The 144,179-nt window shown below is 48.4% G+C and overlaps 5 protein-coding genes across 14 annotated transcripts in view; 2 read left to right on the top strand and 3 right to left on the bottom strand.

Annotated features, from left to right (window-relative positions):
* The window catches only part of LOC133349629 (zinc finger protein 835-like), a 12,524-nt gene extending 3,484 nt beyond the window's left edge, over positions 1–9,040 (top strand). Inside the window, exons 2-6 of the mRNA XM_061563223.1 lie at positions 1–49; positions 2,058–2,186; positions 2,591–2,701; positions 3,500–3,649; positions 4,776–9,040. The exon at positions 1–49 is cut by the window's left edge and continues 442 nt beyond it. Of these exons, the coding sequence (XP_061419207.1) occupies positions 1–49; positions 2,058–2,186; positions 2,591–2,701; positions 3,500–3,649; positions 4,776–5,437 (1,101 nt within the window). The 3' untranslated portion in view covers positions 5,438–9,040. The remainder of the gene's footprint in view (positions 50–2,057; positions 2,187–2,590; positions 2,702–3,499; positions 3,650–4,775) is intronic.
* Positions 9,041–12,577: 3,537 nt separating this feature from the next.
* On the top strand, positions 12,578–17,381 carry LOC133349707 (zinc finger protein 501-like). Of its 2 annotated transcripts, XM_061563395.1 has the most exons (3): positions 12,578–12,864; positions 13,899–13,983; positions 15,730–17,381. In XM_061563395.1, exon 3 carries the CDS (start codon positions 15,846–15,848, stop codon positions 16,806–16,808), a length of 963 nt encoding a protein of 320 aa, XP_061419379.1. In that variant the 5' UTR covers positions 12,578–12,864; positions 13,899–13,983; positions 15,730–15,845; the 3' UTR covers positions 16,809–17,381. The 2 variants fall into 2 exon arrangements, with proteins under 2 accessions (XP_061419379.1, XP_061419371.1); XM_061563387.1 differs by lacking the exon at positions 12,578–12,864 and having other exon boundaries at positions 13,648–13,983.
* Positions 17,382–18,192: 811 nt separating this feature from the next.
* Positions 18,193–46,193, bottom strand: CARM1 (coactivator associated arginine methyltransferase 1). Of its 2 annotated transcripts, XM_061563095.1 has the most exons (16): positions 46,024–46,193; positions 30,103–30,228; positions 29,239–29,345; positions 28,877–28,981; positions 28,348–28,458; positions 26,992–27,169; positions 26,289–26,379; positions 25,719–25,800; positions 25,046–25,131; positions 24,537–24,626; positions 23,994–24,131; positions 22,517–22,606; positions 21,774–21,871; positions 21,007–21,093; positions 20,655–20,723; positions 18,193–19,571 (listed from the first exon to the last, which is right to left on the bottom strand). In XM_061563095.1, exons 1-16 carry the CDS (start codon positions 46,166–46,168, stop codon positions 19,441–19,443), a joined length of 1,734 nt encoding a protein of 577 aa, XP_061419079.1. In that variant the 5' UTR covers positions 46,169–46,193; the 3' UTR covers positions 18,193–19,440. The 2 variants fall into 2 exon arrangements, with proteins under 2 accessions (XP_061419079.1, XP_061419087.1); XM_061563103.1 differs by lacking the exon at positions 20,655–20,723.
* Positions 46,194–60,656: 14,463 nt separating this feature from the next.
* On the bottom strand, positions 60,657–105,679 carry LOC133349439 (transcription factor RFX3-like). 8 transcript variants are annotated; one of them, XM_061562933.1, is made up of 20 exons: positions 105,385–105,679; positions 95,226–95,326; positions 91,527–91,660; positions 89,134–89,205; positions 86,528–86,604; positions 84,809–84,923; positions 83,540–83,743; positions 82,238–82,312; positions 79,899–80,080; positions 79,270–79,389; positions 77,268–77,380; positions 75,842–75,960; positions 74,657–74,776; positions 73,300–73,447; positions 72,021–72,118; positions 69,788–69,937; positions 64,949–65,157; positions 64,285–64,438; positions 63,259–63,304; positions 60,657–62,365 (listed from the first exon to the last, which is right to left on the bottom strand). In XM_061562933.1, exons 2-20 carry the CDS (start codon positions 95,317–95,319, stop codon positions 62,274–62,276), a joined length of 2,322 nt encoding a protein of 773 aa, XP_061418917.1. In that variant the 5' UTR covers positions 95,320–95,326; positions 105,385–105,679; the 3' UTR covers positions 60,657–62,273. The 8 variants fall into 8 exon arrangements, with proteins under 8 accessions (XP_061418917.1, XP_061418872.1, XP_061418862.1 ...); XM_061562888.1 differs by lacking the exon at positions 105,385–105,679 and adding an exon at positions 96,953–98,584 and having other exon boundaries at positions 83,540–83,725; XM_061562878.1 differs by lacking the exon at positions 105,385–105,679 and adding an exon at positions 96,953–98,583.
* A 1,581-nt stretch (positions 105,680–107,260) lies between these two features.
* On the bottom strand, positions 107,261–135,523 carry NDC1 (NDC1 transmembrane nucleoporin). The gene is made up of 18 exons (XM_061563035.1): positions 134,596–135,523; positions 133,112–133,232; positions 129,988–130,089; positions 127,382–127,556; positions 126,011–126,137; positions 124,925–125,033; positions 123,990–124,041; positions 122,825–122,957; positions 121,748–121,840; positions 120,841–120,922; positions 119,806–119,964; positions 119,289–119,582; positions 117,999–118,093; positions 117,424–117,474; positions 116,921–116,984; positions 112,819–112,919; positions 111,912–112,072; positions 107,261–110,447 (listed from the first exon to the last, which is right to left on the bottom strand). Exons 1-18 carry the CDS (start codon positions 134,626–134,628, stop codon positions 110,384–110,386), a joined length of 2,016 nt encoding a protein of 671 aa, XP_061419019.1. The 5' UTR covers positions 134,629–135,523; the 3' UTR covers positions 107,261–110,383.
* Positions 135,524–144,179: the final 8,656 nt, after the last annotated feature.

The following is a 144,179-nucleotide window of genomic DNA, read 5'->3' as shown; positions in this document are numbered from 1 at the left end:
AACCATGGAGGTCTCCTGAACGACGACGACGATGACGACGATGATGATGGTGCGTCTGTCTGTCTGTCTGTGTGTGTGGCCTCAAGGTGCACATGGCCTGGCACAAGCGTCGTGGTGACGTCACCGCCACTTAGTGGCGAATGGCGGTTGTTGTGTGTGAGAAAGCGGCAGTGTAGCGGTAAGCGGGTTGCGCCAAGCTACAAAAAGCAAGCGACTTGAATTCGATTCCCGCTCACAGCCAATGCCAGTGACGATTATCCGAACCGGTCCTGGTCCTCCCCTAGGTCGACTCTGCCTCAAATGAGTACCTGGTGCGATGTGCAAACATCGCCACTGGGGAGAAAAAGGCGGCTAGGTGTGGTACTGGCCACCCACCCCCTCGTGTGCTGTGTAGGCCTGCATAGGTGCTCGTTAAAAGCACTTGCCCCAACAGTCTGTGTTAAGACTTTATGGGAGTCTTTGTCTTTTGTGTGAGAGCACACAGACTTGCTGTGACATTTTTTTTTACTTAACTTTCGTAACTGCAGGAATTCATATTCTTGGTTCTTTCGGTAAAGTCACGCAGATAGAAAATAAAAATACTAAAATTTAATAAAATTTTAATTAAATTGCTGTGACCTCACTTCCTCATTACCTCTCCTCCTCCACCTTGTCTCAACTCTCCTTTCGCTGGCCATTCCACAAACATATGTTTACCTGGCCTCACATTTGTTGCACATAGTGGAGTTGATGTGATCACCCTTGCAGCCACCTGAGGTGCTACACCTATCAGAATGTTGGTGGATGTTTGAATTGAACTGCGAGCACAAATTGTGACGATTCGTTAGACCGCGAGAGGGAGAATGGTGGCTGGCTACGTACGGTGCAAAATAAGTTCTACATACATACATTGCTCGTTACACCAGTTCAGGAGAAAACAAATGGATTTATCGTTTCACAAAATGAAAAATTACGATTTTGAAGTCGAACATGATTGATTACTTGTTTCTTCCTTGACTGACATGTAATCTGTTAATGGCATTACCCAATGATTTGCTTCACTAACTCTCTTCTGCCGCTGCTCTTACCACCATTTTTCACCAACTCCACTTTGTCGTCCACTTCCACCATCATAAGGAACAGGGACAATTATTGATTTTGACAACGTGGAAGTGTTGTGTAAAACTAGTTACTACTGGCAAAGACTAATTAGAGAATCCATTGAAATTGAGAGAAACAGAAATAACTTTAATCGCTCAGACAGCTACAGGCTTAGTGCGGCCTGGAAGCGTATTATTAAATAAGAGACATTACAATTCCTTATCGGGGAAACAAACACTAACTGATTACTAACGTAGCATAATCACAATAAAACACATTCCAACTGATTACTAATCTACAACTGGCATTGTAACAACTGCCTGATTACTAATCTAGTATATAATTTCAATACCCCCCCCCCCCCCCCCCCCCCGTCAAATCGTTGCACCTGATGAGTTAATGATGACGCCACCCTGCTGCTGCTCTATATAAGAACGGGAGACAGAGCAGAGCTTTACCATTCTGGCGAATTGCCCGATGATGCTGGATGCAATTACCAGCGAAACGTCGTACTCAAATTGTAAATGTTGTGGTTTCACGCTTCAACACACCGGTGGGCTAAAGTAGTGAACTATTTTGTCTTTTGTCAACGTGACACTTTTTTACCGATTGGCCGTGTCGGGTGGTGGAGGGTTACGCCACATTTATAAATAACGCGATCTAAACCCAAAAAGGTTGATTATGAATTATAAGCGGTACCACCCCTGTCCTACTTTCGCCACTTCCTCTTACACATCCATCACCTCCCTAACTTCGTCCTCAATGCGACGCCTCCGCCATTCTTAGTACTCTTCGTTATTTCCACCCCGAATGTCATTCATGTCTCCCACCTCCCTTTCACCTTCTCCACTCTGGCCTATCCTGAATTCAGGCTTACCCTTGGAGACATTTTACTGTACTTGTATGTCACCAGTAGCACAAGGATGGAGGGATGGGAAAACACAAATGACAACGTGAATGCTACGTCTTCGCCGTAGGCCCGGTGGACGGTGACGAGGTGTACCTGCCTGACGATGAAGATGAGGGCACGGCGATGGCGGGGGCCGAGTGGGACGAGGAGAACGCGTGGACGGACGGGAGCCCCAACACAGATGCTGCCACCGCTGGTGAGGGTCTCCTGGGTCCGCACTGCCGCGCCGCTAAACTTTGTCGTTGAGCCGCGTCGTACCGCCAACCGCGCTGACAAACCGTACCGCCGTACTCATGATGGTAATCATTGAGGCAATTTCTTTACCAGGTTGCTGCGCTACTGGATCGCACCACTCAACATCTCTGCCATCAGAATTGTAGCGCTGAACTGTACCACCAAAGTTGCACCACCGAGCCTGAACGCCACCGATTAGCTACACATTCTACCACCGAGTCGTTGAATCGTCAAACGAGCACACAGCAAGCAGGCGAACCACATTGCGATGGTGTGTTATTAATAATGTCTCGTGGCTTGGTGCCACAGTCCTTAACCGTGCCCTCCCCCCGCCTTCTCACCCTCCCCCTTCCTCCGCACTCTCAGCACTGGGGGTGGAGTCTCGTGCCGTTGCCGCTCGCGCCGCCCGTGACCCCGCCGGACAGCAAGCGACGGGGATGTCGTGGCGACGCATCAAGACTGAGGCCGCGTGGAAAGGTAACACTGGCTCGTTGGCCCGCTCGCGTCGTTTAACCCTGTTACCTCTTCACATTGTTACCACCCCACCTCACCCGTGGGCGTCTAGGAGGAGTCATACCCTGGCTTGCCGGGGGAAGACGGTGACAGCGATAATCTGGGATAGTAGTTCCCCCTCGCACGCGTGGTTGTTTCCTCCGGGTGCTCCTGTTTCCTCCCATTTTTAAACGCCCATTAATCGCCCGGTAACATCTTAACATATGGAGGACTGCAGAGCTTGGCCAGTTGTTGGTGCCGAGTCTCTTAGCGGTGCTGCCTTCCTGCTTGCGTGTGGTTCCTCGCGCCTCTGTTGCGAATACTGTGTAGGTTAGAAGTCGACGTAATTTTTATTATCATCTAATCTTAGTGATGCCGTGTAGGGTATAATGTGGTGTCACGTGGCTCTCGGCCAGAGGAGGATTTTGCCGCGTGGCTCGTAGGGTCGAGAAGTCTGATACCCCCCCCCCCCCCCCGGGTTTGGTGATCACGTCACATCGATCATGTCTATGGGACTTTTTTGGCAGTATCAAAATGATGAGAGAGAAAAAAAATCTAATCGGTTTTACCCTTTTTGACAATAAAACAGGTGTTAATGCCGACTTGATGTCTTGCAAAAGGTGTTTAAACATCTTGGCACCTTCCGTTTTATTGCCAGAAATGGTAAAGCCTCTCGGTACATCGATGCTATTTAGCCGAGTGAGTTTTCCCGTCTGTTTAACCTTGCATCTCTTTTATCCTTAACTCGTCATCGCACCCCTTCCCCGCACCTTGTCCCCGCAGAAGAGGCAGAGGCAGAGGCCGGGAGTCCCATGGTGGACGACGCCGCTGCCGTCGCCACCGCCACCGACGACGACCCTGATGCCGCCGACATGGCCGGCGGCAGTGGCTACCGCTTCCTGCCGAGGAGGGTCAAGAGCGAAGCCTTCCCAGGTGACGAGCTGGGCTTGGGGTGGAGGCTGTGCGGTGGAGGGTTTGAGATGCCAGCAATGGGGTTCGCTTCCCCTCCAACCGCCGTTGGATGACTTGAATGAAGAAAAAATTAACCCGTAAAAACTAAGTTTTTCACTATAAATCCTTTATATGTGTGGCGGCTAGAGTCCTCTCGTCCTCTGGCTTGAGATGGCTGCCACCTATGGGTCAGATGATTGCCTGCCACCATTAAGCAATTGGTAATTAAATATAATTTATTTTTTTCTAAAAAGTGTAAAATTTTGGAAAAAAAATTTCACGAAAATACATTGTCACGCACAACGAGTCTGTGCAAAATGTCAGCTCGATTGGATCACGGGAAGTGGGTTAAAAAACGACCGAAAGATTTGCACGGTCGTAAGCGCGCAAGCAAGTGAACTTAATATAAAGGATAAAAAAATCGCTTCTTCTTGGTTCTTTCGGTAAAGTCACGTTATTATATTATTTTATTATGTTTTGTTATTATTTTATTATTTCCATTCTACGTGACTTTACCGAAAGAACCAAGAAGATGAATCCCTGCAGTCACGAAAGCTTTAAATCGAAAAATAAAAATCGCTGCTTTATTTATCTCGTTTTTTTTCTACAATTTTTTATTTTACCAGGCAAGGCCCACTGAGCTGTATAGCTCTTTTTCAGAAGCGACCTGGCCACAAATGATAGTCCAGTGAAGTGGCTTATCACGTCGAAATTTATAGTAGCCAAATACGACAACGCGCACGTTAATTGTCATTTGTATTGTCACGGCTCATTTGTACGGTCTCGCCCATTGCAGAATCTTAGCTGTGACTGCCACATCGGTGAACCAAGCAATTTTACCTCTATATGACGCGAAAAGAGAAAGTGGGTGTAAAGTCTTGTCTCGGTTACAAGTTAACGCTAAATGCAATGATTGATTCCAGCCCAGGGACAGGGAACCTTGTACCGAGATGCTTGTATTGACGGATGAATATCGTTTAGGTCTTTCCAAGTGGTAAGTCTCTTGTGGCTGTGGACCACGTGAAATTAAGTCGCAGGCTGCGTCTGGCCAACGGTTACGTTGAGTCTTCCCGAGACAATTCTGTGGATTTCCCCTCGCTCTGCACAGGCGAAGACGACGAGCAAGGCGTGTCGGACGACGGTTACCACTGGGGCGGGGGCTCCCAGCCCGGGCTCGCCATGCCGCAGCAGAACGCAGACGGCCATGGCCCCCGCCGCGCCACCTCCTTCGCCGACAACGCCGCCTCGTCGCGCCGCCGCCGCCAGCAGTCGCGACCCGCTCACCGCGGCGGCAAAACGGACAAGAGCAAAACGCTGGAGGAACTCATCATGGCCGTGAAGGGCGGTGGCTCATCGCAGCAGCAGCAACAGCAGCATCAGCAGCAGCAGCAGCAGCACAGCCCGAGCCAGGCGGCGGGCGGCGGCGACGGCGACGAGGTGGTTGGCGTATGGTGGAAGCCGTCGGCCGACAAGCCGTACCACTGCCAGGACTGCGGCAAGACGTTCACGCAGAGCGCGCAGCTCAACATGCACCGGCGCATCCACACGGGCGAGCGACCGTACAAGTGCGGCTTCTGCGGCAAGGCGTTCACGCAGTCGGCACACCTGGCGCAGCACCGGCGCACGCACACGGGCGAGCGGCCGTACAAGTGCGGCGAGTGCGGCCGCGCCTTCATCACCTCGTCGCACCTGTCGCGGCACCGCAAGGTGCACATCGCCGCCTTGGACCTCGCCGGGGTGCCGGCGCCGGCCAACGATGACGCGCTTTGAGCCGGCGGCGGGGGGGCGCTTCTTGGAGTTTGCAGCGCGAGCAAATGGAGCGGTCCTCAGCGCGTGTTTGTTGCGGGCGGGCGGGCGAGTAAGAGGGGGGGAATGTGAGTTGTTCCGCTTGAGCTGGTGCTGCTGGGAGACGGGAGATGTTTTAACCGTGTGTCTTTTGTGGTCAGGAGTGTAATGATTCCTGGATTTAAACATTTGTTAACCGCTAGCAACCACGTGCGTTGCTTTACTGTTTGCACGCTCGTTTTATGCGACGCCTTGGGGAAAAAGGGCCCTTATCCAGGAGCAGATTGATTTTAGGGCTGTACCAGAGGGCGGAGGGGTGGGGATGGGAAAAGCTCCCCTCTCCCACCCGACAATATAATTATTAAATGATTAATTTCCCACCATCCTGTGCACGGCACAGGATGGTTGGAATATATATGTTCCTATATATGTAAATGTTGAACTTTTTTCGCACCCTACGTAGCCAACCACGCTAATCGGAGTTGGGAGTGTGTTGGCGACCGCCTGTGGAAATTGGGCTCAATGTAAGTACAAAGCCTTGCGCGTTACTGCTAGGATAAGCCCGATGTCAACTGCTAGGATATTTAAAAACACGAGACAAAATGAGATTATACAAACGGCGAGAATCTCCGGCAGATCGAATCGCCACGGAATTGGCCCAGGGGACAATTCGTTTTTTATCGTGACGTGGATTCGTTCCGTGCCTATGAAGCTCCACGCCTGTAGGCCCCCCCCCCCCTCCCGAGGTTGGTGGCGGTTGTGAGATTCCCAACCGGAGAGGTTGAGGGGGTGGCCAGTCGCTGGCAGTGCGCGAAGCAGATTGCTGATGAGTCTTGTCTGTTTGAGAGGGGGGTTTTCCCTTTTGTGAGGGTTTTCTCCAGGTACTCCAGTTTCCTCTTGGGTGGGTGTGTGTCTCATCGGTATATAAGTAGGTAATGGGTTTGTTTAACTACTCGGTAAAGTGATACTTAATCACTTATGGGCTTTTGAACTGGGAATCATTTATCCGATGACGGATTGGCCGATGGATTCCGCTCTTTTGGCGACTATTCAAACCACTTACCTACTACTGTACGTTGTTACCGTGGGCTGGAATGGTAAAAACAAATATCTTTTTATTTTCTGTATCGTTATAATAGAAAGAATGTGTACCCTATGTGAAAATATTTGTAATTGTATATCTTTTAGTTGTACGAGGGATTTAATTCAGTTAATTTTTTTTACGAATCGTGGGGTGTGGTTGGGGGGGTCTGAGAACCATGGCGCCCAGGGTCTTGCCAGATCGCGAAATCATTATGCCTATGTCAAAGTCCGTTTTTGAACTTTCACACCGATCCACAAATGTATTCGCTCCACTTAAAAGTCTTGCTGGGGAATAAGGAAAGTTAAAACAAGCTTTCCCGACGCAAATGAAATACTTTTGTATATTTTGTTATGACCATCACGTTGACTGGATTTGGTGTGTCCAGTTGCACTGGTGTAATGAAAGCTTAATCTGTCGTAACTTAAGCACGTTGGGACACTCCACAAATCGGGAGTGTCCTCAACACAACCCTACGTGGATTTATATCGCTGCCCCCGTGTGAGCGGGGAGGGGCTTGCGGGGGACCGCTAAAATTTGAGAGGAAACAATATAAATGAAAGTCGCACCCTCCCCGAAAGCTCGAGACTTAAGTGGTCAAAGTCGTGCTGTGATCTGCCGTTAGCTGCGTTTAGTACTGTACTGTAACAAAGTCCCTAACTGCACCACTGCTCCACCACCACCACCTCCAGGCCAATTTTATCTGTATAAGAATAACAGGGTATGCCATGGCATACCTCTGAATTATGCCTGTATTTCAGTGGTGTGCTGTATTATTGTAAAATAATAGTTTTTATTTGATTAACTGACCACATTGCATATCCCAATTCTACAGTATGAATGGTTCACAGTTGGTGTGGTGTCTTTACAGTGATGAACCAAATACACTGCACCTGTTCTTAGCATTGCCGTATGCTGCCTCCATCTGTAAGTCCATTGCCTTCTGGCTGTGCTCGCCTCCAAAAACACCCACTCTGCCGGGGGTGTGTGAGAACATTTTCTTGGGCACTGCAAATGATGATGGTGCTGAGTTTTTGTGCGACCCCCGATTAACGTGCTTGTTGAAGCCTTTAAGAAACGGTGGCCGAGGATTGGGACTGGACGGTGAAACAGAAGAAAATAGAGTTGAAGATTGGACAGGGGGTGCAGGAGGGTTGAACTGAGCATTTGTCATCGGGCAGAGAACGAAAGAAAAGGTGCGAATTAAGATGCTTGAAATTACACAAACAGAGGAGCCACATGGATTTGAAGACATTCGCGGGTTAAGAAATATGTTGACCTACGAAGAGTAAATTTCGATTTAAAGCTTTCGTGACTGCAGGGATTCATCTTCTTGGTTCTTTCGGTAAAGTCACGTAGAAGGGAAATAATAAAATAATAAAAAATAAAACATAAACTAATTCTCACGATGTTTCGGCCACAACGCAAGCAGCCGTCCTCAGGTGAAGAACAGGGCTGTTGGAAAGACAGCGTCTGAATTCATACGCTGTCTTTCCGACAGACCTGTTCTTCACCTGAGGACGGCTGCTTGCGTTGTGGCCGAAACGTCGCGAGAATAATTAAATTGGTTAATGTATATTATTTTATTATTTCCCTTCTACGTGACTTTACCGAAAGAACCAAGAAGACTACGAAGAGTACGTTGAATTGGGCCATGATGCATCGCTGGAGAGGTGGTGGACCACTGGTCCAGAACTATAGATTGTGCTGCATTGCCCTCTGCCGCCCTCACAACGTTGCCACGCAGCAAGCACACTCCTGGAGTTCATTGTGCGGTGGGTTGCCCTTCCAAGCGCCATGCAGGCTGCTTCTGCGACCCTTCACTTGAGAGGTCCCCGTGGAGATGGGACGCGTTCTTGGTGATATGGTCACGTGCTGTGACACTGACGACTACGGACAATTGTGAAATTCAGAAGAGCAGAACTTGGTTTAAAAATGGGACATTGGGCTTGTAGCTTGAAATGGGAAAGACCAAGGTTGAGATCTTGAGATGCGTCTTTACAGGAAGTTTCGGGGATGTCACACACCGGGGCTTCCTGCATTGTCGGTGAAGATAAACACGAGAAGTGTGATCAACGCTGGAATGGACTTGTCGGAGCGTTTTTGTTACTGAAACAGCCACAGCAGCGTAAATGCGGCCCGATTTAACTGTCCCGTTAAAAAAAAATCGTTTCCAGATAATAGCAGGTCTAAATATGATGTTATTTGTTACGGTTAACGACTGCCAAAGGTTCATTGCTTCGGCTCACCGGTGAAGTTTGTGGTAACACAATGTAATCGGTAGTTAAGTCTTATGTGCATGCTGCTGCGTGGGGGAGCTTTTCAAATGCAACGTTAACATTGACGTCTAACTACCAAACTGTGTATTTAATAAAGTAGATGATAAAACGATTAATTTGCTTAATTCACAATAAAGGCAGAGGTTTTGTATTTAATCCTGTAAGTCATGGACATACGGTTCTACGGTGATCTGTATTTTGAAGGCTTTGTTGATAATAAATGATTGAAAACATTTGCGATGTGAGGTTTGCGGTGTGAATATTTTAACCGAAAGACACAAAGAATACACATTAATGAGGCCATTGTTTTAATTGATATTTCTCATTTTTTCACAGTGGCTCGTCTTTAAAACATTCCTGCGGAGGGAGCTGGTAGGAACGTTGGGTTGCTCGGTCAATGGCCAGGGTCAACAGCGGCGTGGTGTATTCCGCAAATATGGCCGGCTGTGAAGGCGGGCACAAGCCGGCGTGAGTAGGTTAAACGTTGAGTTTTATAAGGGCACCACGGGGTGACCAGCCACACCCCACCAGCCCCACCCCACCCAGCCCCTCCCCACCCTCCCCTCTCCACCCATCCCTACCCATCCCATTTTTGTATGCACGACGGACGGACACAATAATTCCCCTGTGGGCTGGTGGAACCAGGTGGTTCCTACCAGTACTAGAGCTTAACGTTTTGCAAGAAACCGTTGCAGATTTTGCAGTAAAGTCGGAGGTGTGGAGCCAAGCTCCGGACTGCTCGAAAGCCTGTCAGTTTCCAGACCTTGGTGTCAGATTCATGTATGTATGCAAAATTACATCTCGTGCAATTTAATTGCGGTTACATTAATCGTCGACCGTTGTCCGCTGTGTGATGAAGGCCGCTTCACACTGCTGTGGTCTCGCATTGCCACAGTGCATCATCTCGCGCCTGCGCATGAGCTCATCCCATTGTTGCGTCTTGCTTGTCAAGTCGTGGGGCTGGGTGGGGAGGGAGGGTGGGGCTGGGTGGGGAGGGTGGGGCTGGGTGGGGAGGGTGGGGCTGGGTGGGGAGGGTGGGGCTGGGTGGGGAGGGTGGGGCTGGGTGGGGAGGGTGGGGCTGGGTGGGGAGGGTGGGGCTGGGTGGGGAGGGTGGGGGGTGGGGCTGGGTGGGGAGGGGCTGGTCACCCCGTGGTCCCCTTATAAAACTCATAGTTTAACCTACTCACGCCGGCTTGTGCCCGCCCTCACAGTCGGGCATATTTGCGGAATACACCACGCCGCCGTTGACCCTGGCCATTGACCGAGCAACCCAACGTTCCTACCAGCTCCCTCCGCAGGAGGAATGTGTTTAATGTGATTGTTCTCTATCCACACGTGGTTCACTTTCGGAGCATTCATCTCGCCACGCATCTTCGCAAACGTGTCGGCTGCTGTTCCCTTGTCATTGTTTACGATTTGTACACGTGCATCATGCGATGACGTGATGACAAACGAGAAAGTCTGCCGCTGCTGTAAAACACATCGGTCATCAAAGAACACCGCCTGGACTTGCTGGCCCACGATACCGCCGGGCATCGGAGAGAAGAGATCGGCAACAAAGACAAAGATCCCCCGTGTAGCCTTAACAGACTGTTGTGGCAAGTGCTGTTAGCGAGTAGCACATGAAGGCCGGCCCGGTACACGAGGGAGTGGGTAGGTGGCTAGCACCATGCCCGACCGCCTTTGTCTCCCCAGTGGCAATTTATTTGTTACACCGCACCAGGTACTTATTTGAGTCCGAGCCGACCTAAGGAAGGCCCAGAACCGGTCAGATAATCGTCACTGGTGTTGTTCGTGAGCGAGAGTCGAACTCGGATCGCGTGCTGATCGCTCCACCACCGCCCCCCCCACAAAAGGGGCTGGGGCATGATTTTGTGCAAGTCCATCGAGTTTGTAAATGCACTGCTGGACGAAGGGCCTTTACGTCACGTTTGGTCCCAGAAATTGAAACGATGATGATTGCTGGTGAGCTGTGGAACCAAACGGCGCAAGAAGGGCAGGGCGCCTGGGAGTGGAGCGTGGGAAGAAATCCAAGTGACGACGACTCCAGACTTGGCAAGTGGAGACGTGGCCGTCCGTCGGGGGTGCCAGGAGCTCGGGGCACAAACGACTGAATCGTGACTGCAGGAACTCATATTCTTGGTTGTTTCGGTAAAGTCACGTAGATAGAAAACAAAAAATAAAATTTTTATAAATAAATAAACATTTAAATTGCAATATTTTCTAATTATTTTTATTGCTTATTTTCATTTGATTTCACTTTTATTTTTTGCTTTCATCATTTTTATTTATTTTCTTTTTTGCTTTCTATCTACGTGACTTTAACGAAAGAACCAAGAATACAAAAAACTACTGTTTATATAACAACATCTTTATTTGACCAGGTAAGAACCGCTGAGCTCCAAACGCTCTTTCAGAAGCTACCTGGCCACAGGTCGTAAGCTCAACAAAGTTGCTTATAATCTCGTGGACATTTTGAGCAGCCAAATACTCTAAACGCGTGATGTTGATTCTAAATGTGGAGGGAACAACCAGAGGACCGGGGGAAAAACCCACGCGACCACGTTCATAGAGAAAAACTCCAAATATACAGCAGCATCAGGGTCGGGATCGAACCCACGACCTCCTGTATACCAGGCGAGGCAGTTAACATCTCCTAGCCACTGTGGTGATGATGAGAGAGACACGCAAACTCCAAATATACAGCAGCAGGCGTCAGGGTCGGTATTGAACCCACGACCTCCTGTAGACCAGGCGAGGGAGTTAACATCTTGCCACCGCAGCGGCCCGTGGGACCTCGAGTGGGACCTCGAGCTGTTCTCCAGCCGAGGAACTTGAACCGATCACCTGCCACTGCGAAGGTTCGAACCCGGGACCCTGTGGGGGGAGTGGGGGAGGGGACCCTGTGGGGGGGGAGGGGACCCTGTGAGGGGGAGGGGGGGAGGGAGGACCCTGTGGGGGGAGGGGACCCTGTGGGGGGTGCGGGGGAGGGGACCTTGTGGGGGGGAGGGGGGACCTTGTGGGGGGGGAGGGGACCCTGTGGGGGGGAGGGGACCCTGTGGGGGGGGAGGGGACCCTGTGGGGGGGAGGGGACCCTGTGGGGGGGAGGGGACCCTGTGGGGGGGAGGGGACCCTGTGGGGGGGGAGGGGACCCTGTGGGGGGGGAGGGGACCCTGTGGGGGGGGGGGACCCTGTGGGGGGGGGACCCTGTGGGGGGGAGAGGACCCTGTGGGGGGGGAGGGGCCCTGTGGGGGGGAGGGGACCCTGTGGGGGGGAGGAAACCCTGTGGGGGGGAGGGGACACTGTGGGGGGGGAGGGGACCCTGTGGGGGGGAGGGGACCCTGTGGGGGGGGAGGGGACCCTGTGGGGAGGAGGGGACCCTGTGGGGTGGGGGGGACCCTGTGGGGGGGAGGGGACCCTGTGGGGGGGGGGGGACCCTGTGGGGGGGAGGGGACCCTGTGGGGGGGGGGACCCTGTGGGGGGTGGGGGGGGGGACCCTGTGGGGGGGGGGACCCTGTGGGGGGTGGGGGGGGGGACCCTGTGGGGGGTGGGGGGGGGGGACCCTGTGGGGGGGAGGGGACCCTGTGGGGGGGGGATCCTGTGGGGGGTGGGGGGGGGGGACCCTGTGGGGGGGAGGGGACCCTGTGGGGGGGGGGGACCCTGTGGGGGGTGGGGGGGGGGACCCTGTGGGGGGTGGGGGGGGGGGGGACCCTGTGGGGGGGAGGGGACCCTGTGGGGGGGGGGAGGGGACTCTGCGGCGTCCGCGTCTTCTTCTTCTTCAGCTCGTTCACCACCGCCACGTGTGGGGCAGCTGGCGGGTACTTTACGCGCCTTTCCCTTCACCTCGTTCGGCTCCGAGGAGGAGGTGGGGGGGTTCTTCACGCGCTCTTCAAGTTCCCCGTCTCGTCGAGAGCGGCGGGACTTCAGCAAGCCCCCTGTTGCATTTGTGGCCTAAACCCCACGGGACCCCCGGCTCTTGCCTAGAACCCGCGCCGAGCGAGGCTCGCCGAGGCCGGGGGCAGCGGGAGAGGCGTCGCGGGGGGTCCCGAGAGGTGAGGGAGGCGGGTGAGGAGGTGAGGGTGGCGGGTGAGGAGGTGAGGGAGGAGGGTGAGGGTGGAAGGTGAGGAGGTGAGGGAGGAGGGTGAGGGTGGAGGGTGAGGAGGTGAGGGAGGAGGGTGAGGAGGTGAGGGAGGAGGGTGAGGGTGGAGGGTGAGGAGGTGAGGGAGGAGGGTGAGGGTGGAGGGTGAGGAGGTGAGGGAGGAGGGTGAGGGTGGAGGGTGAGGAGGTGAGGGAGGAGGGTGAGGAGGTGAGGGAGGAGGGTGAGGGTGGAGGGTGAGGAGGTGAGGGAGGAGGGTGAGGAGGTGAGGGGTGAGGGTGGAGGGTGAGGAGGTGAGGGAGGAGGGTGAGGAGGTGAGGGAGGAGGGTGAGGGTGGAGGGTGAGGAGGTGAGGGAGGAGGGTGAGGGTGAGGAGGTGAGGGAGGATGGTGAGGAGGTGAGGGTGGAGGGTGAGGAGGTGAGGGAGGAGGGTGAGGGTGGAGGGTGAGGAGGTAAGGGTGGAGGGTGAGGAGGTGAGGGTGGCGGGTGAGGAGGTGAGAGTGGTGAGGGTGGAGGAGGGTGAGGAGGTGAGGGTGGAGGAGGGTGAGGAGGTGAGGGTGGAGGAGGGTGAGGAGGTGAGGGTTGAGGGTGAGGAGGTGAGCGAGGCGGGTGAGGAGGAGGTGAGGGTGAGGAGGTGAGGGTGGCGGGTGAGGAGGTGAGAGTGGTGGGTGAGGTGGTGAGGGTGGAGGAGGGTGAGGAGGTGAGGGTGGAGGAGGGTGAGGAGGTGAGGGTTGAGGGTGAGGAGGTGAGCGAGGCGGGTGAGGAGGAGGTGAGGGTGGAGGGTGAGGAGGCGAGGATGGTGAGCGATGAGGTGGGTGAGGAGGTTGGTGAGCAGGTCCGCACCGTGAAGGAGGAGGTGTTCGCGTGGGACGATGATGGTGATGATGGTGGTGGTGATGGTGGTGGTGGTGGTGATGGTGGTGATGATGGTGGTGGTGGTGGTGATGATGGTGGTGATGATGGTGGTGGTGGTGCTGCTGCTGCTGTGGAGGGCGAGAGGGTACGCGTCCAGGTTCATCACCTCGCACCGGTCGTCGTGAAGACCGAAGTCGTGAAGGAAGAAGATGAAGATGAAGGTTCGTTGTCTGACTGGCTGCGTGCGACTGGTGTGCCCGAGTGCGTCCTCGTGTACGACTGGTCGTGGTGTCTGCTGTGTTGTTGTATAATAATGTGCATGACGTGTGTGCTTTGTGTTGTGTGTGTGTGTTGTTTCTAAATATTGTGGTAGGATGGTCCAGATGTGTTCTGACCGACCAATTAATTGACCTCTAAAAAATGCCCCCTTTGCACATTCATTTGTGTTTGAAAAATAATTAAGTTTTATGGAATTAAATGGGGGGGGGGGGGGTCACAAGACATCTGGACCATCCTGTACATGAATGACTGTCTTTATGCTGTAGGTGCTCGCTTACAGCACTTGATCCTATAGTCTTGTTAAGTCTTTAAAACACATACACCCCTTATCAGGGCCTATCGCCACTACATTACGTGTACGCACAAGATTTGAGCTTAGCCGCGTTATGCGCGCATTGGAAAGCGGCCTAACAATGACAAATTCCCCTTCTTCTGGTGTAAATGTTTACTCCACGCGACTTTAAGAGCACGAGTTAATTTGCGTCTCAACCACAATGCTAGAAACACCCAAAGCAGTGGAGGCGCTTGGCAGTGGTCGAGTTTCAAAGGATGTGCCCGGCGTGGTTGAACCGGCACAGATTAAAGCCCTGGGTTTGACTCCAGGTCTCGGTCACCCATAATGAAATACGTTTTCTCAAGTTAAGTGAAATTGTTGGGTGTCAGCCCGGCCACCAAAACAATGCACAGAAAAAGCATCGATATGTTGAATTATAATTCAGAAAAAAAAATATACAGTAAAACCTTGGATTGCGAGTGTCTTGGTCTGCGAGTGTTTTGCAAGACGAGCAATTTATTTTTATTAAATATGAATTTGATAAACGAGCGAGGTCTTGCAATACGAGTAGCACGTGTATACGCTTTGTCTTCCGAGCGTCACGTGATCACAACTGATATACGAGTGCTTTGATGTACGAGTGCTTTGGATTACAAGCACTTTTCCGGAACTAATTATGCTCGCAATCCAAGGCTTTACAGTATATCTGTTTTAAATACCGTGGCGTTAATCTCACAGCAAGAGCTTCTGGGAAAGCACGCCCCCTATCAAGTAAAGCAGTGGCCTTCATTGCAAGGCCACGTGCGGCTCTGATGTGCTGCTGTCACAAACCCCCAATGGTTTCAAATGTGTGGCGGCCCTCACACCGATGAGGTCTTATCGGCGAACGTGACCCCATGAGTGAAGAACACTCGTCTCAAGGAAAGAGATCACTTTTTAAAATCCTTTATATTAAGTTCGCTTGCTTGCGTGCTTGCTTGCTTACGACCGTGCAAATCTTACGGTCGTTTTTTAACCCACTTCCCGTGATCCAATCGAGCTGACACTAGGGAAAACAAATTAAATATTTAATTACCAATTGCTTAATACTGGCAGGCAATCATCTGACCCATAGGTGGCAGCCATCTCAAGCCAGAGGACGAGAGGACTCTAGCCGCCATGCATATAAAGGATTTAGAGTGAAAAACTTTGTTTTTACGGGTTATACTTATTCAAAAGTCCTGTGGAACTGTTTTCTTCCATGGGGTGTTCTGCAACAACTCTGGGTGCAAGGCTCAACGAAGATTTCCAAATCCTTCATCGCATGATATTATACTACACGAGCACAATTAAAATAATTAGGGGAGGGGGCTGGGAGGGAAAAATCCAAAATAAATGTTCACGTCTGTATTTTATCGTCATGTATTATCAATAGATGTGGCCGACTCAAGCTCCGAGCCCGGCACGGCACGTTCATCCCCGCGTTTGAAAAGGGACGGATCGTCCGACCTCTTGAAGCTCTGCCAAAGCCCAAACGGTCACAACAAAATCATGGAGATCAGGATTCATCTCACGAGGTTACCCAGGTCTGTGAGTGAACTCCTCCAGTGCCGTGCGTCTTCCACCTCGCTCGGTACGCATCCACCGCAGTGCCGGTCTGTGTTCATCAAACGAGGGCACAAGTTGGGAGCGGAGGAGAAGCGGCGCCGGTTGAGAGAGAAGCAGTCGAGGCCGCTGCAACCGGCGGCCGAGCATCGCGAAGGCAACAAGAAGAAGTGGGGAAGCTTCGTCTGCGCCAAGTGCGGCAAGACGTACCGATACGCGGGCGGCTTGCGGAGGCACCAGCTGTCCCACGCGCCCGCGGGCGAGCGCAGCTTCGAGTGCGGCAAGTGCGGCAAAGCGTTCGGCAGCCAGTGGGCGGCAGTGCGGCACGAGCGCAACCACGGGGCCGAGAGGGTCTTCCGGTGCCCCGCGTGCCCCCGCGCGTTCACGCAGCCCGACAGCCTGGCGCGGCACGGCGCGGTGCACACGGGCACGCGGGCCTACGCCTGCCACCTGTGCCCCAAGGCTTACACGCAGTCGGCAACGCTGCACAAGCACCTGCGCTGGCACTCGGGCGCGAGGCCCTTCGTCTGCGGCCGCTGCGGCCGGACGTTCGCGCGGAGCGACGTGCTCGCCAAGCACGCTCGCACCCACACGGGCGAGCGGCCATACCTGTGCCACGAGTGCGGTCTGCCGTTCGCGCGGGCCTTCACGCTGGACGAGCACGTGAAGCGCATGCACCCGCAGCCGCGGCCGGAGTTCGAGCCGAGGACGAGCGGGCAGGACGGCGCCAAGAGGTTACGTGGGAAGGCACGCCAGGAGCGAGACGGGGTAGACGCACGTAAGAAGAGGGAAACACGAGTACGGGGGGAGACCGCGGGGAGCGAGAGGGGAGACGGAGGTATGGGACTGGAAGACCACAGGGAAGGAGAGCGTGGAGACGCCGGGAGGTGTGGAAATGGGAGACCGTGATGGAGAAAACGTGGAGAGGGGAGAAACAGGATGGAGAGACACGGGGAGGGGAGGCAGAGATGGGACACTTGGAGACATGGGGAGAGACATGGACAGGAGAAATAGGAACATGGATTAGAGTACACTCAGGTCAAAGACAATGACTTAAAGTTAGTGGGCTTGGACAGAACACAGCCAGAAGAGGTGATGATGGCTAATGGTCGAGACCACCCAAGATATGCCAGAGAGGACGTTCGTTGCGGAGATGGAGCAATGCAGATGGCTCCTGTACATGGAGCGACATGCTCACCAAGCTGATGAATTGACATTTTGTATCACCTGGACCAGAGATGATGATAGTGTGGCCAGGGAGGGGGTCATCTAACAGTGGATAGGTCATGTCTAATTTACTGTTCTTCCTTGAATTACTTTATCTTCCTATGGTTGAGGTACGCATGTTACTGCGACCCCCTGCTCTGTAATATTGAATTTGGCTGAAAATGTTAATGGTAACTTCGTGTTAATGCAGTCCCTTTCCATTGATATTTTAAGCCAGTCCTATACTTGAGTTGACAAACAAATAGTATCATTCTTTTTTCGCTTAAATGACTCGTGCATTTCAAGACAACTTACTCCCGACTTTTACTCCACCAGGAAACATGTAACGTTTGCCTATGCAAATATTATTACTGCTGTTGATAAGTGGGCCTACTGGTTCCCACACTGTACACTCCAGAGGCTGCAGGTTCCATCTCGCAGCCCCGGTATTTTTGAAACAATGGTGCAAGTTTTTAAATCCTTTATATTAAGTTCGCTCGCTTGCGCGCTTACGACCGTGCAAATCTTTCGGTCGTTTAACTCACTTCCCGTGATCCAATCGAGCTGACATTTTGCACACAGACTCGTTGTGCGTGGCAATTTATTTTCGTGAAATTTTTTTTCCAAAATTTTACACTTTTTAGGAAAAAATTAATTATATTTAATTACCAATTGCTTAATGGTGGCAGGCAATCATCTGACCCATCGGTGGCAACCATCTCAAGCCAGAGGACGAGAGGACTCTAGCCACCACGCATATAAAGGATTTATAGTGAAAAACTTTGTTTTTACGGGTTAATTTTTTAAACCCACACCTGTCTAGCCAGCCGGTACAACCAACGACCAGGAGGTCGTATGCAATGGGGGTAAACGTGTGGATACTCCCACCTTCCAGGAAGTCTGGCCTACATGGAAGAGTAGGCCAAAGGCTCTCTAGAGCTCCCTCACGACAGGACTTATCCAGCAGCAGTGGTGCGAGCAATAAATTGCAGGGCTGTACCTTTAGACATTCTTTCGAGGCAACCAACGACTTAATTTACACATCCGCAGCTGGCAGCACAATGAGAAGCACACGCGACCAAGGGACTAACCATTGTACGCAACAATTTTATTGAAAACAGACCACCAAATTCCTTCCGATGAAGTAAAAAAAAGAAAACCATACTGCAGGAATAACTAATTTCCTTCCCCTCGCTCGAGACTCCCGTCGACGCGAGCCAGTGTAGCCCAGTAGGACGGCAACCTCCATCGCTTTATAATCGAACGAAAAAAAATATAACGGTACTAATCGACAATAAATTGTGTAGTAGCCTTACCTTCAAAAATGCGCCCGGTATGGATTTTTGGCCCAATAGCATTAGGCGAGAGAACGTGCAAGGGGGGCCCCCTCCCTCTTTGGGCTACATTAACCCACGGCCTCCATAAAGAATTCCACGATGGGGGGGGGGGGGGGGGGGTGGCACCCATCAACCCCCAAGAATTTCACAAGTTCGTTAGCACGCACCAAAAAAGTTTCAAAGATACGTAGGGATCGTCTACACCGGCCGCGTGAACGGCAAAGCCACGAAGAGAGAGACGCAGCCCCGGGCGTGGAGTTGCGACCAACACGACTCGTCGGGGCAAAACGTCTCCCGTCCGTTAACTTCCTGAACCAAAGCGCCGCGTTGGGGCGCGCGGGGCGCATTAAACGGCACCTGGAGCGAGCACGCACGCAGCTTCGCTCTAACCGAGTGTGGCGAGAACCTGACGGACAGAGACCCGACCAGAGACCTTCAAAACCCAACACCGGCGTGTTGACTGGCAGGAACGTTCAACTGTTGACACATTTGGTGGAGATAAAAAACGCGGAGTTGTGGGGGAGATGCGCAAGAACAAAACTAAAACAATAACTCAACAGACTCGTCGTCATCACGCGCAACGGCAGAGCTTAATGTCAACCGCGTCAATTATTTCCGCACACCCGGCACACCACATCCAGTACACATCTTTCGCCATCGTCTGGTACATCAGTCACGCGTAACCCTCCAGCCTTAGTAGCTACCCGGAAAACATTCGATGAGAAAATAAACCCTGCTTGCACACGCCATCAGCAGCAGTCAGACTTCCCCCATCCCGTACATCAGCAGCCGCCAAAGTTCAGAGTTCGTGGTGCCACGGGGTCTTCCCCGTGGACCCTGGAGAAGTCCGCAGTGCGCGGGGGAGACTCGGCGCGTCCGTTGGTTTTGGGGGCAGGAGGGGGGGGGCGTGGGTGGTTGCGGTGTCGGACGTTGGTCGCCACGCGGCAAGGGGGTTGTGGCGGCAGGGCGGGCGGGCGGGCGCTGGCATGGCGCGGGCCTCAGCTGCCGTAGTGCACCACGGAGCTCGTGACCATGGACATGGGCGACGCCATGGAGATGGCGGCGCCCGACATGGAGAAGGGCACGTTCACCGGGTAGTAGGAGCTGCTGGGCTGCAGGCTCGACCCCCCTGCGCTCGCAAAACACCACGGCACAACGGTCACGCCCTGCCACGACAAGAACCCAGAGCGCCGCCGCCGCCTCTTCCTCCTCCGGCAGGCACGAGAATCAGCAGCAGCACGAGCAGCAGCAGCACGAGCAGCAGCAGGAGCAGCAGCAGGAGCAGCAGCAGCACGAGTAGGAGCAGCAGCAGCACGAGTAGGAGCAGCAGCAGCAGCACGAGTAGGAGCAGCAGCAGCACGAGTAGGAGCAGCAGCAGCATGAGTAGGAGCAGCAGCAGCAGCAGCACGAGTAGGAGCAGCAGCAGCAGCACGAGTAGGAGCAGCAGCAGCACGAGTAGGAGCAGCAGCAGCACGAGTAGGAGCAGCAGCAGCAGCAGCACGAGTAGGAGCAGCAGGAGCAGCACGAGCAGCAGCAGCATGTGTAGGAGCAGCACCAGCAGCAGCACGTGTAGGAGCAGCAGCAGCACGAGTAGGAGCAGCACGAGTAGGAGCAGCACTTTCAGCGTTTGGCAGCAGCGGCGGCGGCAAGGAATCGGATTGAGATTGCGCTCACAGGGTTGGGCACAAGGAGGCGAGGGTCTTTGTGTCCACGTGTCACACTCGTATAGTTGTGTTTGCTCCGCAGCTTCTGGTGCACAGTCGCGCACGTGTGTGTGCACGTGTGTGCGCGTGTACACGCTTGTGTTTTGACTCATGATGGCACGAAAACGCAAGGCCATGACGAGATTTATCCTCGAGGATGTAATTATCGGTGGCGATCGGCGTCGGCGTCTCCGTAATTGTGCATCGGCACTCGCTGGACGGATTTCGTGGGCGGCTATGTACGTGGCAAAGCTCGCTAGACCGCGTTCGAGCGCGGCGTGGGAGACACGCGTTCGCCTTCTACAAACGGAAGATTGCAAACTTTATTTTCAACCACGACACATCTCCCAACCTGTCGCTTTTGCTTCCTGCCATACGAACAGCAAAGACCGCTGGCGAGCGAAGACGCATTTACACGGGGGGGTTAAGCCTCGCTCTCTTTGGGTTTGCCGAGCCCAAGTTGGCTGCACTGACGTTGGGTGCGAGCGGTCGGAGCGAGCGCCACTCACCCTGCACGAAGCCCGTGCTCATGATGGAGCCCTGCCGCGCGGGGCTGTGGTTCACGATGCCCGCGTTCGCTGGGGAGCAAAGACAAAGACAGAGATCCCCCCCCCCCCGTATAGCAGACTGTAGGGGGCAAGTGCTGTTAGCGAGCGCCTATCAAGGGTGGCCACAGCCACGCCATGCGACGCCCGTGCATGTGTGCTCGCAAAGATAAAAAAAAAAATCGCAGACGACCACCTTATGAAAAGCAACGGAAATGAAATGCATGTGAAAAGGGGGGCTACTTGCTCCAAAGGCTGTCGGGGAAGGAGGTTCGTGCCATCACCCCCCACCCGTCCTCGTAGCGCTGTGACTCACCGACGGGGATGAGGTTGTTGTGGGAGACGCCGAACCCCCCGGTCCCCATGACTGAGCTGAGATCGTAGGCAGCTGGCATCACCCCGGCTGTGGACAGAAAGACGCACACGGACGGGAGAAGGCCGTCAAGGCTGAGTTTGGGGGAGGTGGCCAGGTGGGTCAGTGATGCAGGAGTGGGCAAGTGAGCTAGTGAGTGGGTGAAGTAGTGGGCGGGTGAGCTAGTGAGTGGGTGAAGTAGTGGGCGGGTGAGCTAGTGAGTGGGTGAAGTAGTGGGCGGGTGAGCTAGTGGACGAGTAAGTGGTAAAGTTAAACGGGCAAAAAAAACGACGATGTATTGGCTAAACGAGTGAGCGGGTGAGTGTTCAAGCAGCCAGGTGGGTGGACAAGGCAGCACGCGAGTGTGCAATTGAGTTGTGTGACTAGGTGGGTGATTGTGTGACTAGGTGGGTGACTGAGCGCGTGACTGAGCGGGTGACTGAGCGCGTGACTGAGCGCGTGACAGAGCGCGTGACAGAGCGCGTGACAGAGCGCGTGACAGAGCGCGTGACTGAGCGCGTGACTGAGCGCGTGACTGAGCGCGTGACTGAGCGCGTGACTGAGCGGGTGACTGAGCGCGTGCCAGAGCGCGTGCCAGAGCGCGTGACTGAGCGCGTGACTGAGCGCGTGACTGAGCGCGTGACTGAGCGCGTGACTGAGCGCGTGACTGAGCGTGTGATTGACCGAGTGATTGAGAGCGAGTGAGTGAGCGATTGAGACGCGGTCGTTACCGGGTGCGACCCCGTAGGTACCCGTTGAGTTCCACAGGTTCTCAGAGGGCGACGTGTACTGGGAGCCCGGGGGAGGGGAGGGGGCCGCTCCCGTGTACCTGCAAACAGAGAAGTCAGGTGACCCCCCCCGCCCAACAATGAAACCATCCGTAACACGGGGGGTCGGTGACGATAAGTTGATACAATTAGCTGATACAATTAGAACAAATCTTTATTATAAAGTTGTCTTGCAATTAGGGACGTATCCTCGAGGCAATCGGCCACACTGTAATTGACATCTAAATTACACGCACCGATGCTGTCGGTGTGTGTAATTTAGATATCAATTACAAGTTACAAATGTCATTAAATTGCACAGGCCCCAAGCTAGTGCGGGGAGGCAGAACGTCGGGCATCGTCCCCCGTGACAACACGCACCGCCAATTAGCACGGCTGGCTACGTAGGGTGCGAAAGAAATTCAACGTACGTGCATACAACCTGGACATGCATCGGACAGCCGTACACAGCACAAGCAGGAACACCCCACGCCGTGATTTAGATTCCCTCCCCCACCCATCTTGCAAAGCTCTTCATAATAAAGGTTGATTTTTTCAAGATTTGAAGGTTTATTTTTTGTTTGTTAGATTGCATAAATATGAATGCGTCGTTAACTCACCACCACAACCCAATAGTAAACAAAACGTGCCAACTAGCTATACTTAAGCAAAGTAGGTGGAACACGAGGCGATGGACGGCCACACACCTGAAGAACGGGTTCTTGAGGTCGAGGAGGTTACGCGAGCGTGACCCCGTCTGATCCATCGTGGCTTCGATCTCGATGTCGTAGCTCTGCCTGTGGTGACGAGGAGGAGGAACAACGAGGGGAAGGGGTGACGATGCGGCGCGCTGAATATGAATAAACGCGCACAATTTGAGCGACGCGCAGTGCGTTCTGTCGCACTGTACGTAACCAAGCGTGTTAATTGAGAGGTTCATTAGATCCAGATGCGCGCGGAAAAGCACAGACAAGCGGGCAAGGTAGCCAGAATAGGCGCTACCCAGAACCGGCCCTAGACCTTTGGGGGCCCTAAGCAAAATTTGGTTGGAGGCCCCTTTGATGTATGATTTTTTTCACCCACTCGCTAGCAGTGACTCTAGGGGGCCCTCTGCTGGCCACGGGGCCCTTTGGAATTGCAAGGGTCGCTTAGTGGCTGGGCCGGCTCTGGCGCTACCAATAATTGCCCAAGCTCTGTGGCCCTACATTTGGATGTGTTTGGCACAACTCCTTTGACGAGTGTTTATATGCGAGAGGGGAAACCGGAGCAACCGAAGATAAACCCACGGGTCCAATTATTTTGGCATTGCAACGGCTGTGAGCGGTAAAGTGCAGTGTGGTTATGCACGGTTGAGAGCGCGATGTGGCCGTGGTGTGGTGCTGTACTTGGGAGTATGATGTGGTTGGAAGTGCGATGTGGCTATTGTGTAGTGCTGTGGTTGGGAGTGCGATGTGGCCGTGGTGTGTATGTGCTGTGGTTGGGAGTGAGGTGTGTATGTGCTGTGGTTGGGAGTGCGATGTGGCCGTGGTGTGTATGTGCTGTGGTTGGGAGTGCGATGTGGCCGTGGTGTGTATGTGCTGTGGTTGGGAGTGCGATGTGGCCGTGGTGTGTATGTGGTGTCGTTGGGAGTGCAATGTGGCTGTGATGTGGTTGCGAGCGCGATGTGGCCGTGGTGTGTATGTGGTGTCGTTGGGAGTGCGATGTGGCTATTATGTAGTGCTGTGGTTGGGAGTGAGATGTGGCTGAGGTGTTTTGCTGTGGTTGGGAGTGCGATGTGGCTGAGGTGTGGTGCAGTGGTGTGGTTGCGAGTGCTATGTGGCTATTATGTAGTGTTGTGGTTGGGAGTGAGATGTGGCTGAGGTGTTTTGCTGTGGTTGGGAGTGCGATGTGGCCGTGATGTGTATGTGGTGTGGTTCAGAGTGCTATGTGGCTATTGTGTAGTGCTGTGGTTGGGAGAGTGCGATGTGGCCGTGATGTGGTTAGGAGTGCGATGTGGTTGTGATGTGTATGTGGTGTGGTTGGGAGTGCCATGTGGCTGTGATGTGTATGTGGTGTGGCTGCGAATGCTATGTGGCTGAGGTGTGGTGCTCTGGTGTGGTTGAGTGTGCGATGTGGCCGTGATGTGTATGTGGTGTGGTTGGGAGTGCGATGTAGCTGAGGTGTGGTGCAGTGGTGTGGCCGCACCTCTTGTTGGCGGAGAGCACCACGGTTCCGGAGAGCGTGTCGCCCTCCTTGGCGAAGAGCGGCGTCTGTAGGAGGCACCTAACCTGGTACCAGTGAGTGAGCGGCTCCGTGGGGGAGGTGGACAGCCACACCGTCACCCTGCACCCACACCACCACCACCACGTGTCAGTGTAGAAAGATCTCCCGTACAGCCTCAACAGACTGTTGGGGCAAATGCTGTTAGCGAGTAGCACTGATAAAGGCAAGAAAGGCACACGAGAGGTGGTGGGTGGGGCCAGCACCACGCCCAGCGATGTTTACACACTGCGCGAGGTACTCCTGTTGAGGCTGAGGCAACCTAGGGGAGGCCCAGGACCAGTTCAGATAATGTCACTGGTGTTGCCAATGAGCGGAAATCGAACTCGGGCTGCCGGGATCGTAGCACAGCGTGCTAACTGCTACACCACCGCTCCCACCTCAGTGTACACACGCACACGGTTTTATTACTCATGCTGGCCATGTGAAAAAGGACTTGGTGGGAACGGGGGGCAGGGGGGTGCGTACATCGATCCGATGAAGGCGACGTCGAACCAGAAGGCGAGGCCGTGAACGAGACCAGACTGGTTCATGTGGAACTTGAATGGGATCTCCAACCTGCGGACGCACAAGCACATGAACACGCAAAATCACACGTTAACACTCACATGAACACGCACATGAACACGCACAATCACACGTTAACACTCAGGCAAAGCACACGGGAACATAGACATGCGTACAGACACACATTACCACATGAGGACAAAGACCCCCCCCCACTCCCGTGTAGCCTTAACAGACTGTTTTGGGCAAGTGCTGTTAGCGAGTAGCACCTATGAAGGCTGGCACTGGACACGATGGGTATGGGTGACCACCAGGCCCAGCCGCCTTTGTCTCCCCAGTGGCGATGTTTACACGCTAGATGTTATTTACGCGTGACTGCGAGAGATGACATTTGCTTAGGGAGAGGTCTTCCATCCAGCAGTGGATTGATCACGGCTGAAGATGATGATGATTGCAAGGAATATTCACACCTGTGTAGATCTTCCTCCTTGGCATCCAGGAAGTTGACCGTGTACTTCATGGACTTCGCCATCAAGATCCGGATGTCAAACGTGTCCTGCGGAAACACACGGTATGTGCGCGCGTGTGCGGGGAGGGGACTCGCCAACTCGCCCCCCCCCCCGACTCTCGAACCGCGGACGAGGCTCGCGACGATACGGAGACCCCGCACGACGCATCGCGCGATGTTGCCAGCCACGGCAACTGCTCCGTCCGTTTTTGTAAAATGTTGCACCGTCGAGATTGTCATCCGACGTTTAATCTTTGTTCCGATACTGTGTGGTTTCACCAATAAAAACGTGTACAAAGTGACGATCGGAATAATTAAAATGTGTAAAATTAACTGCGAGTATCAGTAAACGTTGACGCTTTGCAATTACGTTACACCGTTAATGTCGCGGTTCATTTGACGAACCAACTGTTTTGGTCGTGCAACTGACGGCACGTGCATTACAAGCATGACACTTTTGCGGTGCCCCACCACCGTGGAACCGCGTGGTACCCTCATTGCCGGTTCCGATCACTCGCTATGCCGAGTCACAGCTGTCCACCACGGCGTCGCCCACCGGCTCGCTCGCCATCCTCCGCACGCGACCGCACGACTCGCGCCGCACGGAAGACGGCCGAGCGGTTGGGCGGACTCACCACAACCGGCTGACGGAAGTACTCCTCCACCGCCGCCGCCCTGAGGCTTGATAAGTCCACACCGTGGAAGGACTGCTGGTACCTGGCGCGACCGACGACACGTCCACCGATCACCAACCATTCCAATCAGCGCCATTCCGAACCACCGCCACCACCAACAACAATCATCACCAACACTCCAACACCAGACAATCGCCACCATCATCATCGCCAACACTCCAACTTTACCAATGACGTAATTATCACCATCCCTGACACCGTGATCAGACACCACCATCAGACACATTCACATCAAGTGGTCCAGCCTGATCAGGTGGAGACGATTTTATCCATCTCAGAAGGGCAACAACGAGGATGACGAAAATGCCGATGTTTAAAAAAAAAACTCTACTCATGAAAAGAACGGAGCAATCGGCGTCCCTCCCCTGCTGAAAAAACTTAGGACACCCAAAAAAACAACGGGCCGAGACTCCGCGTGGGTGAACGAGCGTGACGACGATGGCGTAATAATGACGACGTTGATGTCAATGACGACGACGGTGTTCTAGTTGAACTTCTCCTCGTCCTCACCAGAAGTTGGCCTTGGTGAACTGCTCCATGTAGAGCTGCTCGTCCGTGAAAGGGGCCAAGTGGACATCACCCAGGGTCGGGAATAGGTTACCTGTGCAAAGACAAAGATCCCCCGTGTAGCTTTAACAGACTGTTGGGGCAAGTGCTGTTAGCAGACTGTTGGTACGAGAGGGGGTGGGTGGCCAGCACCACGCCCGACCACCTTTGTCTCCCCAGCGGCAATGTTTACACACCGCACCAGGTACTCATTTCAGGCTGAGTCGACCTAGGGGAGGCCCATGACTGGTTCAGATAATCGTCATTGATGGCTGCGAGTGGGAATCGAACCCGGCTTGCGGGGTTCGTAGCTCACTAACCACTATACTATCACACATGCCGACATGGCAAGATCAGCTCACCTGTACAGACGCCAGTGAGATAAATGCGTTACCTGGAGACCAGCTTCCTCAAAATCTGCACTGTGGAGACGGGACAGAGCGAGTTTGAAACTCGGTCCGGCTGGGGTCCATGGTCAACAAGCCCAGGCCAAGTCTATCGTCGTCATCATTATTATGATGAGTAATTAATCGTTAGCCATGTGGACGTCGGCACATTTTGCCAAAAAACTACAAAACTGCATGACAACGAAAAAGGGTCCTGCGCCACTCTGGAACGGGGTCCCGAGCACCGCCGGAGGGGGGGGGGTTGGTGTTGCACCGCGCACCTCCAGCCTTGAGCCACTTCTTGGCGTGCAGGTAGCTCTCCAGCATGCGCTCGTTGAAGAGCATGTAGCCCATGGGCTCCGAGACGATGACGTCCACCTCCTCGGGGATGGTCACCTCCTCCACCTTGCCGGGGATGACCACCACGCGCTCCTGCAGGTTGTTGCTACGCACCAGCAGCTGCGGAGAGCGCGCGGGGGGAGGGGCACAGCATCGCGGGCACGACGGCCGGAGCGACAACGATCACCAAAATGAGGTTCCAATGGTGTAAATGCTTCACCCCGAGCTCTCATACTCTGATGGTGCATTGTCTTTGAGTTGTGCGCCTTTTGGCGTCATCTGGTCCAACACCATGTGAGACTAGGCTCTAAGGAAAGCTGTCTCGGGTGTGGACCAATCAACTTCAAGGACAGTGCATGCATTATCAGAGTTATGTTTTTTGTTTGTATTATGGCTGCAGGTATTGTGGTCTATGCAAACATGACTCCTTGTAAAAAAAGGTGTCAGTTTTGTTGCCAGATAGAAGGGTAAAAAACCAATTATCAACGATCACCATTTTTGTTTTTGATAAGAGCTGCCCCCCCCCCCCCGCCTCTGTACGCCGGGGCATCTCACAGCGCTTTAACATCTCACATCTCATCCCAAACACATTTTTAAAGGCCCCCCCCCTCCCCCAGTGGCAGCAGGCCCTGTGTGGCAGGGATAGTTGCAAGGTGACACGGCACCCACACATGTCACTAGTCCACTCAGTCGGGAACGATGACTGCTGCTGCTGTGTAATCACAATTGAGTAATATGCGGCGTCATTTTAAAATTTTAAACCTGATGCCGACCCACGATGGCCTACCATCGCGAATTATATCAAGCAATCTATGTTATGGTCATTTAACCCGCAGTATTAACCAGGGCTGCCGCTGGCTTGAATCCAGCGGCTGCCCTTGCTACCGCTGGGCTGCGTCACCAACCCCGAGTCACAACTCGTCACAAACCACGAACACCATCATCACCACTGCCGCCATCACCACAACCATCACCACCTACACTATTATCATCACCACCTCCATCATCACCACCGCAGCCATCATCACAACCATCACCACCTACACAGTTATCACCACCTCCATCATTACCACTGCCACCATCACCACAACCATCACCACCTACAATGTCATCATTTCAAACGCCACCACCGCCGCCGCCATCATTTCAAACGCCACCACCACCACCACCGTCGCAGGGGGGAACGAGAAACGTCCGCGTCTTCATTCAGCGAGCTGCGCGTGGGCCTCACTCGCCGCTCACCTCGGCGTGGGCCTCACTCGCCGCTCACCTCGGCGTGGGCCTCACTCGCCGCTCACCTCGGCGTGCTGCGCCATCGTGCTCGCCTCCACCGCGTAGACCTTGCGGGCGCCGGCCTGCACGGCGAAGAACGACAGGATTCCCGAGCCACAGCCCACGTCCAGCACCACCTGCGATGGTCACGGGGAGGAGTGGGGGGTGCAGGTAGGAGCAGGGGGGGGTGCGGGGGGGGGAACGAGGAACAAGGGGGGGGCACGGGGTGGAGTGGGGAGATGCAGGGCGAGCAGGGAGATGCAGGGAGGAGCAGGGAGAGATGCAGGGAGGAATGGGGTGGGGATGGGAGACGTAGGCAGAGCGGAGAGGAATGGAAAGGAGCGGGGAGGAGCCCATAATTTTACTCACAATCGAATAACGGATTCGTCGTTTAATCACGAGCAACGCGCAACTGCATCGCATAAGAGTTCTAACGATTACAACCCCACCCCCCACCCTTTTCTTATCCTTCTGTCAGAACAGAGCGTGTGATTGGTGAAAGTCTGGATGTACAGAGGTACGGATCTGCGGATGTACGGATGTGGAGGGCCTCACCTTGTCCTTGAAGTCAAGGTGGTTGTGCAGGATGGCGCGCTGGTAGGTGCCCGTGCGCACGTAGTCCTGCATCATGTTCTGCTGCTGCGACAGGTAGCCATAGAACTGCGCACGCGCGCGGGATGAGGACAAGAGCGGCCGTTTATACCTCGCCGCCGCATAATCCTCAGAACGACTAAAACATAAACGAATTGTGTGGTGCTGCTGCACGAGCACAAATGACAAAAAAAACTTAACACGTTCGCCAAATAACACCGTGACCTTAACAGAAAAATAATATAATAGGTGACGTTTCGTAACGGGAGGCGTTGCCGGGGACAAAGCGAGCGTCGCTCCGTAGGGGCGTGACGCGCGTGACGCACCTGAAAGTACTGCACCGCTGACGATTCCTCGGTGCGCTCGCTGAACACCGAGTGCTCCAGGTTGTGGCCGCGGCAGTTCTTGAGGATGTTGTAGAAGGAGCATAGCTCTGTCACGAGAGAGACAGCGGAGGAGGAGAGCACAGGACCGGTATCACCATCATTAGGGGATCATCGGTGCCGTGTGGCAAACGGAGTTGGAAGCAGCGGTTGAAGCATGGTGGCGGCTCGCAATCGGAAGGCTGCCCAATACGGAACGCTAAGCAGGCCCGAGCCTGGATAGTGCATGGTTGAGTCACCACCGTGTGCGTATGCGTATTGTAGATGCAGGGTGTGGCAAGTGCTGCCTGTCCCATCGTCCAATACGGACACAACCCAGCGGACGGAGCAGCAGTTGCCGCGACAGCGAGGTCTGTGGTTATCGAGGGACAGGTTCGGGAATTGTTAGCGGGACCCGCTTGCTCGCCCACTCGCCCGCCTGCTCGCCCACCCTCCTGCTCGCCCACCCACACTCTCGCCCGCTCGCCCACCCACACTCTCTCGCCCGCCCACCCATTCACTCACTCGTCCACCCACCCACCGTCATTCACCCTCTCACCCGTTCACCTACCCACTCTGCCGTCCTCCTGCCTGCTCGACCACCCACCCACCCCGCTCACTCGCTCACCCTCTCACCTGCCCGCCCACCCGCCCACCCTCTCACCTGCCCACCCACCCGCTCACCCTCTCACCTGCCCACCCACCCGCTCACCCTATCACCTGCCCACCCACCCGCTCACTCGCTCACCCTCTCACCTGCCCACCCACCCGCTCACTCGCTCACCCTCTCACCCGCCCACCCATTCACTCCCTCGCCCGCCCGCTCACCGTTGGGCGTGGGGAAGCAGAAGAGGACGCTGTTCACGCCGAGCGTGATGAGGAAGGACTGCTTCCCGACGCGGCAGCACTCCGTGTCTCTGCTCACCGAGCATTTGAACATGCACACGCCGTTCGCTGGGGAGACGCGAGCATGGGGCAGGGGGTGGGGTAAGAGGGAGAAAAGGGCGAGCGTGAGACAGGTGTCCGGTACGCCGGCACTGCACGTGCGGTCAACGTTGCTGGCGTTGGCAGGATTATTATTCCTAACACGAGCAAGAATAGTCCTGCAGACACCGCCGCTGTCGACCAAACACCAGTGTTTACCACGGTACGAAACATATTCTTTGGGTCTTATGGTAAAGTCACGTAGATAGGTTCAATGAAAATTTAAAAAATACAACGTTTCGATCGCAACACAAGCATGATTAGGAACGATCGAAACGTCGTAGTTTTTTGTTATTTTCTTTTAACCTATCTACGTGACTTTACCCAAAGACCCAAATAATATGAATTCCTGCAGTCAGGAAAGCTTTAGTTTACGAAACATTACTTTTGCACTGTACAGCTCTCCCCGGGTTGTACCGCGCGTCGTTGTTTTGGCACGATGTGCGGCGTTTCGCTCCAAGTGCCTGGAGCGTCTTCGTTGAATCCCCGATTCCTGGCGCCTTACGATGGCACGGTGCAGTTTTGACCGAGCAAGCCAAATCGGTTGATCCACCAACTCATCGGAAAACACATTGCAATCGTTGCCTCCTACTGCGAAGAATTTTTGAAGGACCCTCTTTGAAAAAAAGTTTTGATAATCGGCGAGGCTTTTCTGGGAAAACAAGCATGATGAAGATCAAAAATATAACCCAACTGGATTTGAATACCATGACTTTTGGAAATGATAATTGATTCCCAACACGATTAAGGAAAAATAAATCGACAATCGAGAAACGATCTGATTTTAAACAATTTTGTTTTAACCGTGTAAGGCCCACTCAGCTGTATAGCTCTTTTCCAGAAGCGACATGGCTACAAATGATAGCCTAAGTGGCTTATCGTGTGGAAATGTAAAGTAGTCAAACACTCTACACGCACATTGATTCTAAATGTGGAGAGAAAAACCAGAGGACCCGGGAGAAAAATCCACACGCCCGCAGGGAGAACGTGCAGACTCCAAACATACAGCAGGCGTCAGGGTCGAGATCGAACGCACGACACCTCCTGTATATCAAGCAACGGAGATAACGTCTTTCCACCGATTCCAGAACACGGACCGCGCACGCGCGTGGCAGAAGCACGTTCGCTGTGTCATCATTGATACGGTGGGGCCTGGTGCAACAATTAGCCACCACAGCGATATATATCTTTTTTTGCCAAATCGCTATTTTATTTAATGGCGAGAGTAGGGAGTGACTGAAGAGCGTGGGTGCCTCGGGGGATGAGGACGATTTGCATCGTCAGCAGCAGCACTATGAGCATTGTCAGCAAGCAGAATCGTACGGATCATCAGTATCATCAGCATAACCACGATCAGCAGCATCCACATAATTATACATGAGCAGCAGTATTTAGCATCATCAAAACCATGATCAGCAGCTTCGAAATCATCGTCATTAGCATCGTTGGGAGCAGAATAAGCATCATGAGCAGCAGAATAAGTAACAGCAGCAAAATTGCCAGCATCATCAGCAGTCGTAGAGCAGCATGATCAGCAGTCTTGTGTATTGGTTGGATGAATAAAACATGCACAAATCTGTTCCCTGAGGCCACTCGAAATCAACAGTTTATTTAACAATTCACCATATTAACATTCACTTCACTGTTCAATTAAGTGCAGCGTACTCAACGAGAGGCGTTTAACACTTTTTTTTACGGCATTGATAAAAATGTATATTCTGCGTTCTTCCAAAACACATTCCTGCGGAGGGAGCTGGTAGTAACGTTGGGTTGCTCGGTCAATGGCCAGGGTCAACGGCGGCGTGGTGTATTCCACAAATATTCCCGACTGTGAGAGCAGGTACAAGCCGGCGTGAGTAGGTTAAACGTTGAGTTTTATAAGGGCACCACGGGGTGACCAGCCCCTCCCCACCCAGCCCCACCCCTCCCACCCAGCCCCACCCCTCCCACCCAGCCCTCCCCACCCAGCCCCACCCCTCCCATTTTTTGATGCACGACGGACGGACACAATAATCCCCTGTGGGCTGGTGGAACCAGGTGGCTCCTACCAGTATAAAACTAATACTAATATTTGGTCAAGACCAGGAGTGGCTTAAGAGGTCAGAGTGTTGAGCTGGAACCACCAAGACCCCGGGTTTGAATCCATGTTTCAACCACTGACTGATTAAACAGAGTTCTCAAGAGTAGTGAGTTGGTGGTCTTTTTCCAGTCACCAATGACTGCACACAAACCCCCCTCACCATCACACTGCTGGGTTCTACACTTAACGTGGTTCATTGAACACGGAGGAATGGTACAGGAGGTGTTCTTTTGACAACCATGTTACAGGGAGTTATTGGTCAATCCACTGCTGCATGAGTACCTCCTCACACCGTGCGGCTCGTGTTTGTCGATCTGACCACACCTCACCACGTCGGTCAATGCCGGTTGGTGGGAGGCCGGGAGCACAGACGTGGGTGCATATGAACATTACAACTTGGCATGCGTGGTGGTCACCCATCCTGGCACTATCCAGGCTCAAGCCCGCTTAGCTTCTGGGATCCGATGAGATCAAGGCCCATTCTGTGTGATACGGTCACAGGTTCGTGCAGATTAACCGAGGTACGGTGGTGTCGCCTGGTCTACAGGAGGTCGTGGGATCGATCCCGACCCTGACACCTGTTGTATATTTGGAGTTTGCGTGTCTCATCATCATCACCATCACGGTGACTAGGAGATGTTGGCTATCTCGCCTGGTCTACAGGAGGTCGTGGGTTCGATCCCGACCCTGACGCCTGCTGTATATTTGGAGTTTGCGTGTCTCATCATCATCATCACGGTGGCTAGGAGATGTTGACTATCTCGCCTGGTCTACAGCAGGTCGTGGGTTCGATCCTGACCCTGACGCCTGCTGTATATTTGGAGTTTGCATGTCTCTCTCCCTGCGGTCGCGTGCATTTTTGCTCCGGGTCCCCCGGTTTTTCCCTTTAGTATATTTGGCTGCTATAAATTGCCACGTGACAAGCCACTTCGTTGAGCTATAACTTGTGGCCAGGTGCTATAGAGCTCGGTGGGCCTTATCTGGTGAAAAAGAATAAGATTAGTTTTAGTTTGGGGAAACTTTCATCCAGCAGTGGATTGACCACGGCTGCCAGGTCGGTACAAATCCACCTATAGTTCCGAGCGCTCGGTGAAAACCGGCCGCGGGAGAAATGTCGCGGGATCCCTCCTCTCCGCGCCGTGTCACGTGACGTCGATTAGCGTCGCTTCACATTAGGCAGCGGGGACAACACGGGGCTGCCGCACACACAGAAAGCTCTCTCTCCCATCGGACAGGCGCGCACGCAAACAAAACGCGCCACTGGTCGAACATTCAGCAGCGATAAGCAAACGCTCCGCACGCTTCGTTTGTCAAACAAATGTCACGAGCGCCCGTCGTCACGTCGTACGTACGATTACCCGTTGTCGTTTATTGCGCGCGAGCGGTGTGTGCGCGTGCTACGAACCTGGCAGTCAGAGTTCGAATCCCGCTCGCGGCCAAAACCAGTGACGATAATCTGACCCGGTCCTGGGCCTCTTCCTAGGTCGACTCGGCCTCAAAATTAGTACGTGGTGCGGTGTGTAAACATCGCCACTCGGGAAACAAAGGCGGCCGGGCGTGGTGCTGGTCACCCACGCCCTCGTGTGCCGTGCCTGCCTTCATAGGTGGTGCTCGCAAACAAAAAAACTGCACTTGCCACAACAGTCTGTTAAGGCTATAGGGGGGATATTTGTCTTTGTGTGCGGTGGGTGGGGGGGGGCGCAAGTATGCAGTAGAGCAGTGGTGGCAGTGGCGTGGCGTAGTTGGCATGGGCCCCAGAGCAAGGTATGAAACGAACCCCCCCACCTATCCACCGTGTTTCAATTCTCCCTCACCCACTCCCACCCCCGCACCTCCATCCACCTCCCCCTACCCCACAATCTTTGTAGCCCAGCACCTGGAGGCCCCTGTGGTCCACGGTCCCCTGCGCAAAAACTTAACAGCTACGCAATTCACGGAGATTGGAACGGAGCTCACGATCGACGGGCACGGGGAAAGTCTTGGAAGGCAGAGGACATCCGTCTCTTTCCACATCCTTCTCCGAAAAGGAAAAAAAACCTGCCCTTCTACCGAATAACGAAATGCCCGTGGGCGTCGATGCGTTCCCGCCCCCCCCCCCCGACTCCGCATCCCCCGTCGCTAACGATCCGTTCCAGCCGTCAAATCGAACGGGAACGCAGAGAGAGCGCAGCAATTACGTTGTGGGCGCGAGGACCGTAGAGACGCGCGCAAAACAAAAACCACCCCAAAACCGTCCCCCCGCCCCATCGATTTACAAACACGGGCGAGCATCACAAAGCGGTCTTTGTAATCGCCGCGCGCCACGAGGGAAACCGTGAACGCAGAGAGACGGAGCGTGTCCTCTCGCCCCCCAGGATCGCGAGCGGTGATTATTTCCATATTTACGCCGAGCTGAACGGGTGTCAGCGCGCCGTGCAGCCGCGCGTGCGATCACGGCGCAGAGAGAAAAACACAGAGGCCCCCCCCCCCCATCCCTCTCCACCCCCCTCACCCTCCCCACCACGACCGGCACCACACCGCCGGGTGAGCGGGCCTCGTGCGGTCACGGCGGCGGTGAAATCAATGCGACAGTCGATCGCCTCATTCGCGTTCGCTTGGGGAAACGCTCGCGCGAGGTCGAAGGGCACGGCGTGGAGGCACGGGAGCCCACGGAGGCCTCGCTGGGCGACGTGCACGCGCCACGCACTACACGGCAGGAGTGGTGTTTACACCGACAAGACATCAGGTTTACGCTCAGAAGCGATCACATCACGCTCTTGAGATGACATCAGGGTTACGCTCAGACCAGTGCTCTTCCTCCACACCTCCGATTCGCACGAACAAAGTTCAACGTACATACTTACAGGAGTGATGTCATCAAATTTACACAGAAGCGGTTACATCACATATACCGTTCGTGAGCAATTACATCAGACTCACATTGTTTTCTTTTTATTATTATTTTATTATTTCCCTTCTACGTGACTTTAGCGAAAGAACCAAGAAGACAGACTCACACTGGCGAAAAGATATTATATTCACACCGTCAAGCGACCAAACAGCAATGGGTGTTGGGAGGGCATCGGTGGCCAGGGTGGAATTGCTGCGGCAGTAGGTAAGGGGGGCGTGCTGAAGGGTGAGGTGGAGAGAAAAAAAGAGAGGCTGATTTGTGTCATCAGCTCAAGCCCGCTCAGCTAAAACGTTTAAGCCAAACGCTGAGCCGAGACCTCTCACCGATCGTCGCGCGCGTCCGCTTCGCCATTATAGTTCCATTACGAGCCCGGCAGAAAAACATCTAACAGACGCAATCTTGCCGCCTGAGCGAAGAAAACCCGCGTAATAAGAGAATTGCAAGCGTGCGCATTTATTTTGGCCGAACCTGCACTCGTCCCGATTTAAATCGCCACGTCCGGGTTTTTTCGCGGACGCTCGTCAACCCAAGATGCCCCGGGCACTGCTCCGGGCGTACTCAAGAGATCAACGCCAGGCTGAGCCCGCGGTACAGCGTGGCGAAAGCTCCAGGGAAGATACGCTCGACGCCACCCAGGAAACCGCGCTCGGATTGCGCAGTTGTGCGTTGAGACATTTTTTTTTGACCGCCTGGCACAGATGACGAATTCACGGATGCGTGACCCAGGGTAGACACAGGGGGTGGGGGATGCGATGGGTTGTCCACTTACTATTATTATGCTGTTTATCCACAAAAGCTTTGTTGTCCTTCCAGCGCACCTCGGATTAGCACGGTTGGCGACGTACGTTGCAAAACAAGTTGAACATGCATCGATACAAAGCCAAAGCGAGCCTCGTTAATTTTTTTCAGGATTGCTGTCAAGTGTTCGCAGTAGGGGACGACTGCCACTAAGCGCGCGCGTGCGCGCGTGCGTGTGTGTGTGTGCGTGCGTGTGTGTGTGTGCGTGCGTGTGTGCGTGTGTGTGTGTGATCCCAATTGAGCCATTTGTGGGTAATTATTCAAATGTGGACAATAATGCCGGCGCACGATGGCCTACTCTTTTTTGCGAACGGCATCAGGGGATCTTTAACGACCACCGTGAGTGACGCAGACGGGCACGCGGTAGTATTGTCATGGTGATGACTCGCCGCAGTAATAACCAGGGCGGCCGCTGGATTCGAACCGTGGAACCTCTGCAACAGCGAATGGCGAACGCGCTTCCCTCTGGGCCACACCACCACCACCCCACGGGATGGGAAAGCGTAGAGCGAGCCGATCAAGCAGCTTAAAGTGTTACCTTAATCTCTGGATTATTAGACGCACACTCGCCCCCCGCTCCCCCCTACCCCCCTTATTGGGAGGAGCTGGGGGGGGCGGGGTGCATCTTACAATGCGGTAGCCATGCGCGAGTGGATGAGGCGGGATTCGTGCAACTCGGTTGACACCTGCAGCGCACACGTTTTGCGCCGCGCATCTTACTCATCGGAGCGTCTTGTGATCCCGAGAATACGGTAATGCGCCACACACCACGCCTGGTTCACTTGGAAGCATAAAGAGTGGCTAAAGATCACGATTACCCACACGCACACAAAGGTTCCTTTATGCCAACAGTAGGGGGCAGCATTGAGATGGTAATAAGCGGCGACGGAGCCGCGTGCGGATATTTAAGGAATGTTTCGTGACGTTATTTATTAACGACCACCGTCTCATTTTCACCACGTGCAATGCGAATCTCTTGAAATAGATTTTTTTCTTTTACCGAATTCTTCTTCTTGTTGCTGAGCCCCTGATCTACAGAAAGAGACCCCCCCTCCTCCCTTGTGCTATCGGTTAATATTTCTCGCCAGAGGTGGGTATAAAAACATTCACCCGAGCAAGATGTAATTATATAATATTGCGTTAGTTTAAAAAAACAAAACAATATACATCAACGTAGCATCATGGTAGTTCGTGCACATTGCGTCTCTCTCACAATCGCCGAGTAGGAACCACACACACGAGCTGGAAGGGCAACAGCAATCAGGCAGCGAGAGCGAGGGCCAGAGGTCGCAACCGGGTACCAGATACCCGTACCCTACCCGATACCCGGCTACCCGTACCCAGCCGGGTACGGGTAGGGTACCTGTTTGCAACCTTGGTGCGGCCGGGTACGGGTAGGCCGTGAGTCACTGGTGAGTAACCGTTTGTCACTCATTTCCCAACGTCTTGTCTCTTCTCACAATTCAAGTTCCTAGAATCAACCCACCCATGCCTGCAACATGGCTTCATCCCAGAAGTCGCAATCGGGTACCCGTACCTGTACCCTACCCGATACCCGGCCGGGTACAGGTAGCCGGGTTTCGGGTAAGGTACGGCTACCCGTTTGCGACCCTGGTGCGGCCAGGTACGGGTAAAGAATCAAAACCCGTTTGCGACCTCTGGCCAGGGCCAACAACAAATTGCCCAAGCTCCCGTAGTCCTCCATATATATGTGTTAGGATGTTTTTCAGTCAATTTATGAGCGATGCATGCGGGAGGAAACCGGAGCAGCCAGGAAAAACAAGCCCACCCAAGCGTGGAAATGGGGAGAGGTAACAGCCTATCCCATGCAAAAGGGACAGATGGAGATTGGCCTACACTTTGCTGTTAAGCGCATCCTCCAGGCAAGCCAGGGTACCCGGGCACTTCTTCGTCGACGGCCACGGGAAGGAAGTTACGCGACATCTGCACGGTGGATCACCCAAACCCTCGCTTGCTGCCTCCACAGCGCTGGATTACAAAGGCAGCCACGTGCAGCGCGCAAGCCACCAAATTACCAATTAAAACGTGCAGCGCCTGACTTTGGACGACAATTACGCATGTTTAGCTAATTAAATTACAAGCGCAAATTAGATGTACGAGACGAGCGTTTTTTGCAGTTGTTTTGCGCGTTGCCGGGCACGATGGCCAACGCTTGGCTCCACACGTCCGGAGGGGGGGGGGGGGAGTGGTGGGGGTTTCTCCAGGAACCGCATCATCGCTGTTGCCCGACGTTTCGCTCCATTTTTTCACCCGGATAGCCTTCTTCAAGCACGCCAAGTGAAACGTCGGAACAATGCGCCGAACGGCACCCGGTAAAAAAAATAAACCCCAAACGGCGGCATCGGAGAGCCGTACCGGTGGCGCAACCGCGAAAAGGCCCGCTCGCGATAAGAGAACTTCGCAATCTCGTCGGCAAACGCCCCCCAACGAGCTGCCAGACCACATCGCGCACCGCACTCTGAACTTCACCACCGCGCACACCGTCCAGATGTCAGCAATTTGGACGCGGCCATGATAAAGAACCAGCCCACGCCGTCAACGAGCCTCGGGGCTCCCCCCTCCTCCTCTTACCATCTATAAACTATCTTCATTGGTTATTTCGGTAAAGTCACGTAGAATGGAAATAATAAAAATACAACATAATAAAATACAATTTTCACGACGTTTCGGTCACAATGCAAGCAGCTGTCCTCAGGTGAAGAACAGGGCTGTCGGAAAGACAGCGTCTGAATTCAGACACTGTCTTTCTGACAGCCCTGTTCTTCACCTGACAGACCTGTTCTTCACCTGACAGACCTGTTCTTCACCTGACAGACCTGTTCTTCACCTGACAGACCTGTTCTTCAGCGTCTGAATTCAGACGCTGTCTTTCCGACAGACCTGTTCTTCACCTGAGGACGGCTGCTTGCGTTGTGGCCAAAACGTCGTGAGAATTATTTTATGTTTCATTTTTATTATTTTATTATTTCCATTCCACATGACTTTACCGAAAGAACCAAGAAGATGAATCCCTGCTGTCACGAAAGCTTTAAATCGAAATCTATAAACTACTAAACAATTATTTTTTATTTTACCAGGTTAAGGCCCACCTGAGCTATGTAGCTCTTATTCAGAAGCGACCTGCCTATCACAAACGATAGCTCAACGAAGCGACTTAACGCGTGGACATTTACAACAGCCAAATACTCTAAACGCATGTTTCCAAATGGAGGAAAAAGCCGGAGGACCCAGAGAACAATCCACGGGACCACGGGGAGAACATGCAAACTGCAAATATACAGCCGGCGTCAGGGTTGGGATCAAACCCACGACCTCCCGTACAGCAGGCGAGGAAGTTGACATCTCGCCACCGTGGCGTCCGAATGAATGAAAATCCGTCCGAGAAGATGCTCAAGACTGTTTAAAATATTCGCCGCTCTTGTTGACCGTGAGCGGGAATCGAACTCTGGACCGCCACCGACTTTGTAGCGCGGTGCAGCGCTAACCACTGCGCCACCGCTCTCGTACCGGGACTAATAGGTGCCACCATGGCACCCATCTGATCTTTCACACGAATCTGTTTTTACAAGAGCTATTAAGACCCAGGTGGGGGAGGGGGGGGGGAGAGGAGGGGGGGTTGCTTTATGGCCTGTATATGCAATTCATTTGCCAACAGAGTCGTAACGCAACCACAATCACGGGCTGGGAGGGCACAAGGTCCTGTTGTCGGCCTCGGGGCATCGGCCTGGCCCACACGGCAAGAGCCTTCGTGTCGCCTTGCGCTGCCAGCGGCACCGATGAAGCATTTCACGCGACGGCTGTTCGTCAAGGTCGTAACGTTCGTTCTGTCGCTGTAAATCAGAATCTTTATTTATCCGCGACAAATCTGATGAGCTATCAAGCTCTTTTTTTCACAGATGTCCAGTAAGGCACGAGAGTGCGTCCGCCGCGGAGATGGAGTGGTGTGCGGCGAGTGGATAGATGGCGTAGTTGCAGGATGGATTGGGGAGGTCATTCATCCACGAGTGGATTGACAAAGACTGCTGTACATCAGCGCTGTGCACACGTGCATTTGCCGCGCGATAATTTTTCACGATACGTCACGAAGCCTTTGGTCTATTTCACGATATCGCTATTAATGCAAAATGACGTTTCCCGGAACTTTGCAACTGCATTTCGCAATTTGATTGCATTGTATCTGTGTGCGCTTTGCTCCACTTCCAGTGTGAATAACGATGAAGCAAAACGTTTCTCCGGCTGCGGTTCACTCCAACACAAATCCTGCCGTGAACCTACAACTATCCATCGCAACTGTACACAACCTATAATGCTTTTAATAATGCACACGCTGCAAGGAATAGTCATACAATTAAATTAACTACAAGCGTTACGAAGCCCTATAACCGCCGTAATGTCAATCACCCGGGAATTATTTTCAGCAAAATACTAAACTTTATGGGTAAACAGCTATTGCCTTAAGAGACTTAAATAGTTTGCTTGTTATTTCATATATATTGTTAGAAAATAAAACATTGTGGGGGGGGAAATCGCAACAATAGTCACGATACAATGGTATTTTTCAAAACGAAGGATACGATTAACACAAACATCATATAAAGTAAAACCTTGGATTGCGAGTAACTTGGTCTGCGAGTGTTTTGCAAGACGAGCAAATTTTTTAAATAAATATTAATTTGATAAACGAGCGAGGTCTTGCAATACGAGTAGTGCGTGTATACGCTTTGTCTGCCGAGCGTCACGTGATCACAACTGATATACGAGTGCTTTGATATACGAGTGCTTTGGATTACAAACACGTTTCCGGAACAAATTATGCTCGCAATCCAAGGCTTTACTGTACTCGCTTTTTGCCCGTCCAAGGACGCGTGTATTGCAGTAAATCTGAAACTTGTAAGCGAAAAGCAGACCGCCACGTGATATTCAGTGCATCAATTCGTGTGCAATTTGTAAGGGCGCAGTGACACAGACCTATTTCATTTTAAGGTTATAATCCCTTGTTCATCACGACGTCCTTTTTACTTTGATGTCTCAATGGCGTTACGGAGATCGTGTGACGTGAGGGTTCTGCCTTTGTAGTGAGGGTTGTGAGTTGACGCCGAGGAGGGGGGAGGAGGCGCCTCGCCCCCCATGTGGAGTGACGTCACCCGCTAATTATTATTAATGTAGGGTGGGGGTGTCCATTTGTCGACGTCACCTGTTCATAATTATTGAGGAGGGGTGCAACAAGTGGAGTTATATCACCTGCTCATGATTATTAATTACGGGGGGGGTCCATGTGGAGGACGTCACCTGTTCATGACTATTAATGAGGGGAGCTGGCCGACGTGGAGTGACGTCACACACAGGACACACAGACATTCTTGGCTCATAGTAGTAAATTATAGTGCTCGATTTATCACAATTATTGCCGTATCACCACAACCCGACTGGACAACGGTCAGCCTGATGTGACCGTGAATGAGGATGACCATTTTGAGCAAAGAGAGACTGACCGACATTCTGCATTCTTTCTACTCCTGAATAAAAGGGCCATCGCCTGAAACGTCAGTAAATCAGATATTTTTATGTCATCATCCTCATCATCTACCATGGTCAAGCTCTACTGCTGGATCGAGGCCTCTCCAAGCCACCGCCACCCTCTCGCGGTCCTGCGATGTAATTGTCCACCTATCACCTGCGTACAAGTCGGTGGTTATTGCTCCATATCTCAGAGTTGGCTGTGCCCCCATATTTTTGTTTTCGTTACCCTACTAATAAATGAAACTCAATTTAAACACGCGTACAGTTCGCGAGCACCTGTTAAGACCGTGGGTGTGTGTGTGGTGTGGCTCACATCAATCCTAACCGCCTTTGTCTCCCCCATCAGTATGCCGATGTGTGCACGCTTCTTAACTGCACACCACGTAGCAATGATCAGCCGTGGTTATCTACTCATGGATTAAGGCCTACTGCATTGTGGCCCTGTGGTGAAACAACTCCGTCTCAGCCCCTACACACGATCTGATTTCGGCACTCCATCTCCACGGCGGTCACCCTCGCCGCCTAGCACCCGAATACGAGTCGGTGTTATTGCTCAGTCTCCCTCGGCGGACACACCCCAACTATTTTTTGTTTTCGTTTTTCAACGTCAATGGAATTAGCCTGGAGGGTGCGGTGCGTGAATGGGTCCAGTGGGCAGGTGAAGCGTCGCAAAAACTAGTTTTGGGGCGACGCTTTCTCGCGGTCCATTGTCTTCCCGCCGGTACGACGCTTACGTGGCGTGGCCGTCTCTGGGCTGGGGTTACAAGCTTCACAAGAGATCCGGCGGATAAAGTTCAAGCAACAGCAACCGGCAGCTCTCAACGATCGGCTTTGTTGTTGTTGCTCCCCTTGCGCACGTGCGTCAATCCACTGCTGGATGAGCGCGCTAACCGCGGTGCAAGCCCCATCGCCCTTCGCTAGAAAAGGGCTCATGCGCAGTGGTCGCCACACCGCACTGCAAACCCCGCTTACCAGAGTTCAATTCCTCGCTAATGGCCAACACCAGTAGCAAATATCTGAACCGGTCCTGGGGCCTCCCCCCAGGGCGATTCTGCTTGAAACTAGTACCTGGTGCGGTGCGTGCAAAACATCATCAGAACTGGGGAGACAAAGGCGGCCCGGGCATGTTCGCACTCCACACCAGCCATTGGTGGCGTCACACATTGGTGGCCTTCATGGGTGTTCGCCAACAGCACTTTCCAAAGTGTTGAAACACCGTCCCCGGCCGCCTTTGTCTCTCCCAGCGATCGCGCCCATGCACACCGCACCAAGCAGTGCTCGATAAGGGTCATCAATTGTCAGCCATGATCTATCCACTGCTGGGCGTAGGGTATCCCCCCCTACGCGAATGACATCCCCTCGGTCCAGGTGATGTAACAATGCATATCACTCACATGCACATGAGCAGACGACCACCCTAAGGGTGGCCTTTTCTCCACTGTGGCTCTAATTCCATTTCAAGTCTAGGCCATCGAGTATCGAGGTAGTCGTAATAAGGAATAGTTTCATATTCTTGGTTCTTTCGGTAAAGTCACGTAGAAGGGAAATAATAAAATAATAAAAATATAAAACAATAAAATTCTCACGACGTTTCGACTGCAACACAGGCAATCACAATCAGGTGTGAAATCCACTGTGATTGCTTGTGTTGCAGTCGAAACGTCGTGAGAATGTTATTGTTTTATATTTTATTATTTCCCTTCTACGTGACTTTACCGAAAGAACCAAGAATATGAATCCCTGCAGTCACGAAAGCTTTAAATAAAAAAGAAACAGTTTGTTTTGTGATACTGCTGCTGCAAACCTGTCAACCCCCATTACCGACCAATTCAGACCTTATTGGTCACCCCGTGCCCCTAATAAATCTCAACGTTCATCCTACAAAGTCACATCACAAGGGAGAAACACAAACAAAGAGACAAACATTGTTGCCCGTACCATTGGAACCTCATTTGCCAGTAAAAAATATGATAACTGGTTTTTTTTACCCTTCTATCTGGCAACAAAACTTACACCTTTTTTTTACAAGGAGTCATGTTTGCATAGACCACAATACCTGCAGTCATAATGCAAACAAAAAAACATAACTCTGATAATGTGCACTGTCTTTGAAGTTGATTGGTCCACACCCGAGACAGCTTTCCTTAGAGCCTAGTCTCACATGGGTTGGACCAGATGACGCCAAAAGGCGCCAGATATAAGGGTAAAAAAACAATTATCATTGTTGCCCGTATTGAAATGGCTGTACGCCGTATGGACCAGAAAACTCAATTTCCCTACACAAGAACACGGGGTAAACCGTATGGGTTGACAGGTACGCTGCTGCGGCTGCTTCGTTGGCAGTGGCGCAGAAGCACAATTAACAAAATTGAACCCAAGGCATTCGTCCAGCATACAGTACACTGTGGCCTAAAGAGTAAAAAATATATATATAATCGGCGACGTTTCGGACAACGGCCCTTCTTCACAGCACATGTGAAGACGTGCACATCGGCATACTGGGACAAAGGCGGTTAGACCCAATAAAAATGTTATTTTAATTACGTCGGATTAGCATGGCTGTCTATGTACGGTGCAAAAGAAGTTCAACATAGTTAAGATCTTAAGTTTTCGTGACTGCAATGTTCCTTAACTCTTTAGTTCTTTCGGTAAAGTCACGTAGGTATAAAATAAAATAATTCATTTTTTACTATTCAAATTTTATACCTACGTGACTTTACCGAAATAACTAAAGAGTAAGTCCAACATACATATAGGAATAATAATGTGGTTGAACACGTAAGCTTTCGCGACCGATTTTATTAATAAAAGTTTTTTTTTTATTGGGGTTAGTTCGACCGTGTGTGTTTCCCACTCCGTCGCGTGTCGTTAACGACCCCCCCATAAAAAAATAAACATTTATTATGAATCACAATATTTTTACGCCGAGGCCCGGAATCGAACCCTGCAGGGCACCTGTGCGCTCACCACAGCGCCACCAACAGCACGTGGACACACGCACGTGAACACACGCACGTGAACAACAAGACGTGTAAACCAGCACGTGAACACACGCACGTGAACAACACATGACCAACACGCACGTGAACACACGCACGTGAACAACAAGACATGAACAGCACGACATGAACAGCACGACATGAACAGCACGACATGAACAGCACGACCGTGAACAACACGTGAACAACACGTGTAAACCAGCACGTGTACAGCAGCACGTGGTGTGTGTGTGTGGAGCGGTAATGTTGTGGTTTGCGCGCTGCGCTACGACAACCCGGGTTCAATTCCCGCTCGCGGCCACCAACACCGGTGATTATCTGAACCGGTTCCTGGGCCTCCCCTAGGTCGACTCGGCCTCCAATGAGTACCTGGTGCGGTGTGTAGTAAACATCGTCACTGGGGAGACGAAGGCGGCCGGGCGTGGTGCTGTCCACCCACCCCCTCGTGTACCGTGCCGGCCTTCATAGGCCGACAGCCTGTTAAGGTTGTCACCCCAATCCTGACCGCCTTTGTCTCCCCAGCAGTGTGCCGATGTGCACACGGCGTCTTAATCAGCCGCGATTATCTACCAAGGCCTTGCTCACTGCGGGCTATGCGGCCCCTACATACACACACGTGCGCACAGAGAGGCCCCATTTCTCCTCCACTCCATCTCCACGGCGGACGTCACCATCCAACGTGTTCCCTGTCAATCTAAGAATAATGTCACGCGATATGGGGGGCTAATGTCGCAAACGTAATAAAACAACCGTAGCACGCTTAAACCATTGACAACCATGCGATAACCACACACACACGAAGTTGCATACCCCGTACAAGGTGCGTCTCGTTAGTGAACGATGCAACGTTGGAGCGACGTGGCTTGGCACCCCAGCCCGGCCGCCTTTGTCTCCCCGCGTAAGAGCTTCGTCGCACTCAGTGGGCAGGCCGAGAGAGAAGGAGCCCGTGTAGATATCGGTGGGAATCGATCTGATCACACGATGCTCTAACAGCCGCCTTGTCACCACCACACACAACACAGAGAGACGCCATTCGCCACGAGCGCGGCGGTGGCGCCTCGTGCCAGGCTAGGTGCACGCACATCTCGAGGTCACACTTCTGAGCGAAGCGGCTGATGATGATGATGGAGGATGAGGGAGACACGCAAATAAGTCGCTGGTAAAGTGATGAAAGGGACAGGCGCAGATGTTGTGTGTGTGTGTCGATTGAGACACGAGGCACAAAGACACGCATGGACACCACCACCACCACCAGCCGGGCGAGGGTATCAAACCCGTCCCCTCACGGCCGTGTTTGTCCCCCACATCCCAAATGTCGTCAAGTCTCCATCATCACCACCACCACCATCATCACGATGATGACGATGTCCCCTTGTTCTTATCAAGCGTTCACCACCAAACCCCGCCGCCTCACGCACTCTCTCGCTGGCATCATCCTTCACGCCAAAGCAGCTCACCGCCGCTGAGGGAGATGTCTGCGCAGTCCTGGCCCGTCTTCACCTCGAGGGTGAGCGGCTGATCGCCCGTGCGAGTCGCCTCACCGCCATTCGTCTCGGCGCACAGCGAGCCCAGGCGAACGCCTTCAAACGTGGACGTCGCCATGTCGGCTCTCTCCCCCCTCCCCTCGTCCCCCCCCCCCCCTCATCATCACCCCCCCCCCCCCAAAAACTCACCCCTCCCCTAACTCACCCGTAGCCCCGCCCACTATTACCCCCTCCCCTAACCCACCCGTAGCCCCGCCCACTATTACCCCCTCACCCATAGCCCCGCCCACTATTACCCCCTCCCCTAACTCACCCGTAGCCCCGCCCACTATGACCCCCTCCCCTAACTCACTCGTAGCCCCGCCCACTATGACCCCCTCACCCGTAGCCCCGCCCACTATTACCCCCTCACCCGTAGCCCCGCCCACTATTACCCCCGCCCCTAACTCACCCGTAGCCCCGCCCACTATTACCCCCTCACCCGTAGCCCCGCCCACTATTACCCCCTCACCCGTAGCCCCGCCCACTATTACCCCCACTTCCCCCTCCCCTAACTGACCCATAGCCCCGCCCACTATGACCCCCTCCCCTAACTCACCCGGAACCCCGCCCCCACCATCTCCCCAGAACCCATAGCCCCGCCTCCATTAACCCCCTCCCCCAAATTCACCCGGAACCCCGCCCCTATCATCCCCCACTGCCCCTCCCCCAGAGCCCCCGCACCCATCACTCAGATCGCCCCTCCCCCGAACTTACCCGGAACCCCGCCCCCTTCATCCCCCAATCCGTCTCGCCTCGAACCGCCCCCCCCCCCGATTCCTCCTCCCCTCAGTCCCCCTAAACCCGCCCCCATCATCTCTCTCCTCCTCTCACTCCGCCCAACCACAGAAACGCGACCACCACGCGTTTCCAACCTCCCCCCAGGCATCTACCGCTTCTGAATCTGGTAGAGGTCTTGTGAGACTAACTGCCGGCAGTGTGCTTCATTTGGAAGGCCCGCACGGGTCACTTGGTGGCCCTTAGTGGCCTTGTGTAGGGTCCCTGGTGGCCTTTAGTGCGGCCCCTGGTGGTCTTTAGTAGGGCCCCTGGTGGCCTTTAGTGCGGCCCCTGGTGACCCTTAGTACGGCCCTTGGTGGCCTTTACTGCGGCCCTTGGTGGCCTTTAGTAGGGCCCCTGGTGGCCTTTAGTGCTGCGCCTGGTGGCCTTTAGTGCGGCCCCTGGTGGCCCTTAGTGCGGCCCCTGGTGGCCTTTAGTGCGGCCCCTGGTGGCCTTTAGTGAGGCCCCTGGTGGCCTTTAGTGAGGCCCCTGGTGGCCTTTAGTGCGGCCCCTGGTGGCCCTTAGTGCGGCCCCTGGTGGCCTTTAGTGAGGCCCCTGGTGGCCTTTAGTGCGGCCCCTGGTGGCCCTTAGTGCGGCCCCTGGTGGCCTTTAGTGCAGCCCCTGGTGGCCTTTAGTGCGGCCCCTGGTGGCCCTTAGTGCGGCCCCTGGTGGCCTTTAGTGCAGCCCCTGGTGGCCTTTAGTGCGGCCCCTGGTGGCCCTTAGTGCGGCCCCTGGTGGCCTTTAGTGCAGCCCCTGGTGGCCTTTAGTGCGGCCCCTGGTGGCATTTAGTGAGGCCCCTGGTGGCATTTAGTGCGGCCCCTGGTGGCATTTAGTGCGGCCCCTGGTGGCATTTAGTGCGGCCCCTGGTGGCATTTAGTGAGGCCCCTGGTGGCCCTTAGTGCGGCCCCTGGTGGCATTTAGTGAGGCCCCTGGTGGCCTTTAGTGAGGCCCCTGGTGGCCTTTAGTGAGGCCCCTGGTGGCCTTTAGTGCGGCCCCTGGTGGCCTTTAGTGCGGCCCCTGGTGGCCCTTAGTGCGACCCCTGGTGGCCTTTAGTGCGGCCCCTGGTGGCCTTTAGTGCGGCCCCTGGTGGTCTTTAGTGCGGCCCCTGGTGGCCTTTAGTGCGGCCCCTGGTGGCCCTTAGTGCGGCCCCTGGTGGTCTTTAGTGCGGCCCCTGGTGGCCTTTAGTGCGGCCCCTGGTGGCCCTTAGTGCGGCCCCTGGTGGTCTTTAGTGCGGCCCCTGGTGGTCTTTAGTGCGGCCCCTGGTGGCCTTTAGTGCGGCCCCTGGTGGCCTTTAGGGCGGCCCCTGGTGGCCTTTAGTGCGGCCCCTGGTGGCCTTTAGTGCGGCCCCTGGTGGCCCTTAGTGCGACCCCTGGTGGCCTTTAGTGCGGCCCCTGGTGGCCTTTAGTGCGGCCCCTGGTGGTCTTTAGTGCGGCCCCTGGTGGCCTTTAGTGCGGCCCCTGGTGGCCCTTAGTGCGGCCCCTGGTGGTCTTTAGTGCGGCCCCTGGTGGCCTTTAGTGCGGCCCCTGGTGGCCCTTAGTGCGGCCCCTGGTGGTCTTTAGTGCGGCCCCTGGTGGTCTTTAGTGCGGCCCCTGGTGGCCTTTAGTGCGGCCCCTGGTGGCCTTTAGTGCGGCCCCTGGTGGCCCTTAGTGCGGCCCCTGGTGGCCTTTAGTGCGGCCCCTGGTGGCCTTTAGTGCGGCCCCTGGTGGCCCTTAGTGCGACCCCTGGTGGCCTTTAGTGAGGCCCCTGGTGGCCTTTAGTGCGGCCCCTGGTGGCCTTTAGTAGGGCCCCTGGTGGCCCTTAGTGCGACCCCTGGTGGCCTTTAGTGAGGCCCCTGGTGGCCTTTAGTAGGCCCCCTGGTGGCCTTTAGTGCGAACCCTGGTGGCCTTTAGTATGGCCCCTGGTGGCCCTTAGTGCGACCCCTGGTGGCCTTTAGTGAGGCCCCTGGTGGCCTTTAGTGCGACCCCTGGTGGCCTTTAGTGCAAACCCTGGTGGCCTTTAGTATGGCCCCTGGTGGCCTTTAGTGTGGCCCCTGGTGGTCCTTAGTGCGGTCCCTAGTGGCCTTTAGGAGGACACTTGGTGGCCTTTAGTGCGGCCCCTGACTATACACAAAGAGTGAACCCCCCCCCCATCATCGTGCTGCTGTCAAACCCCAAATGTCTTCAAATGTGGCGGCCCTCACACTGATGATGTCGTATAGGCGAAAGTGGCCCACCTCTGAAAATGAGTGAAGAACACTAAACTGCGGAGTCGTTAGCCAGAAGAGAGACATGGAGCTACATGGCTCGTTTGTGGCTTCTCACGAAAGTGAGTGACGGCTTTGGGATGCCTTCATCTAGCAGTGGATAGATCAACCGATTATTACACTTCATACAGCGCACTTATATCGGGTGTACGGTATTTTATAAAACTGGTGTGGGTGCTGCTGCATTGGCAGTGCTGCACAAGCACAATTAACAAAGACTAAAAATGTTTGTCAATAATAGTAATACATTTCAAATCTATAATAATAGTGCCTTAAAATAAAAAAAAACACATGCGACGTTTTCTGGCAATACCCCTTTTCTTAATAGCGCGTACATAGTGAAGGGACATTGGCCGAAACGTCGCCTATTATGTACTTTTGTTCCTTTAAGGCAGTGTTGTTGAAGAATGTTGCTTAATGCAGGGTGTTCCAGATGTCTTGTGACACCCAATCAATTGACCCCAAACATGTTTTTCCCTTTACACATTAATGCTTAAATAAACCTTACTTTAAAAAAAAATCAGTTTTAAAGAGTTAAATCGGGGTCAAAAGACATCTGCAGCATATTTTAAAAAGTAAGGTTTATTTAAAAAACAAAAGAATGTGCAAAGGGAATTTTTTAGGGGTCAATTAATTTGGGGGGGGGGGGGGTCACAAGACATCTGGACCTCCCTGTACAGCATTCTATGAAGCACACATGTGCAAATATTACATTTCGTACCGCGCATAGGCAGTCGAAGACATAACAAAATCTACTGTGGTCTACACATTGTGAAAGGTCGGAAAGAATGACATCACCGTCTCATTTTAGCCTGAAGGGGCCTCTGTGCCCACGTGTGGAATTCAGGCTCCAGTAGAGTTACGTAATGATCAGGTCGTCGCCACGAAAATAAATCCCACATCGCTTGGGGTGCATTAACAGATCAGCGGGTTTATCTCATGTGCACAGCACTTCGTCAGTCCGCGACTGGATAAAATGCTAGATTTGAAGCTTTCGTGACTGCAAGGATTCATACTCTTAAGGTTTTTTCGTGACTTTACCGAAAAAACCTAAGAGTATGGATAAAATGCCATCCCCACCCCGCGTCGGTCATTGGCATTGTTTGACCATACTTCACCACGCGGGTTCGTGCGTCTTGGTGAAAGTGGAGGCTCAGGACCGGTTCAAATTTCACTCGCCAATTATCGAGTTCAGGTATATTTTGTTTAACCAGGTGAGAGCTCGGGGGCCTAGGATAGTCTCGTTTGCGATAAAGAGCAGGTTTGAAAAATGTTAGAGAAATAAAACAAATGAAAAGTACGGCATTGAAGCAAATACAAATTAGGGCAATATTCGAGCATATCCGCTCTGCTCCTCCCACTCAGCTTAAAATACGCTGCCAAGCTTAGCAGTGTTCATTAGGACGCTGTCTTTCCGACAGCTCTGTTCTTCACCCGAGGACGGCTGCTTGTGTTGTGGCCGAAACGTCGTGAGAATTGTATTGTTTATTTGTATTAGTTTATTATTTCCCTTCCACGTGACTTTACCGAAAGATCCAAGAATATAATATTCGAGCAGTTTTCAGTTTTCATTTACTTGGTATAGCCCTGTGAGCCATTCGGCTCTTGAACCGTGTTGAGCCTCACAGAAAGGAGGTTGGTGCTTAATGTTGTGGTAGTTATGGTCAGGAATCTATCTCAGGTCTTAGGGTTCATAGCCGAGTGCGCTATCCACTGCACTACAGTAGATAGGGCTGTGTTATACGCTGTGTACAAATGGCAGTGTACAATGGAAATGCAAATGGTGATCAATGTATAGAAACAACCCTGCATTTTGTAATGATACAGAGCTCATTCATTGAATGTTGTGAGCATATCAGACCGGCTATCTTGGACAAAGTGAGAAGAATGTTCAAATATATAATAAATGTATTGAGATTGGTTGGAAACATGCAGAATTGTTTAATTATAATGCTATTCCCCTTCACGTTAATTACTTTAGTGCGTTATATTGACCGTGCATTATCTACAATATTTGATAAAAGTTACGCTTCCTACTTCAGTTCGCTGACATGTGACGTTGGTATTGTCGGATTTTGTAAGACGACTAATAACTATCACGTGACAGAATTTAGTCCAGCGGGTGACCTCATTTCGTCATGCAAAAATTGTATCGAGCAAAGCTCACCGAGTCTCGAAACACGCTGTCAGGAGGGCCTTGTATTGGGATGTTAAAGCTTTCGTGACTGCAGGGATTCATCTTCTTGGTTCTTTCGGTAAAGTCACGTAGAAGGGAAGTAAAGAAGAAATTTCTTCACCTGAAGACGGCTGCTTGCGTTGTAGCCGAAACGTCGTGAGAATAATTTTATTGTTTTATTTTTATTATTTTATTACTTCCCTTCTACGTGACTTTACCGAAAGAACCAAGAAGAGTTGCTGCATGTGAATGTAAATCTGCGAACCCGGAATAAACCCACCACGCGTACGAGATGTTAACTACCTCGCCTGCTATACAGGAGGTCGTGGGTTCGATCCAGAACTGACGCCTGCTGTATATCCTGAGTGCATTTTTGTTCGGGTCCTCCGGTCTTTCCCTGCTATAAATATCCCTGCTATAAATATCCACATGATAAGCTACTTATTTGAGCTATGATTTGTGGACAGGTCGCTTCTGAAAAAGAGCTATATAGGTAATCATTGCACCTTGCCTGGTAAAATAAAATAGTTAATAGATAACACTCGGCATTGCCATCTCCTGGCCAAACGTTGCAATATTCTACGTGGATAAGGGAATGCAAATGAAGCACGCTTAATATTGTACAGAGTTTACTGGTATATATTAGCAAACGTAACTACACGATTCATACACAGACCTTATAAAATCAAGTTCATATATGGGCGTGATATAAAAGCGTCTCTACTACACGAGAAACCTCATTCACGTGTTGCCTGAATCTGTGTTTGTGCCAACTGGAGGCAGAAAAACTGTCGAATCGGTAGAAACATTGGTGACGTGGTTCTCTGTTTTTTTTTTAGCAAATATCGGCGGAAACAACTTGTTCCAGCAACACGGGAATGCGTCTGTAGAAATGTTAACCGTTTTCGCCTAGCCGTCAACAAAGCATTCCCCCCCCCCCCCAACTCTCGAGTCTGCTACACACACACACGGAAACCTACTGAAGCGCAGACTTCATAAATATACAAAAAGAAACCCATAACAATCATAACATCCACGAGCCAACGGAACGCGTGAGTGACACAATGGGACTGCAATACAAAACGTATGTACAGACATGTTTGGTATAGTAAAAGGCATTACGTTGCAAAAAAAAAAATCAATTATGACAATAAAACTATGCTTACTCTTATCAAACGTAAAAGTCTAACGAAAAGACCGTCTCATAGGGTAAACACAACCCTAGGCACCGAACATGTTTTCATGTTTAAAAAAAACCGTAGTTAAAGAAACTAAGCCAAAAAAAATTAATCCTTAATTGTGTTGCATCTGAGGTGTGCGCGCACACACACACACACGCCGACACGCTTTAAATTAAATCGCTTGTTTCCTAACTCACAAATCGTCGTTTTCCTCGGGTCAGAATTTGGGTGGTTTGCTGTAGACACAAAATAATAAACACGCACGCGCAGTGGACACGACGCTTACAATAAAGGACAAGACTAACATCATGAGATCTGCTAGCAAGTGCACTTGTATTAGACAAAGAAAAAAATCAATTTCCAGCAACAGAGTGTATATATCTATATATAGTTGTGTATATGCCTAAGACTGTCTGTGTGTGCGCGTGGTGATGGTTTTTAATATATATAGTACAAATACAAGTTTGTGTGAGATGTGTGTTTCACTTTGTTTACCTGCCGCGGCCCCACCAGGTCACCACGCCTCAACGCGAATAACGATGTTAATAAAAACAAATACCTTTTGCAAGTGTGAGCGCTAACAGTAACAGAGTATTAGTTACACAGTCCAGCGAACTATAATCTGCTATATTCCGTGACTAAAGACAACCGAGCAACTAAAAGCATCCTCTTACAATCATCCTCCTTTTTTTCTCTCTCTCTCTCTATTGGCAAAACCCCAAAAAATTGTGTGGAACCAACTTACCAATGGAGGGCGCTGCAACGCAATTTGTTTGGTTTTCAAGCGACATCGCATTCTCAATTTAGTCATTTCTGTTACCTCGAGGTAGAAGCTACGTCCCTTCCCTTCCCGCCTTAGTCCACCGGGGGATTTTAAATTATTGATCGCGATCATACCTTTTCGCCATTCAAGAAGTAATGCTATTTTTAAAAAAAATGTTTAATGCCGTGGTGAATGGTAGCTCCTCTAGTTCTAGATTTGAAGCTTTCGTGACTGCAAGGATTCATATTCTTAGGTTGTTTCGGTAAAGTCACGTAGATAAAAAATTAAAATTAATAAAAGTAAAATAAAAATAAAATACAAATCACGACGTTTCGGAGGCAACACAAGCTTCCGTCTTCTTACTTGATACAGCAACCGTGGCTGTGACGGTTCCACCTGAAGACGGAAGCTTGTGTTGCCTCCGAAACGTCGTGATTTTTATTTTATTTTTATGAATTTGAATTTTTTATCTACGTGACTTTACCGAAAAAAACCTAAGCTCCTCTAGTGTTTTGCAGGATGACTTGAAATCCATTCACGGAGAAACACGAGTCGAATTTTTTTTTCGAGTCATGTTACACGCGCGCTCGATCTTATGAGCTTGAGAATCGATATCTATGCATCGTTCCACCCAGAGACGATGACCGTCGTAACTTCGGATTATAAAACGCTCCGAAAAGCAAGAAGCACCAAACGTGCGCCCGGTGAACACGTGTTATAAAAAAATCTATTTACGCGTACCGGATTATAAGACGCACCCTCCCAAGTTTTGCTTTAAAATACGGGGGGGGGGGGGGGGTGCGTTTTATAATCCAGAGAATACGGTAACATCGTTGTTGACCTGAATGCAAATGAGCCCGAGGTCTAATTGACTAAGAATTAATGTTCCAAGAGACGGCCACCCAATTAACAATACGCCACATAGGCTGGGTGTCCGGGGCTATCCACCCAGGGTTAAGCTGCGTTGTTAGTTATTACATTGACAAATACTAAAATACCTTCATGTGATGGGGGCTAATAATGACATCACTGCGGTTGGACAGCGCCCCCGGCTTCCGTTAAACGCTTGGAAGAGGTGACGTCACCGGTGCGCAAAATGCGACACTCAAATCTAAAAAAAGTCTAATTTTAATGCATCTGTACGTCTCGCCTTGCGATGAGGGATGGGTGCGATTTAAAGGGATGTCGGCCAGCCTTGGGGTCGGCGGGACGATCACATCATATCGCAGGTGCGTTACCGACAACGCTGACCGAGATGTCCGTGTTGGGTTGTCGGACTTAAAAAATACGGACCGTGGCTGTGCTGATCCCATTGAATGTGTTAACAACGAGTCTGTGAAGGTTGAAAGGATTTTTCGTCTCAGCACAATCTGGATACATTTGGGGTGGGCAACGTTTTTTTTTGTCAGCGCACTCGGGAATAATGACTCCAATGTTAACCGGCGGGTCTAGGATTACTGAATTACAATTTCCCACTTGCATAGGCGCATTGAGCTCAATGCTAAAGAAGCCGGATCTGTTGAAAATGCAATGATACTGCGAATCACGAATCAAATTTTAAGTAGCCCTCGACTAATTAATCAAATGCCGACCAGTCCTAAAACAACTGAATCCAGGTCACTAATCAGACGCATTGCATTATATGCTGAGTCTGGATCTATTGATTACTATTGCATGTTACAGGGACTATGATGCATGAACCAGATAAGCTGAAAGAAACCTCGGACTGTTCAATCCAAATGCTGACCAACCACTGATGATTGCATCTTAATTCATTTTGGCACTCATTTAATTCCATGCTGAAGAACCATTGTCTTGTGAAAACGGTTTCGTGTTAACGGGGCTATGCATATCGGCGTGAACCTAAACGATCGAGGAATATAATTAAGACTCCTGTACTGAACTCAACACAATAAATCTATGCTTAATAAATCAAGCGCTCAGGAGAAGATGTCGTCGTCTGGGTTTCAAAGTGGAGGGGGGGGGGGGCTGATGGTTTCAACCCAGTTTGTTACTGTTATGTAATGACCAATGCTCTCTGCAGCAGAGCAGATGGGGGAAAAAATGATTCCGCCTCCTGCGTGGTACAGAGGTCACTGAAGGGGTCTCGGGTGAGAATTATTTGGCGACTTGACCGATCTTCAACAATTTTGTTTAAATTAATTTCACCAAGGCCCACTTAGCTACACATATATAGCTTTTTTCAGAAGCGACCTCGCCACAAATTATAGCTCCAATGAAGTGGCTTATCACGTGGAAATGTATAGCAGCCGAAAACTCAACGCACGTTTCTAAACGTAGAGGGAAAAACCGGAGGACCCGGAGAAAAATCCACGCGACCACGGGGAGAACATGCAAACTCCAAATATACAGGTGTCAGGGTGGGGATCGAACCCACGACCTCCTGTATACCTGGCGAGGTAGTTAACATCTCGCCACCGTGGCGCCCTAATGTTGCGTTGCATCGCCCCACTCCGAGCACACGGCTGTCACTCCCCGCCCCCGATCGAAGCCCACACCCAACTATCTACTTACCCCTTCCCTCACCCTTCTCACAACGACTCATAATAAACAGAGTTACAAACAAACTTGCACAGCGATATGCCGATAATATACAAAAACGACTTATTATTGGAGACAAACACATGTACAGCCACACAACGGAGCACACTTTACATAATATAAACGTGAGGTCAACTTTGTTTAGTTTCAAAACAGCCATCTCAAATGGCTAAACTGAAAATTGAACAAAAAGTGAAAAGGAGGCTAGGTTGTGTTAAGGCAGTGGTTATTAACCTTCAGTGCAGCCTACACCCCCCTTAGCTTCTCAGAAAGGGCATCTCGCACCCCCATGAGATGCATTCACCCCAGGTTAAGAACCACTGCGTTAAGGGGTTTGGGCGAGTCTTTAGGGTCTGATTACGGTTAGGGCTGGGGGACCGGTCTTAAGTGTCTGAGTTGGCTAATGTAGTTTGGAGGAGGGATCGATCCGGTTGAATAGTCTAAGTATATAGAGGTAGGGGGAAAGGATTTGGTTGACTGGTGTGGTGAGGGTTAAAGGTAGCCCAAGGGTTCGGTTGGCTGGTGTGGTTAAGGTTCGGGCTACGACCTGGTTGGAAACTATGGTTCTGGACAGGGTTATGGGCCAGTTGGCTCGGGTTAGGGGCAGGGCTAGTGTTCGAATGGCCAGTGTGCTCCTCCCCACGATCGCCCCCAATTTGGCCCCTTTTCACATTTTGTTCGCTCTTCACCTTTAGTGCTCACAGCCGCTACATCTGCCCGGAGCTTATGCGACTGAGAAACATCTTTTATTGCATTTGTTTGAGGATATGAGTCTGCACAGTAGTTGGAATTCCCTTCAAATCGCCGGGCTGCTTGCTCCGTGAAATCGCGTTATGAGTAAAGATGTAACGATTAACTGATTTAAATATTTCGGGAGCGATACATACATTGCATTGTGCGTGAGTTTATCATTTGTGATTCATAAACATTTATAGATTTTATACAATATCTGTTCCATCTAACACAATGGGAATCATTAATTCATTTGAATTGTGACAATGCATTGTAGGTGGAGTGAATCATTACATCTCTAATTATAACCACACTTTACAATCAGTCCTTACTTTGCCACTCATACGATAGTGAACGACTCAGATGGATTCCAGCCAATTACGTGCGAGTACTGGTGAGAGCATGTAAGCTTCTTAACAGCTGCGTCTAAAAAAATGACATTAAGCACACAACTTCATAACTATACGTATTGTCATGAATTTAACATTTCCATTTGCATTATTACCATGTGCCGTTGCAGAATGATTCCCGAGAACACTGAGCTGCAAATGCCGCCGCCAGAAACACGTTCCCTATATCTTGTAACAATGACCGAAACACAATAAGATCACTTATTTAAGTATTTTAAATGCAATAGACCACGGGGTTAATTGAAGCCAAGGCTGCATTTATGGCCGGGGTTGGTTATTTTCGAATCGCATCAGATTGGATTATCACGAGTCCCCTCGATTTGCCACCCCCCCCCCCCCCCCCTGGTTGCAGACCTATTTTCCTGCGACGCACAGCACGGAATCACACGGCCGGCTGCAAGTGCAGCTCAGTGCTTCGAGGGTTCCTGTAAGGAAACAACATGAATGCAAATGGAACCCTCGCAGTATTGGCCACACACGTCTTCCCTGTGCAGACCCGCACTACTCTCGATTGATGACACACCCTGAAAAGCAAACGGGTCTCGCCTTGTATTCAAAACATCTAAGCTGCGCATGTCCCAGGTTGTCCCACACAAGTTTGATGCTTTATTGCATTGGACGTATAAAGTACGGCAGACATCACTTGAGCCGGTCTGAACGCGCGATCAAATTATGTTTCCCCATTAACGAAACCTTAAAACTCGTTTGGGGCAATCAAATGACACACAGGCTGTGTGCATAACAACAAAATTAGAGCCGTTTGTATTTCGGGTGGCGTCTCTGAGCGACACCAACTACCGGTTAAGATATTGTCGAAATGAGAATTGCAGGAATCAGCGGGGGGAGTGATACTTAAACAAGGCACGAGGTTGGTTTTCTGTTTAAGACACTTGGTGTGTCGCTTATCTATTTTAGGCTTGTTGCAAGGCACTGAAAGGCAGGGATGTGACCGCTCATAAAACGCTCATAATGTCGTCGTCGTCGTCATCTTAAATGTTATTGTCGTTACTACAGCAAAAGCATGTTTCAGTCCCAAAGTCTATCGAATTCATTATATAAAAATGTACACTAAACACAAGTGCAGAAACTCTACTTTTTTTTACAATTCACGTGTAAACTAGCACAGACAACCCAACCCGCCCGGTCCCCTCCTGCAAAAAACACTTCAAAGCCAACACCACATTTACGAGTTTTATATATTTACAGTTTCCAACACGTTGTATGCAATTACTTCCAACTACATAAAATAAACATTTTAGAAAATTTGTCAAACGTTTGTAAAATATCTCCGCACACGTAATATATAAATCTACAGCTCTCCACCAAACCGAACCGCCATGCATTTAGGTTGTTTAATCAAGCTGAGGGTATTAACGTGGCCGCTGGCTGCAAATGCATCTCAAAGTCTTCCGTCAAGACACAGTATTTGGTGTTCTTGTTAGATCCTACATTTTCCGATGCAAGAAAGGTTTCCAGACGCGCACCGCCTTCGCGGCTTACTAGCGTCTTCGACACGACATATAAAGTTTGACTAAAGCATACGAAAATACCATAATTCCAGTGTATATTACAGTACAGACAGTTAACCATCCCACCTATTTCCTAACCCTGATCATGCACAACTGCCTCTAAAATGCCGAATCACACAAGCATTTATGAAAAAATATTTTAATCCACATTTACAGCTGTGCTGTATATTCACGTCATACATTTTTAAAACCCCCCTGTACAAAAAGTATTGAGGGAACCTATTTTATGGAATGACAAGAATGAGTCCCCATACTTGACATTCAAATATTGAGTTAATGAAAATACATTGTGCGGGTCATTTAATTACAATTATGTGCCAAAATGTTATGCTAGTTTTGTGGGATAAATTTTAAACAAAAAGCAGCCGCCATTCGCCACTAAGTGGCAGCGACATCACCATGGCGCTTGTGCCAGGCCAGGTGCACTTTGAGGCCACGTGAAGTGTCAAAGGCTCGCTTGCAGTTCATGGGACAGACCCAGGTGCCATTGGTTGACCGAGATGACTGGCAGATGCACTACCTGTGCTGCCTACTGTGGCAACGTGCTGCATTTTAGCCACTCGGCTATCCACTTGTATGCGTCACCCCTCTGCCCTTCGCTGTTGTTGGAGGGCGAATGCCACTAACTGCCCAATAGCGTCTTTCACGAGCCTCCTCCATAGAGGTCGATCTTGATACCGCTGGTACCAGTCTTCGGCAAGTTCACTCAGCTCCACGTACTCCTGTACCGCATAAGACCATCTCTTCTCGAGCCCGTGCAGTGCCAATTTAGCCCCTCTCTCTGGCCACAAAAGCTGCTTGGGCATGCGGTGGCTGGGCATGTGGGCTACATGACTCAGCCAACGTAGCGTTGCCTCCTGGAGCTCACCAATGGGAATGTGTCCAAATCTTTCCAGGATTCGTGAGCTCCTCACACAATCCATCCTGGTGAAACCCAGGTTGGATCGTAGACAGGCCAGTCTGAATGTTTCAAACCAGTGCAGATGTTCCTTCAGAGGGGTCCACATTACGCAAGCATAGAGAAGGGAGGGCATAATTGTGGCCGAGAAGACTCAAAGCGTTGTGTGGAGTGACAGACCAGGTAACGATAAAAGATAATGCCGCTCGAATATTTCGGAGTGAGACCTCTGCTGCCAAACCGGAGCTGGCCATGAGCACACACACACAAATGTCTAAGCACCTGCCTGGATAAAAAAAAAAAACCGTAACGCAAAACGGACTTTGTCAAGAAACAAAAAGGCAATACAACCAAAATTAACTCACGACGACCTTATATCTGCTTCATTACGCCCCACTGTTTGCGCAAGCTCCACTCCCCACGATCGCGATTTCACCCCGAAAAATGCCAACAAAGCGACATGCCGGAGCAGCTACTAACACAACCGTCAGCGTGGGCCAACTTCATAGTAGCAGCAGCTGCTGTCACTTGAGATGCAACGCATTGCCGGGAGTTGCAACGTCAATGCCACAGTAAAAGTTGTTTTAACAGTCACCTCTAAATGCCACCCAACCTAAGAGGCAACACAACTCCCTTTCTATTAAACAAAGTAGAATATCTGAACGCCTGTTTTGCAAACATCAGTAATGCCAAATTGTGACCTGTCCACAAAAGCTGCACTTTGCCAACACAGCCCGATAAAAAAAAACAGTTCACTGGACTCCTCCAATATTTTCCCATCAACAGCCCCCTTTGTTCACAACGACTTTTGACGTCTCATTCACATGTTTCTTCTGCCGACAAGACTCCACTTGCTCTCACAAACGCAAGAAAAAGGTCGGTATGGACCTGGGGGAGGGGGAAGTTGGTAGTGACACGATAGATGTTCACAGGAGCGAATCGTGTCATCTAACATGGTGGATTTTTTTTCCAGATATCCTAGTTTCCTCTTGCGTGAAAAAAAAACTTAGTAATTAAAACTTGCCAATATAGGACTGCCCAAGAATATCTTGATTTAAATTAGTATGACACCTTATAATGGTTAAACTATAGAGTAGCCAAGTGTGCTTAACAGTTTTGATATATATTAAAAGCCACACCTGCCTTTTCTCGTCTGGTGGCTATGAATGATGCTGTAAATACACAATACAGGATTACGAGTGTTTCTTCCATCACAGCTATTGGTCTACTGGTACGGCATCTTGGCGTTTATCATTTAATGATCTAGTCTCAATAAACTGACACAAAAGGAGTGATGCAAGTTCTGGCTGTTTTTTTTTATTTCTCCCCCCACTGCATCAAACAAAGGCAGCATTTGCACGTTTATTTTCCACTCCAAGATCAATAACTTCCGTGGCAGCTTTCAACGTGGCTCAATTGCAAAGATGCCAAACCAGTCTGATATTTATAGCGTGTCAGGGCAAGGTACAATTTGTCAAGCTAAACGTCAAATTGTAATGTGCACGTGATGTGTCGCCGAGCACGAACTTACACGTACACCAAACCCACCTTTCCCTTACAAACACCAGACTGACCAGACAGCATCAACACCTCCCTGCTGTGTGGTCAGATTGACAGCTTTAACAAGGCTAAGACCATGGTGGCTAAAGTATAATTAGTGGCCTTGAGAATCCAGGCATGTACTTTCTATCCTCTTAGTCCCACACCTGGACAGAAGCCTGCTCAGGATGGCCGAATATGCCACGCAACCTATTCCTCACACTGCTACCACAATGAAACCCTTCGGTTGGTAATTTACGAGAGACCAGCACCGACTTAGTCAGTACACTCTCCAGCAAGCTGCCTAATGGGGCCGGCTGTGAAGGATGAAGGACGTCCCAAATGCAACATAAAAGGCCCAATGTGTCGTGTGGCGATCGATCGGCTCTTACAACTGTGTCCATTTTGTGCTGCCGATCGGAGCGTGTTCGATGCGATAGAGCGTCCCAAGAATCTTGTCGATACGTCGGTCGCTCGGAGACGGCAAATGTGCCCATCGCGTCTTTGTGAAAAGGAAACGAGGGTTTATACGAGCTGTCCACGTTGGCACACAAGTGTTGCATAAGCAAATGTAGCGAGCATTCACCGGGGCGGCCGATGCTGCTTTACAGGCACCAGTCAAAAGAATAATGAGACAAAGGACACGTTCGCATTTACACGGTTAATTGAATTGACAACGCCACATCAAAATATAATTGACTCAAAACTGGCAGGAGAAACACCTGCGATTCATCCACAGTTAAATCTGTACAAAATTACCATGTTTTTGTAATATTGTAAGGGGAAACACAGTGACTGTCACCATTCGTAAGTTTTACAAACCAACTTAATCAGGGATGAAGTGGCGAATGGTGCGTGTGTTCATGCACTTGCCATTTCTGTAGACATTCTGCTGTCTACATAATCCACAACATTTACCACCACCCTCGGCTCCCGATCGCTCACTCTGCACAAACTCACACTTCAAACATTTACATTGATCTCTAACATTTGAGTTACAAGGACGCCAGCCTTCAATAGAATTAAATATCTTTTAAAAAATATGTTGATAACAAGAGGCTGTGTTAAAAAATACATGAATAAAAAATGAATAGAGCAAGCGAAATAAACATCTGCAATATTCAGCACTGTACACGTTCAGCAGTCATCAGCCCACGCTACTTATGCCACAAAGAATTTCGCCGCGGTCTAGGTTTTGTACACCACCACCACCAACAGCAGCTGCAGCGGGCAACTTCAACCCACTGCCCTTTCCACAGACACACAACACGTAGCGTTGGGTCGCAGCCACGCTGGATAAACTCTCGTCCTCCGAGCCGCCGTCTTTGTCCGCACCTTTCCCCTGCCTCTTTCTCTCGCTCGTTTTTTCCATCTCCTACTTAAGCTCCGTGCGAGTCAGTTTGGGTGCCGGTTCACCCGACTCCACCGACACCTCGTCCCATGAGTCCCTCTGGCTGGCCTCTCGGTCTGCGTGAGGGAACACCGGGTTGGGGAGAGGGTGGAACACACGTATCACATGTTGGGGAGAGGGAAGGCAGGGCGGGAAGGTTTAAGTGTCTTTCCTTTGCCAGGCTAGTCAGCGATTGCATTTCAAACATTTCAAGATCGAAATGTAATCGCCGTTTGCTTCCTGCCTCATGCCAGATTGCGAATGATGCACGGCTCGTACCAGATATTCCAAAATCTGTTTGCGCATTTTCTTTGCTAACATTTGGATTTAGGTCTTCTCTTTGGTACACAGCCATCATACAGTTTACACATCTTTCAAGGACACCCCTGAGTCTACAACCACCCTGCTGCTTTAGGTTTTCCCTTGGCCATTGACCATCGGTGCCACTTTAATGCATGTCTCGGGTAATCTGCCCTCTGTTCTCCACACGTTACAATACATCAAAACGTCCTCATACTGATTATGTCTATAATTAATTCCTGCCACATTTCATTCTTAACTTTCAAGTTACTGACCTATCCGGTCATGAAATTCAAGCATCGTCCGCATACACCCTCCAAAGCCTTTTGCAGGATTTCAATTAAACAAAGGAGACTCATATTGATGACAATATAAGCTTTTAAAACTCTACACAATTTGCGGCGCGTGGGAATTCTCTTCACATTATAACCGTTTTCAACTCAGCCCTGAGCACTATTGGTTAAGTAAATCATAAGCTATTAGCTTACTGTTGAGTTCACGAGCGGCATTAAGCCACTGTGAAAACACGAGTTGTCTCTTTACTGCAGTCTAAAAGAAAAACACGCAATGTCTGTTCCTCTAAAGAAAATAGATACCTTCCTTCTATTTCTTGACTCAAAATAAGAATAACTAAACCAAACAATAGTTCCTGCCATGGCTGCAGTATTACCTTTTATCCCATTCAAGGACAAGAATCCTGATCCCAGGTCAGCAAACTGAAATACAAACCCAAAAAGAAACACTGTTAGCTTATATATGCACATGCCACACAGCAGTGATTAGCAGACAAACAGCATTACCTCTAGACACATGCTCCGCTTCACTGCTGCCTTTTCTCAGCCCTTGTTATTCTCCAATATACAGAAATAAGTGAGAATGGACTGAGATAAAAGCATCACTTTTGTAAGAAGCACTTGGGAACTTTACAAGGCTTTCTTTTATTTCGCATTGATGAAAAAAATTGCTTTTTAGAAGTATTCTAAAAATAAACATTTGTAAAAAAGCTGTAATTTCAGTGTCAGGCTTGCAATTTGTGCTATTGCAGTGTCGTTCCGTGGCCTACTCTTGGCAACTATTCCACAGGATAAAATTTTCAATGATGCCTGCTATTACCAGTTAAGTGAACTTCTCTCATCAACTATCATCGTTAAGTCATGATCGCTACCTCTCACAGTTTGGCCATGCCAGACTGACTCGCTCGTGAATTTATGCCATCACCTCATCTCCACAGTGGATGCCCTCTCAGGCATGTTTACTCCATGATTAGTCTCCACGACTGAGCCAGTCAGTCTCGCCAGCACTACCACAAGATATACAACTTATTTGCAAGGGCCTCTTGCAGTGGCAGAAGTGAGAATACCTTTCTAAAATTAGAAACACAGTGTATCCAGACCGAAAATATCATATTCAAAATCTTTATTTAGACTGGAGGAATCTGATAAGCTATGAATCTCTTTTTTTCACAGATGCCCAGTATGGGCAGCTGAGATGCTTGCACTGATGGTAAAATATCGTTAGTGGACCATTCCGAAGCGGAAGGCCTCCTGTGGCCACACGAAATTAAGTCGCGAGACGTATTCGGCCCGTGAGCCATAGATTCGCCACGCCTGGTTTATGACGTTTCGGGAACAACTGGACCACCACGAGGTCACGTGTGCGTGTACGAGTGGTAATCGGTCACTCCAACGGTGTTCACCTCGCCCATGACGGCGATGGGCGTCTCCCCGCGCGCCCGTGCCACCCGCTGCTCCACCAAGTAGAACATGTACTCGTCGTAGAGCAGGCGGATGAGGTGGAAGGAGCCAAAGCTGGCCGCGCTGCGTAGGGTCAAGTCTCGGATCACCATCGAACTGTGCAACAAACACACAGATACCAGGTTAATCTACAAGTATTAGATTTTTCATCAGAAGTAAAGTTTGTTTTTTCACTCCTGGTGCCAAGTACCAGACGGATGCGTATAATGGCCAGCATAGTGACCAACAACGTAAAAATAACCAGAGTAAAGGATAGGCAGGAGTTAACAATACATACGATTTTCTGCCAATTTTATTCCAATTGTGCTGCCCATGTCATGTCATGAGATGAAGTATCCATTTGGATCCCTCAAGAGTAGTGCAGCCCTTCGTATTTGATAACCGTCAACAGAGTGGATATCACAGAGCAACCTCTTAATACCCTACAAGTGATCTGGTCCACCTAAGAGGGATGCGCGTTCTTACACACTCCGCGCTTGAAAATAACAAACAGATATATTTTTTATTCTACGGGCAAAAGATACTTATCCCAAGTGCAGAACCAATTTTATTGTGGTGGCGTTTTTTTGGCCGGTCATTGGTGACCCGTACAAGAACCACACTCACCTGTAGAAGGACCACTTCAGCAGGAACTGGCGCGCGGCCTTGGCGTAGCTGGCGCTGCCCTCGTGTGGTTTGAGCACGGTGGTGACCACCTCGTCCAGCCACACAGCCCACTGCTCCAGTGAGTTTTGCTGCTGCAGTGTCACCTTGAAGTCCTGCTCCAGTCGCGTTACCACGCCCTCCTCGCACTGGCACACCCACGACGCTTGCTCCTGCACGCAAGAGACACGCACAGGGTGTAAAGACGGCCCCAGCGGTAACGCGGCCCGTTGGAAGCGCATTCCTTGCTGATTGGAGAGGTTCGCGGTTCGAATCCGGTATGCAGTCCTTGTTAATACACGCCGTCTGCTCCACGGTGGACGTCAAGAGATCGTGTGACGTCATCTGAAATGGGTAGGCTATTGTGTCGGTGAAAACTTGGCTGGATTATTCTGAAAATGAGTCATGAGACTCAGTTGAGGAATTACTGGAAAAACACAATATATAAGTGATACGATCTACCCTCGTCTATGGATAATCATGTCACCTAATTTGGCGTGTACCCCAAGAATATATTTTTCTTGTATTTTTTAATACAAGAGAGCCTTAATGTTTCTTCAGACTCCTCATTGAGGATATTACATTTGGACGTTTGATCAGTTCCACTCAGGACGAGTAATGTGAAGGTTTTCACAGTTGTGCTGGAAACCTCAAGTCTTTTTAGGTTGTAATGTCCGACGTTTCGCTCCCAGTACTTCCAAGCTCTCAGAAATTGGAGCAAAAAGTCAGATATGCCAATAACACGGTGCAGCACAAAAACACAATGGAGAGCTATTCACGAAGGAACATTTCGCATGTGGATAGAAACCACAGTACCCAGAATAACCACCCATGCATACAAGGGAATGACACTCACTCTGAGGTCCGCAGAGATGGGTTCACGCATCCAATATCTGTGCTGCCTGCTCTTGGCCACTATGCAACCCAACAGATTTGGGAGGCAAATAAATCTGCATGATCCACCCCTTATCTTCAAAGGAATAGACCATAGGTGTATGTGCCATAACGCCTCGCCCACTGCAAGATTTCCTGATTAATAGAAGGAGTAACAAAACAAAACAGCGCGTATCCAGGCTAGCTTCAGAATTAAATTGTTTCAGCCCAACATGTGACAGCACTCTACTGCTCCACACAGCAACTGTACATCCTTTATCGGTGGACGACTCCTGAGTTCCTACGCTCTGCACATGCCGTTTTTGAACAACACTAGTGGACAATCACATTGATCGGATATAAATATCTATGCTCTGACATCAGTTTGACCTACAGTGAAGGTAAACTCACAAGTCTTATTTTCGTTAATGATTCTTCAACCATGCTTTTTTTTGTGTCATCTCCCTTCAAATACAATTTACTAAACATGAACTAATTTTACAAGCGTGAAAAATTTGTTAGCCTCACATTTCATTTTTAGGAGGGTTATCGTTTGCTGGCACAGGCAATGTTGTGGGAACCCAAAATCTGGTGATCAAGGGGAATACCGATGACCAGATGGCGGTGATGAAACTAACAGCAGAACTCAGGAAGACAGATTTCTACTGTGTAAAACATAACAAAATTTGGAAGAAATAGGGAAGTGATGGTGAGGCGGCATTCAACTGTACTGGCCATAATATCCTCTTCATATTAAAAATCCATAAATTTTGACCACACAAAACATTCCGATACCCAAGGGCTGCACAGTTCTGACCCGATCTTCACTCGAGCACCCACCCATGCTAAAAGCCAAGAGTATCCGTTGCCCGTGCCACACTGCGACACACAGCAAAGCCTCAACAGACGCTGCACAGGGCCGCAATACGCTTCGCGAAAACATGTACACGCACACTGACGCCCTTTGTCGAACGTGTGTGAATGCACAAAGGCGCGAGCTAACAAGCCACACTGTGCACTGTGTACTGGGTGTGCGGCCACCGCCTGCCCACCCACCCACCCACGGGGCCGCCAGCTGTCGAGCGACGGCCTCCACGCCATCAGTGCCGGAGCGCCAGTGCCAACCGGCGGATGTGGGCATGGCCAAATTCACAAGGCACGATAACAATTGTAATGGATGAACACACGCGATGTGGCTTGGAATGTGAACACAACGCCAGCCTATATATGAATAAACGAGATATTAACCACGTAAGCGGATCATAGTCTTCATCAGTCACCATTATGCATTATAATGGATGTTCAAGATTCACTACAGGGAGGATTACATTTGTTTGGATCTAATAATGCACAATCTCCAATCCCTCGCCTCTATTCTACAAGCGATCTCTTTCTGTCGACTCCTTTGCCACAATGCCCCAATTTCCGAGTGCCAAATAGATTTTGTTCTGGCTCTCTTATCTAAACTCCCACAACTCAGATGTTTAAAAAAATATATATATAGCATTTAATAAAATAACTGTGGAAAGAGAGCACTGCAAAAGACAGATGGAGGAATGCACACTGCTTTGTCGGCCATTTGGGCAGCTTCAAGCATCGAAAATAGCCCCAAAAGTTTCCACCCCGTCACCAGCTCGGAACAGGTGCGCATGCGCAGAGGGACTTTATTATTCCGGGAATGTTTTATGAGCCTCCTCTAGAGTATCCGAGTAGAATTCCAGAACGATTGCCAAAAAAAGCAGATCTGCACTCCTGGTGCACACCAAAGTCAAACTTGCATTCTTACATACGCACACGTACACACATGCACAAGCACACGCGCGCAAACGCACTTGTGCGCGCAAGACGAGCGCAGAATCACCAAATCTGCTCACGAAAGAGCATTCAAGGCGGCAGAACACAAACGGGGGCTAGAAACGTGCACACGCACGCACGTGCGAGCTTGCGAAACACAGAGTGTGCCGTTACCGCCCAGCGTGAGAGTGCTTCTTAAAATAAACAGCCCCACAAGCGAGCCGCTGTTGCCTCCGCAGTGGTGTTTCCTCCCTGTCCCCGCGTCAAACCCAACTTGGAGAGGACTCCTCCCGTGAGTCGATATCAGATCAAACACGTTGTGCAATTCAAAGGAATGCACGTTCGAGTGCCTTATCTGTCTACGAACAGTATGGCACTCAGTTTAGAATATCAATAGTGGGAGACGGTCTCTTGTCGAACAGTAAGGGCCACAAACATGGCGAGTTTTTATTTTATTTGAGCTTCCGCTCAACTGGACATGAAGTTCCTTAAAAAATTACTTTTCACGGTTTCCTTTTGCTGTGCATATTTATGACATATTAACAAAACATTCACCAATGTCTAGTGATTTACGTTAAACTTTGAATGAATGCCTATGACAAAATTGCCCTGAATATGGCTGATCTCATGAGATCTCAGAAGCTAAGGAGAGAGCTGACCTGGTTACTGCTTGAATGGATTTTGGAGGAATGAGGCTGCAGGCTGCAAGATGACCAGGAGATGGCAGTACAGCAATGGGCAGTTGAAGTTGACGGATCTTGTAAATGTTGTAGGTTTACTCTCCAACACACCGGTGTGCTGTACTAGTAACGAATTGGCATGTTCTGTTTACGTGACAAACATTAATAATTGGCTGTGTCAGGTGGTGGCGGGTTTAACGACACATTGATATATTTACATGATCCATCCCAAGAAACCTGTATGATTAATGGATCTCTCAGTGAACGGAATTGAGCTATGCAACACTTTGATTATTATTAACCCCTTATATGTGCGAGCTTTCTCCGGTTTTCCCTGCTTCTTCACCAATAGCATACACCAATTAATCTTAATTAGCCAAACATCCTAATGCAGATCCTCTCTAAAAAGAGTACTCAGACTAAGTTATTTTCTTCGTAAATAATTAACATCATTCATACGGTATGTATTTGTATATTTAGTGTCCATATCTACTCACTCATTATTTACTTCTCACAACACTTAACCCTGCCCCACATCTGTGCACCGAAATGCATCTCTGTAATTTGCCTCCGCTTTGCAAAAAATTTATTTCATGGTACTGAAAAGTAGTATTTAATAAACGAATTAAATAAATGTAATAACCATTCCCCATTAATAAAACTGCCCTGCTGGAAACGTAAATGTTGTATTGTTCACAGGCCTAAAAAACTATCACCTTTAATGTAAACAGCCTACAAAAAGAAGCATATACAATGCGTTAAAGCTTATACACTCCTCTTACACTACACGGTTAGAGCACAGAAGCAATGCCAGAATTTTGGTTCGCCACGAGCCTAGGTTACCCTCTTCTGAAACAAAGATGTTCTGTCTTTTTGGTTCTTTCGGTAAAGTCACGGCGTCCAAATGACGCTGTCTGTCCGACATCCCTGTTCTTCACCTGAGGATGGCTGCTTGCGTTGTGGCCGAAACGTCGTGAGAATTTTATTTTATTATGTTTTATTATTTTTATTTTATTATTTCCCTTCTACGCGACTTTACCGAAAGAACCAAGAAGATGAATCCCTGCAGTCACGAAAGCTTTAAATCGAAAGATGTTCTGTTCCGTCGACTCTTCCCTGCAGCGGCAGATGGTGCGATATATGGACTGGAAATTGATGGGATTGAGGGAGGTACCGACATAAAAAAAAAATCTAAAGTGTTTCTCAATGACTAACACATCCTGGACGTGTAACAATGCAGGTCTCTGCTACCACAATCCAATGACATTTTACGATTCTAAGACAGGAGTGAACACCTTTTCTCTTGTCTTGTCTCTACTACCTTTCTCCTCTGTACAACCTAATGTACACACCGTATATGTTCCGTATCGTTGCTGCTGGCGGCAGCAGCATTTCGCTTTGTAGCGCCAGCAAATGTCGTGGCAGGACTTTGTAAATGCGCGGGCGTGGCAGGCACCTGCACGTTGGCAAAGTCGACACGATTGAGGTCGTTGAGCATCTGGTTGATCTGCGAAGTGTTCTGAAGAACAGCCCGTGCCGCTTGCGCCAGGTGGTTAAGCGACGTGTAGCGCCGCAGTGTCTGAGCGAAGGCACTCACCGCCGCCACCTGTTCCACATATGGCAATCACGATTATTACGGCAATCTTTGAAATCTTTTTTCCCCAAATTATTTTGCCGATATTACTATTGGCATCATATTGTCACAAGAGGATATTTACAATCAGGCTTGCACAAAGTGATGCAACATCAGCCTCGAGAAGATAACAGCACACTCTTTGGTTTTTTCGGTAAAGTCACGGAGGTGAAAACAGTCAATAAAATAAAATAAATGAAAACTAAATAAAATCACGACGTTTCGGAGGCAACAGAAGCTTCCTTCATCAGGTGTAACAAAGACACAGCAAAATAACTGTAGCTGTGCCTTTTGTACACCTGATGAAGGAAGCTTGTGTTGCCTCCGAAATGTCGTGATTTAATTGATTTATTTTCATTTATTTTATTTTATTGATTGTTTTCACCTACGTGACTTTACCAAAAAAACCAAAGAGTATGAATCCTTGCAGTCACGGAAGCTTCAAATCTAGAAATAACATCACACGCTTACTTCCCGAGTTCCCTTCAATTTCCGCTGGTGTTCACGAGCTGTGCATCTTCTCGCAATAGCAATGCAACGATATAGAGTTTTATTCTGAGAGCAACAATTGTATATCCAGGTGAAATTATAGACTCATGATAGTGGAAAACCCAGTTTAATCGCCAGTGGCTGAAACCCAGGTTCTCATGAGGCCACCACCTCATTACACTTGAGAGCACCATTTTAGAACGCTTGGTCGAGACCCAGATTTCAAGCCAAATCCTCAGGGGGTGCAGGGCCTCAGTGCTCTGACGTGACATGAACCCCCTTTGTTATGGCCATAAGGAGGAGGTAGCCAATTTGCTGTGACACCCACAAGAATGACGTGTGTGTGTGTACACAGCTCTCTGTGCTCTTCATTGCCCCGAGAAGGTGGACTACTATTTTACAGTCATGAAGGCTGTCTCTGAGAGTCGGCCATGGGAGAAACTGCACATGAAGGGTATTATTGTTAAGGAATGTGCAACTTTAAGGATGGAGTGTTTTTAAGTAAGGGGGGAAAAGGTGCACCCTAAAGCAGGGTTCGTCAACTGGCAGCACGTGGGACAGATGTGACTTAAAGGCTCTTGAAGTGGCCCTAAGAACTATTGGCCCGCCGAGAGATATGGTTCACCAAGACATAAAGCGATACATGAGTGACATGAATGCAAGCTAAACAAGAGGTAGAGATGAGAGCTGTTCACAAATGAAATATTAGCGAGGTGAGCATAAGATAAACAAGCGATCAGAAACCAAGAAATAGAGGCGAGTGGTTTCATGCAGACACGATATCATGATACCGTGTTGTCATAACGGTTGTACATATGCCACATGGCATCAAGTGGCCCGCCAACACACGTTAAGTTTCATTGTGGCCCACCAGAACAATTTTAGTTAAAAAAACCTTGGCCTAAAACATAGATGCGTTTCCATAAAATATAAAGAATTAAACGGTCAAAGGATCCCCAGTTTGAATGAGCATGGGGCAGCTTTCAAAGTTAACAGACCCGAGGCAATGGTGGAAATTCCACGTTGCCATGATGGAAGCTACTCTTCCTGTAGGCTTCCCATAGGACAATTACTACGAAGTAACTCTTTTTTTTTCGATTTAAAGCTTTCGTGACTGCAGGGATTCATCTTCTTGGTTCTTTCGGTAAAGTCACGTAGAATGGAAATAATAAAATAATGAAAATAAAACATAATAAAATAATTCTCACGAAACGTCACATAGAATGGAAATAATAAAATAATGAAAATAAAACATAATAAAATAATTCTCACGAAACTTCGTGAGAATTATTTATTATGTTTATTTTCATTATTTTATTATTTCCATTCTACGTGACTTTACCGAAAGAACCAAGAAGAAGAATACTCTTTTTATCAAGCCCAAAATTACGTGGGCAAGTCAACTCCCAACCAAGATTTGAACCTGTACTTTTCAACTGTGAGTCCAGCGCTCTGATCACAGCAGCACAACCTGGTTGGACATCTCTATAATAATAATTGTGTCTGTGATGGTGGACCAGCTGCACCAAACAATGCAAAAGCTAGTCTAGGTTAGACTCCCACTTGCCTTGGCGTGTATGACTTCTTGGGGTAGCCCACTCAGGGCCGTGGCCAGCCAGCCCTCCAGGCTCTTGGCAAAATTCCGGATTGCTTGTGTCAAGGCACCTGCAGCAAACAGCCCAGCCTTCGTCAAAATCACTTTTTTTTAAAACCTCACAACACCACAAAGGTTGGCTTCATGTGTGTAAAACGTAGCAGTGCAGAAAACAAAAACAAAAACCACAAGATTTAATGTTTCTGTGGAAGGTTTATGTTTTGAGTTTTGTTTCAATATAGCTGCGCCACCCTCCACCACTATGCATGCTACCTTAACGCTCCAGCGATGCCACTGTAGTTTGAATGTCATACTTTTATTGCAACGTCACTAAAGTATGATGATGGTATCATGTTAAAGTAACTTTAAAGAATACATTTTTTACTGACAAAGCTTCAAATTCGAGCCTGTCATCCAAGGACACACAGCATATGTATTTACAAGATTCATATTCTTAGGTTTTTTTTTTCGGTAAAGTCACGTAGGTAAAAACATCAAAATTAATGAAAATAAAATAAAATAAAACAAAAAATCACGACGTTTCGGAGGCAACACAAGTCTCCGTCATCAGGTGGGACCGTCACAGCCGAATTAGCTGTGACGGTCCCACCTGATGACGGAGACTTGTGTTGCCTCCGAAACGTCGTGATTTTTTGTTTTATTTTATTTAATTTTCATTAATTTAGATGTTTTTACCTACGTGACTTTACCGAAAAAAAAAAACCTATGAATATGAATCCTCGCAGTCACGAAAGCTTCAAATCTAGTAATTATTTACAAGATGAGATACATTTTGTTTTTGGATGTATCTATATTCATCATTAACACTGAAAAAAAATGAAAATAATGAATGTAATAATTTGTAAACGTTATGCTTTGTGGCTCTCCTGGATGTTGCCCTGGGCAGGGGCTGGCACCGGGACCCTTACCGTGAGACTTGGCGCAATACCACAATCTCGCAACACTAAATTATATTGTGAGATAACGGTCTGCACATTTGCTTACCAACAGCACAAATCTGTAAATAAATGCCACAGTTGACAAAAAATGTTTGCGAATAAGGGCCACAACAAACTCTCAGGCGACATCACAACTTTGGAAACAAACAAAAACAACTCCACAGACAATGCCACAAAATCAGGACTGTTCATCGTACAACTAATTTTCAGGAGCAGCAAAAAAAAAACTCTCACGACAGCAGGCCCAGGCGAGTGGAGGGGTGGGGAGGGGAAATTGAGTGAACGGCACTCACTGGGGATGGGCCGTAGCACGTCTGGGATGAGCACCTCCACCAGTGCCTGGTACAGCAGGTAGTCACAGCTCCGCATCCACTTCATGACCGGCTCCCACCGGCACAGTGTCGCCAGCGCCCCCTTTGGGAGCCGCTTCTCGTAGCCATTCTCCCTGCAGAAAAAAAAACAAAGCACCAGTGGCTCTTGTTAAAGAGACATTAAAAGTCAGCTTCACACAGATCTTAGGTTCGAGCGCTGGTATTAGCTGCCCACGATCTTCTTCACCTTCTAACATATGCATACTTGGCTGAGCGAGGCCACGTTATCATCTGCATTGTTTAGTCCCCCCTCAGGTTTCTATCCAGTCTGGTCCTCCACAGCATGTGTCAGTCTGCAGGCGATTAAACAGAGTTCTCAAACATAGTGAGTTCACGGTCTCAGCTCAGTAACCAATCACTAAAAAAAAAAATCATTAGTTTGGTTGATTTGAGATGGCTTAGTGGCTCTGAAAACTAACCTGTCAGAGCATTGAGCTGGCACCACTGAGATCTTGGGCTAGAATGCTTTGTTTCAGACACCCATGATTATTCTAGGTCAATGTGCAGCAAGTTGATAATCCCAGCCTGATCACCAATCACGTCACAAAACCCTAGTTAAATTTGGGTTCTAACTTAGTTCATCATATTGCTACTTTGCAAAATCAAATATTCTGATTCATCATCATAGCATACACAAAGATGCACCCACCATAGAATGGGTTCCGATAAGAGTGCTGCTGGCTTTATCTATTTCGGCCACTGCCTTACACAACATGTCAGTGCTCAAAATGGGAACCTACATGTGTACAACTTTGCATGTTATCTAATGACATGTATGATGTGTTTGTGTGGTGGGTTTTCTTGAGGCACTCCGATTTTCAAGCATTTCATTACAATTACCTCCCTAAATATAGTCTCGAGACCCAACGAGGCTTCCTTGTATAACATATTATCATGAGAATAGGTTTTCCCATTTTTTCTGGCAACAAAACAGCTGTGTTGAGATGTTAAAACACCCCACTGAAACCTTTTACAAGGAATCATGTCTGCATTAACCACAATACTCGTCCTCTGGTCTAACACCGTCTTTAGACTAGGCTAAAAAAAAAGCTGTCTCTGGTGTGGACCAGTCAGTTTCAAAGACAATGCATATATTATCAGAGTACGTTTTTTGTTTGCATTTTCACCACAAGTATTGTGGTTAATTCAGACATGATTCCTTGTAAAAGGTTTCAATTTGGTGTTGCCAGAAAAAAGGAGAAAACCTATTCTCACATTTTGGTACTGGCAAAGGAGGTCCCATGATTTCGTATCATATATGGTGTCTATGAGCAAAAACTTGCCTGTGCTGTACGTCCATGCTAGTATCATCATCATCCGGAGGGCTGTACCTCCAGAAAGTCTGCCATATGGTCTCAATCAACCCAAACTGCAGGTTCACCACGATGTCCAAGATGGCCTGCAAGAGGAAGGCACAACACTCATCTCACTCACTGCTCGTGGCCTCAAATATACTGGAAGTTACAGGTGCGCACACCAGCAACAATGGCTCATCTCCACTCGCACACACAAAGACACCTTGTGTATACTTTTATAAACTGTGGGTCAAGTGCTGTTAGCGCTCACGTATTATTAGGCTCAACACGACACGCAAGATAGTGATGTGGCCAACATCTGTGACTGGCTGCCTTTGTGTCCCAAGTGCTGATGGTTTTCACACCACACCATGTACTTATTTAAAGTTGAGTCGACTTTGGGGAGGCCCTACAATAGCTTTGGATACCACAGTCACATCTTTGGCCAGAAATCAGTCAGGTGGCCTAGATTCACAGGGCAGGGCACTGACCAACACAAAGAGAAAGATATATATTTGAGTCATGATTGCCAAGCACAGGCCCAAAGAATCGAACATGCCAAAAGGCCAGCAACAAACAGCACTGCTGAAGATATAGTAAGTAGCCACTTGAGCAAAGTTTTAAGAAATGGGGAAGAGATGATGGGAGGGAATTCCAAAGTTGAGCGATTCAAGGACCAAAGGAGTAACATTTGTGTTTTGACCTGCAGTGTAGTGGTTGAGAACACAACGAGGATGACACAAAACCGTCAGTATGGTAGTTCGAGCCCTCAACAGGGGTGCAGGAAACAAGTAACGTACGAGGGAACAGTTAACGATGGAGTGACAAGGAGGCTACACATACGTGTAACAAAGATCCCCCCATATCGTCTTAATAGACTTGGGGCAAGTGTTGTTAGTGAGCACCTATGAAGGCCAGAATGGTACACGAGGGGATGGGTGGCCAGCACCATGCCCGGTCGCCTTGCCTCCCAAGTGGCGATGTTTACACACCGTACCAGGCACTCATTTGAGGCCGAGTCGACCTAGGGGAGGCCCAGGACCTGTTCAGATAATTGTCACTGGTGTTTACCGTGCGCGGGAATCGAACCTGGGTCCGCCGAGTTCGTAGCACAGCTCACTAAACCACTGCACTGCCACTCCCCTACACATAGACACACAGGGCTGTACCTCGCAATGCTCGCGGTAGAGCGTCTGCAGCGTGCGCACGTGCTCAATGGAAACACCCGGCGGGAAGGTGATTTCCCCCCACTCCACCTCTGCAAACGCTGGCAGTGCCCGTGACGCATCTGTGGGGGGCAGGGTGCCAGCCACAAAGAGTCACAACCAAAGAAAAAACACAACAAAACTAACAACAGCTACAGGCAACCTTGGCTCTGACCCCCACAGGCTGAAGTTTGCACACAGCGCTACTCCGTGGGGTGAAATGGCTGCAGTTAAAATTGAGTGCCTGTGCTTTGAAAGCAAGGATTGGTTGATCACATAATTGATCAGATTCTCAAATCCATTAGGCTTCAAGGTGGCCAGGAGTATGATAGCACAGAAAGTGGGTTCTGGAACCCTTCTGTGTAGACGTTGGGTGTTATGTCCTGGTATACGTAGATCTTCTCCAGGCCCTACACTTTCCTTCCACATATAAAACATTCTTTATAAAAAAATATTTGGCATAACACCTTAAAAAATATTTGGCATAACATTCGAATGCAGAACCATCCTCAAAAGGTTTCAGGCTCAGCGAAGCTTGCCAGGATAAATAAATACCATTGTTGTAATGCTAAATATACACAACTTGTTTCTAAATTTTATTCGAATTTTATATTAAAAGTAGTCAACTCAAATGGAAATTTGTATTTGTTTCCCCCACTAATTCAATACAATACTGCATTGTAGCACCAATGACCGTTAAATTGCAGCTATTAACATTATCACAGTAAATGTTACTTCTCTACGATTATCGTCTGGTACAGCAATAGCCCGATTTATGTCTCCCCTTTCACGTCATTTCGCAAATACGTCATCACTTTATTAACACCGCTGCCCGATTTGCATCGCCTCAACACCAGAGGTCGCAACCGGGTACCCGATACCCGTACCCTACCCGAAACCCGGTTACCCGTACCTGGCCGGGTACGGGTACCCATTTGCGACCCTGGTGCGGCCGGGTAGGCCGTGAGTCACTGGTGAGTAACTGTTTGTCACTCATTTCCCAACGTCTTGTCTCTTCTCACAATTCAAGTTCCTAGAATCAACCCAACCGCGCCTGCAACATGGCTTCATCCCAGAAGTCGCAATCAGGTACCCGATACCCGTACCCTATCCGTACCCGGCCGGGTACGGGTACGGCCGGGTACAGGTACCCGTTTGCGACCCTGGTGCGGCCGGGTACGAGTAAGGAATCAAAACCCGTTTGCGACCTCTGCTCAACACACACCTACATCGCGGACATCATCGTCCGTCCTATTTGTATTCGTGGCCTCGGCCTTCGCCTCCACTACCCACCCCTGGAAATTGCTTTGATTGACGTCGCTTCGATATTCGTCGTCGCGCCTATTTCAGGAACGCATCCCCGACGTAAACCACCGGGGTGTTACTCTACCTAGGAACTGCTGGTGCTGCTGGGTTTGAGCGACGAGAGCTTGCTCAGCCGAACCATGCGGCCCCACGCCCTGCGCCTCGCCCACTCCGTCCGCCTTTGCTGTTGGCTTGAAACTGTGTGCAACGAAACACAGGGTGACCACACCACTTTTAAAATAAGACCAGGCACTAAATCAGTGCATTAATTGTGGGCATAATACTTGATTTTAACTGGACACATAGCAAACAATTTAAGAAATCAATATGTAAAGCGAGATGGTGTAGGTCCCTGTAACATTTGTATACTACTTGTTTCTCAAGTCTGGTTTGTTGATAGTTTGCTCATTAAATATTGAAGGGAATGGGTTGAGGATCAGTCGGACAAAGACTAAGTTCATGGTGGCAAATTTCAGTGGAAATAATACAGGAGGGTTGCAAATTGGAAGTGACCAGTTAATGAAGACGAACAAGTTTAAGTACCTGGGTGCAACGATGTGTGCTGATGGATCACGAGAAGGAGAAATGATAATAAGAACAAGGACTGGATGGCTAAAATGGTAAAAGATGACTGGTGTGGTGTGCGATAAGAGGGTCCCAGTTTGTTTGAAGGGAAAAGTGTGTAGTGTATAGTGTAGTGTATAGTGTAATATATAGTGTAGTGTATAGTGTAGTGTACAGTAGTGTATAGTGTAGTGTATAGTGTAGTGTATAGTAGTGTACAATGTAGTGTATAGTGTAGTATATAGTGTAGTATATAGTGTAGTGTATAGTGTAGTGTATAGTAGTGTATAGTGTAGTGTATAGTAGTGTATAGTGTAGTGTATAGTGTAGTGTATAGTGTAGTGTATAGTGTAGTGTATAGTATAGTGTATAGTGTAGTGTATAGTACAAGACGGTGGTGAGGCCGGTGCTGTTGTATGGGGCCGAGTGCTGGGGCACAAGAAGGAGGGAGGACCAAACTAAGTCCGTCACAGAGATGAGGATGTTGCAGGTGGATGGCGGGTTTAATAAGGAAGGATAGGGTGAGCAAAAAATAAGTGAGAGGAACACTCAAGGTGGTAGAAATCACAGAGAAGATGAGAGAGAAAAGGCTGTGGGTGTGGTTCGGTCATGCAGAGAGGACAGCAGGAAAATGATGTGGGTCAGAAGGTGCAAGTGATGCAAGTGGAAGGAAATATATCAAGAGGAAGGCAGAAAAGAGGTGGGGCGATGTGGACATGGGTCCGAGGAGCGGAAAGTGAGATGGCGCAGGACAGGGCAGTGTGAAGAAGGTTGGCAAGGTCAGCGGACCCCACATGAGTGGGACAAACGTGTGGAAGAAGAAGATAATCCCACAAGATTATTTTTATAAAACAAACGTTTAACTCTTGACTTAAAGCTTTCGTGACTGCAAGAATTCATATTATTTTATGATTTTTCTATCTACGTGGCTTTACCGAAAGAACCAAAGAATAGAAATGCTTAACTGTTCACACCTGTTTAATTTGTTTTTTTAGATCAGGGAATTGCAACCCACATAATATGTAGAGGACATTGAGTCAAGTGCTGGATCTTAATTGTGCCTCACAGCCCATCCCTTGTCAACTCGGTACTGGGCCCTCTGTGAACTACATGAGTTGGACTTTTGACCCAGTCCCATGGAACCGGTGGTGACCATTGTGGCGAGTTCTGCTACTGGGCACACTATGGGCAGTCCTGGTTAGCCGGTGCCATGTGAGCTGTATGGACCTGTATCGATACCTGCAGCCAGTTATATGCAAGCTCCGTGGAACCTGTGTGAGACTTGTCCGTGTTAGTCCCACATGACTGGCAGTGGAACGTATAAGTGGGTTGCAGTTGTAATAGTGGGTTGCAGTTGGGATAGTTCCATACAACCTTTCGTGGACCTTTTAGTGCATCTTACAGTGGACCGTGGGCCCTGTGCTTGAAATGTATTGGATCATATTCCCCATTCCATGTGAGCAGTATAGGTCCCTGTTTGCGCTGTGGCCATGGTTGCAGGTGGGTGTGAGTACGGTCCGCACCGCTGCTTCTGGATGAGCGGCTGCTGCCTCAGGGCCGCGTGCTGGTGGTCATCTTGCATGCGGTTGAGCGGGGATGATGCCTTGATGCGGATGCCATAGTAGTGGTACTTCGAGTTGCCTCTGCCAACGCGCACACAGTGGTAAGTGAGATCAGCGCACTCCAGAGATGCTACTTTCACAAAAACAGCAAGCCAAAACAGAAATCACTTCTTAAAATGAATCACAACCCTAACTTGTGATTCATTTTAAGAAGTGATTTCTACGTGTCAAATGATGCATCGATTCGTATATTATTATGCTCAGAATACATGTAGCACATTGTGGGTGCAATAATCTATTAATTTCAATTCGTATGGAGGGTGCATGTAATCGGTTCGCATAAACCTTGCACAGCAACGAGTGGCGCTACATTCACCACAATACCAAGAGACAAAAAATACAATCATTGATTCCAACCACAAGTCCAAATTACAACAATTTACTAAATTGCAATCGGTGCAAATCATTACATGCCCAGTCATTACAGAGTACGTATCTGACAAGCGACAACATGCGTGTACGTTCCCCCCCCCCCCCCAACACTGCCTGCTGCTGCCCACTCCCCCGACCATCCTGCGACGGCGCCAGACCTGGTGCCGAGGCGCCGCGTGCGGAGGCCGAGGAACACGGAGCGGATGAGCTTGCCAAAGGACGCTGCGTTGACGGGGTCCAGCTTCTGTTCCTGGCAGTGACGCAGGTAGTGGTTGTAGAGGGTGCAGCGCGGAAGGCTCACCCCCTCTGCCGTCTCGTAGTTGTCGATCAGCCACTGCACCTGTGGCCGACGGTGCCGGTGCGCGTGGAAGGGGGGGGGGAGGCGGGGAGCACACACACAAGGATGCGTCATTACGAGGAACAGCGGACGAGCCCTTGTCATGTGACAGGCTTACGCATGTTTTCTTTTTTGCATTCGTAAAAACAAATTACATATCCAAGTTGGCAAAACTGAAGAAACCTTTACCAGTTGTATTTTTTCCCCATAAGGTTTATTATAATCATTCATTGTGTATGAAAATGTTTCTTACAGTGTCTTTATTCTGTGTTATTTTGTATATACTTTTGAAATTTTCCCCTTTGTTGAACTCATACCAGGCCTCCCTTGAAAGACAAGACTTCGGATTTCAATGGGCTCTTACCTGGTGATAATTAAACGTCTACGACTACTACTTCACTGCATGTGGCATGACACAAGGCGGCTACAATTCGCTTGTGTTTGAGAACGAAGGCACTCGCACATTTTGGTGCAGCCTCTTGAGACACAGCCAATATTAGCCTCGTCTACTGCTCTATCCAGGTAAACTACAATAAATTTCGATTTAAAGCTTTCGTGACTGCAGGGATTCATCTTCTTGGTTCTTTCGGTAAAGGCACGTAGAAGGGAAATAATAAAATAATAAAAATAAAACATAATAAAATAATTCTCACGACGTTTCGGCCACAAGACGACTGCTTGCGTTGTGGCCGAAACGTCGTGAAAACTACAATAGTGGGAACAAACGTTGAAAAAACTTTGACGAAGACAGACTGTGACAGCAGCAATGGCTCTTGTGGCACATGGAATCCATGCCAGCACCATATCAGCATATTATTGGTAGTGTTTCCCCCCCCCCCACCTTGATTTTGTTATTTACAAATCCCACAGCCATTTAACCCTGCCTCATTTGGAGATAACCATGAATGCAATAGCTCATCACGGGGAATATTTTAACATGACACTGCCACCCAACACACGATTTTACTTCAACTATCTGTTGGCTCCACTCACTGTACGTGTTGGTTTTATGACTGTAATTTATTGTGATTACTTTAGGCTACTAGAGCCATTCAAATGGGATTTCCTGTGCATTCTTGAAATATCCCCAGATAGTTGTGTGCCTTGAAAAGCATGGGCAAACACACACTTGGGCATCTGGGTTCTGACACCAATGACCGGTCAACGTATAAAAAGGAGGACAGGCCACAAATACTTTACCACCATTATTAAAACACTTCGTCATCCTTCTGCCTCATAAATGAACGATAGATTGTCACAAGCTAACATGCCGAGCGAAAGCACCATTGACGACAGTGCTTTTCAGTTTAAAGTATTTGCTGTTTGTGCTTCTGCAGCCAACGCAGCCCCTGTATTTCATCTTGAAATTGTACTTAATTAAATCAGGCTGTATTCACGTTTCAACTGTTGCTGATGTCGCACAAATAAAATTGTACGACATGAGCATCACCTGAATCACTCCGATAATTTTTTCTATTTTCAGGTAATTTGTGAATGCAATGTCACGTGTGCGAGTAAGGTCAATGAGGTGTAACAAACAGGCAAAACAGCATAAGAGAAACTCCATTTCTAGTTGAATGTGATAAGAATTGGGCCTAGCCGGCAGACTGTGGAGAAGTTTTACTCACACCTGTTATCCCACTACCGATTAAGACACATCATTTCTGTCCTATTTGACGTTGCATTTTAGTCTGTTCCACCATCCGCTACACAATCGCTTACGGACTGCCACTAAAATGGCAAGACGGGCAGGGATTTAGCGCTCGACATAAGACATTAACATATCGTTGATCTCAGTGCACCGTCAACCACAGCCACGAAGCTGCCAATTTCTGCCAATTTCTGCCAATGTCCACCTCTCCTGGCTTATACACGGTATTAACACTGGCTTTGCACGGGGGATCATGACCAGATTTTCAAAGGGCGAGATGGCGGTGAATATATGGGCACCACCAAGTTAACATGTAAAAAAACCAGCAAAACCTCCAACAGATTTTGAGACTGCGCGATGCCATGTTTGCGAAAAAAGCCATTTCAATCCAAAGCAGAGATACTAGTGTAAAGTGGCATGCAAAAAAATCGGCAAAACCAAAAAAGGACAGGAGTGCAGAAAGGCTCAGAGCAAAAAGAGAAGGGGTTAGAGAGAAAGTGGACACTTACATGGTGGTTTAGCAGAGAACTTTGCTGATTCGGGAAACCCTCAGAGCTTTGCAGGGTCTCAAACGTCAACTCAATCTGATGGCGAGATGGCACACAGGCAGCTCAGAAAGCCAGGGACAAGGGCTGTGGGCCTACGTGCTTTGTCAGCAAAGAGACCAATTAATTGAGCAAAATAATCGCTGCCTGGAAACTCAAAAGATAAAAATAAAAGAAAAAATAAGAGGCAATAGAATCGCAAGTGCTTAAGAGGCTCACCACAGTTTTGCTGAATACAGTATTTATAAGCAAGCAGCAGGCAAATATTGTATTAAATGCGTAATTCACAAATTTTATTTTCATGAGTGTGCGAAGACTTTCAACATTAGGACTTTTAAACAATTCACATTTACTGATTAAGTCACAGCTGCACATACACCATACACACTCAGGAAAATAATAAGTGAGTGAAACGTGTTAAACAACCACCAGCAGGCACGAGTTAAGTGGACTTCTGTCAATATTCACAATGATAAATTACTTTACAAGAACATTAATTCGACTCTATGTAATATTTGCTATAAAATGCTAAAATAAAACAACGAAAAGCGATTCAGAGGGCAAGCGTCGGTTAAAGGTGGTCGTGTGCAACAGGCTTCAACGAAAAATGTATGCGACACTCGCCAGTAACAGGATCAAGAGGCAAAAGACACAGAAACACCAAAATAATCGTTTAAGAATTACCAAAGACACTGCGCACAAGGGGACTGTCCTCGGAGCTATTTCATATGCCTTTCTGTACAAGTTTTTGACATGCTTAATTACCGACTGACTTTCTTACAGATCAGCCAGGTGGTGCAGTGCCATACATGATTGTGTTGAACTCATAAAGCCATACAATGAAAATCGTAGTGGGGGGGGGGTCAACTCAGCCACTTGAGTCAATAAAGTAAAAGTAACGCAACATTGCGGGATGCCAACAGTAGTCGTTTTACAGAGGGTGGCACCTGTCATGCCGATGTGGAACTTCCGCCAATGGTTGGCTCAACGCCGACAATAGACTAGTACTGCCATGTTTTGTTTGAGCAGGGGAAACACTCTAGCATTTATTTTTTTAACTACAGTGAAGGCTAAAAAAAGACCATGATATTGTATTGAACAAACTTTGCACAGCAGGTGAACTATTCGCACACACCAGCTTGGCAGAACCAGTGCCTCTTGTTACCCCAAAAGCCATGAGTAAATCTGCTGGCTCGACTTTGGCGCTTCTGCGTCATTTTTCCTGACCCCTCCGTCGCGAGCGGGAACGTCCCATCAGACTCTCACCGTGGCAGGCGAGGCGCGTGTGGCCTGGCTCAGCGACTGCCCCGAGCCGTCCATCGTCTGGATGAGGTACGCACCCCCGGCCTCGGTGAGCACCTGCCCACCGCCGACCCCCATTGCTCCCATCTCACTGCCGCCGCCACTGCCGCCTGTGCTCATGAGGCCATGCGACGAGACCACGGTACCCAGCTGCGTCGTGACACGGCCCTGGGGGGCAGGGGCGAAATGAGTCACTCTTCCCACGGCACACAAATACACGTATAGCCCTTGCGAGTTGTGTATATATATATACACAATAGTTAATACTTACGCCTATAATACAACACACGCATCACGAGTGTAATAATTGTCTACACTCAATGGATCTAGAATCATTACATGCCTTGTGAATTGGAACATTACCATGCACTGGTAAGATTAGGTTGTGGTTAGAACCTGCCAGTTGTACAAAAGTCACAAGATCAAATTTCGGTTGAAGGTGGACTCAACCCAATATCACCATCATAATCATCCCTTCAGCATCACCGATATGACTATCATAATTTTGTGGGATTCCAACAGTGGTTGTATTATGGACAGTGTGGTCCTACCATAGGAATGCGGAATGACCACCACTGGCTCAGGGCGGCTAAGAGAGATGAGCTCTCTAAGATGCTCTTTTGAGCAGGGAGACAATGTGGCTATACAATTACCCTTTGATGAAAAGGTTGTTTTACATGCCAACCTTGCAAGAGGTGCACATTAAAAATTTTACTAAGTACTTACAGAGAGCAAGTCAATACACAATTATGTAATTATGGTAATTTAATATGTTTGGTTCACATTGCATTGTACACAATTGAAAACAACCACAACACATTTTAAACACTAAAAATAAACATGGCTCATATGTTAGGGACAAAACTCTGATGTTCAAGTGAATCTCAAGTTGATTTTACAATGTAGACTTGTGCAGTAAAGATATATTAAAGAAAAACCCTTGAAGAACATTGCAAATAAGATGACTCCATACCACTGAACTTGTCACGACTGCAGAAAGTATTTTCACCGTCTAATCCTGAACTTATCATCTCTATACCAGTCATGTTCACCACTGATCAGCGCTATAAACAGAGATGAACAACAATAATACCCCCCATGCTCATAATGAGTGGGAAGACACTTCACAAGATTGGAGAACCGTTGTATAAAACAGCTCGATCGTGTCGTGATGCAACTTCCCAATAATAAAGGCGGCAGCAGCTGCTGCATGTTCGCTGCACACATTGGTACCTGTGAGTCGTAGTAGACAGGGCCTTCTCCCTGGCCGTAGAGCTGGGCCTCACTGTAAGGGTAGGATGCTGCTCGCCTGCTCGCCCACAAGCAAAGCAAATCGCCTTTACTGTCCCTGCAAACCAAACATCTAACAATTAATTTCCTTTTTTTTGGTGTTTTTCCTTCCCTCCCCCATCCCCCTCCCAAGTCTTATCCCGATGGTACCATCGTTGTCACGGCATGAGTCCAAGTCTGCATTTGGATCTCTTACAGAGTAGAACAGCCCTTTGAGTTTGATGACACGCGGAAAACAATATCATTGAGCTACCTCTGCAATAAAAAAAAAAACTTCTCACGGGTTCATTCAGGAGGGACTGACACATTCGCAACTACTTTGCCAAAGAGTAATGTTGGTGGCATCACAGTAAAACCAATCATTTAAATTCTCAGAGCTGGCAACCAGATTAGGTGAAAACACAAACTTAATGCGAGTTTTTTGTGTACTGTCAATGATGACTGGGCTGAGCCCATTATCTCTCTTCTCTTGAAAAACCCGCTTTGCATAGTTAAATAAAATCACTATTGTGGCTGCCTGGGTTCAAACCCACGATTTGAGTGGTGCGAGCTCAGCCCTCTGATCTCTAAGCCATCCGGCCACCACTTACATCCAAAACATTTAAAACACAGCTCCTGTAACCTCCATTTTCCCGAATGTCAGGGGGCCCATGTGTGAATAGTTGGAATAGCATCGCTTTTTCTAAATAGTTGTAGGTTTGCTGTGCAATGTTGTATGCACAAATACTTACACACATCAAGCCTAGAAAAGTGCTAAAAGTGCAACACTAACTTTATCCGTACTTTACATTGTATAAAACAACATGAAGTTATTTGAATATACAAACGGCACAAAACTATACTAATTTATTTAAAATACTTGATACCGTAATATTTATATACAACTATATATACCACCGCAAAGTGAAGAAAAATGTGAAGTCAGTTTTGTGAATAGTCAATGATAGGAATGTTATGTATTGCTTTTCAACCAACAAATGTACATTTGAAGTGGTTGAACATATCACCGAAACTTTTAAAAACAAGATTCATTTACTGTAACCTTCATTACAATATCACAACATTCAATCAATAGTTTTGAGCATCCTTCCTGCTACTTTTAAGCAAGGAATGTAGCATCGTGATGGCCACTTGCAGTGCAAGTACACGGAACACATTCCTGCATCACTCGTCATTAAAACAAGATAAATAAATCACTTCTAAAAATCCTATTTACACCATAATGGAAACATAAGCTGCCAAGTGTGCAAAGCATCATGCCAGGGAATAAATAAAATCAGACACACCGAAATAACAAGAGCAAGTTGGCTTGGGCATAACACACCAAGAAGGAATGGTGGCCGATAACCAAAACTAGTGATGGAATGGCCCACGAGGATAACCAACGTGGAGATAGAGTGAAGGAATTAGTTCCTGTGCAGATTGAGATTAATATGCCAAACACAGACCCATAAAGAAACAGCATGGGCGAGGTATTCATCCAGCAGGAGACAGACAATGGCTGATCATGATAGAAGATGATGCTTGAATTCCTACTGACGTTGCAATTATGTTCGAACACAAAAATGTTCTGGCTACCATTAGACTCTGTCTGTAGAGTATGTGTGTGTGTGTACAGGTGTAGCCCACAGGCACTGCGGTCCACTGGCCAAGAGCACTCACACGGCTCCATTGGTGTACACCGGGTCACTGCCGTCCACGTACTGCACATGGCTGGGGTACACATGCTGCACCTGCACCTGCGACATTGCACACCGTGCGCAACACACACACACGCGCACACAAGAACAAGCTCTCAATAAGGTCCTTTAACGTTTCGAGAAAATACCCTCCTGCTTCTGGCAGTATTTTCCGAGCACAGCGTAGCATGCGGCACCGCAGGAGCGTCTGTGGAACACGCGGGCACACCAGCAGTGCAGCAGTGGGGCACCTGAACCAGTTCTTCACAGAGAACTTTTTTTTTCGTGCAGTGGAATCGATTTCAGAACACGAGACACAACCCAACATCTCTATCATAGTTTTAAGCTTAATCTCCATATATATAAAAGGCAAAGTTGTGAATATATGTGTCTATTCAAAATGTTTAGCGTACTTCCCGACATGCAACAAACTGGAAACTTGCCATGTGGGTACTTTCCAGACTGTACACCATGCAAAAATTATAAAAATACACTTGTGCGTTTTTGGGGGGGTGGGAGCTCAATAATGCATATATTTTTTGCACAGCAAGTAAGCTGTGACGTCAAATCTGTCACGTGACCCGCGCATGTGGAAGCGTAACGCATTGTAGTGTAGTGGTTAGCGCGCTGCGCTACGAACCCGGCGACCCGAGTTCGATTCCCGCTCACGGCCACTACCGGTGACGATTATTTTAACCGGTCCTGGGCCTCCCCTAGGTCGACTCAGCCTCAAACGAGTAACTGCTGTGGTGTGTGAACATCGCCACTGGGGAGACAAAGGCGGCCGGGCGTGGTGGATCCAAGTCCCGGGCGAATACGGGTAGAACAGCTAGTCTTATATATTTACAAGGCACTCGAGCTACATCATCACCCCAACGCACATTCTGTGCAAACCAGGGTAGCTCACCAGCCAAAGAGTTGTGGATGCCTGGCCTGTAAAAGCAGCAGTAACATTGCCACCGACCTGCTGTGTGCCCCATGCAAGTTTAGATGACTCCACTATTGAAAACGGACATCCTCCATTCAGATAACAGCAAACGCACAATATAAACTTTTCCTTAGGTCAAAGGGGGGTTTGTACAGCCCGTGCAACTCATCCGCTTTGAATGCACTGTCCGTCTGCCGAGGCTGCAGTGGTTTATCATAACCACTTGCCAGAACAATTTTTTTTTCTTTCCATTTTGCTTTAAAACGTGACCACCGACTTAAGTGAATGTGTGCCAGGAAAAGTCAACAAAGCTGAATTAAAATCGACGAAACAGGAAGCGCAGCAGATGATGTGGCGTTTTAGACTGGAAATGTTGGTCTTGCTTTTAATGAGCATACCGTACCCTCTGCTCGACGCACTGTTTATTTATTTGCACGTTTCCTGTGCTTTTTCGGCCACTCGAGTGAATTCGAGTCACTTGTAAAACACGTGCGGATCACTAACACTCGGACCGGAATAACTGCAAGTTTCCTCCGCAGAGCAAGAGGCTGGAAAACTACAACATTCACGGGCAATGAGGCCAAAAATTTGTTTTCAAATAACAAACATTGTTGGTGAGGAAAAACTCTTGAACAACATACAAGGTTATAAAAACTAAACAAATTGTGCCTTGCGGTTTTAAGCGTTACACAAAGGCAGCTTTGCAGTTAGTTTTTTTGATAAAACAAGAAAATCATTAATCATCTCTCGCCAAGGTTTACTCTAAAGGTGACAAGAACTATTGGTAGAATTGGAATTTGCAGCAGCTGTTCCCGAACACCAGGCTTCATGGCCCCAGGATTAACACTTCCAACTCCGCCTACCATCTCTCCACCCTTCGTTAACTCACGAGTGGGGATCTCTTCCGTACCAAGGGCCAAATACGACTTTCAAATACCTTTGGCGGGCCACACATTAACACACACGTTATCCAAAAATATAAATAAATAGGGCTCACTGTGTTTTTAAAAAGTGTTTCCACCTTAATTTTGGAGCTTTCGTGACTGCAGGAATTATTCTTTGGTTCTTTCGGTTAAGTCACGTCTAAAGATAAAATAATAAATTAAATAATAGCATATTACGACGTTTCGATTGCAACACAAGCAATCATCATCAGGCATAAAAGAAATAGCAACAAAAATCTAACTAGAAAACTATAGACAGACATACAAGCAGACAGACATCACAAGGACACACAGAGAGAGAACACATATCGGCACAAAGAGAGAGGTCGTTTCTTTTATGCCTGATGATTGCTTGTGTTGCAGTCGAAACGTCATAATATGCTATTATTTAATTTATTATTTTATCTTCAGACGTGACTTAACCGAAAGAACCAAAGAATAAGTGTTTCCACGTTTAAAATATTCACGTCTAGTACCCAGTTAGTGCAGCTAAGATGCTTGTCCGAGTACTGACTGCACTAACTTTTTAAAACTGTTCTATTTGAATTGTATTACAATTCACAAAAACAGAATATTTTTGCACTTGTTTATAAAAATGACTAGCCCTTTTGTTCATAAATTTGGCTCTTTACCACAAAAATTACGAGGAACCTGCCTTCTGTAAACACGAGTCAAGGTATACTGGGGTGGGGGGCTTGGGTGTGGGCGCCAATGTACCTGCTGCGGGACCTGCACCCTCTGGGGCTGCGTAGACTTCTGGGGAGGTGTGGACGTCTGCACCACCAGCCTCTGCACATTACGTTCAGATAACGACACGCGTTAGGCATGCTTTTGTGCGATTCGAAAAAAAGTCAGTGGTCTCCCCGCTCACGTGAGTGTGGAGTGGTGCTCCTGCTTAGAGCCCTGAGCCAAGTGGTGCAAAGTCCACATTTGTTAGGGCGTAAATGAGTCTATCCCAGAGGGGTACCGCTTTTACCTTCCCACAGCCGTATTCGCTTAATCGACTCTGTACAGATGATGGGCTGAGTTTGTGTACTTGCGTGGCGATAAAACATTTTATTTTTGTATTGACACAATAAGCTTCGCATAATCACCATGAATGAATATGCCAGGCTAATAAAGGCCACCTTTGCCCTCAACTAAAAAACACAAAAGATAAACGTTAAATATTTACTTCATTTTGCTCAGTAGTGGTAGCAGTTATACAACAGAGAAGTCCCATTCTTGCGGTAAAAAAAAAACTCGGCGAGGAATTTTCCGAACATCGGAAAGAGTCTTGAGACCGAGTGAGGCTTTCCTGGACAAATAATGAATCATCGTGATTTTAGGTCATTAGGAGAAACTCTCCCTTCACCACAGGCTCAAGCAATATTTAACACTGGCTCAGGAACAACAACACAAGTTAGTGCCACCCATTTGTGAGTTTGAACAAGGATATACTTTGACTTGAAATTTTAGAATTGCAGTAACACCTGAAGGAATAGAGATGACGTCTTTAAACCAAAACAGAGATAGTGGGTGGCACAAAAGTTAGCTCCAAGAGATACACAAATTATATTCTCTGTTGTACTTCTATTTAAAAACAAATTACAACAGTTATTTATTTACATCAACATTATTAACACTTAACAGGCATTTGTCACAATAGTAATAATAATGAAAAGGCTAAAGTACATTTTCAAATTGCTTGCTTCGTTGTCGACGCACATTTCACAATTATCAGCCGCAGTGACAAGGTGCTCCTTTATAAGTTAACCGTCCTGCAAAGCGACGCAAACTATGTATGTTGCATCTTAAAACTATCTCGGTAAACTAACTTTTAAACTATATAACATGCTGTTTAAATGCACAAACGAACGCGAGTGGCATTTTACTCATAAACATCCTGATCATTATTATGTATCAATCACAATTATTCCAACAAAGGGTCTTTCGTGCACAGTGATGTTCTTTAAAGCGGTGATGTGACATGTTTACTGCACTGAGTTTAATGCCACTGGGAGTTGTTAAAACGTGACAAGACAAAAAGGAATAAAAGAGATAATATAAAAGACATGGATCACATTCAAATTAATAACGATCTTGGATTTTTTGACAGCGAGGTGTACAGTAATGATCAATGATGAAACCAACTCACTACCTACAACATTAACACTGCCTTTTACAATAAATACTATTCTAGGCTGACATTTTAGACAATGAAGGGCCATTTTGAAAAACAATAGCTTATTCTCTATTTCCCTTGTAAGGATGTGTTCATGGATTTTCTTTTATAAGGCACTGTGAGGGATGGAGATGGTTTGGGGATGCTTCATCCAGTAGAGGTTTGATCAAAGATGATGATGACGATAAAGGCACTGTAAATATTGAAAGTGATTAATTCATTTGGTGCTTATACATCACAGGGCCATGAAGTATGATTAAACAACCTCCAGAACTGACACGGTGTGAATTGATATCTGAGCTGCAGGTACTACGACTGCAGGTTTCCCTTGCTTTATGTGGTCGACGCATTCCATAAGGGTTCACAAAGAAAAACCGCACGAGACAAGCTGCCTGCCGAGTAGTGCATACAACGCTGTCCCACGTCCGACCGCATAGCTGCCTGAGTAAATTCAAACTGCATATCGCGAATTTTGGGCAGAAATACGCAAAATCACACAAACTGAACCCGCATAAAGCGAGGGAACCCTGTACTATTCGTAGATTGCCATTAGCATTGCCTGTGAGATGATGATTATGATACTCCAGTACCTGAATCTGTAGCAAAACAATGCCTTTACATTTTCTTGGTTCTTTCGGTAAAGTCCACCTGAAGACGGCTGCTTGCGTTGTGGCCGAAACGTCGTGAGAATTATTTTATAATTAAAATGTTTTATTTTATTTTATTAATTTCCTTCTACGTGACTTTACCGAAAGAACCAAGAAGATGAATCCCTGCAGTCACGAAAGCTTTAAATCGAAATAAATACCTTTACATTTGTATTCTAATTACCGATCATAAATAAGAGCGCATATGTGAATGACAGCACACCATCCCACAGCCTGTCCCCCCCATGTGATTGGGCAGCCAGATCCCATCAGCGAGTCCCTTGCCAGGCACTATCTACCTGCTGTTGCTGCTGCTGCTGCTGCCCCTGCTGGACTCCCTGTGCAGCCCCTGGGGGCTGCCCAGCTGAGGACACCTGCAGCGGCACAGAGCGTGCCGAGTCCGAGGTGGAGGCAGTCGCCTGCATGCCGCTCTCTGGGGGGGGGAGTCAACACACGTGTGGGCGCACGCACACACGCACACACACAAAGATCCATGATTTAGGTCGCACTCATTACACACAAAGCGCTTGCCACAAATGAACCACAAAACCTTGCTGATCTCATCAAGGAGCATAAACCATCATGCAAACACCAGTCATCCTCGCAGCGGCTTTAGGGTAGCCATAGAACAAAGGCAGTCACCGCATCGCACACTTTCAGATGCGCTTCTGCGGCATCTGGAATGCTCTCCCTTCCGATATTAGGAAGCCACTGGAGCTATGCACCTTTAATTCTAGATTAAAAACTAATTTATTTAGAACAGCTTTTTGTGTCTTGTTTGTTGTCCTTCCCCCCACACCTGATTAGCATGGTTGGCTACGTAGGGTGTAAAAGAAGTGCAACATATACATTGCAGGTTTTAGAAGAAAGTGCTGTTAGCAAGCACTCATTAAGACTGGCATGGCACAATAAAAAGTCGTGTGACCAGTAAAACAGCCTTTGTCTTGTCAGGGTTAATTTTCACACACAGCACCAGGTACTCATTTAGGCCTCAGTTGACCAAGGGGGAGGCCCTGCACAAATTCAAGTAGCAATATCTCTGCAGAAAATTTCACCCAGGTTACTGGAATTGAAACAGTGCACAGACAAACTCGCTCAGAAATTCACAAATACACAGACACTTGCTCAAACAAAACACACCAAAAACGCACGCAGGCACAGACAAACAGACCACAACACACACAGAAACGAGTCAGTCAATCTAGGTGAGGCCCAAGACAGGATTAGATAGCACTTGCCACTGATATCCATGACCAGAAATCAAACCCCGGTTATAGATTCAGGGCGCAGTGCGCTCACCCGTGTGCCACCTCATCCGCATATACGCACAAACTAACACAAAGAAACAAATATTTTTAGCCTTAAGACAGGCAAAGATCTATTAGTGAGAATCTTTTGAAAGATGGCTCAACCCAAATAACAAACAGCTATGTACCTCGTGTCCTGTGCTCTAACACATGAGTTTGAGACTTTGATCATGAAATGTTTTACTTTAAAATCACTGCCAGGTGCTCAATCATCATGCTCAAGTGATGCCATTGCATTGACACGTTAAAATGTCTCGGAAGTTACAGTGACATTGCTAAAGTGCAAAAATGACATGCTTCAATGTAATTTTAAAGTTTATTTCTGCTCACTAACATTATATAGCACTGCCTGAGAGACAGCCTAGGTAAGCATTTGTAGAATACCAATTTATTTTCTCAGTTGCAAAGTCCTTTCAGGTCTCAACAGCGCATGATGCAGCGTGTGGCCAACAACATGCCCAGCTACCCTTGTTGTTTCTCCAACGGTAATGTTTTCACACTGCTCCAGGTTCTCAATTATATTTGAATAAACATAGGAGAGAGGTCCAGGACAGCCTCCGGTCCTTCATTTTCCAATGACACTGCATAGGTGCAGAAATTGCACCCAGGTCACCGAGATCACAGCACACTACGTCAACCGATGCATTATTATTTGCAAGAAACACACGGGCATACTCGCACACGCACAAACATGCACTCACCCACACAAGCGTGCACGCGCGCACTCTCGCACAAGCAAGTGTGCACACATCACAATAACCCCATCTGTTGTACGAGACCTGTGCTCGAGATCACCTGTACAGGGTGAGACTGCGCGGATGCCAATTAACGGCATCTCCTTATGCGCATGAACAAAACCGTGCACAGTGCATCCGTAAAGCCACAAGTGCCCCCTACACTTACGTACAAACAAGCATAGTTGCAGCCGATGCCAAATATAAGTAATGGTGCACAAAGCAAATAACACTGGTGCTGTAAATAGTATCAGTTGGATACATTAATTATCTAAGTGTCATTTAATTATCCAGGAAAGCCTCGCAAAATACCAAGACCTTTCCAGGACGGTCCTGCATAGGGATTTGTTGAGTAAAGAAGTATTTTGCATGTCGAAGGAAAATATAATTCAGAGAACATTCATAAATATGGGATAACACCAAAATACATACACAGACAGGTTAAGAAGCCTCTTGGCTATACTGCTATATATTTGCCACCTCTTAGCCAAGCAGGATTGTGAGTTTCCCAAATGAACGTGATCCATCAACCCTTGCCGTCAAAATAAGACTTACAGGTGTGCGTACCACCACATGTTGAATAAAACGTAAATGCTAGAGTAAATATGCAATGCAAGGATATAAGAGTATTTCAAAACATTAACACCTTAATTAAAATTCACCATAATTATTCAGGGATACATGTAAAGTTATTATACAAGTTTACAAGCATCAGATAATCATTTAGTTAAACTTTGGGCTCAGGTTTATACTACGGACACCACAGGTGTGATCGATACTCGGCTCACGAAAGGACAAATGTGATGCAGTTACAAGGCTCAAAACAATTCCCACAACAGGCAGCACCAATAGAGGTGTAACCAAAGATCACATGCTCGCTATTGTTCTCACAGAATAAACCATGCACGCTTAAATTACCTGTTCATGGGTACACCCATTGAGGGTGAAATCACCAAAAGCAGGACCGGATCACCTGTGCTTGCCACCTCACATCACTCACAATGCTCATTGCATATGGCCGAGGATAAGTGTTGCCAAATAATATTTATAATTAGATTTTTCCCAAAAGTGGGTACGATGGTGTTGTCACCAATGATGGGGTGGAATTGCCCAATCATGATATGTTTGGGATTTTTCATCAACATGTGACTACAGCTTAATATCTTTACCATTTTTCATATTGTTTACCATTAAAAAAATAAATTTCTTTAGGAAGTGGTCATATGGTGGTTTATTGTGCCTGCTCCATTTGCTCAAACAAATGAAATATATTCCAAATAATTCATTAATGAGGTTTTTATATGCCAATGTCCACATATGCCCTCGGCTACACCTCTTTACATGTACATTTCCCCTAACGTATACTTCTTTTAAATGACTAATGAAATGCCTGACTAAATTACTAGTCTTGTCAGATTTTGGAAGCTAAGCAGGCTTCAACTAGAGTGCTTGGAAGGGATGACTACTATGCATAATACAGGTATTGTAGGCTGCTGTGGAGCTACATTGTGGGCAGCGGCAAACAGTGTGAAAAGTATATCATTGTTGCACTGTACAATGCTCCAGCATTTATTCTCCCCCACCTTCACAAACCTGCATTGACCAGTGTGGTGAAGTATGCTCAAATAACCCCCACGACCGATACAGCATAGGGAGGCCCTCATCCAGCAGCAGATTGACAAAAGTTCTGCACACTGTACATGTATAAATCACTGAAGGAGTTATTAATTTTGATGTTTTACCTACGTGACTTTACCGAAAAAACCTAAGAATATAGTTATATGCGTCTTCTTGGTTCTTTCGGTAAAGTCACGTAGAAGGGAACTTTACCGAAAGAACCAAGAAGATGAATCCCTGCAGTCACGAAAGCTTTAAATCGAGAGTTATATGCGATGATAAAATGGTCCTTCCTGGGTCATCATCCCAGGATTTTGGGCCCGAGCCTCAGGCCACTCACCGGACACGATGACATGGACGTACTGCTGCTGGGGCTGCTGCTGCTGCGCCGGCTGCGACACCGTCAGCTCGGTCACATACGTCTGCGTCGCCATCACGACACTGCGTTCACGGGTGGGCGGACAGGCGGGCAGGACGGAGGGAAGGAGGTATGGGATGGGGACAGAAAGATGAAAGGAGCAGATGGTGGCATCACCCGAGGAGCATCTGATAGCGTCACCCGTACATGGGCAGACACGCAGTAAAATGTGTGCTGCAGTAGGCACTGCAGAAAGCGCAGCTCAAAACGAGGCGGCCAATTACCGACTTGGTGTTAATTGCAGCACTGTCATCACCCCGTCACAAAGCCGATAAAACAAGACCTCATTGTGAAAAGGATTTTTATTTTTGCAAGACCAGGGGTATTGCTGGGATATTTATGTCACATCACAGGGTGTATTAAAGACATGTTTTAATCAAATACAAGAACATGCTCTCTGGCAGGGGTTGAGGGCGTGTTGACCTCTTCAGTGGTGGGATCGTGAATGGGAGAAATGTAAGCATAGTGTGTTTGCATACAAGTGGATTAAATATGTAGTGACTATAGACACATTCCTCAAAAATATTCTCACGTTAAAATCATCTCAAAATTTGTGTTGTCAGTGGCCTGGAGCTAATAAAATAATAAAGACAGACAGCTGTCTGTTTTCATTATAAAACAGGTGGTCAATAAATCGACGGGTATTCTGATTCAATGCTTTTGGAAGCCGATGCTTAACCAAGCAAAAAACAACAATTTTCCATACCATCAAATGCAAAACTGGTTTCACTCATGTCAGCAGTGTAAATGTGATGGGTAATAGGCATTACACCTGTAGCTGGTTTTGTGAAACTGAAAGAAATGTTCCCTTAGTCCACATTGATTTAGATTTGAAACGTAAGTTGTTTAATGTAATTGATCTCCAATTAATTTAGGCAGCATTAAATTTTAACTATACAGCATCGTGTAAGTAAAATCATATACCGGTATTTGGCAATGAAAGCTTTTGGAATAAAGAGATAAATTACTATCTATAAATGTTTACGTAACATTTTAGCCAAAGCTAAGACATAGGATTATAACAATTTCCATGCTATGGTAATGACACAAGTAAATATGAACATCAATATGGAGAATTAAAAGGTTGTTGAAATGAATGATTCTAACTGTAGTAAGTATGAAGTGCAAACAAAAAATGTGCTAAAATAATTCACACCTTGATTATTTCACATATTGCAAATCGACTGAAATGTGCTTATTTATAAAGTACACACTTGTCAAATGCACATCGCTTATAACATTCAGGTAAATGACCATAATTTCAATATACACTTTCATTTACACCTCTCCTAAGTGCATGTCTCCATTTGCTAGGACCTTCGCAAAGACAACACAAAGCAAAAACACAGCATCAGTAACGGGAAGCTTGTTATGCAATCGCGTCTTTCTCGACGGCATATTTCCTTTATAGGTACTGCACAATAAATATGCTTAGGGTAGATTATACAATAAACTGCCCCACAATTACACTAAATTTAAAAGCACACAACCTTTCCAAAAAAACAACGATTTAAACGTGTTGTAGGTTGTAGCCATGGTAACGCCAGGACCCCATGGCAACCTTAACGGTAACAAAGCCATTCCGTGCACACAGAGCCGCGCGGCCTAACCAATAGGCGCAAACCGGCAAGACTGGAATAAGGACTCACGGATGCCGGGGAAAAGGGTTGTATTCAGCACCGTCGCCGTCAGCGTAATCACACTTATCAAGTTCCATGGCGCGACGTCGCGGGCAGCGTGATATCGTTTAAAAATGTGTCTTTTTTAAAAATAAAAAATAAAAACGCGAGCCAGGTGCCCGCTCTTCGTGCCTCTACATCTGCGGTGAAATTAAGAACCACAAATTCTGTGCAGACGGCAGCACCGTAATTACCGCCTGCTAGATAGGCCCCCTGGGGATTGTGGGTAAGTGGCTGAGAGGCTGGCCGAGGCCGCTGCCTCTCTCGTTTTTTGTTTGCGAGTGATCCCGCAAGGCGGTGGTGTGTGGCAGCCCTGTCGAAAGCTCGTCACGGAAAAAAAACACCACCCCTCTTTCTCACCTGGGAATTTTGTGTGGCTTTTACCAAGGGCGGTGTTTACGCCGCTGCAAGGGGGGGGGCCTTTCGAGAGCATTAACCAACACGTTTACTAAATTTACTTACAAATCGTTGTTTAATAATTCAGTTAGCTGTGTAGCGTATTGATAACACATTAAGTGTTCATTATTTCGATTTGCGTGTGTCATCAAGTCTAAGAAACGTACGAAAATTTATAAAATTGCACGAATGTCCGTGCCTTGTGCTTAGGACAAAATACCAGATGTTAGAATTTGAATATTGTAAGCAATGTGGCATCACGCACAATTATTCTGTTGTGCAGGTACATACTGCCATTCCTTAAGGTTTTATATTCATATTAACAAAATATAATATTACACTTAACTCCAATGCCTTCCGAGTTCATACACATTATTATCATACCACTGAGATTCACAAATGCATGACAGCAAGACAATTGGTATTACGGACAATGATATTCAACAGATGTGTTAATTGCCATATTTTTCTGCCAATTATATTAAGTAAACCATAGCTATTTGCCCACTGTTCCCAACACATTAAGGCTTTTATAAACAACAACAATCACTCAATGGGAACTGACCCCTTCTCCCTGTACTGCTCTAATTGTCTGTAACTCCATTTCCTTGGCTGTGGACACTGTCTTCTGATTTGTCACTTTTGCAAAAATATTACTTTACTACAGCAGAGTTTTACTTATTTCCCTCACCTGTTCAACTCACCACGGTGGCGATATATTAATTACCTGGCCTGGAATACAGGAGGTCATGGATTCGATCCTGATCCTGACACCTGTATATTTAGAGTTTGCATGTTCTCCCCGTGATCGTGTGGATTTTTCTCCGGGTCCTCCGGTTATTCACTCTACACTTAGAAACAGGACTTAAAAGTATTTAGTTGCTATAAATTTCCATGTGATAAGCCACTCAGTAGAGCTGTCATTTGTGGCCAGGTCGCTTCTGAAAAATATATTATAGCCCAGTAGGCCTTACCTGCTAAAATAAAAATTTAAAAACTCCAGCTCCTTTCCATTCCTTCTCAATCTCATAATCATGTCTCTCCCCATTCACGTACAGCCTATTAGTTTACCAACAGACATTGTATTGTGCGATTAAGGTTTCACTGGGTTTAATATGATGGTACGGCACATTAAACAGCAGCAACTCCCAACCCACACGCACAGCTCATCTAGAACACAACAAATGGACGTAGATGCTTTTACCAAGAAAGCTTAAGCCATGGTGAACCAAAATCACACCACAGCATTATGAAAATTAATTACAGCAGATGGCATTTTAAACAGGATTTAACACGATTCGCTGAGTCGCGCTGCTCCTGGAAGCCAATTTACCTAATCTGTGCTAATCAGTATAAATACCAAACAGCCAAGAGTTCTATTCAGGGTTTATACTGTATTGTTCTTACTCAATTTCTCGAGAAAAATGTAAGCTCCCCCCCCCCCACCCCGTTTGAAGAGGCATCTTCCTTTTGTTGTCTCCTTTGAGTGCGGCGTGGAACGACAGATAAACCATTCCATGCACTTGTGCAATCTGCAACATTCATCATAGATTTTCCCACAAGCAATATTTAGTGCTGTAACGAAATGGACATTTGGATGCTACAAATTAAAAACTGGCTTGGCATAAGCACAATGTTTAGGGGTTTTTTTGTCATGCATCTGCTGTTGTTTTTTAGCTGGTTATAAAAAAGTGGCCAACAAATGTATGCATTACTGTGGGTACAGTTCCACGTGTACTTTTGTTTTTTTATATCTATGAACAACTCATTACATATTTCAAGGGGCCCAGAGAAACCACAAACAACAGCGTTCGTAATGGATTCAGGACAAGTCAACTCTTGACAGTGCAGGTGTGCCATTATCGACATTTTTTCTATTCAGCACATTCTGCTAGTAAAATGTCAAGTGACAAATCATGTTATTTACATGCTTTTAAGGTGCATCATTAGTACATGAAAATTAATTCGGTACACAACATTCATTTAAACGCGTAAATAATGTGTTTTTTCGCCACATATACCAAGTGTGTGAATCACACGTCTCACTTCTGATTAACTTGTGGAGTGAATAGTTACACTTAAAAAGCCGTCTTCAAGTAACACTATTTAATGCAATGATAATTGTACATGCCCATGACAAAATCATCATCAAATTTCGAAAGGTTTGTGTGGTGTTGAGCCGGAAATACTGCTAGGATGGATCACTATCATTTCTGAAACAGGCTGTTGTCTGGCTATGTTGTCAGGAGAAGGCAGTGCAACTATGCTCCCTAACTTCAAAAACTTGGCGAAGAATGGTCAAATAATCCCCATGACCAGCATGGTGTCAAATTAATTACAGCAGGGGGGCAGTCATCCAGGAGTGGACTGACAAGGGCTGTAAGTGTAAAAATCTGCGTAGACCTAAATAAGTCCCATATGTATGCATTATGTAAATAATGTAGAGCAAAATAATTTGCAAAAGAAAATTATATTTCTTTGCATTGAGTATACACATATACCTAACAAGGCCTAATAATACCATCAAACAGACAGCTGGCTCTTAATGTAATGCATGTTATGCAACAGCTACATTACCTTGTAAGAACCTAAATGAGCTAAAGTAGATGCTATTCTGGGTAGAGCAAAAAAAACATTCAATCCTGGTAACATTTTATTACTGAATAAAGTACAAGACATATCACATGGCCATATTGTCATTCCTTAAATCACAATGTAATTACTAACTCATATAACCCCTTGAAATAAAACAAAATATTGTCAGTTAACATTGTATATATAGGTATGCCTTTAAAAAGCAAACCTAATTTAGCATTATGCCATACCATTTGCTTATTAATATGGTACACGTCAAAAAAATGGCAACAATCATAACTGCATACTGTGTAAAATCAAAACAGGGGTACATCCACTGATGTCATGCATTTGGTAGCAAAAAAAACAAGTGGTAATATCAGCCACTGAGATATGCAAATAATCCACGTTCTATTAATCTAAAAACACAAATGTAGCTTCTTGCGTGGCAAGGACGGCGTGACCGCCTCTGAAGCCCGCCACAGGTCACCTTAATGCCTCAAACAAAAGTTTGCCAGGGGGCAACCGTATTACACGCCTCACTTTTTGATTGGACCCGTGCTTTTAAGCAAAAAAAAAGGTAGGGATCAGAGCCAGAAAAATTCCGCGGACATTATGATAACGCTTCAAATTAGTTCTTCATTGAAGGGAACCCGGGCTCGTTCCACTGCAGAGATTTAATGCGACGAGTGTCGCGCAAGCTAATTAAATGAGAAGAAAGGAGCACAATCGGCATACACAGAGGCTTGTTGCCGAGTGTTTCCAGCTGCGGCTTTTGTATAAAAGCTTGGCTTTTGGTCAAGCCTCCATTCTATTACTTTCCAATTCCAAGTGCAAGAGGGGGGGGATTTGCCAATTAAATGATCGCTAGGCAACCGCTGCCTAGCAACCAACTTTCTATAGCTTAAAAACAATGGAGCAGCTGTATTCACTTAAACCTCATGCTTGTGACATGCAAAGTCGCTGAAAGAAGACTCGCCCTGCTATGATACAGAAACAGCCGAAAAATGCAATTCCTGAATTCTAAAAACAAAAGATTAACAGTATAATTCTTCAGCTTTAATAATTAGACAAATTAAAACGCCTCGCAGACACAACGACTCGGCACACTTAACAACGGCAACTTGACAATTCCAAATTAATTGCCGAGTAACACAATGGTTGCTAGGAAACGGCAACCAGGCGCTGAAAGCATCCAGTGCGCCTATCCCGTGGTTGGAGCCCTGTGTTAATAATTTCCCTGTTTGGATTTCTGTTCCCACGGCAGCACTGGGGGTGCGTATCCATGGCAACACCCGTAAACAAAAAGGAACGGTGCCATCCCACACTCAGCCGCACACCACCACCACCACCCCCAAAGCATTTCTGCTGCTAGGCTCACTCACAGCTTGGAGACTACAAAAACTCGCCCTCCGCTCGTCAGCGCAACGCATGCATAAGAAGCAAGTGCTATTATGTGCCACCAATCACTTTGGGAGGGAGATTTTTCAAAATTCTAAATTACCTCCCCCACTCAGGCTTTGAACGCAAATACGGCGTTGCGGTATTTTAATGCCACTTGTTGGAAATACTCCGCGAAGGATCTTGCTCGCCTCCCAATTTGGAGATTTACAAACAAAACTAAACACCGCCCCCCCCCCTTAATTTACGAGCACAACACCTGGCAGTGTGCACTAGTGGCTCCAGGTCTTGAAATTATAAGCGCATATATTATTCAGACGCTCCTCATGCAATATTAAACAAAACGGGTATCACCATTTCCAGCGGCCACTCATCAGCGTGTGATGTGTTTGGCATTGCTGCATAATATGGTATAATTATTACAGTGTAAGCCTGTAAGGAAGTGTTATGTACACATTAAAGCAAACCCATTTCAGTACTCTCATGGGTATGTGTATATATTGACCATTATGTATTTTCTAGCATGTGTATGTGAGTAGAAAAAAATATTTAAAAACTTTAATAATAAAATGGCATTCCAAAAGGTGAACGATTATTCGAATCTCGTGGGGGAGGTTGTTAAATAAGCATTACTCCATAATAGCAGAGTACTTTAAAATGGATTAACTTGAATCTGTGCAGAACTTTGAGTATTTGGAGAGGGTAATGGAGGGTTTCTCTGGGTACACATGGAAAACACACATTGGGATGCGGGGCTCTGCACTGGGACGCATTGGGATGCAGAACCACACTGAAAATGAGGCTTATGACTCAGTGAGATTTCCCTGGGTAAAATGAATGGTACTGCTATTATTATATTCGAGGTGCAATCACTGCGCGTCTCGAGTGCTGGATGTTACTGCACACGTGTGCTCTGCACAAATCACTCGCACTTTATTTTAGATGCCAGTCCTTTATTTGGGCAGGTGAGTTGGGGGGGGCCCAAGAAGGCAATGCGCCTTTACAAGGGAGGGATAAACTACGAGAACAATACGGAGAAACGATACAGGAAAGCACTGCGCGAGGCGCGTGGACTTGAATGCAAAAGATAAGAGATTAAACCGAATGTGTGCCGCTAACTTACGCGGTCTAAACCCTATAACGTCTATACAATAAGAATATTAGCACCAAAGTCAGTTCTATTTTTAGACAGGTTTATTAGCGCATCGCATACTCCTATATGCCGACATATGGTACAAAAGTAATAAAACCACGTGCCTTTCACAAGTGCTTTACATTTCAAAAAGTACAAAAAGTACAAAGCCAATTAAAAATGCTAAAGATATTAACACGCGATGCACTTACACGCCATTTATTACCACAGTTCACCAAACCCTGCCATATATTCGGCTTTGCGCAGATATGTAAATGCATATCCACCCGCTTAAGCAAAGGGCAGCGACAGATAAAAACAGTCGTGTTTGTGCACAACGCTTAAAAGCGAGGGGGAGCTCAAATTCACAGCCGTCAAAAGGACGGGGAGGGGGGGTAACCGGCGGACAATACGACTGGGATAGGTGGCACCACCACCACCACCACCCCCCAGTCTGTCGGCTTCAGACTGTGATCAGGTGTCCCCGGCCGCGTTTGTCTCATTCAACAGGTGCTTGCGACGGGCACGAAAAACGCATAGCGGCAACAACGCACAAAGTGATTAAAAGTCATTTATTTACTCGAGGAATAAGACGACGACGAAGACGTCTCAAGAACTCGTTTCAGCAGTGACACACACATTGTTGGGATGGTTTTGGACAAGTTACATTTTGAAGGAGGAGTCGTGGGCGCAATTGTTTGCGCGTGATGAATCCGGTAAGCCGAGTTCGATTCCCTGCCACGGCTCATCGCAATGAGTGGCAAGGGATATCTCTCTTGAGGTCCTGCTCCAAACACCCCCTTCAAGATGCCGCACTGGCTAGCGTCGTGAGATATGGACCCACAACTCCCGACACGACGGCGGAGAAGCCTTTATCCAGCAGTGAATTAATAAAAGGGCTGCACTGTACACTGTTTCTTTCTCTCCCCATCTCTTAATCTTAAAGAGGTGCAACTTATCCAGTCGCCAATACAGCTCGTAGCAGACTCCGTGACTCAAAATAATAGCAGGTTACAAGTTAAAACTTCGCATTCTATCACGGCAGAACGCTGCAATTAAACATTAAAAGCAAATTACATTCGTTTGGCAGCAAACATCTCACGGTTAAACCCGGACGTACCAGTGGCGCACACACACACTCCCGCATGCGCGTCTCACTCCTTTAAATCAAACAGGTGCATCACCACAGCGTTCACGATTGCTTTCGAAACGAATTCAGAACTTAAACCCTCTTACAAAGAGACGTAAACATCCGAATTATTAGCGGCATTTTCAACGCGACAGCGCTTGCACAAACGCAGCTAGTGGAAGTAAAACAAGTTTTGAAAACATTACCAAGCGAATCCGTTCGGTTTTTTTTAGTGTAATCTTAGTAAGTCAACACTGCCAACACGACCATAGTAACGGAGCCCATGTCTAATTAATACAGCTTGGAATAATCATTGCGGCAGTAGAGACAACCTTGGTAGTGGTCTAATATTTGCGACTGAGTGACGGACGCACAATTTTAACGACGCTCTAAAATGTTTACAAAGCTGACATTTGGCACAAACCTGCTCACATCTACGCTTGTAACTTAAAACTACAGCGAAGCGCAAGTGACACAAATATCGGCCAACAAAAATTATGGCGCGCAGGTTGATTGGTTTCACTTATAGAGAGATACGGGGGGGGGGGGGGGCAGCATAAAGTTATCATACATAGTTTTAACATTTATAAATATACCTCCAGCATCTGTGAACCGAGTAATTCGGAGAGTGACACTACAGCCGACAGAAAGCCACGGGGGATCCGGCTCCTAGTTCATCAACACGACCAAGTGTCGCCTCTGGTCAACGCGGTCGCCTCTCGCAACCACAACAAGGGTCGACTACAATCATCACCACCATCATCACCCTTCGGGGATGAGAAGAACGAGCACCACTTTACGAAGTTAACATCGCGCGACGCAGATAGACACGGCTTCCGCCATGGTAACGTGGAATTTCCACAACTTGGCCGTGGGGAATCCCGCCATAAACCAACGGCGCGCCATCACCGAAACAATAGATACTCGTTGTTGACATCACTCGCAGACGCAAAGCCGATAATAGTTATCGATTAATCGCGTCGTCCATCGGCGGCGAGGTCGCTACGTAACGCGTCGACGCCCGCGGCCTAGTCGCAGCCACCTTGCCCCCGCCGCTCGTAGCAGCAACAACAACACGACGCGGGGAGGGTGGTGGTGGTGGTGGGGTGGAAGCCCCCAACAACCACCAGCGACCACCACCAACAACAACCACACCAGCAACAACCACCGCTCGCGACGCAACAACCCAACACAAAAACCACCCCCCACCCACCCCCCAATCGCCTTGCCAGCGCCTCGGCTTCGTCAGCATTCGACGCCCGCGCCTCTCGTCGAGCGACTAAGGAGCTCACGAAATAATAAAAAAATCCCTCCCACAAGAACCAGCGGAGCCGAATCGCTTCTTTTTTTTATAATTTCAAGCGCCGAGGCGAGCCGAGCCGAGCGCCGTCCTCAAGCCCGCAGCGCCCACCGCCATTTTGCAGCGAACAACGGAGGGCGGCCCGAGGCCTCCTCCTCCTCCTCCACTGCGGCCTCCTCCTCCTCCTTCTCCTCCACCACCTCCACCACCATCGCGGCGACAACGACAACAACACCACCACCACCACACAACTTGACGTTTCGTCACCATCGTTTAACGCCGCACGACGACCGACGCTGCTACCTCCGCCGCGGCGCTCTCACCCCCCCCCGCACCACCACCATCCCCTTACACACTACCACGACGACGACGAGAAAATAAACGCGATAATTGTTGAATACAACATGAAAGAGACGGTAAAGAAATAATAAAAGCCCGACGCTAAACCGCCGCGGTTTTAAAAAAATCACCTGGGATGTGACGGCGGCTTGGTTACGCAGTCTCCACGACTACGGTGGCTATGGAGCCCTCCTCCAGGCAACAGTTGCTATAAGCGCGCCTCCTCACTACCCTTGCGCGGAGCCTCGTCGAAACCCCCCGTGCCCGTCGACTCGATCCCAACGCGTCCAATAATCCCGCGAGGTCCCCGTGCGTCGAACTTCGCCGTCGTCCGGCTCGCCGGGCCGCCCCGTCGTCGTTTTGTCGGCGGCGGGGCGTCGGATTCTTTCGGCGCGGCGGATGCGTTGCGCGACGTGGGTGGAAGTGATGCGTGCCGAGAGGGAGGAGGGGGGCGTGGCTAGAGGGAGGGGGGCGTGGCGAGAGGGAAGGGGGCGTGGCGAGAGGGAGGGGGCGTGGCGAGAGGGGGGCGTGGCTAGAGGGAGGGGGCGTGGCGAGAGGGAGGGGGGGGGGCTGGCGACGTAAGCAATTCCTTTCGTAATCGACTCCGCGCGCACGAAAAACAAATCCCGAACTGGAGGGAATCGATACGCCGAAAATGTTGGAACGGCGTTTAAATTTACGTGCAAAAAAAATGTAGCCCTTCCACGGACGTAAACGATCTTACAGCGGCACGACAATAGCGATATAGGCTTATTTTAAACGCCGCACGTCGCCGCTTGCGTGCGCGATTCGATGCACGGATCGCGAGGAATCGATTATAATTTTATTCGACGAATCGTTAAGTGCCCTAGAAGGGTGGCGCGCGCGCGGTGCGGTGGGAGGGGGAACCCCGAGAGGTGGTGAGGGGCGGGGCTGGGGCTGTGGGGGGAAGGGGCGGGGCTGGGGGGAAGAGGGGCGGGGCTGGGGGAGGGGCGGGGCTGGGGAAGGGGCGGGGCTGGGGGGGAGAGGGGCGGGGCTGGGGGGGTGACGCTTGGCGGGAAAAGGGCGGCATGGGCGCGCACGAGGCACCGGTTTCAGTAACAAAAAAGAATTCCACACAAGAAAATTGCCCCCTCTTCTTGTTTCTTTCGGTAAAGTCACGTAGAATGGAAATAATAAAATAATAAATCAACACATATTAAAATAATATAATAATTCTCTATTCTTTTATTATTTCCATTCTACGTTACTTTACCGAAAGAACCAAGAAGATGAATCCCTGCAGTCACGAAAGCTTTAAATCGAAAAAGAATATTGCCTTGCAATAAGGGGCATTGCCCGAAACGTCGCCTATTATAGATTTTTAAAGCTGTGTCGTTGACGAGTGTGTTGAGTTGTTACTTGTACGCCACTGCCAACAGCAGCAGTAGCAGCATCACGACGAGATAATTTGTTGAATTAATTCGTTAATGATTGAAAACACATTTAACATTCTATTTAAATTAATGCAATAAACGTTTGCCCCACTAAGTTACGTTTCTAAACGGTTTATTGCAACGTTATTTAACTAATAAAATAGCACAATGTTAAAACAGAATATGCAATATGTTTTAAGTTATTTTAAAGTAGGGATTTAATTCATAAAGTTATTAAAACGGCGCTTCAATAAATAAATACAATACACATTACTAGTCATACGCTATTTGTTGCCGAAGTCAAGTTCTCCTTTTCCAACTTATCACTTTTAGATGTTGGTAATTGACTGCTGGATGACGGATTCTTCCTCACAACTTGGTTGTTATATCATAACTTCTCCACATTAGTCAATGAGGGTTGGTTGGTTAAGAACCGATTTAAATATTACTCGCCACTGGTGTTTTCCGTAACCGATAATCGATCTTAGGTCCATAGGTTCGCAGCGCAGTGTGCTAACCAATGCGCCACCACTCCCCTCAGACAGCACACCGATACAAACAATCATTACGAATGTTAATCGCAACAATACAATGAAAACAAACGACATTTAAATCAATGGTCATTATAGCAATGTTTATTAGTCAAAGTGGGAGTAAAGAGTATTAAAATTAAACAATATTGGCATTGAAAACTGACCATCAATGAACCGAAATACATTTAATACAAACGTTTCCTCGTTAACACGTGATTATAAAGTCCCACGTTTATTCATTTTTAATGTTCACAAGTCCATCAAACATTGCGGCCTCATGCATAAAACACAGTAAGTGCAATTCCCCCTCAGTTTAGCTACTAAACCAGTTAAAGATGTCAATCAAAGCAAGGATTGGGGGAAAAGTATGGCCTGTTGTCGAGATGAAACCAATGTCATACCGCCCGTGACCACAATCCCAGTAAAACAATGGAACGGTGGACCAAAGACACCTTCAGATTCAAAACGGCACACACACATTGTTTATCCATCACTGCAAACACCTTTGCAGCAACGAATTGGGTGCCCAAGGCAAAAACGTTATCAAGCTCCTGCCAGCACTGTTTATAATGTTTGGCAAGGTAACCTCTTGCCTCTCAACATTAAATATACACAGTCCTCGCATAATCTAACTTCAGTATCGACTAATGTGTGGTTACTCAGGAAAGGGATTTGAAGGTCTGAACAGCCCTCAGTAAATCAACGGTTAGCCACCCATGACTTAAGTGTTTTATGCAAGTGGCCAATGAGCTGTGTTACTGTCACAAGTTTCTCTACGAATGACCGTTCCCGCTGTCCATCTTGTGTCCATCTCGTGTCCATCTCTTGTTAAATGGACATTGGAGGATGTACGACACCGAAAAATGGCATCACACGGTGGGACCCTGCAAAGCTTATAAAGATCTGAGTCAAAAATATATACATTTAAGCAGACACTTTGATAACTTTTGCACCATCACCCGTTGTCAAGGGGATTTTACACAAACCTGTGACATCAACTTTACAAAGAGTAGACTTACATTATGCCTGTGTTGTAGCCAAAGACACAAGTTTTACCTTAAACCCAAAATAATAAGGCAACTACTGCTAGGTTGCTACAGTTACCAAGAGCCCTATTGCAAAAGAGATGTTGAATCTCAATGGGCCCATGCCTGGACAAATTAAGGGCCATCAACAGATGGGAACGCACAGTAACGCCAGCAACTGTAAGGCACAATTTATTTTTCTGCCACTGCCCTCTGCTGCCCACCACATGACCCATGCAGCCTATAACACGTCCTGTGGTCACCCATTAAAGCACTATCCAAGCTGAACGCTGCTTGGCTTTTGGAGGTCAGACGAATGGGTTCGGAACCATGCTCACTCGACAAACAGGATCCACACGTTTAGAAATAATAGTTGAAATCTGAATGTGCCGTTAGCAGTCGGCAGGCGACGATTCGTATCTATGATATGAATTATAATGACCTGGGGGTCACAATTCGATTCAAAAATATTTCCTTTAACTTGTCAACGTTGCATCGTCGGTCTCATTTATTCTACAGTCAACTCTCGAATATCCTGGGTTGTCGGGCAGAATGGGTGGCCCCAGATAATACAAACACCGCGGATAGCACAAGATGCGTGTAAATTAGGCTGTGAAAGTATGTTATATTGCTTACCTATGTAGAAAGGTTGTGGCGAGGGGGGGGGGGGGTAATACATCAAATGTAGAATGTTTTAATTGGTTTTATTATCAGTGTACTGACTGACATGTTTGTAGTCGCTCAGGCACTGAGACGCTGACCCCCAATGAGTGAGGAGCAGCTACTATGTATGGATGGATGTTGAACTTCTTTCACACTAATTAAACCACCATGCATACAAAGGTGAGTATAAGCATGATTAATGTACAATTCACATAAATCTGGCCAGATTATCGAGCATTATCTGTAAATAATGCGTTCTGTACAAATTTACTCCATTCATCTATAGCGCAGAATTGGATGTGAGAGTCATGATCAAATTATATTTTATTCTCAAATTCATCACAAGCCTAGTAAACAAGTACAGAACTACAGACACTACCAACCTGAACCATACCCATACAAGCTTAACCCTACATCAACCCAACCAAAGCATGGGTAGGGTTGATGTACAACAAATAGCGCACACACAGGCCAAAACTTCTCCTGACCATTACAGCATAACGAAATGTGGCTTTAAATGCATCTATATGTGACCGCGTTGGAAGACGCCGCACAGAAACATGTATTATGTAGAGGCATTCAGCCGCGGGTAAAGAAAAGGAAAGGTCTTGAACCTGTACTTACGTAAAGTCATACAAAAAACTATAGAGTTACAGACACGCTTATGCAATACAAGGGTGCATTCTAATACAACCACATCTCGAGATACTGTACAGAACGTGGGCATATTTATTTGAGACACTGGCAGTAAGTTATGGGCAGATAAGGTCTAGACATGAAGAGAAGCGGGGGGAGTTGACAGCACCGATCGCTAGGGGAAAAGCCAGTTCCAGACTTCGTAGGGACATCAGGAGAATCGTACCTCAGCAAGCAACACCTGCGAGCGGGTGAGGCTCAAGAGACGGCCTTGTGGCGGTGACATTGATCCGCACCACGAGGTGGCGCAGTGGCACACAGCAGCAAGTGAGCTGCTGGCGGGGGGGGGGGGCTTGGGACGGATTCGTCGATCAAACGGCTCTCAATCGACTACAAATTAAAATCGACTACTTTGTTTTCGTGGTCGATTACCCAAGGCTCCTTTAAAAATGGCAGCTTACCACCCAACAGCTTTCTTTTCCGAAGGCGGGAAACCCCCGCAAGCCACGGCCAGCGTGACAGGGTTTGGTGATGCCCATTGTCATCACCAAGTCCCACACATCACGGGCACAGAGGCGAGACTGTGTTTTCCCCACCAATTATTTTTGTGCTATCCGATTAGCTCGAGAAATTTAAACAACAATCGGTAGAGTAATCACTGACTTAAATAAGTCAATAGCCCAGTTCGAGCTGCTGGCTGTGACCAACACTCTGAGGGGTGGGCCGCAGAGTGGGGGGGGGGGAGGGGGGTCGGTGAGAGAGACGTGGTGGAGGGCAGGGAGGGGTGATATATTCATCGTTAGCGACCGCCACCATCGTCAAAAAATCTCTATCCGTACAGCCGGTCCAACGCCTCAATGTGGGATGCACAGAGGCACCTTACTCCTTGAAGTCCAGAAACATCTGGAGCCTTCGCCGGTACTCGGGAGCCACCTGCACGGAGCTGCAAAGGGAGGGAAACAGGTGTTAGAGGTGGTCGTGCTTAGGAACGCCGGTGAAAATGTAGGACGGCAGCTGCTGAAGGGATTGAAACAATGACATCAGAGGTGGAAACAGGAGCAGGTTGGAGTGCTTTTGGAGAAAACTGAAATTAGTGATGAAAAGCAAAGTAGCGATGTGCACAAAGCAGGATGTTTTTTTTATTCTACATGTGTTTTTTTATTCTACACCTCCGATTAGCGCAGTTCGGTTGGCTATGTACGGTGCAAAAGAAGTTCAACATACATGGATATATGTTACCGTCGATTACTTTGATCAAAAACATGGATATTGTCGAAGGAAATGGAAAACAAAATCTTAAAAGTGTGCAAAGCATGGAGAAGACGCGTGCTTGAAATTACGCGAGATAGAAGGACAAGACATGAATTAAGAGTGCCAACGCAAGTCAGAGACGTCGTACTGTCCGTCAAGAAAGGTAATGGGGCATGGGTGGGACGCGTCACGAGAAAGGATGGCGGCTGGCGATGGTGAAGGACGATGGGGGTGGCAGCCAGTGGCGAACACGCTCGAGAGAACATCCACAACAGGAGACGGAGCCATCAAATCAGCTCGTGTGCAGGAGCTAGATGGACTGCTGCATTGTATGTATGTTGAACTTCTTTCGCACTATATGTAGCCAACAGTGCTAATCGGAGGTGCGGGATAACTCTCCCTAAATATCAAACAATAAGTTCCACTGTTTTCCACTGTTTAACACGTAGGCTTTCGCGACCAATATCCATTAGTATTTACTTACGTGATCTCACTAAAAAAACTATATTATGAATACGTTTATCTGTCCATTTTTTGCTCTTTACTTAAAACTCACTAACTTTCCCCAAGCTTACCCAAACGCCTCTTCCCCCTCCCTTCCCCATCATCAACACCTTCATCCCCTCGACCAACATCCGTACTCAGTCATCATCGTTTTTTTCACGCATCATCATACTCATGTACGAACATCCTTCTTGTCAACTCGCCTCATCTCATCAGACTTCTGCTGTACAAATAGTTACTTCTTTGTTTAGCGCCTTGCTCAAGGCGCTATATAAATTAAAATTAAATAAGATCACAAGACTGTGAGAGATGGTAAGGCCTTGGGGAGGTCTGCATCCAGCAATGGATAGATCATGGCTGATGATGATAATAATAATGACTTAATTCTAGATTTGAAGCTTTCGCGACTGCAAGGATTCATACTCTTAGTTTTTTCGGTAAAGTCACGTAGGTAAAAAATGTGACTTTACCGAAAAAACTAAGAATAATAATGACTGCAACACAAGAGGGCACACACCAAATTATTAGTGGATCGATCATGGCTGATGTTGAATGCTACACATGAGCGCACACCAGGTGATTGGTGACTAAATCAAGCCCGAGGACGATGACGATGACAACACAGGAGGGCACGCCAAGTTGTTGGTCTCACTTGAGGTGCTCGCCGAAGGTGGATGCGACGCGGTAGACCGCCGTCTTCAGAGCGGCGCGCAGAGCGAAGCGCAGGTTCTTGTGTGAAGAGTCCACCAGGCTGTGCGCCTGTCGTGCCGGGCGGTTCGGCGCTTGCGGCAGCTTGAAATGACGGTCAACGGCCTGCGGGCGGGCGGGGGGGGGGGGGTCAGGACACGAGAGGTGAGGTCACGGGCAGAACGGAGGAATCCGGCTTTAAAAGTTTCTCGCGCAGCTTTCGAGTGTGCGCAGGCGGTGCAACTGCACAGAGGCCCATGGACTGGAGGGACCCTTGGCACGCGACTACAAATATGTGGAAAGAAAGGTGATGGCCAACACTGGCGAGGGGCCCTAGCAGTGCCAGCTTTATGCAACGTAGGCACGGCAGGTATTTGCCAAAGGCGGTGGCAGATTGCTGGGACGAGGGAGGGGCGGCAATGTCAAGTTCTGAATTCCAGTGGCTGCGATTGGTGGGTACGTGTCGTCACATGACCTGCTCACCTGCTGACAAGACACCTTTTAGCGTATAAATATAAATAAGACAAAATTCTCAAGATGTTGAACTGAAACAGGGGAGTAGAGTGAGATGACAGGGAAGAGGTGGGAGAGCACGTGGATAGGAGTATATTGAGTTGAGAGGGGATTGGTAGAAATTGGCAAGTCCATGTAGGATCTTGAAGACCGCAATAGTGATTGTCAAATGTAATTTTTTTAATATATGTTGTGTGATCATCAAGTCCATCCGGCATTGCATTGGGGGCCAAGGGAGCGACCGGGAGTATGGGGGGGGGGGGGTGACGTGGTGATGTCACATGCCATTAACAAACTGGTGAAATGCGATTCACTGACAGGGATTTGCTTCGATGGATGAATTGTGGGGTGCGACTCACATCTTGCAGGGCCAGCATTGCATTCAGGATCTCCGACAGTCGCGTCTGCACCACCCCAAACCTGTCCTCGGTGATCGATGCAGCCACCAGATGTGAGAGAGCTTTATCGTCAAACACACAGACACATATACGCACACACATATATATACAAAGATCACCCATATAGCCTAAACAGATTGTTGGGGCAAGTGCTGTTTGTGAGCACCGATGAAGGCTGGCACGGCACAAGACGGAGGTGGGTGGCCAACACCACGCCTGGCCGCCTTTGTCTCCCTCGTGGCGATGGCTACACACCGTACCAGGTACTCATTTGAGTCGACCTAGGGGAAGCCCAGGACCGGTTCAGATAACCGTCACTGGTGTTGGCCATGAGCGGGAATTGAACTCGGGTCGCCGGATTCGTCGCGCAGCGCCGTAAGCGCGACACCACCGCTCCCCACTGAACATACAAAGATCCCCGTATAGCCTTAACGGACTGTAAGGGCAAGTGCTGTTAGCGAGCACCTATGAAGGCCGAAACGGTCACACGAGGGGGTGGGTGGCCAGCACCACGCCCGACCGCCTTTGTCTCCCCAGTGGCGATGTTCACACATTGCACCAGGTACTCATTTGAGGCTGAGTCGACCTAGGGGATGCCCAGGACCGGTTCAGATAATCGTCACTGGTATTGGCCGTGAGCGGGAATCGAACCTGGGTCGCCGGGTTCATAGCGCAGTGCGCTAACCGCTACACTACCGCTCCCCACACAAACAATGACAGAGATCTCTCCTGTAGCCTAGAGTTCTTAGCAAGCACCTTTGAAGGCCGCCCACCACACACAGTCAGGTGATGTGATCAGCACCATGCCTGGCCACCTTTGTCCCTCCAGTTCTGATGTTGACACATAGCAGCAGGTACTCGTGTAAGGCTGATTCAACCGAGAAGAGTCCAGGATCTGCCATTGATGTTATCCAGAGTTGAAGTTATCACTGAATATTTTCCAGATCGCTGGTAGACCAATATGGGTTTAAGGTTATATTACTTGTCACACACGGATGATGAAGGGAGATCCGTGGTGGTGCTTGAGAACAACAACAAAAACTAAAAGATTAATATAAAGGCCATAAACGTAGGTGGCGCATGACTACTAGCCGCAGGAATAGCGAGGGGGTAAACTGGATGTGGTGCAACGAGTGTGGAGATCTTTTCATGGTCCCTACCAGACTAGATTAGGTGACACGTGACTGAGCCACAGCCAGTAGTATACTTGAGGTGGTAAGCAGGGTGCGATAAATAATTTTCGGCTCGCCAGACACAGAGAGGCCGCACTTGAAAATTAAAACTTGATGGTCATCCATGGCAGGGAATCGAACCCAGGTCGCCGAGACCGTAACGCAGAGCGCAAGCCGCGTACGGCACCACATCATGCACTTGTGTGCGGCGCTGCACGGCACAACACACACTGTTCGGCAAAACTGTTGAGAGAATGTGCCATTGTTGGCTGCGTAGACTGCCAAAGAAAACACTCATGTGGTTCGTGCCGTCATTCATTTGAAAAGCCAACTACAATGCGCATTATTAATTTCTAGGCCTCGGTTAGTTTTTTCACGAGCTTTAGCAGTGATTACAACGTACCACTTGTTTCCCGAGACAACACGGGAAGGGAGCACGATTTAGTTACGGCATAAAAGTCAAAGGTGCAGCCCTGCATTTGCTCGCTCACGCCACTGCTGGGCGAAAAACCACCACTGGAAGAAACTCTCGAGAGGGTGTTTGGCCTAACTATTGACAGTGACCAGACACATCAAGGAGAATTTACTCACCAAGGAGTATAGTCCATCACGCAAACTCCGGTCATCCTCGCAGCAGCAAGGGCTTTCGGCTAGCCATCGAACAATGACGGTCACTGCATCACGTGCTTTCATATGCGCCTCTGCGGCCATCTGGAACACTCTTCCTCCTTCCGATATTCGGAGGCCACTGGAGTTTATTTAAATCAAAATTGAAAACTCCTTTCTTAATAACTAGTTTTCATGTTTCGTTTGTTGTCCCCCCCCCCCTCACAACTCTGATTTGCATAGTTGGTGATGTACGGTGTGAAAGAAGTTCAACGTACATACCACACGTGACCTGCTGATCCACGAACTGTGGTGGTACCTTATTTATACTTGATAGGTGGAGAGATCTGGGGGGTTCGGGGGAAGAATTTAAGAAACTTGCACCATCGTTTCAACTGCAGCGCTTGGAGATGTATTCGAACCGGCCAACTGCGTGACTTGCAACTCTAGCGTGCTAACCGTGACACCACAGCAGCGTCTGCACTCACAGAATAACCATCTCAAATCTTATCCGTATTAGTTACTTCCACCGACGCACGCTATTAAAACTAACCTAAAACTTTCAATTTTATTTTACCAGGCAAGGCCCACTCAACTATGTTGTTATTTTTCAGAAGATACATTCTCTTCTTATTCCGTATGGCTGCTGATGTAGATGCAGAGCAACAACTACAATTTCACATTCAAGTGGTCAAGCCAGACAACCGCATCAGGAGCAGCAGAGAGTGTCATCTCTGTCATGCCTCCTTCGTATGTTGATTGGGGCATTGCGTCGTTATATGTTGTACGGTCTGTTCTGGATGGCCACAGTCACACAGTACTGGAGAGTTTTTAATTTTCCATTTCTGCATCATCAGGTATCCCGCATCTACTGCCATGGTTTGTGCAGTGGATGTGATTTAGGGTGGATCAAGAGCAGCTTTGTGGAAGATCAAGCTCACAAATTATAGGCTTATCACGTGGAAATTTCTAAACAGCCAAATACTCTAAAACACGCTCGAGCGACAGATGTGTGAAAGATGTGTACAAAGTCGTGAGGCTTTTGTACCATTGATGTTGTTCTTCACAATAATATATACCATACAGGCCATTTGACAATCCCAGTGACGGATAAGGCCTCACCATCACCGTGTCTGTCATGGGACTTTATTGACCATACTTCACCGCGCTGGTAAGTGTGGGTATGTGAAGAGTTTCCTGAGGACCGGTTCAGGTTATCATTTTGCCACCATCGTTTTCCGTGACTAGGATTCGAACTCGGGTTGCCGGGTTCATAGCAGCGCGCAAGATTCTGCGCCACCGCTCCACCCATTTTGCTGTTGTGATTTCACCTTTGTACCCCCTGCGTAGATGTGCGCATATGTTACAGTAATGCCCACCCAACCACCCACGTGTGATTGGGCTCGGTGCTTCGAAACGCTCCAAGCAAAATGTGGCTCAGTCTGCCAAGGGGGATCAAAATGGCCGTGTCGGAGTATTCTGCCAATGTCAAAATCTTGGGTTCCATCCCAGGATTCAACTGCCCCGTTATTAAACCATGGTGTTACGTGTCACATGCAGATGCTCTCGGCTCGGCCACCAACGGTGGTACAAATAACCCATAGTGCATTAAACGCGGCATCTCGCTCAATTTCTACTTATAATTCGACCTTGTCAACTAGCCATGATTATCATCAGCCATGACCAACCCACTGCTGGATGAAGGCGTTCCTAATCCGTTGCAGTACCGTGCGGTTCCACGATGCGACAATCCATCCAGAACCTGCACACAAGCCGCTGTCATTGTTCCATCTTCACAACGGATGTCCTTTTGGGCATGTTCCCTCTCTCTGGCCGCCACTCAGTTATTAATAATTCATCAAAAATAAATACAACCATAAAACAGCCTCGAGTCTGTTTTACAGGCTGCGGAGCTACGTGGTGGGCAGCAGGGGGCAGTGTGGAAAAATCGACCGTTGCACTCGACTTCTATGCTCCCACATCTACGCTGCACGACTTCGTGAACCTTCACTGGCCGGCGTGGGGAGACGGTCTAAACAACCCCGACCAAGTGGACCAGCAGCGGATGGACAAAGGGGCTGTATGTAGACACGCGTGCAGAATGAACCATCTGCAGCGCGACGCAACTGCGTTTAGATGATTGGAAACGAGAAAAAATACGCGCCAAGCGATTGCGTGTGTGCCCCGTGAGTATCGCGAACGCAGTGGAGGAGGGGGGGGGGAGTGTAGGGGTGTGTGGTGGAGGAATGACGCGGGGGGATGGGGGGCGGGGGCTGGTTTCGTACCCTCCAGTGCCCAGATGTGCGCCTGGCAGTCGGCAAACAGCGCTTGGCTCGACGACTCCGGCAGCTGACGCACGAGAAGCGGAGAACAAAAACAAACGAGTTAGGAGCTCCGCGCACACGCCGAGATGTTGCGCAACACTTCCTGTAACACTTTCCAACATGCGGTTGTCTTCGGAAGTATTTAATTAGCGGAACGGAAGCCAACGGGTCCGCTGTCCGGGCAGAATGCATTACTGTGCAATTTTTGTTTTGTGCTCCGGATTAAGTAAGCAGGTTTTGGGCAGCCCTATGATGTATTTGGCCAGTTTTTGGCGGATTGGCAATGGGCTGGATACGTACGACGTCCATGCGGTGACGTTCTACCGAAGCACCACGACGGACGCTGACCGTGACATTCCAGTCCAAGCGCACGTTAAGGAAGCTTCAAACTCGCGTCGGAGGCATGCCAGCAGCTCGGCGCAGGGTCGCCAGATTGCCAACAATGATCCTCAAATAAACCTTACCTTGTGCACGAAATATGACACTGGCCAAACTTTGATGATGTAGTTCTTGACCTGACAAAAGACAAAACGGTAATAAAACAAACGTCACAATATTATCAGCAGAAATTGTCAGTAAAAAAAAAAGTGGTTCACTCATTGTGTTTTGCAAACTTGAGTTCTTGCCACTTTGCAGCCGTTTGTGTTTACCAATCATCTGGCACGCTCAATAACTTGTGTTGGGATTACTGGTACATACATTACATTCATCGTTGTGAGCATCTTGGCCACACTGAAAAGGTTCAAGAGGGGGAATATTTTGGAACTCGGGCAGCGAAGTTGTGCGTCTGTCGCTGCAAGGGCCTCTTGCAGAAACTACGGTGACCGAGGTGCATGTGTCAATGTGTGGCCCTGTTCGGCCCTGAGTAGGGAAAAGATTCCTCACCCCTGCTTTAAAGTCTCTTTTTCCCATGAATGAAGCATCCAACTTCCAACTTATATCGGACAGACCCGAGAGGTTAAGCTCAAAGATAATAGCGGGCGACATTTTAATTTCAAACCAAAGACAACGACGCGTTAAGTAATCACACAATGGTCACCTGATCCCACTTCTGTCCCAGCCAATCAGGAGCTGCCGTGTTCTGCTGGGGCGGCGACTGAGGCGGCAGCGGCGGCGTCGCCAACAGAGACGACACTAAAAGCGTGAAACAGCACGGGCCAGGGGGCGGACAGCGCACCACATGAGCAACACGGAATTCACGTGACTTCGTCCCCACCTTCATCATCAGCCATCACTGATGGTGGGGGGGGGGGGGGGGAGGAGGAAAAAAATTAACCCGTAAAAACAAAGTTTTTCACTCTAAATCCTTTATATGCGTGGCGGCTAGAGTCCTCTCGTCCTCTGGCTTGAGATGGCTGCCACCTATGGTTCAGATGATTGCCTGCCACCATTAAGCAATTGGTAATTAAATATAAAAAAAAATTCTAAAAAGTGTCAAATTTAGGGAAAAAAAATTCACGAAAATTAATTGTCACGCACAACGAGTCTGTGTGGAAAATGTCAGCTCAATTGGATCACGGGAAGTGGGTTAAAAAACGACCGAAAGATTTCCACGGTCGTAAGCAAGCAAGCAAACAAGTGAACTTAATATAAAGGATTTAAAAAGTTAATTCGCGATGCGTCAATTGGCGCGAGGATGCATCCATTCATTCGCATCCATTCGTACTTCCGATTAGCATGGTTGGCTACATGCTGTTGGGGCCATGCCCTAGCAGTGCCCGTGTGCGCGCACGTGTCCTGACTTCATCAAGGAGCATAAACCATCACGTGAACTGCAGTCATCCTCGCAGTAGCAGCGGCTTTTAGCAAGCCATCGAACAAAGACGGTCACTGCATTGGGCGCTTTCAGATGCGCTTCCACTGCCGTCTGGAATGCTCTTCCTTTTGATGTTAGGAAGCCACTGGGGCCATCCACTTGTACATCATCTATATTGAAAACTCATTTCTTTCTAACACCTTCGGTGTTAGTTTGTTCTCCTTCCCCTGCACCTCCAATTACGACGGTTAGCTATGTATTGTGCGAAAGAAGTGTATCATACATGCATACATCTATTCTTAAGGCTCGTGATACGGGTATTGAACAAAATGAGCAAGTATATTTGTTTTCTGATGTACACATTAGGGCGTTTGCCGAATTTCTCATTAAGTGTTTTGTTTCGTCACATCATGAAACGTCAAGCGTTGAGAACTGTCCCAACAATGGATGGTCACATGACGGTCACGAGGCCTCCTAAACGGCGTCAAACCACGACCACGGCGAACCATCGCACAAACGTCTCACCCCACCACAAACCGTCGCACCGCGGCTCGTCCCACGCCCACTGCTCACCGGGCGACGTGGACGACCACAGCCGGGGACCGCGGCGCATGAGGTGTGGACTCTGCACCGCGCCGTGCCAGGGCGAGCCCAGATCCAGCTGCGGCCTGAGCGGCAACTCCATCACCGCTCCTACTTGACCGGCGCCACCCAAGTCCGGCGTGAAGGGCGGGCTTGGCGGGAGGCGCAGGTCGGCTGGAGTGGAGGGGGCTGGGCCGAGCCTCCCCGCGACGCTCGGGGTCGGCGGCAGCGGCTGCACCAGGGAGCGCATCCTGGCGGCATGCGGCATGTGCAGCGGTGTGCAGCCTGCGGTGGGAGGAAACCGTCGGTAGGTCGGTGGGCGAGGGGCACCGGTAACGATCACAAGCTGCGATCGCACTAAAAGAAAGTCCTTCGCTGTACCCTGGCTCGCCAGGAGAAGGCTGTGTGGCAAAGGGTGGATTCCATCTCTTCCGTATGTATGGGATACGTTACGGAAGCACCATTTTAAACGCGAGCATTGTTGTTGCTGTTTGTTGTTGTTGGGTACCGGGAAGGCAGGCTTGGTTGGCAGCATCTGGGCCCGGGAGGCCGCCCTTGGAAAGCTGGTTGGTGGGCAGATCCTGGCGGGCGACGAGACGTTGGGCGAGCTCAGTGAGCAGCGAGAGGCACGTGGAGCTCACCATCGTCCACGTGTGTGGGCGACCACCTGCGTCGCACGCGAGTTGGGGAAAAAGAGGGTCATGTGACCTGCCCAGGTGATTGATCATCTGCTCACCCACACACTCGCTCATTTATTAATTCTGCTATTCGCCAATCCATTATAAACTAAACATTTTAGTTTTACCAGGCAAGGCCCACTAGCTATACAGTTATTTTTCAGAGGTGACCTGGACATAAACAGTAGCTCAATGAAGTGGCTTACCTTGTGTAAATTTAAAGCAGCCAAATACTCAAAACGCATATTTCTAAATGTGGAGGGAAAAACCGGAGGACTAGGAAAAAAATACACGTGACCACAGGGAGAATATGCAAACTCCAAATATACAGGCGTCAGGGTCGGGATCGAACCCACGACCTCTTGTATATTAGGCGAGGTAGTTCACATCTCGCCACCACGGGGGAACCATTCAATCACTCAACAGATTCACACATGAACCTTCTCACCTGCTCATTCAACCGCCCTCTCAATTAATAATCTTCTCACTCACGCAAGCTCACTCAATAACTACCTCCCAAATGTATTTTCTCTCGCTCAGTCAATCACCTATTCAGTCGATCATTAGCTCACCCACACAATCACTCATTTAGCTATTAATTCTACCATGTGTGAATACCCTCACTCACACATTCACTAGGTTTATCACTCATTCAACTGTTCACTCATTCACTCTCACTGCATCAAACTTGAACCCTCCCATCTCCTCACTCACCTACCCACAAGGCCAACCGTTCGCAATCACACACCTCTTGTCACTCACTAATCTCTTCTCGCGCACTCACCCGCTGGAGCCAGGAGCTAACCAAGTCACTCAGCTTTCACTAGCAGCGGTAGTGGTGAGGGTAGGTGCTGTGAAACACTCACCGGGCTGGCTTAGACTGAATATCTGCTGGCGTCGACCGGGAGAATATTGGGCCAGAATGGACAAGTCCTGCAGAGCCAGATGCTGTAAAACAACAACAACCATTATTAAGATGTATATAGCATCCATAATGCAGGTTTTTTTGGGTTAGATCGTGTAAATATATAAATGTGTCGTTAAAACCCGCCTCCACCCGACACAGCCAATTAATTAGTAAGGTTTGTCATGTAAACAGACCAGGACAATTCGTTACTAGTACAGCACACTCATCTGGAGAGCAAAGCCACAACATTTACAATTTGAGTGCGACGTTTCGCCAGTAATTACAACTAGCCTCGTCAGGCGACAGCCAGATAGAAAGCCTACGTGTTAAAATTATGTATATAACATCTATACAGACCTTGATGCAATTCATATTTTCATCGAATTTTTATCCACAATTTCATCCCAACTGTGCCATCGTTAGGTGTCACGGCAAGAGACAAAGAATCCATTTGAAACTCCCACAAAGCGCTGCGAACCTTCGTGACAGCGGATGTCAAGGAGCTAACTTTTTGAGATTGGCCTCTGGTCACACGCAGTAGTGGGCGGCACTTTCCCACCCATCCCGCAGCAGAGAGTAACGTTTTTCGCCTGACAGCGATAATATAACCAATAATTCTCCGAGCTGCAATTTAGCCAAAAACAATTACGGATGCTAAATGTATGCGATCGTTTTTTTGTGTGTGCAGTCGTTGGTCACCTGGCTGAGACCATAAACTCACTACACTTGAGAACCCGGTTTAATGTGCATCAATCACGAATGGTGTCACAACCCTCTTCTCGCCTCTCCCCCCCCCCACCCACACCCCTTCCCTCCCGGTGATATGGCCCAGGCGAGAGTGCTGTAGATTGGCGGGGCCGGTTCACCTTCACAATGGACGGGGGGTTGGAGGCAAGGACGGCAGGCAGGCACATCTCCGCCTCCTCTGGGAAGCTGCTTTCCACAAAGAAGACGTGGGGCTGTGGCACAGGGGAGGCACGGTGGGGGTAACAAGTGGAAATGATTGTACGCATGTTGGAACCATACGTAGCCAGCCGTGATAATCGAAGATGTGGGGGAACGACAGCAGACTAAACACAAAAAGCAGTTCTCAAGAAATAAGTTTTCAATCTTGATTATTTAAAAGTGCATAGCTCCAGTGCCTTCCTAATATCGGAAGAGCATTCCAAACGGCCGCAGAAGCACATCTGAAAGCACGCGATGCAGTGAGGTTCGTCAAGGTCAATAGGTCATCTTGGCCAGTGTTGTTGAAGCGCTGCACCACCGTCTTTGTTCCATGGCCAGCCAAAAGGCGCCGCTGCGAGGACGACCGGAGTTCGTGTGGCGATGGTTTATGCTTTCTTGACGAGCTCAGGACACGCACGCACTGCTGGAATATGGCCGAGCTGTGGCGCTATCGCCACTCATTGCAGAGGTTCGCGTTCTCGAAGCCTGCGGGCCACCCTGGTTAATACTGCAGTTGTGTATTAACGGTAAAAAAATACATAAGCCATCTGCTTCACAGCAGATGTAAAAATATATTGTGGCGTCAATTGACGGTCTAAATTTGCCGAATTTGTTAAATTACTCCTAAATTTGGTCATTTGGAAACAGAATCGCGATCATCGCCCTCAACTGCAAGAAAAGTGATTAGGGCCCCCTCCTGAAAACAGTAATGAGACTCACGGTCAGTGAGGCTGTCTTGGGTAAAAAGCATTCTGAATAATAATTGTCATATTCTATAAAAGTTAACACATTCGAACGTTCCACATGTCCTAACACATGTGTCGGGACAGCCCGGCGCACACGGACAAGGTGTGCGTCGACAATATAACAGCTTACGTGCTTTGCGTGTCAAAGTCTTCTCCTGCCAGAAGCAGTTCCACGATCATGGCACCTCGGTGGCGAGCAGCGGAGCAAAAGGTGTACGGATCCGTGATGACGAGCGGAGCAAAGGGGCTCACCTCGGTGGAGAAGATCCGCAGCAAGGCCCAGGACAGGTACCAGGTGAGCAGCAGGAAGGCCCCGGCCAGCCACGTCTCGTACAGCAGGGGCACGTCCAGCAAGCCGCTCACAGAGTCCAGCCTCGACACCGAACTGTCAACAAACACAAAGATCCCACCCCCCCACCCTGTAAGCCTACACACACCGCTGGGCCAAAAGTGCTGTTAGCGAGCACCTTTGAAGGCCGGCATGGTGCACGAGGGGCTGGTGTGGCCGGAAACCACACCACTGGCCGCCTTTGTCTCCCCAGTACTCGTGTTTGCATGGGACACCATGTAGGTTCGGATATTCCTCACTAATGTTAACCATGAGCGGGGAAACGAACTTAGGTTGTCAGGTTTGTAGTGCAGCGCGCGAACCACAGCACTGTGCTACCGCTCCGCAACAATAACCGGCATGGCGCTTGTTCCAAGTATGTGCACTTTAAGGCTACGTGAAGTGGCATGGAGGTCACGGGACAGACCCAGGTGCCATGGGTTGACTAAGACGACTGGCAGATGCACCACCTGTGCGCCCCCTACTGTGCCACATACACACAGCCCACTCCCCGAGTGCAGCATTGATTCGACACCTACCCACACACGCAGCCACACACAATACGCATGCCCACTACGCACCCATATAAGCATTCACAAGCACAAACGCATGTGTGCGTACTCAAGCACACAAGATAAAAATATCACGTGTTCGAAGCATGGGGCTTGACATGTGGTTTGATTCCCATCACAGCCACCAGTTTATCCAGGTTCCATTCACTCAATCGGTCACTCACTCACCACCCGTCACACACAGGAATTGTGTTTGCTCACTCACTCAATCATCCACTCAGGCTCCCAACCAACAATTCAATAACTTGATCGATCACTCACCCACCCAGCCAATCACTCACGCAGCCACTCCCTTCTCACCTCTACAAAGTCAGTTACTCACTGGCTTGCGAGCTTGCTCAATCACCCTCTCATACACCCAGCCATTCACTTTCTCACTCACGTACTCACCCTGTTATCTACTCAGGCATTCATGCACCCACTCTCCCTCTCTCCGACCTAAGCCATGGGCTCACTCACTCGCCAACTCACCTACCCATTCGTTCAGAATCACACGAGAAGTCAGGACATCTCTCACCTGTCCAGGTGGAGGTCAAATGCTGCCATGACCCACCCTCGCGGCCACTTGCCTAGAAAAAAACAAACACGAACAGCGATTGGCGTTTTGTACAACTTAGAAGCAACTGGTGATTTTAATTGACCAATTTAGCCCGGCTATCTGAACCTTCAAATATCACTCCCTCTGACATGTGCATTTTCACGGGGTAGTGCAGTCTCTTCCAATCCAAATACCGACCAGATTCATGCCTGCTTAGCTTCCGAGATCTGATGGGATCGGACACTTTCAAGACAATTTGGCTGGAAACAAAACAAAGACCTAAAGCCAATGACAGGGGGTGGTGCAGCGCATCAACAAGACTGGCAATGATGACCTCTTGACCTTGACCATCCTCACTACATCGCGCGCTTTCAGATACGCTTCTGTGGCCGTCTGGAACGCTCTTCCTTCCGATATTAGGAAGTTACTGAAGCTATGCACGTGTAAATAATCTTGATTGAAAACTAATTTCTTTATAAGTGCTTTTTGTGCTAGTTTGTTGTACTTCCCCCGCACCTGCGATTAAGCACGGTTGGCTACATAGGGTGCAAAGTAAGTTCAACATATGTACATACAATAGTTACAGAAAGGGTATTTTAACTGACGAATGCCATGTGCAGTGGCTTAGCAATTAATCATAATATTGAATTATAGTGGAGGAATCCGATGAGCTATAAAGCTCTTTTTCACAAATGTCCAGTAGCTGAGGGCTGTGGGGGCAGCACGACTGCACCAGGGCCTAGGGCCGGAGAGGGTCAGGTGGTGGGCTATGAAGACGTTGGTGGGAGTTGGGGGTAAATTGGTCATAACGTGGAGGTCCTCATTTTTATTAAACTCCTGGACTCCTTGCACCAGGGCCCTATGCCAACCACGCTGCGCCACTCGCCACACTCCGCCGTGTACTCCCGCCGTACCAAGCAGGAAGTAGAGAAGGCAGTAGTAGCGCAGCAGCCGCAGGGACTGGGCGGCGCTGTGGGTTAGAATGCGTGGCAGCAGTGCTCGGAATCGCCGGTACTTGTACATCTGCGGGATGGCGGAGCAAGGGTGGCGGGGAGGTGGACGGATAGGGGGGGGGGGGTTTGCAATTTTGAACAACAAGAATACACATAGGGCAAAGAATGCTGGGATGTGATTGCAGCTGATAACGTGCGTTCACATTGCTGCATGCTGCAAAAATGGCTCAAACAGCGTAAAGTCTTTAAATGCATACACGGAACACTCACTGGGCTGCCATTACAACTTAGAGCGCGTCCGCGTGCTGCAAACACAGTTGCACTAGGATTTGTATCTTTAAAGGCAGGCAGGGAACATTGGGTTTCAACTGCGACTGGGAGTGTGTTTTACTGCAGCGTGCTGCGAAAAAATTTGCAAGACGTGTTCGCGTATTATAACAAAAACACAAAGAACACCAGGCTGCGATTGCAACCGAGTGTGTGTTCCCCATGCTGCATGCTGCAAAAAAGGGCTGCACAGTGGTGGGGGGGGGGGGGGGGTTTGCGTCTTTAACGAGAACACGAGACACGGAACACTGGGCTGCCATTGCAAGCTCGCACGTTCTCCTGCTGCACAAAGGAGCCGCTTAGGCTAAAGGGCTGTACATGAACATTATTATTATTCGACAAAATCTTCCCGCGCCTTTGATTAGCACGGTTGGCTACGTACGGTGTGGGAAAGAAGTTCAACATACATACTAACTTCCACCCGCCCCTCTTCCCCCCCCCCCCCCCCCATATTTATAAGCTCTCACTTCCTCCCCCAACGGAAGACCCCGTCAAGGAGGGCACCGGGCATCCCCCCCCTACCACCTATACACGACCAAGCGGTGAAAGTTCCCCCAAGTTCCCCCCCCCCTCGTCCCCTCCCCCAGAAACCATTGACGCGTTGAACCGGGCTTTGTGTGCTTACCGCAATAAAAACATGAATAAAAAAACACCCATACATCATCATTGCTACTGCAGGCGGAGTGCGCTGGGTGGATGGGTGGGTGCGATGGGGGCCACCTGTATGGCGGGGAACGGGACGTAGTACATGTGGCTGTGGAAGTAGAGGAAGCTGTAGGTGGCGCCCACGAAGCCCCCGAAGAGCAGCACGAAGAGGTGGCGCTCGCTCAGGCACTCGCCAACAGGGCTGCAGCACAAAGACAAAGGTCCCCCGTGTAGCCTTAACCGACTGTTGGGGCAAGTGCTGTCGGCGAGCACCTAAGAAGGCTGGAACAGCGCCACGAGGGGGTGGGCGGCCAGCACCAGGCCTGGGAGCCTTCGTCTCCTCCAGTGGTGATGTTTACACACTGTTCCAGGTACTCATTTGAGGCTGAGTCAATCTAGGGGAGGCCCAGGACTGGTTCAGATCCTTGTCACTGGTGTTGGCCGTGAGCGACGATCGAACTTGGGTCACTGGGCTCCGTAGTGCCAACCACAACACCTACTGCTCCCAATTGCACCACACATGAACGTACACACACACACGCTAGGATGAACACACACATTAAAGTACACATGTGATGCATGCATGCACCACGCTTGTATGCACGCACACAAAAGAACTGTGAAGAGGGTGACAGTGATAAAATTACAGGCTCGCATCTTTATCACCTTTTAAAAATGACAACTCTACAGGACAAAGGCCTACCCATGCCACGTCGTTCATGGGGGTACTTCACCACGCTGCTAAAGTGCGGATTTATGAAAGAAAAAAAATGGTTTGACGGTTATGCGCAAACATTAGTCTCAGTGCCATGGTGAGCGGGAAAACGCTGGACCAGGGGTCACTTGAAGGGATCTCAGGGGTAGCTCTGTTATATCAACTTCCGTGGTTTGTTCTCAAACAGGGAGGGGGTTGCACTACTCTGCGAGAGGTCTAAATGGATCCTTTGCATCATCATCACGTCACCATCACGATTTTGCATGGAGCGAGATGTTAACTACCTCGCCTGGTTGTGGGTTCGATCCCGTGACCGTGACGCCTGCTGTATATTTGTAGTTTGCGTGTTCTCTCTCTCTCTCCGTGGTCACGTGGATTTTTCTCCGGATCCTCCAGTTTTTCCCTCCACATTTAAAATCAAGGTGCATTCAGAGTATTCGGCTGCGATACATTCCCACGCAATAAGCCACTTTGTTGAGCTATCATTTGAGATAGCCAGTGCGCTTCTGAAAAAGAGCTATATAGCTCAGTGGTACTTCCCTTGTAAAATAAAAAATGTTTGCTTACTTTGGTATGAAATTGGAGAAAAGAAAAAATTTAAACAATCAAAAAACGTCTCCTCGCTCAAAGGGCCATGGCGTAGCCCTCGCCGTCAACAGCACCAAACCACCGTTCAACAATTCCACATTCCCACGGCAGGTGCCAATTCCACCCCCTCCCCCACTACTCGCCTGCGCTGCGTGCCGCACTTGATGCTCAGCGACCGGTAGGCGCCACCAGCGGTGAGGACGGCGCACCACGCCGCCAGCAGGCCGGCCACGGCGTGTGCGGCGCAGTGCAGCAAGCGGTGAGGACTCACGGCGCCGGCGAGCGTGCCCAGCGGCGTGCACGGCACCAGCGCCACCGCTGGGAGGAAGGGGAGGCAGTGGAGCAAGCGTCAGAAGTGTGCTACTACGGCGGGGGAGGGGGTGGCTGGGGGTGGCTGGGGGTGGCTGGGGGTGGGGCAGTCCACGTGTGGAGCGACATGCATAGTCGATCAATCATTTCGAAGCTGGACTAATTGTGATCGCAGCCTTTTCTTGTTGTGGGGGAGAGGTGGTCCGGTACGTCGCAAATAATTAATTAATGGATAAGTTATTATGATGAACTCCAAACTACTAAAACATTTACAATTCAATATTGACCGTTTAATAACACTTTAAAAACGATAACATGTACTGTACAGGATAAATAAATAGCGAACCACTTTCTAAGAAAAGGTGGAAGGCTAATTCTCATTCAAGATTCCGGGGATAATTCTCACGGTCTTGAAGAGTTTATTCGTTTTTTCTGTAAAATTGAATTTAAAACCAGAATTGAGTGAACGAGCAAAGCCACCTTCATGACCAATGATGAATTATCTATAACTGCACCTCCGATTAGCACAGTTGGCTACGTACGGTGCGAAAGAAGTTCAACATACATAAATCTACGGGATCATTTTATGCCGGTGTAGCGGTATAGCGCTGGCTGCTGGCGGAAAAGGGTAACTGCGGTGTATGGCAGTACTCCCGCCAGAGGTCGCAAACGGGTTTTGATTCCTTACCCGTACCCATACACGGCCGCACCAGGGTCGCAAACGGGTACCCGTACCCTACCCGTACCCGGCCGGGTAGAGTACGGGTATCGGGTACCTGATTGCGACCTCTGGGATGAAGCCATGTTGCAGGCGCGGGTCGGTTGATTCTAGGAACTTGAATTGTGAGAAGAGACAAGACATTGGGAAATGAGTGACAAACAGTTACTCACCAGTGACTCACGGCCTACCCGTACCCGGCCGCACCAGGGTCGCAAAAGGGTACCCGTACCCGGCCGGGTACGGGTAGCCGGGTATCGGGTAGGGTACGGGTATCAGGTACCCGGTTGCGACCTCTGACTCACGCCAGCAGGCCACAGTATAGACGAGAGGGGGACATCTTGGGGAAAGATCATAAAAGGGGCCCATCGGGAAGTCCCGGGAACACGCGAGAAGGTTCCAGAAAGGGGGCGTGGCCGGGGCGGAGCAAGGCCACGCTGGGAGTGTAAGAGGGGGCCCCCTGAGCGGGAGCTCGGGGCTGCTGCTGGAAGTGGAATCCCCGTCGTGGCTGTTCAAGACCATCGTCGTCGCCATCTCGTCGTCGTCACCATCTCCTCATCGTCGTCTCCGTCTTCACCATCCCGGAGTGCTGTTAGTCAGACAGCCTACCAACTGTTCTAATTAAGTAGTACCACCGACAAAAGACGGTCTTAATTATAATAGTGTTCACCCACGTAGGGTGTGTATCTATCCCGATGGTGCTTGTTAAATAAAGACGTGCCTCCAAGTGTTGCTGTCTCTGATCTGCGTCACTACACCGGTATCAAAATTACGGAAACAGAACAGGCTCAACTGCTCAATCCAAGCAACCAATGCTTTGATATTTGCATTGCCTCTGTTGTTTGCATTTTGGCGTTGTCCTCTGGTTTAGCACTGGTGGTGAGACAAGACCATAAAGGAGGCTGTCTCTGGTGTAGGCCAATCAGTTTTAAAAACAATGCATACATTGTCAAAGCTTGTTTGTTTACATGCTTTATCACAAGCATGTGGTAAAGCAGACTTTGTTGCATTGCAACAGGTATCAATTTGGCGTTTGAACATCTTAACACCTCCTGTATTATTTCAGGAAAGGGTAAAAGCCTATTTTCTTTTTTTACAACTTACATCACATGTCAAACGATTTAAACGGAACCCCCAGTTGCAGCCATGCCTGTGAAGACAAGGCCACTCAGAAGCTGGCCTGCGAGTGGGGATCCGCCAGCAGTGGGCAATGATTGACGCTTTGTGGAATTCCCATTGGGTAATTTTTGGCGAGGACAATGTTACCACGTTTGAATGGTCTCAGCGGGTGGACTCTATAAACAATTATAAACTGTTCTTATTTCAACAGGTAAGGCCCGGTGAGCTATGAAGTTCTTATTTGGAAGCGACCTGGCCCCCAAATGATAGCTCAACGAAGTGGCTTGTCAAGTGGAAATTTATAGCAGCCAAATACTCCGAACGTATGTGGAGGAAAAAAACGGAGGACCCGGAGAAAAATCTACGTGACCACGAAGAGACCATGCAAACTCCAAATATATAGCAGGCATCGTCAGGGTCAGGATCGAACCCACGACCTCCCACCCATATACCAGGTGAGGTAGTTAACATCTCGCCAACGTGGCGTCCTCTGCCAGCCGAATAGAGGCTTCTGCAGGAGTTCTCGGGGAAACGGAGGGAGCAGGGGACAGCGAGGGAGCCGCGTGAGGTGTGCCGGTGGTGGCAGGAGATGCCGGGGCTGACCCGTGTAATTCCTGGAGTCGAACGCCGACACCAGCAGCAGCATTAGCGACAGCAGCGTCAAGGTGAATAGCACGTGGGAGCTCGCGAGCTCGCTCAGGGTGTCTGCACACACACACACACAGAGACATACAGGCACACAGACATGTGCATAAACAACTGACATTGGCCACGAAATGGCAGAGGTGTCACCATGGTACTTGTGCCAGACGAGGTGTACTTTGAGATCCAGGTGCTTTGGGTTAAGCAACTCAGGTGAATGCTAGATAAACCACCTGCACTCTCTACTATGGTAAACATATATACACGCACACACACATCGATATAACTCAGAAACAGACAAAGAAAAATATCCCAGGTGAAATTTAACAGACTAGTTGGGCAATTGCTGTTGGCAAGCACTTACTAAGGCCGCAACGAAACACGAGGGGTGGTGAGGCCAACACCATTCCCTGCCACCTCTCTATCCCGAGTGCAGACGTTTTGTGTTTATTTAACACACCGCACCACATATTCATTTATAGACGAGTCCATCTTAGGGAGGCTCAGGACAGGTTCAGACATTTGTCGCTGACGTTCGTTGTGACCAGGAGGAAGTGAACTCACGGTTTCTGGGTTTGTAGCACGGAGCATTAACCACTAACACTACCGCTCTCCCCAAAAACAAAGATCCCCCGTAAAATCTATAACAGACTTTTGGGGCAAGTGCTGTTAGCGAGCAGCACCTACGATGGCCGGCACGGCACACGAGGGGGTGGGTGGCCAGCACCACGCCTGGCCACCTTTATCTCCCCAGTGGTGATGTTTACACACCACACTCATTTGAGGCCCAGTCGACCTAGGGGAGACCCTTGACCGCTTATGATAATCATCACCAGTGTTGGTCGTGAGCATGAACCGAACACCGGTTGCCGGGTTCGTAGCGCAGCGCGCCAAGCACTACACCGCCGCTACCCACATACACAAAGATTCCCTGTGTAACCTTAACAGACTGTTGGGGCGAGTGCTGTTAGCGAGCACCTATGAAGGCCCACATGGCACACAAGGGGGTGGAGTGGCCAGCACACACACACTCACTCTCGTGCACGCGCAATGCAGCAGGAACAAAGACGGCACTCATTTTAGTCTGCATAAACCACGGAGTCAAGTGGCGCCGAGTGAACAGGAGCTCCGATAGTGATGGAGACGCTCGGCGTACGAGGGTGGGGAATGCTCGAGAGCACTCGCCCTCTCTCTCTCTTTCACTCTGTGATGCCACAACACTAATGGCACTTGGGCCAAGATAAAAAAAAAATCACTACGTTCAGTATGCCACTCAGGTTCTTTTTGTTGCAAATTTTGCGAGGAGAATTACCCACCCCCCTCTCCTCCAACTTTTTCCAGATTGTGCTGTCAGCATCATGTCATCAGACAAAGAATCGGTTCAGAACTCTTGTAGAGCAGCAAGTACCTCCATGAGACAACGACCCATGGAAGTAGATATCAGGGAACACATTGTGCAAGTGACGTCTCATCAACACAGTAGAGGCCAGCACTTTCGCACCTGCCTATGCCACGGACTGCTTGTCGCATTAAACCAATAGAGTATTTTAAATTATTAGAGACAGGAATTTGAGTAAAATTAAGTGCAAAGCCAAATTTCACGTGATGGGTTAGTTTAACACGTAGGCTTTAGCGAACAATATTATCCAAAATAGAGGGTTTTGGTTAGATCGCGTAACATATGGGTTAGTGTGTGTGTGCAATCATTGGTGTCCGGGTTGAGACCATTAAGTTGCTATGCTTGAAAATCCCGTGCATTCAGTCCCTTGGCTGCCACTCCGTTATTTGTCTCAGCTACCATTTATCATCCCTCGTCGCCGAGTGTCCAGATAGTTCAGCGGTAAGGTGAGAGACTCCCAATCGCAAGGTTGCAAAAGGGTGCCGCGATGGCGAGATGGTAACTGCCTCAATCTTGATTTGAAGCTTTCGTGACTGCAGGAATCCATACTCTTTGGTTCTTTCGGTAAAGTCACGAAGGTATAAAATAAAATAAATCACGACGTTTCGGGCGCAAGACAAGCGTCCATCATCAGGTGGGAAAGCATGGTCTGCTTTTAAAAGTCTGCCTCAGCAGCAGACCAGGCTTTCCCACCTGATGATGGACGCTTGTGTTGCGCCCGAAACGTCGTGATTTATTTGATCTTATACCTAGGTAACTGTCTCGCCTGGTATACAGGAGGTCATGAGTTCAACTCCGACCCTGATGATGCCTGGTTATTTTAGAGTTTGCATGTTCTCCCCAAGTCGTACGGATTTTTGTCTGGGTCCACGGATTTTTTCCTCCACATTTAGAAACATGCGTTTAGAGTACTTGGCTGCTAGAAATTTCCACGTGATAAGCCACTTCATTAGGTGATCATTTGTGGCCAGGTCGTTCAACAAAAGAACTATATAGCTCAGTGGGCCTTACATGTTAAAATAAAAAATGCTTTAGTTTCTGTTTAGTTTCATATTCTGGCTGTGGGTTGAACTCCGTCCATCATCCCTCTGAGGTCAATAAAAATGAGAACCACTTGGCGGGGAAGTTAACTGTGGTAGTCCCTGGACCCAACCATAATAATGTTGAATCTCCACCACTTGCTCAGCATTATAAATACAAATAGGGCAAGGCCACCGTCTCAATTGCAAATAACTTTTGACTCAAGCGACGTGTCCCGCCAAAACCCATTCACCCAACCGTCTAAACTAAACTTTTTATTTTACCAGGTCAGGCCCACTGAGCTATCTAGCTCTTTTTCAGAAGCGACCTGGCCACAGGTCATAGCTCAACGAAGTGGCTTATCACGTGTAAATTTTGAGTGGCCAAATACTCTAAGCGCACTTTGATTCTAGATGTGGTGGGAAAAACCGGAGGACCCGGAGAAAAATCCACGTGACCACGGGGAGAGAGATTCAAACTCCAAATTTACAGGCATCGGGGTCGGGATCAAACCCACGACATCCTGTATACCACGCGAGGTAACTAACATCTCCCCACCGCAGGGCCCTCTTACGTGCCACAAGCGAGCACGTTCCCACAATAGGCGCTCGCAAACAAGGCGCGCGGTCGCGACGGTCGTGCGAGAGTGCGCGGGGTTGCTCTGACCGGCGACCCAGAGCAGGGGGTGGAGGGGGTCGAGGCGGGCGAGGGCCAGGTAGGCGGCCGTGAACACGGGCAGCATCAGCACGGCCCACGCCACCGCGGCCGCCACACGCCAGCGCAGCTCCTGCACCGCACGCGGAGAAGCAAGGGCAGATAGGGGATGACATCAAAGACCGTCCCCGTGTAACCTTTTAACAGACGGTAGCCCGCACACCACGCCCGGCCGTCTTCGTCTTCCTCGTGGCGCTGCTTAAAACATCCCAACAGGTACTCGTTTGAGGCCGAGTCGACCTAGGGGAGGCCCAGGACCGGTTCAGATAATCGTCACCGGTGTTGGCGAACTCGTAGACTGCTGCGCTACCGCTCCCCATAAGACTATCACATACACAGCAAAAGACAAAGATCCCCCGTATAGCCTAAACAGACTGTTGGGGCAAGCGCTGTTAGCGAGCTACCTACGAAGGCCGGCACGGCGCACGAGGGGGTGGTGGCCAGCAAGCACGCCCGGCCGCCTTTGTCTCCCCAGTGGCGATGTTTGCACATCGCACCAGGTACTAATTTGAGGCCGAGTCGACCTAGGGGAGGCCCAGGACCGGTTTAGATAATCGTCACTGGATGTTCGGTGGCCGTGGGCGGGAATCGAACTCGGGTCGCCGGGTTTAGTGACGCTAACCGCTGCACCACCGCTCCCCGTACACAGCAACCTCCGGTGGGTACCTGCAAGACGACCGCTCATGGGGGGGAGGGGGGGACCACGGCCGTCAGGTTTCTCCCAACTCACGGCCGAGTCTAACAACTCGGCTCGTTGTTAACCCTTAACCCTTGCGCACATTCACACGCACGGTTGGCTAAGTAGGGTGCGAAAGAAGTTAAATGTTTTCAGTTTCATGTATTAGGTATAACCCTAATTGTTTTTTTACCCTTGGTATTGTGGTCTATGCAAACATGACTCCTTGTAAAAAAGGTCTCAGTTTTGTTGCCAGATAAAAGGGTAAAAAACCAATTATCATATTTTTTACTGGCAAATGAGGTTCCAATGAGGTATAACCCTGTGAGCCATGCGGCTCTTGACTCGGGTGCAACCGCAACAAAAAAAACATGAACAAGAAACATCTTAAAGTGACAACACGCAACAGAAAAATCCAGGAAAAACCTGCAAAGTCTTCCAGAAAAAACACCGTATATCAATGCTGTGTGCAAACATCTCGGTGGGATGCAAGTCAAACAATAACAACCATAATACAACTTAGATTAAAGTTATCAGGCTAACTCTGTACTCCAACAAAACAAACCTGGCTGAACCAAAACGTTTTCAAAATCACCAAAATAAAGCTATAAAAACAACGTAACAGTGACCATCGTAACGTGCATTTGACATAACGCAGGCGCGGTTTAAACGTTGCCTTGTTGTTGTTAAATGGTAAAAGCATTGCGAGGATTTCCTTGAGATGGGAGAGTCACACCGCGTTCTAATGATGAATTCTCACCCTCTGCAGAAACCAGTGCCTCGTGGTACCCATTGGGGCGACGTGACGAGTGGACGAGACGAGGTGAGGGCAGAACGAGGTGTGTGGAGACGAGGTGAGGGCAGAACGAGGTGTGTGGAGACGAGGTGAGGGCAGAACGAGGTGTGTGGAGACGAGGTGAGGGCAGTGCGAGGTGTGTGGAGACGAGGTGAGGGCAGAACGAGGTGTGTGGAGACGAGGTGAGGGCAGAACGAGGTGTGTGGAGACGAGGTGAGGGCAGAACGAGGTGTGTGGAGACGAGGTGAGGGCAGTACGAGGTGTGTGGAGACGAGGTGAGGGCAGAACGAGGTGTGTGGAGACGAGGTGAGGGCAGAACGAGGTGTGTGGAGACGAGGTGAGGGCAGAACGAGGTGTGTGGAGACGAGGTGAGGGCAGTACGAGGTGTGTGTAGACGAGGTTAGGGCAGTGCGAGGTGTGTGTAGACGAGGTGAGGGCAGGTGTGTGTGTGTAGAAGAGGTGGATCGGTACAACGTAGAATTAGCAGGCGAGATTAAGAAACGAGGATGTGGCGGAGGAAGGGAGACTTAGAGGCGAGGCAGAGTGAGCGTAGCGTGCGAGGTGGATACAGGAAGAGGTGTGGCGACGAGGTGGGTGGATACACGAGGTGGGTGAGGAGTACAAGTCTAAGACGAGGTGATGGTTGAGGACGACGTGGAGAGGCGATGTTCGATGTGAGACTTGGAGGCGTAGAGAGATGATGTGGTAGAGACGAGGGGTAGAGAGGAGGTGGTAGAGAGGCGAGGTGTAGATAGACGAGGGGTAGAGAAACAAGGAGGCGTTAAGAGAAGAGGAGGAGATCGAGAGACGAGGTGAGGTTCCCGCCTCTTCACGCTTTCCTCATTCAAACCGCGCCGCGCTCCCGCTGCGCGCCGCCATGTTGCTCCGTGGGGTCCTCGCCTCTTGGGGCGTCCCGCGCGCTGCCTGCAGGACCCGGCGCCAACCGCCGCAGTATCGCGATATCGCGATATCGCCCCGTATCGCGATATCGCACGATATTAGCGATATCACGCGAATATTAGCGATAACACGCAATTTTTCTTTTATTTATTTTATTTATTTTATTTCACCTTCATTTAACCAGGTAAAAAAAAGAAACTCGAGTTTAATAAACCTTTTTTGCGAGGACCTGGCAATATTCGCGATGTCACACGATATTAGCGAAATCCACACGATATTAGCAATATCACGCGAATATTAGCGATACCACGCAATTTTTATTTTATTTATTTTATTTCACCTTCATTTAACCTGGTAAAAAAAAGAAACCCTCGAGTTTAAAAAAACCTTTTTTGCGAGGACCTGGCAATATTCGTGATGCCATACGATATTAGCGAAATCCACGCGATATTAGCGAAATCCACACGAATATTAGCGATCCCACGCAATTTTTATTTTATTTATTTTATTTATTTTATTTATTTTATTTCACCTTCATTTAACCAGGTAAAAAAATAGAAACCCTCGAGTTTAAAAAAAACCTTTTTTGCGAGGACCTGCCAATATTCACGATGCCACACGATATTCGCGAAATCTACACGATATTAGTGTGTTCTTTCTCCCTCTCTCCTAATGTTCAGCTTGCGTAATTGACCACGCGTCGCCGTACTCATTGACATGTTAATTGTTTCTCTAACCCCTCCCTCTCTCCGCCCCCCCTCTGTCTATTTAAGGCCTCGCCACAGAGACGATCTCCCTCTCTGTACCTGTGTTACTCTCTCTCTCTCTATGTATCTTGGTGATATCTGTCTGCTCATATGTCTGTCTATAGTTTTCTGGTTAGATTCTTGTTGCTATTTCATTTATACCTGATGATTATTGCTTGTGTTGCAATCGAAACGTCGTATGCTATTATTTAATTTATTATTTTATCTTTATACGTGACTTTACCGAAAGACCCAAAAAGTAATTCCTGCAGTCACGAAAGCTCCAAATTTAAGATCGATATTCACGATAACACACGATATTCACGATACCACACGATATAAATGTTACACCGCAATGCTGCGATTATCGCGATATCGACTTCTTCACAAATGTACACGATTTAATAAATTGTCCAATTTCATCCCAGATTGCTCTGACTTTTATGGAGTACAAGTAGGGTAACTTTGATAACGCATGAAGATCACGCAAAGATTTTCTCAAGAGCATTACCACAAAATAAGCATTGCAACTCTATAATATATTTTGTATTAAACTTTCGTGACTGCAGGAATTCATATTCTATGGTTCTTTCGGTAAAGTCACGCAGATAGAAAAATTTATAACAATAAAATAATAAAATAAAGTGAATACAATTATCACGACGTTTCCATCGCAACACAAGCGGTCGTCATCAGGAACTGTTCTGGAAACGTGATATTTTTGTTCAGTTTATTTTTATTATTTTATTGTTATTTTTTCTTCTATCTACGTGACTCTACAATCTATATCGCTCATTACATAAGGGGCCGTCCATAAATGACGTCACGCACCTAGGGGGGGACATTTGTGACGATGTGTGACGAGGGGGGGGGTTTGAGAAATGTGACGTCACATCAAAATGCGCAACTTTAAATAAATATAGACAACACGTTCTACTGAATTAAATTGACTTTTTAATAAATGTTTTCTCCTACAACATCAGAGTGCAGCGCCACATTAAATACGCACTACAATGACAATAGTTTAAAGCGATTTGAAGCATGTTTTATTTTTCTTTGGGGAGAGGGACAGAGCTTTGTGACGTCATATTTGAGGGGGGGTCTGACTTTTTGTGACGCCGTGTGACGAGGGGGGGGGGGTCAAAAATCGTCAACTCGCGTGACGTCATTTATGGACGGCCCCTAACCGCACAGCAGGTTTTGTCACGAAAACCCGATTAATAAGGATGCTATGAAGAAGGGCCATTGCCCGAAACGTCGCCTGTTCTCGACACCTTTATTATTAAGGCGATACGCATAGTGCGTTGCTCTTGACGAAAGTGGTGAGTTTAACAAAATAAAACTAACGAAGAATATAACGTTGTGAGATGTTCGCCAATTTAATTGGCAACGGCCGCAGTATTTTTGACCCGTCGGCGGAGCCTTGCACACTTCACGCGATAAGCCTCAACGCGCACTTAGCCTGGCACCCAACGCTGTGGTGACGCCACCGCCACTGAGTGGCGAATATCGGCTTTTGTTGATGTTGTTGGTCCATATTATATACTACTGGGCATCTGTGAAAAACTACTGGACATCTGTGAAAAATGAGCTTTGTGGCCCATCGGATTCATCCAGTATAAATACATATTCTGATTGTGATATTACATTGAGGGACCGTGAGAGAGCGCCACGGAAGAAAGATGTTAACTACCTCGCCTGGTATACAGGAGGTCGTGGGTTCGATCTCGACCCTGACGCCTGCTGTATATTTGGAGTTTGCGTGTCTCTCTCTCTCTCCCCGTGGTCGCATGGATTTTTCTCCGGGTCCTCCGGGTTTTCCCTCAACTTTTAGAGTATTTGGCTGCTATACATTCCACATGACAAGCCACTTCGTTGAGCTATCATCTGTGACCAGGTCGCTTCTGAAAAATAAATATATAGCTCAGTGGGCCTTACCTGGTAAAATAAAAGAAATAGTTTAGTTTTAGTTTACGTGAGGCATTGCAGGCTGGAATTCTGGAAGCCGGTAAAGGCATTACCAGGTTTCCTGAGCCCATAACCATCACGTAGATCCTCCTGCCATGCACGATAGGATGTTGGGTTCAGAATCTGAATATTTGTTTAGGCTGGAGGTAGGAATCCGATGAGCTATGAAGCTCTTCTTCACATATGGGCGAGTCAGAAAGTTACAATAACACAATAAAAACGGTAAGAGTGCGAAATAGAGAAAATGGTGAAAAAGTCACGAAATAGAAACAAATAAGTGATACATTTGTTGGCTTAGCACAGGGGCCAGCATTAAAAATAACAGTAAGAGCTATTATTTTCGAATTCGGTTAACGAAACCCTCAATATGTCAAGAGCCGCAATGCCACTGTGGGTGAATACGAGACGGGTGGTCCCTTAATCAATAACTGTCACGAATCAGTTCCTAAATGAGCAGCATGCAGCAACGGAGCCGTATGCTGCCTGGCTTAGCCTCTACCTGTGCTGGCATTGCTTTGAGTTGTGCTACTATTTAATAAATACAGTAAATCTAATTCAGCCACGCGTTTTTAATCATACGTTACATTGCAGCCAGCCACGTGTTAAATTTAGTTTAGTAAACTTGGTCAGTTCGATTTTTTTTGGTAAATTACATAACAAACATTCTTTGGTTCTTTCGGTTAAGTCAAGTCTAAAGATAAAATAATAAATTCAAATAATAGCAAATTACGACGTTTCGATTGCAACACAAGCAATCATCATCAGGCATAAAATAAATAGCAACAAAAATCTAACTAGAAAACTATAGACAGACATACAAGCAGACAGACATGCTTGTATGTCTGTCTATAGTTTTCAAGTTAGATTTTTGTTGCTATTTCTTTTATGCCTGATGATGATTGCTTGTGTTGCAATCGAAACGTCGTAATTTGCTATTATTTTAATTTATTATTTTATCTTTAGACGTGACTTAACCGAAAGAACCAAAGAATAATTCCTGCAGTCACGAAAGCTCCAAAATTACATAACAAACAATCTGAATAAATTACTTCACACGTACCCTAGTCCTTGCTTGCAAAATGTACATCTACCCGGTTGTTGCCTCTAGATGGCAACAGGCACATCGTGTCTCTTGAAAGCGTCGGCTTTCGCGACCAATATCATCACCATCACGTCTCTCGCTGGTGCGCAGGCGGGGATGGGTCTCGCCACGAGTAAAGTAATGCTCCGATTTACGTCACCCCGTTTTACGTCGTTTCGCAAATACGTCGCCACTTTGTGAACACCGCTACCCGATTGCGTCGCCTCAAGCCCACGACGTCGCCGACAGCGTCATCCGACTTTTCTCATATCCAACCCCTCGGCCTTCGTGGACCGCATTGATGGGCCTTGGGTAGTAACCCGGAGCTCTTATTCTATGGTTCTTTCGGTAAAGTCACGTATAAAGAATAATAAATTAAATAATAGCATACGACGTTTCGATTGCAACACAAGCAATCATCATCAGGTATAATGAAATAGCGACATAAAATCTAACCAGAAACAATTATAGACAGACATATAAGCAGACAGATATCACCAAGATACACAGAGCGGGCAACACAGGTACAGAGAGGGGTGATCGTCTCTGTGGGGTGGCCTTAAATAGACAGAGGGGGGCGGAGGCAGCGAGAGGGAGGGGTTAGAGACAAAATTTACATGTCATTGAGTACAACAAAAAGGAGTGAGCAGGCTTAGAGGGAGAAAGAGACACACTAAAATTAAATAACCCAGCAAAGTATCGAAATGTTATGTAAAACGGCACAGAGAGTCGGTCAACACACAATTAACGCATAGCCTGGTCGATTACGTATTTCAAAGATTGCTAAGTTAGAATTTAAGTGTGAAAATTTCAAAGAAAGACAAAACATAAAAACAGGGATGGAGACAAACAGACAGAGCAGAACCTAGATCATCAGAGTGACCTAGGAAATAAAAATTGCGATGGGTTAACTGGTTTGCCTTGGACAGGCATTAACGATTACCTCTTCAGATGCCTAAACAGTATCTTAACACATTCGTCAATAACATTACCCTAGAGTAGAACAAAAAATTGCCGACATTCCAGGTAATAACTCTTCTTCGTAGTAAAGAAACATTTTAGCGGGGAGATGTTATTATAATAGGGATTTTCCCCTTTTTTCTGGCAAGAAAACTGAAACCTTAAACAAGTAAACCCGTAAAAACAAAGTTTTTCACTATAAATCCTTTATATGCGTGGCGGCTAGAGTCATCTCGTCCTCTGGCTTGAGATGGCTGCCACCTATGGGTCAGATGATTGTCTGCCAGTATTAAACAATTGGTAATTAAATATTTAATTTGTAAAATTTTTTAAAAAAATTTTCACGAAAATTAATTGTCACGCCCAACGAGTCTGTGTGGAAAATGTCAGCTCGATTGGATCACGGGAAGTGGGTTAAAAAACGACCGAAAGATTTGCACGGTCGTAAGCAAGCAAGCACGCAAGCACGCAAGCACGCAAGCAAGCAAGCGAATTTAATATAAAGGATTTAATAAAGGATTTAAAAAACTTAAACCTTAAAAAAAAATTAAACTTTTTTTTTAAGTTTTCAGTTTTCTTGTCAGAAAAAAGGGGGAAACCCCTATTATTATATTTTGGTACTGGCAAAGGATGTCTAATGACGGAGAGATGTGATGAAGAATGGCTGTTGCCTGAAACATCACAAATTGCTTATTACATCATTTTTTTGGGCAGGGCTGTTAATACGTTTGTTGAGTTTGTGTTGTGCGTGATTGTTCGCACTGCCAACACATGATACGCCACTTCAGTTGAGCTGTCATTTGTGGCCAGGCCGCCAGGTTGCTTCTGAAAAAAAATAGCCAATATCTTAATGGGCTTCTTCACCTGGTAAATAAAATCGTTTCATTTAGTTCCACCGTTGCATATTAACAAACCGCAGGGCTTACGTGTTGGGCAGCAGATGGCAATGTCACAAAAGCCACGAAACTCAACTCTGCACCAACGTCTGCCTCGCCCAACCTGCTGTGATCAGTATAGTGGGAGGCCCTCATCCAGCAGTGGATTGGCAATCGGGTTGTGAATTTACTGTACACATCAATTTATTGTGGCTTATATACAGTCAAGCTGAACACACATGTATGACGCTGAGGGTGCAGTGTTAATGCCACAGTGACATTCTTGTCAACGAGCCAGCTCCTGACATTGCTAGATTTGTTGTTGAATGCCCGAGGCTCAGACAGCCACCGTAAGGGAATAGTTGGTCACCCAAGAGTACTTCTGGCGTTGATGACCTCTAGACGGTTGATCTTGAATGACCTAAATGCTGGAATGTCGTTTGCAATGGGACTCGAACCCTTGATAGTTGGAGCCAGAGGCACCTTAAAATTATTTAGCTCAGTCATGCGCGCGCACACACACACACGCTCACACTTATTACTGCCTATTGTAGCACGGTGCATATTTTTTTTTTCAGACAATGACCCTTTGTCCACCAGATCGCAATAATGCGTTAATGATTGATTCCCATTAAGTGAGTGCATGAGCTCATTGCAATGCAATGCCACCCCAACAGGTTGCAGTCAATGTTTAGCAGATTCCACGCCACTAACGCCATCCCTGTGCCACCGATCCAGGGGCAGCAGTGGGCAACGACAGATGTGATGTACTGACGATGACTAAACTGGATTGGCTCTTCCTAGATCTGAAGCTTTCGTGACTGCAAGGATTCATATTCTTGGGTTTTTTCGGTAAAGTCACGTAGGTAAAAATAAAAAAATTAATAAAAGTAAAATAAAAAATAAAATAAAAATCACGACGTTTCGGAGGCAACACAAGCCTCCGTCTTCAGCTGGAACCGTCATAGCACGATAGCTGTATCAGCGAGCGTGCTGTGACGGTTCCACCTGAGGACGGAGGCTTGTGTTGCCTCCGAAACGTCGTTATTTTTATTAAACTTTTTTATTTAACTTTTATTAATTTTAATTTTATTTTTTTACCTACGTGACTTTACCGAAAAAACCCAAGAATATGGATTGGCTCTTGTTAGGAGTCATCGGTGCAGTATGGCCGTTACGTTTAGGGGCCACGATGAATATCCGACCGCGCGAGCCTAGGATCACATCACCGAGAATGCGCCTGGACTCGTCAGATCTCAGAAGCTAAGCAGCGTTGAGCCTGGCTGGTTGCTTTGATGGGTGGATTGACAACATGGGCCTCTCCATGTTCACGTGCGAGGGTGTCAGTAATCGACAACCTACTTGCTGTACTGATTCCCGCAGGCTGTGCCTTCCTGCCCACGGCTCACACGTGAATCTCTATGTGATCCACAAACCACCCCCGCATCTTCTTTGTTGTTATAGTAGTAGGTTTTTACCCTTTCAACTGGTACAAAAACTGACACCTTTATACAAGGCATCATGTTTGCAATAACCACAACACAAGCAGTCAAAATGCAAACAAAAATAAACAACTCTGATAATGATATGCACTGTCCATGATGCCTTGTATAAAGGTGTCAGTTTTTGTACCAGTTGAAAGGGTAAAAACCTATTACTATATTTTGCCACTGGTAAAGGAGATGTCTCATAGTGTTCTTTGTTGTTGTTGTGTGTGTGGTGGCGACTTGAGGGGGCCTTCATCCAGCAGCGGATTGATCCCGGCTGATGATGGTGACGATCTGTGTCCAACGGAGCGTTGTCTACGCCGATTGCGTCTCCTCCCGTTCATCTCAACACATTTGAAAAAGGCAAGCGCCAATTTTGGCAGCTGTCCCGGACCAAGTCCCGAGAAGGTGACACGGCTTACGAATGGGCATAGCCCCGCAGTCGGCTGGCGACGATCGCCGTGTGTTTATTCCGGTAACTTGACGAAAGTAATAATTGCGTGGATTTTGCGTGAATGCGTTGTTGCGTATTCATACGTCGGTCTGGCGGGGAGTTGTGAAGGGCTTCAGAAAGTGCCTTGTGATCACGCGTTTCAAATTCTAGCGGCGCATAACTGCATCGGGCGGTGGTGTTACTCACGCGGTCCTGTCGTTTGAGATTCAGAGTGACGTGGATTTACGTTGAACTTCTTTCGCACCGTACGTCGCCAAGCGTGCTAATCGGAGGTGCGACGTGGATGTTGGTAGGTCCACAGACGTTCATAGGGTGCCAAGAGACGCACATGAAGACCCAGAGACACAGAGAGACTCACATACTCGTAAACAAACCCATATAGGCTTGCCTGTGCTGTTCCCGTGTCTGCGTTTTTATCATTCATTCTTGCGTGATGATGGCTGCTTGTGTTGCAACCGAAACGTCGTATTCTATTATTTGATTTGATTTTCGACGTGACTTTACCGAAATAACCAAAGAGTATGATTGTTTTTTTACCCTTTTATCTGGCAACAAAACTGACACCTTTTTTTTACAAGGAGTCATGTTTGCATTGACCACAATACCTGCGGTCAGAATGCAAACAAAAAACACAACTCTGATCATGTATGCACTGTCCTTGAAATTGACATTATCAGAGTTGTGTTTTTTGTTTGCATTCCGACCCCAGGTATCGTGGTCAATGCAAACTCTTTGTGAAAAAAAAAGTGTCAGTTTTGTTGCCAGATAAAAGGGTAAAAAACCAATAATCATATTTTGCTACTGACAAAGGAGGTTCCAATGGTGAACCAAAGAGTAATTCCTGCAGTCACGAAAGCTTCGAATCTAGATTCAGCTCACGGAAAACTTTTCAGAGACGATAGTCAGTTTACACAAAATGTGAAATATATATAGAGAGAAATGTTTGATCAAATAAATCCAATACAATCTGAACATTTTAAGTATCTTTCATCAGATTTATATTTTATGAACACGTCATATGACGGGCAATTACACTAGTATATATATATTTTTTAAAGAATCTGATTCTGATTGATT

This window comes from Lethenteron reissneri, chromosome 4, assembly GCF_015708825.2.
Source record: "Lethenteron reissneri isolate LAM-NWPU_2019-01 chromosome 4, ASM1570882v1, whole genome shotgun sequence".
In the NCBI taxonomy this organism is placed as follows: Eukaryota; Metazoa; Chordata; class Hyperoartia; order Petromyzontiformes; family Petromyzontidae; genus Lethenteron; species Lethenteron reissneri.
This window is presented reverse-complemented; position numbering and strand designations above follow the sequence as displayed.

Bases quoted from the DNA above. Each gene is read 5' to 3' on its own strand.
- LOC133349707 (XM_061563387.1), top strand. From the start codon at position 13,704: ATGGTGAGCGATGAGGTGGGTGAGGAGGTTGGTGAGCAGGTCCGCACC. The intron at 13,984-15,729 runs GTTCGTTGTCTG...TATTATCAATAG, and splicing joins GGAAGAAGATGAAGATGAAG to ATGTGGCCGACTCAAGCTCC.
- CARM1 (XM_061563095.1), bottom strand. From the start codon at position 46,168: ATGGCGACGTCCACGTTTGAAGGCGTTCGCCTGGGCTCGCTGTGCGCC. The intron at 24,132-24,536 runs GTACGCACCCCC...GTGTGGGTGCAG, and splicing joins GTCGCCTTCATCGGATCGAT to GGTGACGGTGTGGCTGTCCA. The intron at 20,724-21,006 runs GTGAGTCACAGC...TTTGCTCCCCAG, and splicing joins CAACAACCTCATCCCCGTCG to CGAACGCGGGCATCGTGAAC.
- LOC133349439 (XM_061562878.1), bottom strand. From the start codon at position 97,020: ATGGAACTTGATAAGTGTGATTACGCTGACGGCGACGGTGCTGAATAC. The intron at 91,661-95,225 runs GTGAGTGGCCTG...TCCCCCCCCCAG, and splicing joins CGTCCATGTCATCGTGTCCG to AGAGCGGCATGCAGGCGACT. The intron at 83,744-84,808 runs GTACCAATGTGT...CCTGCCCCCCAG, and splicing joins CTGTCTACTACGACTCACAG to GGCCGTGTCACGACGCAGCT.
- NDC1 (XM_061563035.1), bottom strand. From the start codon at position 134,628: ATGGGTACCACGAGGCACTGGTTTCTGCAGAGG. The intron at 122,958-123,989 runs GTGAGAGATGTC...GTTTGTTGACAG, and splicing joins TTTGACCTCCACCTGGACAG to TTCGGTGTCGAGGCTGGACT. The intron at 121,841-122,824 runs GTGAGCCCCTTT...CCTGTGCCACAG, and splicing joins TGCGGATCTTCTCCACCGAG to CCCCACGTCTTCTTTGTGGA.